Here is a 135,664-nt window from a genome sequence, read left to right on the forward strand (position 1 = left end):
TAAGCCTCTAGCTAATAGGCAGCTGTGCTAGCTGTCATTGACGTGTAGTAGTGAAGGTAGTTAGAAAGGGGGATACCTCTTCAGCTGTACAACTGAAGGCCTTCAACTGAAATGTGTCTTCCGCATTTAACCCAGAAGGTGTAGTATTTCATTCAGCATCTCTAATGGACTTTGGCGTAACGTGAGAAAGGATGACATTTTTACCTTTTTATTTAACTAGGCAAGTCAGTTAAGAACAAATTATTATTTTCAATGACGGCCTAGGAACATGACCCGCTGCCATGACACTGCCTGTTCAGGGACAGAACGACAGATTTGTACCTTGTCAGCTCGGGGATTTGAACTTGCAACCTTATGGTTACTAGTCCAACGCACTAACCACTAGGCTACCCTGCCGCCCCACATGCTGAGTGTGTGTTATTACTTTATGAATCATGAGGCGCTAGACGTCATGAGGCCTCTCCACTAGGCCTCTCCACTAGGCCTCTCCACTAGGCCCCTACACAGGACTCTCCACTAGGCCCCTACACAGGACTCTCCACTAGGCCCCTACACAGGACTCTCCACTAGGCCCCTACACAGGACTCTCCACTAGGCCCCTACACAGGACTCTCCACTAGGCCCCTACACATGACTCTCCACTAGGCCCCTACACATGACTCTCCACTAGGCCCCTACACATGACTCTCCACTAGGCCCCTACACATGACTCTCCACTAGGCCCCGACACATGACTCTCCACTAGGCCCCGACACAGGACTCTCCACTAGACCTCTACACAGGACCCTCCATTAGGTCGACACAGGACTTTCCACTAGGCCTCGACACAGGACCCTCCATTAGGTCTCACACAGCAGGGTACAGTAACCAAGAGCCGCTCCATGTTCCCAATAATAGTTAAAGGAACCATCTGTGGTTGTAGCACTGTCTCCCCGGGGAACAGTCACTTGGGTGCACAATCCTGATGAGGTTTTCCTTCATATCTAATTATATCTAAGGATGTGCTCTGGAGGAGTGACCAGGACGAGCCCTGAGGATGACTAGCTGGGCCAATGATCTCCAAGGGCCAGGCGGAGCCCTCGTCTATAGTGAATGTGAGTGTGTGTGTGTGTGTATACCTACACTGCTGGGGTAAAAAAATAAAACAGGTGTTAAGCTGGTGTTAATTAAACGTCTGTACTTTGGATTTGTTTGAACTCCAGGTCCAAATTGTAATTTGTTCAGGTAAGAAAGCAGACGGGTTGAAAGATTTTTCAAAGCCAGTCACACAATATTAGGATCTTCCTACTAAAGGTGTGCATTGCATCAGTGATGATTTGAATTGAAGTCCATTTAGACTTCAGTGCAACATCAGCCTCCAGCAGTGACAAGGCTACTGGTGGCTGTGGCTATTGGAAGCCCTTCAGATCCCAGGCACAGAGGAAAGCCTGAGACAACCATTACACTGAACCAGCTATTTGTCTACATAGCACTCAGTCACCCATATCACAGGCCAGACTCGACCCTGTCCATCCATTACACTCTGCAGTGGTGTCGTTTCCATGACCATCAGCCTCCAGGGTGTGTGTGACTCAGCATTAGAGCTCTGTTACCAAGGCTGGGCTTCAACCCTGGCAGGAAGCAATATCAACACAGTGTACAGATACTGAGTGTGGACGTTTTAAATGTCCTCTGCATTTAGGCCTAGTGTCTTAATATTACAATGAACAGAAGATCATTACAAGCCACGTGGATTCAGGTGGACAGACTAGAAGAGACATTATTTCATATGGAATTGTTGGAAAAGTTAAAAACATTGGTACTGTACCCCTCTTATTTTTTGTTAAAACTGCATTGTTGGTTAAGGGCTTGTAGTAAGCATTTCACTATAAAGTATACACCTGTTGTATTCGGCGCATGTGACAAATAAAATTGTATTTTATTTGATTGTCTTTAGCAGGATACTGTACTGTATGTCATATCAGTGGGTGCCTGTCACATAGGACATAGCCCAATGACTGCAAGCAAGGGCGTTTTTTTAAACCAAAATTATTAGTCTATTCACTCATTTCTATGGCCTTTTGAATCCAGCGAACTCCAGAAAGCCATGTGATTTGACAGTCTTAAAAGGTGCAATATGCAGAAACAGCTCCGCCATTTCTTGGTTGCTAAAATTGGAATAGTTCGCCTAATTTCAGCAGCTTTAAAGGGATACTTCGGAATTTTGGCATTTTTGTGTCTCTGCGTCCATTATGAAGGAAGTTAGAGGTAGTTTCGAGAGCCAATGCTAACTTGTGTTAGTGTAATGACAAAGTCTATCAGATATGATAGACTTCCAGTCATTGTGTTAGCACTAGTGAGCAACTGCCTTCAAACTGCACGCAGAAACATAAAAACGGTATCCAACAAAATCCTGAAGTATCCCTTTCAAGAGATAAGTCATGACTGGTTGCAAGCAGGCAATCTCCTCTACCAGTAATGTGAAGGACATCCGTCTGACTCTGAAAGCATTAGGCAGCTATTCCAGTCATCCTCGGAAAGAAAAACACATTGTTTATCATTGGCTGAGTGCGCTCCTCTGTTATAAGTCAATGATACAAGCAGTGAGGTTACGCCCAGGGCATCCATCCATCACCGTGGAGACCAGTGAGGAGATCAGTAACAGTGACTGGGGAGAGGAGACTTCCTTCTCTGTGTCGTTGCTCAGAGAGATTTCCTACCATGAGAGTAATGTCATTGTGTGCCGAGTCATTTAATGTTTGCGGTCATTTGAATGCATAGCTTTTTAAAATGTGTTTATTTATGGCAGTAGAAGGCAGGCCTCCAGACATCACAATTACATTCGGGAGCAAGATTATTCATGCTGAGACAAAATGAGGGTGTTAGCCATGTTAATGAAATCAATTCTTAATGCCAACATGTAGCGCCACGCGACAGTGTAGTCGAATGGACTCAAATCAGAGAAGAAACCAGAAGGACAGACAGTTTACACAGGCTTTCAAGTCCAATGATCTGGTAACAGTACAATTACACATTAATAACATGTATTTTTAACATTGGACAGAGTCTGTTTGATTACATGTGAATGTTAGTCTTTTTTCTACTATGTATTTCTACAGAGTCGTATTAGTTGACACGGTAAGTTCAACTAGGTTACTGTAGGCTAATTGCGAAGTATCTTGGTCAGAATATTTTTTAGAGATGTTGCTATAGTAATTCAACCTTGTTTTTCCTAGTGCGCTATAATCTCTCGTGGACAGAATACGTAACATAAATGGTATCTGACACAATTACGTAAAATTGTAGTTTTTGGTTTTGGAAATGAAGTGCACTATGACCTAAACAGTAGCTGGGAGCAATGTTTACATTGTTTACCATGGTGCTGCTATCACCTATTGGAATGCCAATAGGCTTTATGGCTGAGATATCTACACCAGCCTGGGCTGTGAAGTGAGACAGAGGCCGGATGTTGTCTTTCTCAAGGGGGGAGAATCTTTACAGGTTGGGAACAGGGAGTCACACAACACCTTGGGGGTTGGTAGCTCAGGTGGCCTTGTGTTTACTCTCACTGTAGGAAATCTTTCTGAGCAACGACACAGCTACACACCACAACCAGTAAACCTGATCATGTGCAGTTTACTGAAACCAGAGTGGGACTAAAGCACAGCCAGCTCCACAGCATGTCAGCATCCCATCTTAACAGGTAAATAATAAGGCCTACGTGGAAATGGATCAAGACACGCCACAGACATCCCAGAGCTGAGCAACAGTACACTGGCCACGAGCTGCAGGCCTAAGTTGAGGGGCGAATGGAAACTATATTTGGCAGGCAAATGACCTGCAAGGCCCTGGAGGCCTGAGCCTGTGACTGAGGGTGTAGCCTACACCTCATCACTCAAATGACGAATGTTTCCTCTCTGGGTGAGATGATGATTACCCTGCATTGACATGCAAATCTGTCAAGAATGGAAAACATGGAAATATGTGGTCCCCAATTTAGGCTAGGCTACCAGTCCACTCAGCCTGAATCCTTAGAGAGTCCCAATGTAGGCTACCAGTCCACTCAGCCTGAATCCTTAGGGAGTCCCAGTCTAGGCTAGGCTACCAGTCCACTCAGCCTGAATCCTTAGGGAGTCCCAGTCTAGGCTAGGCTACCAGTCCATTCAGCCTGAATCCTTAGGGCGTCCCAATTTAGGCTACCAGTCCACTCAGCCTGAATCCTTAGGGAGTCCCAGGCTAGGCTACCAGTCCACTCAGCCTGAATCCTTAGGGAGTCCCAGTCTAGGCTAGGCTACCAGTCCACTCAGCCTGAATCCTTAGGGAGTCCCAGTCTAGGCTAGGCTATCAGTCCAATCAGCCTGAATCCTTAGGGAGTCCAAGGCTAGGCTACCAGTCCAATCAGCCTGAATCCTTAGGGAGTCCCAGTCTAGGCTAGGCTACCAGTCCAATCAGCCTGAATCCTTAGGGAGTCCCAGTCTAGGCTACCAGTCCAATCAGCCTGAATCATTAGGAGTCGTCTAGTATTTGCCTCAAATTTTTAGGAGGTGATAGTACTTTGATAGAGTGCTTTATAATAGTACAGTTGAACCTCAATATATCCTCTAAAAACAAAGGTATATTTCTAATTGGTTGATTTTCAAGGAAGGACTAGATCATCTTTGACAACTAGACTAATGGGAAATCATTTCAACTGCTTTTCTGAACCAGTGCTAGACTTGGGCCGGAGCACCGACACCTCAATTTGTCTACTGCTGGAGTTCCTGTTCCTCTTTTAGAATATTCACTCAAAAGTATCACCTAAATAAAAACAGTATCGGCAAACAAAATAAATACGGGCACCTATTTCAGTCCAAGTCAACCACTGAGTATAACCCTGGTTTTAGTCGGCTCACTATACTGTAGCTTCAATTGCCTACATAATTTGTCTGGTGATGTATGCCTTCAGTGTCCCGTTATGAAAAGAGGGTGCAGAGCATGTTATTGTAGAGCTGTGTCTCATGGTGGGGTGTCATGTTACTGAGCTCTTCATATCAAGTAAGAGTTGTAACCTAATATCTGATCGGGCCTGGGCCTGCTGACATAACCTGACCGCAGGATCTCAGTGTAACGTGAAGTCAGCTCAGGGTTGATGTTTTGGACAGCTTTCACAGCACAACGTTGGCTAACAAACAAGAACCAAGCCCTGTGACTTGTATTTCAATATCTGAACATGTTTTAACTGAAGACGCAAAAAATAATTGCGGACATATTGTAAAATGTTTCCGTGTTTGTTTCCCATTCCCTTTCCTTTAATGGAGAGCAATTCTATAATTTCCCTCCCAATGCTTCAGTCACTGCATTCAAAAGATAACAGCAAAATATTTTACTTTTTTTTGGACAAAGTGAAGAGAATCAACTTAAATTTTACTGTTATATTTTAGCCTGACAATTCATCACAGTCTTCTTGGGGCCTTCTTGTCACACAACTAGGCTATATCTACTGTAGTCATGCTGATCACGCACGTCTGCATTCAGATTGCTCTGTCATCTAGCTAATACAAATGTATGCTGCCTTGACATAGTCACCTAGCCTGCGATTGAAATACTCGGAGAGCATCATCGATTCCGTTGCCATTTACATGTAACGTTATCAGATGAAAACAAGCGAGCTGGTTGGATCCTGTTCATTGCCCTATCATCTATTACATAACCCCCACCAGGCTAGCTAAATAATGAAGTCAGTTAGCATTCTAGCTAACTAGCCAGGATAATTTCTAGTTAGTAACATTGACGTTGATAAGCATACAGTTAACAACTCCATAGCCAACACTGATGTCAACAACTATATCTAACTTGCTAACTAACTATCTGGCTGGTGTGGGTTAGCACCCAAGCAGAACAGAGCGGAACCATTCAATTTTGTCGCATTCAGAAGTGTCACCCTCCGATCCGTGTCTCTTTTCACACTCGCATAATTAACATCCATAGAAAGGTAACGTTAGCTCTCCAGTCCTTACCTTGTTTGGTTCAGATGGCTTATCTGGTACCATCCACTGTTAGTTTGACTGTTGCAACTTCCTTATGATGTAATGTTTTTTTTCGTTCGCTAGCTAAGAAGAACTGCAGAAATAGCTAACGTTAGCTTACACACTCCATCATTTCACACTCGATAAGGAGTCAGGACAGCTGCCTGCTATCACAGGTTTGCAACATATACATATGGTTTTCTAGAAATTGCTTAATTAGTTGATGGAACGGATTAGTTTCTAAAACGGATTTTTTTTGCATGTATTTTAGAGTCTATATAAAAGCTCTGAAATCCTGTTCGTAGCCTTCCTTCTTGTGAGTGCGAATGTTGAATCAGTGATTAACTGAGACGCCTGTAATCCGGTGATTATCGTTCGACTACTTTTGCTTGATGCTCGGCAGTCTACACAACTAGTAATGTCATGTTTTAAAGGATAGATAAATTGTCCATAAACAAATAACGAATATGTTGTGGGCCACATATACTTGTAGAAATAAGACAGCTACATTTAAAGCGTATATGTTGCTGTATCTATGAAGCCGTAGAATAATGTATTTGTGTAACCACTAAATATGAGATGGGTAGAGTCCGACATCTAGTGGCAGAAAGATGTAGCACTAGCCTGGGTACCAGGCTCTTTAATTTACGTTCCACTCCTTGCCACTAGATTCGATAACCTTCACCGCTATCATCCAATCACAATGTTAATGCAAACTAGACTGATGGGAAAACGTTCAAATTTAATTGATGCATTTGAATGGAAACATTGGGCATTCTGACGTAATACATTTAATTGTAAACATAAACATTGGGCATTCTGACGTAATACACTTAATTGAAAACATAAACGTTGGGCATTCTGACGTAATACACTTAATTGTAAACATAAACATTGGGCATTCTGACGTAATACATTTAATTGTAAACATAAACACTGGGCATTCTGACATAATACATTTAATTGTAAACATAAACATTGGGCGCGGGAAGAACGCAGGATTCCCGTTTATTGATTTTTTTACCATCAGCCAACGTGATCACGTCATACCAGAGAAGCTCTCGCCATTCAAACTTGCTACTTCGAGGACACGCATTGGGCTATAGGGTACTGTCTCAAGAGCTGTAAGAGGAATTCAGTAGGATTGGACAGAGAGAGGCCAGTGGAGATGTCAGCGGAGATGCATGAATTACACAAGAAAGGAACATTGAAGACAGAGATGTGTAAATTAGAAGTTAATTCATAGGCTTAATGAAACCCTGGCTGTTGACGTAGATCCCCATTCCCCACTGAGGTCATTTTTGGGAAATTACACTTTTTGTTGTGCGCCAACAGCTCACATCAGCAGATGTGCCTATCCTTTACGAGGGACGTCTAACGTGGACCTTTCCTCAATTTAAATATTAGACTTATGGGGACACCAAAACATTTGGCAGCCATGCACGAGTGATCATTGTAGCTTTTTATCGTCTAAACATGTTGGTGGAATATCTTCACGCCTAGAATAAAAACCCCAAGGCTTCCGTCAGACTCAACTGAATAAAAAAAATAAAGAATTACAGGGGGAAGTTTAGAAAAAGTCCTCTGGAATAAGGCACATGCTTGGATAATAATTATAGAACCAACGTCTCTCGTAATACTATAGCTGTCTCTCCTTGTCAATTCATTTAAATACATGATTTTAACATTATGCTATAATGCAGCCTAGGCCTACTTTCTGATGGATTACAGCCAACATGTGAAGGTGAGCATATGTTTTGAATACGTTTTTAGGAAAGGAGAAATGTGATTTGTGTGTCTTGAGGTGCGCTGGTGGCTTTGATTGATAGGTCCTTTTAGTGTGTGAGAGAGAGATATTACTAATTCTCTCTACGCCCATTTAGAAAGTAGTAGCCGGTCTGGACTCCATCTCTCAATAAGAGAGGAGGGACAAATAATGCAACTGAAATGAGCATAACAAATGGTAAAACATGTATTAGGTCAGGATGGTCAGCATATGTGCGAGGAATGACGACAGGTGCCAGTTTTGCGCTTCATTCCTCTAATTAATAGGATGCAACTGAAGCAAACCCAGCTCGATTGAATCTTGTAGGCTAATATTTTCCGTATCATTATTTCTCTCTCATTACAGAGTCCGCTCTAGCCACTTTGAACAACATGACATTGCATTGACACTGCCTTCTCACAAGGGAATTACCGCAGCAGGTCGTAACGGTCTTGTTTGTTGTTGTTATTCTTAAAATTCGAATTCTATATTGCTGCAAATTTGCGTACACCCATGTTCCAGATTGTTGTCATGGCTGTTGTTTCCAATTATCAATCAACAACTAACTGCGCCGTAAATCCGGCTGCATATTGAACGTTGAGATTGCCGAAAGACCAGCCAAGCAGTGGCATGGAGTGGAATAGCTCGACTGGTATCAGGCTAATGTAGCACGGTCCCTTCGAAAAATACAAATATTTCATACATATTGCACCACTGAGGTATATATTGCACAGAAACTTTATGGAAGCAAACACACCATTGCATAGATTTTACGTAGGGTTCATTTTGGTAGGGATTTGTTTTGGAAGTAGCCTAACTAACTAACGGTTATACAGTACATTAACTGCTTTTCCAAACCTATTTTAAAATATGTATAGCCATAACAGTATTAGTCATGATGTTAATACTACAAGATTACTGTAAAATACATAAATATTTATTTCGTAAATAGGAACGTTTAAAAAAAATGTGACGCAATTTCTCGTGCAGATCATACAGCTGCAACAAGGTGGGGAATATTAGCGTTCAAGGTCGTCCATGCACGCACATATCTGAATCATAACGTTGTTTCGTGTCAGGCATAGAGTGTTATAATAACAGTAGGCTATAACAATTACACCTCAAATGGCTTTACATGTGGGTACCGACCTCCTTTCATGACTTAACCTAGAGGTATTGATATGCATGACCCGATACAGAATTATACCAAAACGATGATGTGACACGATGACGTAATGCAACATCAATGTACCCCCAGAAAATCGCAGGACGGTTTGTGAGCCTCGAGCATCGCTTTGACCGAACGTCCCATCCTCCTGTTTGTTTCTACAGAGCGTTGTGTCCCATAATGCTTGGCGAGATTGACCACCAAGATGGCTGACGTTATGGATGAATATGAGAAAGAAGCTGGCTGTGTTCCTATTCTCCATCCAGAGGTAAGCTGCTTGGCCCTGCATCTTTGCACGGGGTTATAACGAGGGTGGATCTTGTACATGTCGGAATCTACTAAACCGTATAAATTCACCGTGTTTTGGGAGAACCACGATGCCCCCCTCATCGGGAGGGCAGCTACCACCAAATACATGTCAGGTTTTCCCCTGCTGCGTAATAGCATGTTAGCTAGCCAGCTAATATTGCTGAAGGTGTTTCTGAATCTAGGAAATCAAACGACATTCTTGGGTTGTTTATTGTGCCCAACAGATAAGCTACCTTGAAAATAACAGAATTACCGAACATGAGATCGTAGGTAGTTATGCTGAACTGGTTTATTGTCGTCAGAAAAGCAGGGCTTTGCGGCAGCCCGAATAATGACTTGTGCTGAAATGTCATGTTGCTTGGTCGGTGATGGCAACGTTAGCATGCAAACAGAGATGGGCGCGGGCCTAGCAGTGTAGTTAGCGAGGCTAGCCATGTCAGTGACAGTATTTGTCAAGCAACGTCAATTGCATTAAACTTCTCTGTCCTTGGCCAACATTCAGCCTATTTACATTTAGCCATATAAACGTATTAATGGTTTAGTTGCTAGCTAGGTTAGCAAGTTAGGGCTAACAAAATAGCTAGCTAAAGATTGTTCTTGCTAGTAGCTAGTCAGCCCTAGAGCTAGATATGTTTAACCCATAGCACAGGAATAAACACTTGAATGTTATGAATGTGATACAATAATTACGTTCATGTTGTAGCTTTATTCCAAATAAATTCAGATCTGACAATAATATTTGGGCCTTATCTGTGTGCAGATCGGCATGGGGCCGAAATACATTCATTGTGACTGCTGAGAATAGTACAGCTAGCTAGCATCTAACGTTACTATTTATTTGAGTGCTGGCCGTTGGATTACTGCTGGGCTAATTTATACAGCACCCAAGACTTATTCACAGAATTTAGTAAGAGTTGAGCATGTCATATTTGGCATTTTAGTTTATATAGCCTATTAAATGTGGTCTGGCAAATTGCCTTTTGGCTCAGTCTTCAAAATTAGCTGGCTTATTTATTTGTTGTCGAAATGCATTTTACTATTTGGAGTGAAAGGATACCAACAACATGGAATACAAAATTGAACTTGTTTCAGGCCACTGTCACTTGATTAACAAACATTAGATGTGTTTTTTAAGAATGGAATTTACAGAGGACCTGTCACTAAATTATTCATGGTTTACTAACTCACTTGTGTTGGCCAACCTGTTACGCCACATGGTGTAGGAAGTTTATTTACCCCTCTTGTCTTGGTGCAAAAAGTACTACGTTTTCAGTCTGGGGCTGGCAGCAAGCCACAGAAACAGCCATTTATTTGAAAAAGCCCATATTTGAAAGACAACCAATGGGCATTAAATAGTGCCATCTTGCCTTTTGTAAATCATTTGGCAAACCCACACACTTAAAACACACTGACTGAAAATTATCTTTTAAAGAAAATACAATTTTCCTGGTATTAGACTCACACCAAGTTCCTGTCAATTTGTGTTACTTTTGCCAGATGCGTCTCTTTTTCTTACTCTTGTGCTTAATGAGTTTTTGATATGTCAAGCCTCATTCCTCTCCATTTATTGGTTATGCAGGCTCTTTTGACATGATGTCACAATTACTGATTTGTATACGTAGTGTGACACTGCATAGCTTAGATTTAGCCTGTGGTCAGGCATAGGGAAGTTGGGCCTGAGGGGAGAAGGAGGGTAACTGAAAACAATGTCTCCTTTCATTAAAATCCCATCAAACACTCAACCGACGACCAACTCTGCTGCGGAATTAAACAACAGCATGTCAGTTAGGAGAGGGTGAAATCTGAAACCATAAAGCACGTTTAACCTGCGGAGGGTTAGGTGTTGCTGTAGTGATAGACGACCTAAACACAGGATTATGTAGTGTTCTGCTCATTGGCTATTATCTATGTGATTTGTAGTATGTAGCCTAATAATACATATTAATATATTCCTTTTAGTAGACACATTTTTGTTTATCCCAGCGGGAATCAAACCCCCTGATCCTTGGTGTTGCAAGCGACATGCTGTACCAACTGAGCCCCAAAGGACTAGTGATCTTTCTTAGGCTTCATGGGACTCGTACTGCTCTTCTATGTGGACTAATTACGTTATTTCAGTAAGACTGCAGCTCGGCTCGTCACAAATCCAAGCCGTTTGTTGAAGATGGACAGCCCCATGTTGATATCTTGACTTCATGATGGCGGTGGGACATTGACTGCTTGGAAAACTGCCCAATGTTGCATGTTCCCTTGGTACAAATCTCTGGCATGACTCGTCTATCTATCGCTGCAGTATTCCACTCTTGGTCATGTGTGATTGGAATGAGCAGTGTTAGGCCTATGGCAGGCTGTCTGTGACAGTGCCTGCTCCAGAGCCCTCAGGCCGTAACTGTCTCCTGTCAAAGTAGAGGAAGCATTACGCCTCAATGACAACGTCATTGCCTTTTGTAACCCCAGAAATACTTTTATTTCCAATGGAATTATGCATTTGTCTTGCGTTGCAGAGGCAGTAGTAGTGCGTTCTGTGTGGTGCGTACGCTGGATTTCTACAACCTATATGTCAAACTGTATGTGTAGACGGCTTGACAGAAATGGAAGCAGAAGGTGAATGTTGCACACAAATCCAGATGATGCGGTGTACCATAAATACACAGCCACCTGCAATCATGTTGGTTAATCCCTGGATAGAGGTTACACTTTCTCGGATTGTGAAGAATAGTGTTGGGCTATGTCTGTTGCCTCAACCTTGTTGCTGCTGTTAAAGAGCCTTCAGGCTTAGTGCCCTGGTCTGAATTCCAGAAGGTTGACAAAATACTTTTTCAGATTCCTCCAAAGCTTAGCTGTCATGTGGCTTTTGAGTCAAAGAGCTTTGTGGAAAAGCCATCTCCACTAATGCAGCATAGCCTAGGCCTAAATGTTTTGCATCTCTGATATAGGCTGTACATTTATGGCCTGTCTCTCTGATTTGTTTTATTTGAATGAGAAGCCTTTAGTGTTCTCTGGTTGATCTCTAAAAGAGAGACGTGTGAAATTCAAGTGCCACATGACCCCACCACCATCCACTTGCTCAGTTTTGTGGTGAACATCTGGTGTACTCTAGGGAGTCCCAGAGAGATGCACATCAATAAGCTACCCTTGGATACGACCGTTTGATATGCACGTTCACTTATTCTCTCTGTCTAGGCCTGTGTTTTCCCCTCTGAATCTCATTAAACATGTCTTCTCATGAATTTCAGCCTCTTTTGCAATCTTTCCTATTGTTGATTTTGTTTGTCTGACTGTCAGCCACAGATATAGGTTGCGTCCCAAATGGCTCCCTATTCCCTACTTTGGACCAGAGCCATACGGGCCCTGGTCAAAGGTAGTGCACTAGGCTATTTAGGGAGCATTAAGGGATGCAGCCTAACTCCTAGGCTCCTAACCCAGTTTAAAAATGCAAATAATTGTTTTTGAATAGAACTACAGAATCTTGCTCCGTTGCTGGATTCATAACGTCAATGGAGGCAATAGACGGCACAGAGAATGTAAAATAACAGAGATAATGTAGAAAACGTAGTCTGTTTCTCTTTGCTATCCTTTATAGTTGCTTCTTAAACATAAAAGTTCTCCAGTCCAGGTAGCATCCTCTCTCACTCAGCCATTGTCCTCCCATTAAATGAAACTGTGTGACTATTGAAGTAGTAATACAAAATAAATGGCCTTCATTTCAGATTGTTTAGATTGGGACCGTCCACTGTGGTTGGTGAAGCCTCATCCTCTCTGTGCTTTCGGACCTCATCTGGTGGCAACCCCTAGCTACTGAATGGATGTAGCAGCAGCTTCAATAGATTATGAGCGGGTCAGGTGTACTCTACGATGGGCAAGGAAACATGTCCTCTGTCCTGAACAAGCTTCAGTCAATGAGTCAGGTGCAACAAATGGTGGGATGTATTTAAAGTGTTGGTGATGAAGTCTGGATCCAGAGATTGTATTTACAAACTACAGGCTACAGATGATGGCAAATACCCATGTTGACTAAATGATTTGAGATAACTTGTAAAGATGGGAATACAGGCACATCATCACAGACCTAAACTCTGAATGAAACTTATGTAATTTAGTTTTAGTTTTTTTGCTAGCCTAAAATCTGACACTAAACTGAAGAGGAGCACATTAACTCATGGGGATACTGCAGCTAATACAAAGCCACGCGATTCCATAGTCTACATTTAGGTTAGTTTTTTTTGTAGCTTATTTTTAGATCTGGGCGCATGACACCGTCCCCTGGGATGAGCCTGCCATATGTCCTTATTGACTGAGAACCTCCTTGATCACTGCTTCTTCAAACAGACAAGATTCAAATGGTGAGTCAACTGGATTAGAGGTCGACCGAGTATGATTTTTCAACGCCGATACCGATTATTGGAGGACCAAAAAAGCCGATACCGATTAATCGGCCGATTTAAAAATAAAAATATATTATTTTTAAAAATAAAAATATATATATATTTTTTTTTAAATGTATTTGTAATAATGACAATTACAACAATACTGAATGAACACTTTTTAACTTAATATTTAACTTATAATTCATTTTTATTTTACTAGGCAAGTCAGTTAAGAACAAATTCTTATTTTCAATGACGGCCTAGGAACAGTGGGTTCAGGGGCTGAACACTGCCTGTTCAGGGGCAGAACGACAGATTTGTACCTTGTCAGCTCGGGGGTTTGAACTTGCAACCTTCCGGTTACTCGTCCAACGCTCTAACCACTAGGCTAGTGGTGAATACACCCCTGGCATGCTGACTGTCCACCTTGTGTTTCTCTCACTGCCATGTAAGGAGAGCTGGTTCAGCACTTCACACTACTCCAGTGTAACTCCTGTGACATGCTGCAGGACTGATTGAGCATGGGTGGCTTCAGGCACCCTTAGTGCCTCTCACCGCTCACTCCTGGCTATCTTTGAGGCCCTTAGTCAAGCCCCCTTGTCTCTTAGCTAACATCCATGGCTGGAGGCTGATATCATTGGCTACTGGCCTAAAATAGCCCTAACAGTTTTGCTCTGTCTTTAGGGGTTTGTTGTATTGCCAAACCATCCTCCACTTCGTCAGATAATGTAGTTGCTGCTAGATTGGAGAGACAGGCCGTTATGGCCTCACCAGCAAAATAACATCTCTCTGTTCCTGGAAGAAGTTGCTTGGACCTGTTTCTCAGCATTTTTTCTCAATCATCAGATCATGTTACTTACCGCTGTCAACGACATAACAGTGCATGAAACTGCCCCAATCCGTACCTTGCCGAAAGCAAATTGGTGGTTAAAAGAATACCTCTCCTGAGTGGGATTCTGGCATGCTCACCAGAATTCCACTCTTTGTGGCTGTAGCTATTCTAATGAAGACTTACTATAAGCTAGTGTTTCCCATACCTAGCTCTGTTCACCCTCAGGCCAGCGTTTGGCTTCCATTGTTTTCAATTGACAAGTTTGATACCTTATGGTCATGTGTAGCTCCCTTGATAGAGTGTGGCTCTTGCAACGCCAGGGTCGTGCGTTCGATACTCACTGGGGCCACCCATAAGAAAATGAAGGCTATGAACGCACTACTAACGCACTACTAACGCACTACTAATGCACTACTAACGCACTAGTTGCTTTGATCAGATAACAATAACAATAATAATATGCCATTTATGTCAGAGGTAGGGTTGCACAGTTTGGGGAATATTCAGAGGTGGAAACTTTCCGTGGGAATTAACAGGAATATATGGGAGTTAAAAGAAATGAATGCAAATTAATATTAGTACCATTTTAAATGTTTTTTGTATTGAATATATTTACCATATCATATGGAGACAAACATAAACATTTACCTTATCATAAGTAGACATAATTACAAATGATTAAATCCTTACAATAGAAATTTTTAAAACAATTTAGTTACAGATTGAACTTTAATTAAATGAGTTGACTCTTCACATGGGATGATTTCACTGAACAACAAAAGAAAGGGAATATTGAATGATCCCCAATGATCCATCGCATCTACCAACATTTTTTTCAACATACATCTGTAAAATGATGGTGTAGAAACTAAAGCTTTGGTTGTCTTCCTCTCAGGCTTCCATGTGTTCTCCCTGGACCTCCTCAATGTCCGTCCACCTCTTGAACATCAGACTCTGAGACCTCATCTTCACTGTCACTTTCCAACCTTGTTGAGGATGGCTCGTTGTCAGGCTCAAAAAGCCTCAAATTTGCCCGACATGGCCGCCAATTTTTCAACCCTGGTATTGGTCAGCCTGTTGCGTGCTTTGGTGTGTGTGTTCCCAAATAATTTTGCACGCCCAATTTTTCAGTTTTTGATTTGTTAAAAAAGTTTGAAAATATCGAATAAATGTCGTTCCACTTCATGATTGTCTCCCACTTGTTGTTGATTCTTCACAAAAAAATACCGTTTTATATCTTTATGTTTGAAGCCTGAAATGTGGCAAAAGGTCGCAAAGTTCAAGGGGGCCGAATACTTTCGCAAGGGACTGTAGGTATATATGATTCATCATTAACCCAGTATCCTTATAGTCTGCTGTAGGTCTATATGATTCATCATTAACCAAGTATCCTTATAGTGAGCCTTGGACAAGTGAGCCTTGGACAAGTGAGCCTTGGACAATCCATAGTGGCCAACAGGGCAGGAGCCCATATCCTGAGTCTGTAGTGTGGGGCAGCTTGACGTACAAGTACACCCCCTGGACAGGACGCTAGTCTGTCACCGGGCCTTTCATTGGAAAATAGATTTAGTAGGAATCTAGACGATATATAGGCCTGTTATGGTTGTTTTACAGTCAGTACTGTACACGTGAACCAAGTTTCATGCTTTTATGAAAACCCTAACTGCATTCTCCTGGACCAATAGTGTTGTTCAGTAAAGGTTATAGAGACTGAGTGAGAACTGGGATGTGATGTGTATTTAACAGTCACCAAGGCAGCAGTACAGCAGTCCTCCCGGGGTGAGGGGGGTGGTTAAATGACGTTGCCATGGCGTTGCCGTGGAGGCTAATAAGAATGTGAAGGGCCTATGTGGGCGGCCCCGGCTCACTGTTGCCCACCATCAGAACACGACACAGCCTCCTCCAACTCTCTCTGTCGCTCATTCAATCGCTCTCGTGAGATGACGCTGTGCCATCTGGGTAGGCCCACTGGGTCCAGGCAAGGCACGGATTGATGAAACTCATTGCTGTTTTTTTTTTCTCTCCCAACAGGAACTCAAGCCCCAGAGTCACTATAACCATGGCTACAGTGAGAATGTGGGGCGCAAGAGCCACGTGGATGACTACAGTACCTGGGACATCGTCAAAGCCACGCAGTAAGTACCAATGCACCGCCGGGCTCACGTGTGTGTGTGTATGCGCACAAAGCTTGGCCGGTGTGGTTCAAGGTATACAAGCAATGTGGGCTGGTATACAAGCAATATAACTGGTTTTAAAAACACTTCCTGTTGCGGTATAGTTATCTTACTTGTGTAGCAGGGCAAACATTTGCAGGCTCCACGTTGTTCTCCAGCACACAGGCCTGACTGCTTTTATCCTTTATTTAACTAGGTCAATTAAGAACAAATTCTTATTTACAATGACGGCCTCTGAACAGTGGGTTAACTGCCTTGTTCAGGGGCAGAACAACAGATTTTTACCTTGTAAGCTCAGGGATTTGATCTTACCACCTTTTGGTTACTAGGCCAACGCTCTATCCACTAACCTACCTGCGGTACCATGCAAAGCAGCTCCCCAGACATGTGGCTAAGAGAAGCTGGCATTTCATCAATCTACACACAATAACCCATAATAAAGCGAAAACAGCTTTTTAGAAATGTTTGCACATTTATAAAAACAGAACTTATTTATTCAGACCCTTTGCTATGAGTCTCGAAATTGAGCTCAGGTGAATCATGTTTCCATTGATCATCCTTGAGATGTTTCTACAACTTGTTTGGAGTCCACCTGTGGTAAATTCAATTGATTGGACATGATTTGGAAAGGCACACACCTGTCTATATAAGGTCCCACAGATGACAGTGCATGTCAGAGCAAAAGGTCGAAGGAATTGTCCATAGAGCTCCGTGAATCTGTACCCCTAGATTCAGATCTAGGATCTGTTACCCCTCCCCCAGTCCTAACCTTAACCATTAGTGGGGAAAATGCAAAACTGGCTCAAGATCAGTGTCTAGGAGCAACTTCACACTACACCGCTATCGATACTCCCTCTAGTTGGTTTGCATATAGGGTAACAGACAGGCCCCTAGTATGGACGCTCGCAGGAAACCACTAACAGAACATGTATTTCCTGTGTGATTTACTACCAGCCTCCCTGGACTTGTTTCCTTGTTCTGGCATCGTCAGGACCAGATATGTATCAGCTAGTCTGCACTACCTGTGATTTCCCTTCCCCCATGAATGTGTTCACATGGTATTATGAAACGTTCCTTCCCCTATGATCCAGACCAATGGTGAATGACCACAGTTCCTTCAAAGTATTCACACCCATTGACTTTTTACACACGTTGTTACAGCCTGAATTTAAAATGGATTAAAAGGAGTTTTTTGTCACACACAATACCCCATAATGTCAGTGGAATTTTGTTATCAGATGTTTTACAAATTAATAAAAAATGAAAAGCTGAATTGTCTTGAATCAATTTGTTATGGCAAGCCTAAATAGGTTCAGGAGTCAACATGTGCTCAACAAGTCCCATAATAAGTTGCATGGACTCACTCTGGGGGCAATAATAGTGTATAAGCTACTTTTTGAACGACTACCTCCTCACTGTACCATACTTGTACCCCACACACACTTGTCTATAAGGTCCCCCAGTCGAGCAGTGAATATCAAAAATCGATTCAAACACAAAGACCAGGGAGGTTTTACAATGTTTCGCAAAGAAGGGCACCTAAAACACAGACATTGAATATCACTTTGAGTATGGTGAAGTTATTAATTAGACTTTGGATGGGGTATCTACACCCAGTCACCTCAAAGATACAGGCGTCCTTCCTAACTCGGTTGCCGGAGAAAAAAATCCGCTCAGGAATTTCACCATGACACCGTACCCAAACCGGCCATCGTGCGCCAATTGATTTTGTCCCCCCACACCAAACGCGATGACGCTCAGGTTAAAATATCAAATCAAACTCTGAACCAATTATTTTAATTTCGGGGACAGGTCTAAAAGCATTAAACATTTATGGCAATTTAGCTAGCTAGCTAGCTAGCTAGCTTGCTGTTGCTAGCTAATTTGTCCTGGGATATAAACATTGAGTTGTTATTTTACCTGAAATGCACAAGGTCCTCTTCTCCGACAATTAATCCACACATAAAACAGTGAACCGAATCGTTTCCCAATCAAATGTTATTTGTCACAAACACATGGTTAGCAGATGTTAATGCGAGTGTAGCGAAATACTTGTGCTTCTAGTTCTGACCATGCAGTAATATCTAACAATTTCCCAACTACCTTATTCACACAAGTGTAAAGGAATGATTAAGAATATGTACATATAAATATATGGATGAGCGACGGCCGAACGACATAGGCAAGATGCAGTAGATACATATGAGATGAGTAATGTAGGGTATGTAAACATTATATAAAGTGGCATTTTTTTAAAGTGACTAGTGATACATTTATTACATCCAATTTTTTATTATTAATGTGGCTAGAGATTTAAGTCAGTATGTTGGCAGCAGCCACTCAATGTTAGTGATGGCTGTTTAACAGTATGATGGCCTTGAGGTAGAAGCTGTTTTTCAGTCTCCCGGCCCCTGCTTTGATGCACCTGTACTGACCTCGCCTTTTGGATGATAGCGGGGTGAACAGGCAGTGGCTCGGATGGTTACTGTCCTTTGATCTTTTTGGCCTTCCTGTGACATCGGGTGGTGGAGCAGCCCCTTATCCACATCGACGGGACAGTAGTGGAGAAGGTGGAACATTTTAAGTTCCTCTTCTTGTCATGTCTCCTTCCAGGCTTTTTCTTCTTTGGACTTTATATGGCGATCGGCATCTGAACTTTCATAGTATTACCACGATAACCGACGAACTCAGTTGTCTTTCAATCGCCCACGTGGGTATAACCAATGAGGAAATGGCACGTGGGTATCTGCTTCTATAAACCAATGAGGAGATGAGAGAGGCAGGACTAGCACCGCGATCAGCGTCACAAATAGAACTGACTTGAAAGGAATTTTATAATATCTGCACATTATAGGAACACCTGTAATTACAAAAGTACAATGATTTAATGTTTTGCTTTAGCTTGAGATTAAGAATCAGTGGTAGAGACGTAAGTGCACAAAGAGGTCAACTGTCCAAAAATCAGATGTCTGTGTTGAAAATATACGTTCAGTTTCTGTTGATACTATGTTCCAGTCTTACTTCTGCTGGAACATGATAGTAACAGGAGGAAGAAGGATTGGGAAACTAACTGCAAATAACAATAAGCTGAACAACTCCTAGCAGAGACATCTTTGTATTAGCAACTATTAATTCTTAGTTTATTTTGTATTAAAGTTAAGGGACATCACCCTGGGCGGGGTGAGTCTCAGTAGGGGATAAAAAGGGAAATTACCATATTTTGTACTAAGTGTATACTCCAAATGACTAAGTGTATACTCTAAAGAAGTTTCCTGTGGTCACTTGTATAACAGGGCAAAATTCTCTTACAACGCTCATTGGCACTTGCGAGCAGTGTGGGTTTATGTCCTGAGGTGCTGACCTGTTTCACCCTCGACAACAACTGTGATTATTATTATTTGACCCTGCTGGTCATTTATGAACATTTGAACATCTTGGCCATGTTCTGTTATAATCTCCATCCGGCACAGCCAGAAGAGGACCGGCCACCCCTCATAGCCTGGTTCCTCTCTAGGTTTCTTCCTAGGTTTTGGCCTTTCTAGGGAGTTTTTCCTTGCCACCGTGCTTCTACACCTGCATTGCTTGCTGTTTGGGGTTTTAGGCTGGGTTTCTGTACAGCACTTTGAGATATCAGCTGATGTACGAAGGGCTATATAAATACATTTGATTTACATGTATTTTGCAACGCTCGCACACGTGAGTGGTGTCGTCAGCATGTGAGGCCAATGGTGACTTTATAACAGCTAAGAGTTTAATGGCTGTGATCAGAGAACTGAGGATGGATCAACAACATTGTAGTTACTCTACAATACTAACCTAATTGACAGAGTAAAAAAGAAGCCTGTACAGAATAAAAATATTCCAAAACATGCATCCTGTTTTGCAACGAGGCACTAAAGTAATACTGCAACAACAAAAAAATGACAAAGGAATTAACTTTCTGGCCTGAAATATAAAGTTTTGTGTTTGGGGCAAATCCAAAACAACACATTACTAAGTACAACTCTCCACATTTTCAAGCATTGTGGTGGCTGCATCATGTTATGGGTATGCTTGTAATTGTTAAGGACTGGGGAGTTTTTCAGGATAAAAAAAAATTAACGGAATGGAGCTAAGCACAGGAAAAATCCTATAGGAAAACCTGGTCTGCTTTCACACCAGATACTGAGAGATGAATTCACCTTTCAGCAGGACAATAACCTAGAACACAAGGCCAAATCTACACTGGAGTTGCTTACCAAGAAGACCATGGATGTTCCTGATTGGCCGAGTTACACTTTTGACATAAATATACTTGAAAATCGATGGCAAGACCTGAAAATGGTTGTCTAGCAATGATCAACAACCAACACTTTTTTTTAAAAGAATGTTTAAATGTTGCAAAATGTTGGTGTGGAAAGCTCTTAGAGACTTACCCAGAAAGACTCACAGCTGTAATTGCTGTCGAATGTGTTTGAAACATGTATTGACTCAGGGGTGTGAATACTTATGTAAATTAGATATTTCTTTATTTCATATCAAATAAATGTGCATGCATTTATAAAAACATGTTTTCACTGTGTAAATGTGTGAAATCGATTTTAATCCATTTTGAATTCAGTCTAACACAAGTCAAGGAATATGAATACTTTCTGAAGGCACCGTATAAATATGTTGTCATGAATGTGAATATAGTGCAGACGTAGGTCCAGGTGTCCCTCTGGAGTAGAGTAGTCTGACTGACAAACAAATAAGGTCTTGTGTTTATTTTATTGAAGAAGAACCTAAATCAAGATGCTTCATCCTCCTGGTATGTGCTCTGTTAAGGACAGACAAGGCCGTTATGACAAGGGATACTGTTGTGGGTGAAGCGTGTGTGTGTTGACCCTATGCTAACCTTGTCTACCTACATTCTCCAGGTATGGGATCTTTGAGCGCTGCAGAGAGCTGGTGGAGGCAGGCTATGACGTTCAGCAGCCGGACAAAGAGAACGTCACACTCCTGCACTGGGCCGCCATCAACAATAGAATAGACTTGGTCAAGTGAGTGAGACCCACACAGACCTCACACTCACACACCTCAGTCACATACACACACAGGCCTCACACTCACACCGAATAACCCAATGCCCTTGACCTCCTCTCACTATTCAGCTGTCTTACATGTGAGTTGCAGTAAACCTACATGTACACGTGAAATGCTACTCCCAACACCCTCCTGTGGAATGTTTATTATCAGAAGGATTTCCCAGTCAGACTGGAACTCATGCAAGCATACTGTCCTAGAACCCTAAACACACATACTCACACAGGACATAGTCCTGGAACCCTAAACTCACACAGGACATAGTCCCGGAACCCTAAACTCACACAGGACATAGTCCTGGAACCCTAAACTCACACAGGACATAGTCCCGGAACCCTAAACTCACACAGGACATAGTCCCGGAACCCTAAACTCACACAGGACATAGTCCCGGAACCCTAAACTCACACAGGACATAGTCCTGGAACCCTAAACTCACATACTCACACAGGACATAGTCCTGTAACCCTAAACTCACACAGGACATAGTCCCGGAACCCTAAACTCACACAGGACATAGTCCTGGAACCCTAAACTCACACAGGACATAGTCCCGGAACCCTAAACTCACACAGGACATAGTCCCGGAACCCTAAACTCACACAGGACATAGTCCTGGAACCCTAAACTCACACAGGACATAGTCCCGGAACCCTAAACTCACACAGGACATAGTCCCGGAACCCTAAACTCACACAGGACATAGTCCCGGAACCCTAAACTCACACAGGACATAGTCCCGGAACCCTAAACTCACACAGGACATAGTCCCGGAACCCTAAACTCACACAGGACATAGTCCCGGAACCCTAAACTCACACAGGACATAGTCCCGGAACCCTAAACTCACACAGACATAGAACCCTAACGTTGCAGTGTGTTCTGTGTGGGTCATACGTTGGATTTATAAAGGTATGCATCACATTGTATGTGTAGAGACGGCGTGATAGAAATGGTAGCAGAAGGTGAATGTTGAACTTTTGTTGTGATCCTGTGGACCGTTTTGCACCATGACGCTGACGGTGTGATGGAGACTCATACTCACACAGGACAAAGGCTGGCATTGGGCCTATACATTAGTGCAAACATTTTGCATCAGAAAATTAGTTTCTTATTGGACTAGTTCAGTTAGTCCCTCCCTGTTAGCTTCTGTTTGGTCCCTAGTGAAGAGGACCCAGGTGTGAGTGAATGCAGCCATCCTACTGTGCTGTGTTTACCATTGTGGTGCAGAGGGGTGTCCTGCTGCAGAGGGGTGTCCTGCTGCAGAGGGGTGTCCTGCTGCAGAGGGGTGTCCTGCTGCAGAGGGGTGTCCTGCTGCAGAGGGGTGTCCTGCTGCAGAGGGGTGTCCTGCTGCAGAAACACTGCCAGAACCATGGTCTCTCTGTATAAGAATAGAATCCCAGACCATTCTAATACAACATAGCAGGAAGGAGAGAACATGTTTCTGGATGTCTGCTAAGGTCTGAGCCATCCGTTCCATTGGAAGGCAGACACCCTCTTAAAACGCCATATTGCTGGAGATCCTAAGGCAATAAAACTGAATTGGTTCATCTGTTTTATCTCACTGCATCAACAATCTAATCTTTTCACCACCTGTAGTTGAGTGAGTGAGTGCTAAATGTATTTGTGACTCTGCCGCTGTGTGTAGGTACTACATATCAAAGGGGGCGATGGTGGACCAGTTGGGAGGTGACCTCAACTCCACACCACTGCATTGGGCCACAAGGTAAGAGTGACAACAATAGATGAGGCATTAACAGACTCTGGTTCAGTCTGCTTTCTAGGACCAAGCTTGTCCAGCAGTCCCAAAACATTAGGTCCTGTTGGAAATGCTGATCTGTAGATATGACCATCTAGAGAGAGAGGTGAAAGGTTATATACTGTACGAAGTAGAGGTGCTGTTTCCAGTGGACTCTCTCCTGTCCCCTGTGTGGGTGTCATAGGGCGTGTTTCTGCTGAAGTCCTTTCCCCTGTGTGGGTGTCATAGGGTGTGTTTCTGCTGAAGTCCTTTCCCCTGTGTGGGTGTCATAGGGCGTGTTTCTGCTGAAGTCCTTTCCCCTGTGTGGGTGTCATAGGGCGTGTTTCTGCTGAAGTCCTTTCCCCTGTGTGGGTGTCATAGGGCATGTTTCTGCTGAAGTCCTTTCCCCTGTGTGGGTGTCATAGGGCGTGTTTCTGCTGAAGTCCTTTCCCATGTGTGGGTGTCATAGGCCGTGTTTCTGCTGAAGTCCTTTCCCCCCGAGTCACACAAGACCTTCAGGGTTGTATGAAGTCCCAGTACTGCCTGTCCTCACCCCTGTCAGAGAGCTTTCTACTGCATTATTCATATGATCAGCAGGGGGCAGCCATCCCTAGCCGGGGGCCTGATACCTAGCCAGGCCTCACGGCTTTGTCGGCAGCCCCCCTCCCTGCTAGTGACCTTTCACAGTAGATAGGAGTGGAGCCCATCTGTCGGGTCACTGACACTTTCTATATGAGATTTATGTGTAGTATTGTGAATATAAGGACCTAATTACAATGTTGTTGAGGATTGTGTTTGGTTAGGTATCTAGTGCATCAATCTTCTTATTAAGCATCTCTCAATTGGATGTGGTGTCTATGTTTCATTTATATTATATTTGATTAATTTAACAGACACTCTTATCCAGAGCGACTTACAGGAGCATTTAGGGTTCAGTGCCTTGCTCAAGGGCACATGGACAGACTTCACCTAGTCAGCTCGGCGATTCAAACCATTTCCTACCTACAAAACCCCCAGAGACTTTACATGTAGTTATTATTGGTGCAATCTGTCATGTCCATTCCTGCTGTTAATAATGGGGTGTTATTAAGGGGGGTGGCTAGTTTATTCTGTGCTGCAGGTGAAAGTTACAGATTGATCCTTTAAACAAAACAAAACCCAGAAACATGTCTAAATGCTAATATCACGTAATACCAGTTAGTTCTTGTGCTCATCAACATAATGATGTTGTGTGTGTCCACAGACAGGGCCACCTCTCCATGGTGGTACAGCTGCTGAAGTATGGGTCCGACCCTTCGCTCATCGACGGAGAGGGCTGCAGCTGTGTCCACCTGGCTGCCCAGTTCGGACACACCTCCATCGTGGCCTACCTCATCGCCAAGGGACAGGTATGTCCCAATTTGCAAATGAGCCCCTAACCCCTACTTCCTGTGTACCTGTGTAGATCTGAGAGGCTGATAGGTGGAAGCAATATTGTAAAAATCCTGCTTAGCCTTTTAGAGGGCATTTTGGAGATATTACCATAATTCTTAAATCTCTGAAATCCTCTCAGATCTCCACAAGGGGTTAGGGGTCATGCAGCGTGCGTCCATTTTAGCGTTGTTTTATTAGTTTCCCACCACCTGGAGGCGTTGTTTCATTAGTTTCCCACCACCAGGGGGCGTTGTTTCATTAGTTTCCCACCACCTGGAGGCGTTGTTTTATTAGTTTCCCACCACCTGGGGGCGGTGTTTCATTAGTTTCCCACCACCTGGAGGCGTTGTTTCATTAGTTTCCCGCCACCAGAGGGCGTTGTTTCATTAGTTTCCCACCACCTGGGGGCGGTGTTTCATTAGTTTCCCACCACCTGGGGGCGGTGTTTATTTAGTTTCCCACCACCTGGAGGCGTTGTTTCATTAGTTTCCCACCACCTGGGGGCGGTGTTTCATTAGTTTCCCACCACCTGGGGGCGGTGTTTCATTAGTTTCCCACCACCTGGGGGCGTTGTTTCATTAGTTTCCCACCACCAGGGGGCGTTGTTTCATTAGTTTCCCACCACCTGGGGGGCGTTGTTTCATTAGTTTCCTACCACCAGAGGGCGTTGTTTCATTAGTTTCCCACCACCAGAGGGCGTTGTTTCATTAGTTTCCCACCACCTGGGGGCGTTGTTTCATTAGTTTCCCACCACCAGGGGGCGGTGTTTCATTAGTTTCCCACCACCTGGGGGGCGTTGTTTCATTAGTTTCCCACCACCTGGGGGCGTTGTTTCATTAGTTTCCCACCACCTGGGGGGCGTTGTTTCATTTGTTTCCCACCACCAGGGGGGCGTTGTTTCATTAGTTTCCCACCACCAGGGGGTGTTGTTTCATTAGTTTCCCACCACCTGGGGGGCGTTGTTTCATTAGTTTCCCACCACCTGGGGGGCGTTGTTTCATTAGTTTCCCACCACCTGGAGGCGTTGTTTCATTAGTTTCCCGCCACCAGAGGGTGTTGTTTCATTAGTTTCCCACCACCAGGAGGCGTTGTTTCATTAGTTTCCCACCACCTGGGGGGCGTTGTTTCATTAGTTTCCCACCACCTGGAGGCGTTGTTTCATTAGTTTCCCACCACCTGGAGGCGTTGTTTCATTAGTTTCCCACCACCTGGAGGCGTTGTTTCATTAGTTTCCCACCACCAGGGGGTGTTGTTTCATTAGTTTCCCGCCACCAGGGGGCGTTGTTTCATTAGTTTCCCACCACCAGGGGGCGTTGTTTCGTTAGTTTCCCACCACCAGAGGGTGTTGTTTCGTTAGTTTCCCACCACCAGGGGACGTTGTTTCGTTAGTTTTCCACCACCAGGGGGCGTTGTTTCGTTAGTTTTCCACCACCAGAGGGTGTTGTTTCATTAGTTTCCCACCACCAGAGGGTGTTGTTTCATTAGTTTCCCACCACCTGGGGGGTGTTGTTTCATTAGTTTCCCACCACCAGGGGACGTTGTTTCCTTAGTTTTCAAAACCTGCATTCCACATTGTCAGCCCTGCCAGGTTTTTCCTGGAACTGTTCAGTAGCATCTTCAAAGAAGTTCAAACATCTTCAAAGAAGCACAGTGTCGGTCTTCTCTGTGTTTATTGGGGGTTTGTGACCATGTGCTCTTTCTCCCTCTCCTCCTATAGGATGTGGACATGATGGATCAGAATGGAATGACTCCCTTGATGTGGGCAGCTTACAGGACACACAGGTGTGTGTGTGTGTGTGTGTGTGTGTGTGTGTGTGTGTGTGTGTGTGTGTGTGTGTGTGTGTGTGTGTGTGTGTGTGTGTGTGTGTGTGTCATGCGTTGACCCATATCCTACTTACATCCTAGCATTTCCCCATCTAGCCATAATACACCAAGTTAATTTAAACTCACAAAGCGGTCACACAAACGGAAATCCAAGCCCATTTAGAAATGGAATGCCCATCTAGATACGCAACATTTAGAAATGGAATGCCCATCTAGATACGCAACGTTTAGAGATGGAATGCCCATCTAGATACGCAACGTTTAGAGATGGAATGCCCATCTAGATACGCAACATTTATAAATGGAATGCCCATCTAGATACGCAACGTTTAGAAATAGAATGCCCATCTAGATACGCAACGTTTAGAAATGGAATGCCCACATAGATACGCAGCGTTTAGAAATGGAATGCCCACCTAGATACGCAACGTTTAGAAATGGAATGCCCACCTAGATATGCAACGTTTAGAAATGGAATGCCCACCTAGATACGCAACATTTAGAAATGGAATGCCCAACTAGATACGCAACATTTAGAAATGGAATGCCCAACTAGATACGCAACATTTAGAAATGGAATGCCCAACTAGATACGCAACATTTAGAAATGGAATGCCCACCTAGATACGCAACATTTAGAAATGGAATGCCCACCTAGATACGCAACATTTAGAAATGGAATGCCCACCTAGATACGCAACATTTAGAAATGGAATGCCCATCTAGATAATGCTCAACATTTAGACATGGAATGCCCATCTAGATACCCAACATTTAGAAATGGAATGCCCATCTAGATACCCAACGTTTAGAAATGGAATGCCCATCTAGATACCCAACATTTAGAAATGGAATGCCCATCTAGATACTCAACATTTAGAAATGGAATGCCCATCTAGATACCCAACATTTAGAAATGGAATGCCCATCTAGAAACTCAACATTTAGAAATGGAATGCCCATCTAGATACCCAACATTTAGAAATGGAATGCCCATCTAGATACTCAACATTTAGAAATGGAATGCCCATCTAGATACCCAACATTTAGACATGGATAATAGACAGATAAGAGACTGATACTAAAAGCACAAAGAAGAATGTGTAGTGGGCTAATATTTAAATAGCCACTAAACTTCACCTGTGTCGGTAATTCATAAATAGACCATAAAGGCTTTGCACTTGAACTTTGAACTTTGTCCCGTCCTAACAGCGTGGACCCCACCCGGCTACTGCTGACCTTCAACGTGTCGGTCAACCTGGGTGACAAGTACCACAAAAACACGGCTCTGCACTGGGCCGTGCTGGCCGGCAACACTACAGTCATCACCCTGCTGCTGGACTCCAACTCCAATGTGGACGCACAGAACATCAAGGTGAGGCGGCTGTGCAGCTGATCTTGGGACAGCTTTGTATCTCCCCCCTAATTGTTAAGTTTAGGATTGAGGGAGGTGAAGCTGATCCTAGATCTGTACCTACTGGGAAATGTCACTCCAGACCCAGGGTATGTTATTGAAGGCCCAAATGTCTCCTACTAACCTCTGACCTGTATCATCACATGCTTGTATCTGGTTAGCCTTTTAATAGCTGTCCCGTATCTGGTTAGCCTTTTAATAGCTGTCCTGTATCTGGTTAGCCTTTTAATAGCTGTCCTGTATCTGGTTAGCCTCCTGTATCTGGTTAGCCTTTTAATAGCTGTCCTGTATCTGGTTAGCCTTTTAATAGCTGTCCTGTATCTGGTTAGCCTTTTATAGCTGTCCTGTATCTGGTTAGCCTTTTAATAGCTGTCCTGTATCTGGTTAGCCTTTTAATAGCTGTCCTGTATCTGGTTAGCCTTTTAATAGCTGTCCTGTATCTGGTTAGCCTTTTATAGTTGTCCTTTTAATAGCTGTCCTGTATCTGGTTACCTTTTAATAGCTGTCCTGTATCTGGTTATTTTAATAGCTGTCCTGTTAGCCTTTTAATAGCTGTCCTGTATCTGGTTAGCCTTTTAATAGCTGTCCTGTATCTGGTTAGCCTTTTAATAGCTGTCCTGTATCTGGTTAGCCTTTTAATAGCTGTCCTGTATCTGGTTAGCCTTTTATAGTTGTCCTGTATCTGGTTAGCCTTTTAATAGCTGTCCTGTATCTGGTTAGCCTGTCCTGTATCTGGTTAGCCTTTTAATAGCTGTCCTGTATCTGGTTAGCCTTTTAATAGCTGTCCTGTATCTGGTTAGCCTTTTAATAGCTGTCCTGTATCTGGTTAGCCTTTTAATAGCTGTCCTGTATCTGGTTAGCCTTTTAATAGCTGTCCTGTATCTGGTTAGCCTTTTATAGCTGTCCTGTATCTGGTTAGCCTTTTAATAGCTGTCCTGTATCTGGTTAGCCTTTTAATAGCTGTCCTGTATCTGGTTAGCCTTTTAATAGCTGTCCTGTATCTGGTTAGCCTTTTAATAGCTGTCCTGTATCTGGTTAGCCTTTTATAGCTGTCCTGTATCTGGTTAGCCTTTTAATAGCTGTCCTGTATCTGGTTAGCCTTTTAATAGCTGTCCTGTATCTGGTTAGCCTTTTAATAGCTGTCCTGTATCTGGTTAGCCTTTTAATAGCTGTCCTGTATCTGGTTAGCCTTTTAATAGCTGTCCTGACATAACTTGAAAGGTGGAGCATTATTATCCAGTGTGGCCAATTAGAATACCCAGAACACCACCAGTGTTTAGTGTCCATATGGTCTTTCTCCTATCCTACTGTGGTCCATTTCTCTCCTATATGTTTAGTGTCCTCCTGTGGTCTTTCTCCTACTGTTTAGTGTCCATCCTATGGTCTTTCTCCTATCCTACTGTTTAGTGTCCATCCTGTGGTCTTTCTCCTATCCTACTGTTTAGTGTCCATCCTTTCTCCTATCCTACTGTTTAGTGTCCATCCTTTCTCCTATCCTACTGTTTAGTGTCCATCCTTCTCTCCTATCCTACTGTTTAGTGTCCATCCTTTCTCCTATCCTACTGTTTTGTGTCCATCCTTTCTCCTATCCTACTGTTTAGTGTCCATCCTATGGTATTTCTCCTATCCTACTGTTTAGTGTCCATCCTTTCTCCTATCCTACTGTTTAGTGTCCATCCAATGGTATTTCTCCTATCCTACTGTTTTGTGTCCATCCTTTCTCCTATCCTACTGTTTTGTGTCCATCCTTTCTCCTATCCTACTGTTTAGTGTCCATCCTATGGTATTTCTCCTATCCTACTGTTTAGTGTCCATCCTTTCTCCTATCCTACTGTTTTGTGTCCATCCTTTCTCCTATCCTTGTTTTGTGTCTCCTATCCTACTGTTTAGTGTCCATCCTATGGTATTTCTCCTATCCTACTGTTTAGTGTCCATCCTTTCTCCTATCCTACTGTTTAGTGTCCATCCTGTGGTCTTTCTCCTATCCTACTGTTTAGTGTCCATCCTTTCTCCTATCCTACTGTTTAGTGTCCATACTTTCTCCTATCCTACTGTTTAGTGTCCATCCTATGGTCTTTCTCCTATCCTACTGTTTAGTGTCCATCCTATGGTATTTCTCCTATCCTACTGTTTAGTGTCCATCCTTTCTCCTATCCTACTGTTTTGTGTCCATCCTTTTTCTCCTATCCTACTGTTTAGTGTCCATCATACTGTTTTGTGTCCATCCTTTCTCCTATCCTACTGTTTAGTGTCCATCCTTTCTCCTATCCTACTGTTTGTCCATCCTTTCTCCTATCCTACTGTGTCCATCCTTTCTCCTATCCTACTGTTTAGTGTCCATCCTATGGTATTTCTCCTATCCTACTGTTTTGTGTCCATCCTTTCTCCTATCCTACTGTTTAGTGTCCATACTTTCTCCTATCCTACTGTTTAGTGTCCATCCTGTGGTCTTTCTCCTATCCTACTGTTTAGTGTCCATCCTTTCTCCTATCCTACTGTTTAGTGTCCATCCTTTCTCCTATCCTACTGTTTTGTGTCCATCCTTTCTCCTATCCTACTGTTTAGTGTCCATCCTTTCTCCTATCCTACTGTTTAGTGTCCATACTTTCTCCTATCCTACTGTTTAGTGTCCATCCTGTGGTCTTTCTCCTATCCTACTGTTTAGTGTCCATCCTTTGTTCCTGTGTCCTCAGCTGTCCTATGATCTGGTACTACCTAGCTGTCTGAATTAGGCGCTCTCTGTGTTGGATTGTTACCGTGGTGATTAGCTGGTTTGTTACCGTGGTGATCCTCTGGCTGTATTCCTCTGTATTCCTCCAGGGTGAGACGCCGCTGGACCTGGCCAAGCAGAGGAAAAACGTCTGGATGGTCAACCATTTACAGGAGGCTCGGCAGGCCAAGGGTTACGACAGTCCTGGCTACCTGAAGAAGCTGAAGATGGACAAGGTAGAGACCAGGGAGAAGACTGAGTGGACATACACAAGCATGCAGGCTCACACACTCACTCAGACACACATACACTTATTTGTGTAAGCATGCAAGGCTATGTGTAACACCACCATTGTCCCTCTGTCTCTAAAAAGCCTTCCGCCACCTGTCTTTCCAGCCAGCAATCCCAGACCCTAAAAAGAGCACCTTCAGGCCTAGTTTCTGCCCTGTTGTTGACGTGAGACAGACAGACCAAAGCTAACACTCTATTCAGACCTTCCCTGGCCTCTGTCTTGAAGTAATTGCCCATCCAAGGTAGTGATTTCTTGGAGTCTGAGGAATCGAGCAGTTTTTCTGTACGAACAGACATGAGGATTGTGTCAAGACCCTAATCATGGCGGAATGAGAATTTGCCCCTAGATGGTGATCTTGGGTCAGATCAGCATTTTCTCCACTAATAGTTAAGGTTGGGTTTGGGGGAATGGAAGCTGATCCTAGATCTGTACTTCACCCCAGAGCCCTAATCAGTCTCTCCAAGTCAAGTGATCTAACCACCCCTGCTCGTTGGGACAGGAGGAGCACAAAGCACCAATTAGTTATGCTTGTATCTTGTGTTTTTCAAAGTTTTGCTTCTTGACTTTGCATTTCTGTTGTCTTTCAAATTCATACGCTGTCGCACTGGATGGTATAGGTTGTCAAGGTACATCTTTAGATAGCACTCCATAGGGAGGCCCCATTAGCTACTGTCACGCTCTGACACTAGTCACCCAGCCACGCTCTGACACTAGTCACCCAGCCACGCTCTGACACTAGTCACCCAGCCACGCTCTGACACTAGTCACCCAGCCACGCTCTGACACTAGTCACCCAGCCACGCTCTGACACTAGTCACCCAGCCACGCTCTGACACTAGTCACCCAGCCACGCTCTGACACTAGTCACCCAGCCACGCTCTGACACTAGTCACCCAGCCACGCTCTGACACTAGTCACCCAGCCACGCTCTGACACTAGTCACCCAGCCACGCTCTGACACTAGTCACCCAGCCACGCTCTGACACTAGTCACCCAGCCACTCTATGACACTAGTCACCTGTTGTATCACCTGTTGTACTCGGCACGTGTCAAATGAAATGTGATTTAATTTGACACTATTGTTTATGTAATATGGTTACACAGTCTACAGTGCATCGCTGCCTTCCTGTTTGACCTCTCCTCCTCTTCCTCTCATCCTTCCCTCCCTCTATCTCTGGTCCTCTCCCAGGAGTTCAGACAGAAGATCATGTTGGGGACCCCCTTCCTGGTGATCTGGCTGGTGGGCTTCATCGCTGACCTGGACATCGACTCCTGGCTCCTCAAGGGCCTCATGTACTGTGGCGTGTGGGTCACTGTGCAGTTCCTCTCCAAGTACGTCACACACACACGCATTTCAGCAGGTTTGGGCTGGGTTTATTTCTCTGTAAACCTGAGACATACCAACAGGTTAGGGCTGGGTTTATTTCTCTGTAAACCTGAGACATCCCAGCAGGTTAGGGCTGGGTTTATTTCTCTGTAAACCTGAGACATCCCAGCAGGTTAGGGCTGGGTTTATTTCTCTGTAAACCTGAAACATCCCAACAGGTTAGGGCTGGGTTTATTTCTCTGTAAACCTGAGACATCCCAACAGGTTAGGGCTGGGTTTATTTCTCTGTAAACCTGAGACATCCCAGCAGGTTAGGGCTGGGTTTATTTCTCTGTAAACCTGAGACATCCCAACAGGTTAGGGCTGGGTTTATTTCTCTGTAAACCTGAGACATCCCAGCAGGTTAGGGCTGGGTTTATTTCTCTGTAAACCTGAGACATCCCAGCAGGTTAGGGCTGGGTTTATTTCTCTGTAAACCTGAGACATCCCAGCAGGTTAGGGCTGGGTTTATTTATCTGTAAACCTGAGACATCCCAACAGGTTAGGGCTGGGTTTATTTCTCTGTAAACTTGAGACATCCCAACAGGTTATGGCTGGGTTTATTTCTCTCTAAACCTGAGACATCCCAGCAGGTTAGGGCTGGGTTTATTTCTCTGTAAACTTGAGACATCCCAACAGGTTATGGCTGGGTTTATTTCTCTCTAAACCTGAGACATCCCAACAGGTTAGGGCTGGGTTTATTTATCTGTAAACCTGAGACATACCAACAGGTTAGGGCTGGGTTTATTTCTCTGTAAACCTGAGACATCCCAACAGGTTAGGGCTGGGTTTATTTTTCTGTAAACCTGAGACATCCCAGCAGGTTAGGGCTGGGTTTATTTCTCTGTAAACCTGAGACATCCCAGCAGGTTAGGGCTGGGTTTATTTCTCTGTAAACCTGAGAAATCCCAGCAGGTTAGGGCTGGGTTTATTTCTCTGTAAACCTGAGACATCAAAGCAGGTTAGGGCTGGGTTTATTTCTCTGTAAACCTGAGACATACCAACAGGTTAGGGCTGGGTTTATTTCTCTGTAAACCTGAGACATCCCAGCAGGTTAGGGCTGGGTTTATTTCTCTCTAAACCTGAGACATCCCAGCAGGTTAGGGCTGGGTTTATTTCTCTGTAAACCTGAGACATCCCAACAGGATGGGCTGGGTTTATTTCTCTGTAAACCTGAGACATCCCAGCAGGTTAGGGCTGGGTTTATTTCTCTGTAAACCTGAGACATCCCAGCAGGTTAGGGCTGGGTTTATTTCTCTGTAAACCTGAGACATCCCAGCAGGTTAGGGCTGGGTTTATTTCTCTGTAAACCTGAGACATACCAGCAGGTTAGGGCTGGGTTTATTTCTCTGTAAACCTGAGACATCCCAACAGGTTAGGGCTGGGTTTATTTCTCTGTAAACCTGAGACATCCCAACAGGTTAGGGCTGGGTTTATTTCTCTGTAAACCTGAGACATCCCAGCAGGTTAGGGCTGGGTTTATTTATCTGTAAACCTGAGACATCCCAGCAGGTTAGGGCTGGGTTTATTTATCTGTAAACCTGAGACATCCCAGCAGGTTAGGGCTGGGTTTATTTCTCTATCTGGTTGACTTTGAAATGCAGCTCTAAGGGTTTTGTGGACTGTGAGATGTGATGTTGTTTACTGCTGAGTTCTAACAGTGATTGCCCCTCCATCCCTCCCTCCTCCTCAGGTCTTTCTTTGACCACTCCATGCACAGCGCCCTGCCCCTGGGAATCTACCTGGCAACCAAGTTCTGGATGTACGTGACCTGGTTCTACTGGTTCTGGATTGATATCCTTTACAATAAGAGTCTCCTGGTTTCCTCTGCCTTTTCTCATTCCAACCATGATACATCAGTGAGCTGCTGTGCTGTACAAGGGCCTTTCGTTCACAGCGCCACCTGGCAAGACAGCTGTGTGTGTCAATATTCACCTCCTAACAATCAATTCTTTCATCAGGGAGGGAGGTGGCTTCTGGGAATTGATGGGTTTTGACTGAGAGCAAAAGTGTATGAATATCTCCCCTGTGGCTATTGGTCGATTAGAGTGTCAGTCAAACTGCAGCCTATTCCAAACAGACAGATGGGCTATCCCTTCTTCCATCTGGAACCCCTCTGGTCATGATTACCCACAGTGCACTGGAGTGTGAGGTCAGCTAAAGAGCATTGGCCTGCCTCTCAGACTACAGTGCAGAGAGCATCATATCACCCTCAAGGGCTCTTTACTGTTGTGTACAACTTCTGGCCAACAAGACAATGCAAATGTTTCATTTGGAGGCAGACTCATTATTTCTATATGCTAAACACCATTGCATTTGTGTCACAGTTGACATCAGAGGCACTTGTGATGCAACCATACTGGTTGTTTGGAGTTTGTTGATTATGACAAGAGGCCGGACAATTTCTGTGGTAACTTGGATCAAAAAGTCATATAATGCCCCCCCCCCTCCCTCGGATCCTTTTCAGAGGCTTGTGAAGTAACATTGCAGTCTAATTTCTCAGACAAGACACTATCTCCTCTAGATCTATTCCCATATAGTTCACTTCCCCTGCAAACTGCACTGATTCTCTCACGGACGGTGAAGAGGTGAGGGAAACTGTTGTCCTAGGTGCTCTGGGGTGCTGAAGTTTCAAGCCTCCTGTATAAAGCTGGGCTCGCTCTTTTCCATATGAATAGTCCCCTGTCCAGATAAGAGGTTGTATCACTGAACTCGGTGTGCTTTCAGCTCTGTGTGGAGACAGTCTTTAATGAATACTGAGTGTTAAGATGTGCACAACACTGTTGAGGGTGCAGCACAGCTGACTGAGTCAGACCCGATGAAGCGACTTGTGGGATCAATGTGTTTCTGTAGCTCCAAGATGGCTCCTCCAGTCGCTTTTTGGTCATGGAAAATTCCCTTACCGGGTCTGAAACTGCTGAATGCCCCATTTAAAGTCAGGAGGGTTGGTCTCTTATCCGCCTCATTTGACTGCTGATGGGAGAGGAGTGTTTCTTCAGTCCATTTCATCTGCATGATGTTGCTTGTTTCCTTGGATCTGCTGCTCTGCTCCCCGTCTACCTCTCTGTCAATCCCTTGTAACCTCTCCTGCTTTTTCAACAGGGGCTGTCTTGTTACCAGTTTCCCTCTGGTTACAATTGTTTGTCTTTCATGGGAACATTGATCTGGGAGAGTTCACATAAGCCACCACTATGAGTGTAAGTGAAATTCACACCTATACACAGGTCTCTTGTGTGATGCAGCTTTGAGATTTAATAGTCAGGCAGGTTTTTCCAGTCTCACCTCTTGCCCAACAGCCAATCAGCCCATTGAGATGTCCTCTTCAATGCCTCTTATCTCTTTGTTGAAAGGCTGTTCTATCCAAAGAATATCTACGTCCACGTAGTCACTGTTAACAGTAGCCTGTACCTCATCATGTAGTGTGAACTGGCAGCTCAGAACAGTAGACGGCTACAGCAAGGGATGACTGGATTCCTAAATGGAGTAGGGTGAAGTTGACGCTAGACGCTGATCTTGGGTCAGTTTAGCATTTTCCCCACTAATGGTTAAGATTGGGGGAGGGAAGCTGATCCTACCTCATCTGTCCCTAAGGCAAACTACACCCCAGAGCATTCACAAACTCAAGCAGTCCCTCCTCACTCCAGTCCAACTGTGCCTCTTTGGGAAGTGGTGTTATGTAACTGAGGTGGTAACCTTGCCTGAGACCTGAAGACTCGCGTTAGCTCTGAGTTAATGCCTTGGCTGTAGCTCAGCGGGCTAGCACAGTCTTGGCTCGCGCAGTAGACCGAGGTCCGTACCCAGTTGGTCACATGTAGTCTCAATGTCTGATTGTTGTGATCTGGGTTGAATCTGATACAGCTGCGGTTGTATGGTAGTTTTGTGGTGGTTGTGGTGCGGTGGTGGTTGTACGGTAGTTTTGTGGTGGTTGTGGTGCGGTGGTGGTTGTGGTGCGGTGCTGGTTGTGGTGCGGTGGTGGTTGTGGTGCGGTGGTGGTTGTACGGTAGTTTTGTGGTGGTTGTGGTGCGGTGGTGGTTGTACGGTAGTTTTGTGGTGGTTGTGGTGCGGTGGTGGTTGTACGGTAGTTTTGTGTTGGTTGTGGTGCGGTGGTGGTTGTGGTGCGGTGGTGGTTGTACGGTAGTTTTGTGTTGGTTGTGGTGCGGTGGTGGTTGTGGTGCGGTGGTGGTTGTACGGTAGTTTTGTGTTGGTTGTGGTGCGGTGGTGGTTGTGGTGCGGTGGTGGTTGTACGGTAGTTTTGTGGTGGTTGTGGTGCGGTGGTGGTTGTGGTGCGGTGGTGGTTGTACGGTAGTTTTGTGGTGGTTGTGGTGCGGTGGTGGTTGTGGTGCGGTGGTGGTTGTACGGTAGTTTTGTGTTGGTTGTGGTGCGGTGGTGGTTGTGGTGCGGTGGTGGTTGTACGGTAGTTTTGTGGTGGTTGTGGTGCGGTGGTGGTTGTACGGTAGTTTTGTGGTGGTTGTGGTCCGGTGGTGGTTGTGGTGCGGTGGTGGTTGTGGTGCGGTGGTGGTTGTGGTGCGGTGGTGGTTGTACGGTAGTTTTGTGGTGCGGTGGTGGTTGTGGTGCGGTGGTGGTTGTACGGTAGTTTTGTGTTGGTTGTGGTGCGGTGATGGTACGGTAGTTTTGTGTTGGTTGTGGTGCGGTGGTGGTTGTGGTGCGGTGGTGGTTGTACGGTAGTTTTGTGTTGGTTGTGGTGCGGTGATGGTACGGTAGTTTTGTGGTGGTTGTGGTGCAGTGGTGGTTGTGGTGCGGTGGTGGTTGTACGGTAGTTTTGTGTTGGTTGTGGTGCGGTGGTGGTTGTGGTGCGGTGGTGGTTGTACGGTAGTTTTGTGTTGGTTGTGGTGCGGTGGTGGTTGTACGGTAGTTTTGTGGTGGTTGTGGTGCGGTGGTGGTTGTACGGTAGTTTTGTGTTGGTTGTGGTGCGGTGGTGGTTGTGGTGCGGTGGTGGTGGTGGTTGTGGTGCGGTGGTGGTTGTACGGTAGTTTTGTGTTGGTTGTGGTGCGGTGGTGGTTGTACGGTAGTTTTGTGGTGGTTGTGGTGCGGTGGTGGTTGTACGGTAGTTTTGTGGTGGTTGTGGTGCGGTGGTGGTTGTACGGTAGTTTTGTGTTGGTTGTGGTGCGGTGGTGGTTGTACGGTAGTTTTGTGGTGGTTGTGGTGCGGTGGTGGTTGTACGGTAGTTTTGTGGTGGTTGTGGTGCGGTGGTGGTTGTGGTGCGGTGGTGGTTGTGGTGCGGTGGTGGTTGTACGGTAGTTTTGTGTTGGTTGTGGTGCGGTGGTGGTTGTACGGTAGTTTTGTGGTGGTTGTGGTGCGGTGGTGGTTGTACGGTAGTTTTGTGGTGGTTGTGGTGCGGTGGTGGTTGTACGGTAGTTTTGTGGTGGTTGTGGTGCGGTGGTGGTTGTACGGTAGTTTTGTGTTGGTTGTGGTGCAGTGATGGTACGGTAGTTTTGGGGTGGTTGTGCGGTGGTGGTTTGTGGTTGTTGTGAGGCAGTCATGCGACGTCTCTGCAATAGTAATCAGTGGAGGCGGCTTGGCCTTTGTCTAGGCTTTGTGTCTGCATTGACGTCCAGGTGTGGGCTTGGTATCTCTGACTCTGTCTCCTCCTGGTTTTCAGTCTGCTACTACAGACTGGTTATCCTTTAAAACAAGATCAAGTGTCGTTGGTGGAGCCCCAACCGGTTGTCTTTTCAGCCCCAGCACACATCTTCTACATGGGACTCAAAGGAGAGTCTTTTCAGCCCCAGCACACATCTTCTACATGGGACTCAAAGGAGAAAAGCTTTTCTCCTTAAAGTAGTTACAAGTACTGGGTCACCACAGTTTTATTGTTACTGAAATAGTAGGAGACTGGGGGAGGAGGAGAGAGTAGAAGTCTATTAGTAGGAGACTGGAGGAGGAGGAGGAGAGAGTAGAAGTCTATTAGTAGGAGACTGGAGGAGGAGGAGGAGAGAGTAGAAGTCTATTAGTAGGAGACTGGAGGAGGAGGAGAGAGTAGAAGTCTATTAGTAGGAGACTGGGGGAGGAGGAGAGAGTAGAAGTCTATTAGTAGGAGACTGGAGGAGGAGGAGAGAGTAGAAGTCTTAGTAGGAGACTGGGGGAGGAGGAGAGAGTAGAAGTCTTAGTAGGAGACTGGGGGAGGAGGAGAGAGTAGAAGTCTATTAGTAGGAGACTGGGGGAGGAGGAGAGAGTAGAAGTCTATTAGTAGGAGACTGGAGGAGGAGGAGAGAGTAGAATTATATTAGTAGGAGACTGGAGGAGGAGAGAGTAGAAGTCTATTAGTAGGAGACTGGGGGAGGAGGAGAGAGTAGAAGTCTATTAGTAGGAGACTGGGGGAGGAGGAGGAGAGAGTAGAAGTCTATTAGTAGGAGACTGGAGGAGGAGGAGGAGAGAGTAGAAGTCTATTAGTAGGAGACTGGAGGAGGAGGAGAGAGTAGAAGTCTATTAGTAGGAGACTGGAGGAGGAGGAGAGAGTAGAAGTCTATTAGTAGGAGACTGGAGGAGGAGGAGGAGAGAGTAGAAGTCTATTAGTAGGAGACTGGAGGAGGAGGAGGAGAGAGTAGAAGTCTATTAGTAGGAGACTGGAGGAGGAGGAGAGAGTAGAAGTCTATTAGTAGGAGACTGGAGGAGGAGGAGGAGAGAGTAGAAGTCTATTAGTAGGAGACTGGAGGAGGAGAGAGTAGAAGTCTATTAGTAGGAGACTGGAGGAGGAGGAGGAGGAGGAGAGAGTAGAAGTCTATTAGTAGGAGACTGGAGGAGGAGAGAGTAGAAGTCTATTAGTAGGAGACTGGGGGAGGAGGAGAGAGTAGAAGTCTATTAGTAGGAGACTGGAGGAGGAGGAGAGAGTAGAAGTATATTAGTAGGAGACTGGAGGAGGAGGAGAGAGTAGAAGTATATTAGTAGGAGACTGGAGGAGGAGGAGAGAGTAGAATATTAGTAGGAGACTGGAGGAGGAGGAGAGAGTAGAAGTCTATTAGTAGGAGACTGGAGGAGAGAGTAGAAGTCTATTAGTAGGAGACTGGAGGAGGAGGAGAGAGTAGAAGTCTATTAGTAGGAGACTAGAGGAGGAGGAGGAGGAGAGAGTAGAAGTCTATTAGTAGGAGACTGGGGGAGGAGGAGAGAGTAGAAGTCTATTAGTAGGAGACTGGAGGAGGAGGAGAGAGTAGAAGTCTATTAGTAGGAGACTGGGGGAGGAGGAGAGAGTAGAAGTCTATTAGTAGGAGACTGGAGGAGGAGGAGAGAGTAGAAGTCTATTAGTAGGAGACTGGAGGAGGAGGAGAGAGTAGAAGTTATTAGTATGAGACTGGAGGAGGAAAGAGTAGAAGTCTATAAGTAGGAGATTAGAGGAGGAGGAGAGAGTAGAAGTTATTAGTAGGAGACTGGAGGAGGAGGAGATAGTATAAGTCTATTAGTTTGTGACTGAGCTGGTCCTGTGATGTGTTCTTTTAGGAGGACATTCAGTCTTCAGCCAGACAATGATGACGTTCAGTGACACCCTGACTACCCCACCCTACACCACACTGTAAAGAGGTGTAGGGGGTAGTTGCCCCGAGATGCTGATCTCGAGTCAGTTTTGAAATGTCCATAGTAATGGTTAAGGTTAGGATTGTGGGAGGGACAGCTGATCCTAGATCTGTACCTAGGAGAAATGTCACCCCGGACACTGTCAACACCATTAGTCTCCTTAAATCAGCATGCTTGATAAATTCTTGGCATGACCCTTTTGTTTGGCCCATCTTGTGTTACACCTCTTCTCCTAAGCCATTCCAAAGACTAATAGCTGCTACGGGGAGGGCGTACACAACAAGGCCTCAAGGGAAACATTGAAGCGTCGTCCATATGAGAATCTCCATCGATCACTGTAAGAATTACCGGCTCCGTGCCGACAGTATCACGGCCCATTGATTTAGTGAGGCGATAAGGACTTCCATGCACGAATCCCTAGTGTCACCTTGTTCCCTTTGTAGTGCACTACTTTATATGGAAATTCACTATGTTCCTCTACACTATATGGGGATTAATAGCGTTCCATTTGGGATACAGCCCCACAGTTAATTTGAAGTGTTTATCTTATGAAGTAGCTAGATAGACCTACAGAGGAAGAGGTAATTAAAGCGCCCAGACTTCTTTTGGTGATAATTATACAGATTTATGACCTCATTCAGCTTTTAAAGACTGAAAGCACTGTAGAGTATGGCTGAGACCATACTGTAGGGGGAAGTTGCCCCGAGATGCTAATGCCACCCTATGTCCTATGTAGGGCTCCGAGTTTCCTTCCTGGAATCTAGTTGTTTGTCATGCCGTGACTTCACTCCACCCCCACTATAATTGAGGAAATCCTTCTTTACCTTACCAGCCCACAGATGTCCTTGTGTCCCACTAACTCCCCCCCCCCCCCCCCACACACACACACACACACACACACACACACACACACCCAATCACTAGATGGCCATACAGACTTGAAACGGCTCAAGTCAATAATTAATGACTTCAAGCCAACTCCATAATCTAAAGTTTATTTAGTCAGTCAATCAGATATGTTTCTCTCATGTATAGAATCAACATTCTAACTCCACACTGTGGGAGATGTGTTAATGTGTGGTTAAAATGCACAGAGGAATGCCAGTAGACCTTGGGTGTAGGCATTTCCTAAATACCAGAATACATTCTATGCAAATACAATTCTGAAGCTGTAATTCCTAAGGAGGTTTATGGGATTCTTTTCAATTGTAGTTCCTGATTAAATGACTACAGGCCCTGTGAAAAGTAAACTTGGGTTCTAGATACAAGAGATTGTATGGATCAACATTGGCATTTTAGGGTTAAGCCTGACCACTCCCTTTGGTTAGACTCACTCCATTGCGTTTCCTATGCAAATGATGACGCATGTCTGAGGGACTCGGGACTCTGGTTGGGTGAGAGTATGAGTCAAGCTTCCACTGAGCTGCTTTCCTCATAGGCTGGAGTGGGCGGAGGGCGAGTCTTTTTGTGTCCCTAATGGCACCCTATTCCCTTTATAGTGCACTATTTTAGACCAGGGCCCATAGGACTCTGGCCGATGTAGTGCACTACGTAGAAAATAGGGTGCCATTTGGGACACACACTCTGTCTGGATGATGTCACTATGGCTTGTCAGAGCCAGCACAGCCGTCTAGGTCCAATGCAGCTGTTTTTAACTTTGTCAAATAATTTCAAACAATTAAGTACCTTATGTGATTGTTTTTGTTTTTTTTTATGTCAAAAAGAATAGATAGCGTCATAACAAATAGTAATTTCTCAAGCAAGACTATTGTTAGGACTGTCTGGGAGCAGTCTGAGTAGGGAAAACTGAAAACTACCTGTTATTGGCAAAGAGCTGTGGAACTCTTTTTCTTATTGGTCTATTGTCCAAGTTAGCACCTTTTGATGTTACCAGGCAAGCCAAAACGCCATCACGCCAAAGCAGGCTGAAGTTTCAGGCAGTCTTTTCAAACAGCCCTTACACTATAAGGGCATTATCATAATTTTCACAATTTCACAGTATTATTCAACCTCATAGTGTGGAAGTATATAAAAAGCATTTTCTGTCTGACCTTGTCCAGACTCCTGACAGGATGTGAAACCAAAATATCATTGTGTTATTTGAGTGAACTATCCCTTTAAGAGCTGTAGTCACCTTTCAGCCAATCAGCCGTCCTCCTTAACTCCTCTGTACATCTCCCGTTTGCCACCGTCCACCTGCCTTTCCTCCTGAACAGTGTCTGTCTGTTCTACAACTTCGGCAAGTCCTGGAAATCAGACCCCGGGATCATCAAAGCCTCAGAGGAGCAGAAGAAAAAGGTAAACGCTGGTACTACCCATGACGCTGGTACTACCCATGACGCTGGCACTACCCATGACGCTGGCACTACCCATGACGCTGGTACTACCCATGACGCTGGCGCTACCCATGACGCTGGCACTACCCATGACGCTGACGCTACCCATGACGCTGGCGCTACCCATGACGCTGACGCTACCCATGACGCTGACGCTACCCATGACGCGGGCGCTACCCATGACGCTGGCACTACCCATGACGCTGGCGCTACCCATGACGCTGGCACTACCCATGACGCTGACGCTACCCATGACGCTGGCGCTACCCATGACGCTGACGCTACCCATGACGCTGACGCTACCCATGACGCTGGCACTACCCATGACGCTGGCACTACCCATGACGCTGGCGCTACCCATGACGCTGGCGCTACCCATGACGCTGGCGCTACCCATGACGCTGGCGCTACCCATGACGCTGGCGCTACCCATGACGCTGGCGCTACCCATGACGCGGGCGCTACCCATGACGCTGGCGCTACCCATGACGCCCATGACGCGTGTACCGCCCATGACGCTGGCACTACCCATGACGCTGGCACTACCCATGACGCGTGTACCGCCCATGACGCGTGTAGAGTTGGGTGAGGTTGCCCATAGACACTGATCTTGGGTCAGTTTAACCTTTTTCCAACTGATGGTTAGGGTTGGGGAAGCTGATCCTAGATCTGTATCTAAGGGAAACCACCCCCGGAGTATGAAAAGTGCCTGAGTTGAGAATTTGATTAGAGAGCTGGGCACATTGCACCATTGTTTTTTTACGAATCAAAGTAGTACACTATATGGGGAATAGGATGTAATTTGTGACACACAATGTTCAACCCAGTGGCCCAGTGCTAGAGGCATCCACTCTCACCCCACAGCTCTCGGAGTTCTCTCATTAGCACACACTGATGGAGTATAGTAGGGTATCCAGCTCTTTACTGACCCCAGCTCAATCCCCATTGTGTGGGATTGATGAGAGGGCTAAAAATAGCCCCCATCGTTAGTGCTCTGTAGTGTTAACCAGAACCTGGTCCACTGGTCTGGGCATTGCCCCCATCGTTAGTGCTCTGTAGTGTTAACCAGAACCTGGTCCACTGGTCTGGGCATTGCCCCCATCGTTAGTGCTCTGTAGTGTTAACCAGAACCCGGTCCACAGGTCTGGGCATTGCCCCCATCGTTAGTGCTCTGTAGTGTTAACCAGAACCTGGTCCACTGGTCTGGGCATTGCCCCCATCGTTAGTGCTCTGTAGTGTTAACCAGAGCCTGGTCCACTGGTCTGGGCATTGCCCCCATCGTTAGTGCTCTGTAGTGTTAACCAGAACCTGGTCCACTGGTCTGGGCATTGCCCCCATCGTTAGTGCTCTGTAGTGTTAACCAGGACCTGGTCCACTGGTCTGGGCATTGCCCCCATCGTTAGTGCTCTGTAGTGTTAACCAGAACCCGGTCCACTGGTCTGGGCATTGCCCCCATCGTTAGTGCTCTGTAGTGTTAACCAGAACCCGGTCCACTGGTCTGGGCATTGCCCCCATCGTTAGTGCTCTGTAGTGTTAACCAGAACCCGGTCCACTGGTCTGGGCATTGCCCCCATCGTTAGTGCTCTGTAGTGTTAACCAGAACCCGGTCCACAGGTCTGGGCATTGCCCCCATCGTTAGTGCTCTGTAGTGTTAACCAGAACCCGGTCCACTGGTCTGGGCATTGCCCCCATCGTTAGTGCTCTGTAGTGTTAACCAGAGCCTGGTCCACTGGTCTGGGCATTGCCCCCATCGTTAGTGCTCTGTAGTGTTAACCAGAACCTGGTCCACTGGTCTGGGCATTGCCCCCATCGTTAGTGCTCTGTAGTGTTAACCAGAGCCTGGTCCACTGGTCTGGGCATTGCCCCCATCGTTAGTGCTCTGTAGTGTTAACCAGAACCTGGTCCACTGGTCTGGGCATTGCCCCCATCGTTAGTGCTCTGTAGTGTTAACCAGAGCCTGGTCCACTGGTCTGGGCATTGCCCCCATCGTTAGTGCTCTGTAGTGTTAACCAGAACCTGGTCCACTGGTCTGGGCATTGCCCCCATCGTTAGTGCTCTGTAGTGTTAACCAGAACCTGGTCCACTGGTCTGGGCATTGCCCCCATCGTTAGTGCTCTGTAGTGTTAACCAGAACCTGGTCCACTGGTCTGGGCATTGCCCCCATCGTTAGTGCTCTGTAGTGTTAACCAGAGCCTGGTCCACAGGTCTGGGCATTGCCCCCATCGTTAGTGCTCTGTAGTGTTAACCAGAACCTGGTCCACAGGTCTGGGCATTGCCCCCATCGTTAGTGCTCTGTAGTGTTAACCAGAACCTGGTCCACTGGTCTGGGCATTGCCCCCATCGTTAGTGCTCTGTAGTGTTAACCAAAACCCGGTCCACTGGTCTGGGCATTGCCCCCATCGTTAGTGCTCTGTAGTGTTAACCAGAACCCGGTCCACTGGTCTGGGCATTGCCCCCATCGTTAGTGCTCTGTAGTGTTAACCAGAACCTGGTCCACTGGTCTGGGCATTGCCCCCATCGTTAGTGCTCTGTAGTGTTAACCAGAACCTGGTCCACTGGTCTGGGCATTGCCCCCATCGTTAGTGCTCTGTAGTGTTAACCAGAACCCGGTCCACAGGTCTGGGCATTGCCCCCATCGTTAGTGCTCTGTAGTGTTAACCAGAACCCGGTCCACTGGTCTGGGCATTGCCCCCATCGTTAGTGCTCTGTAGTGTTAACCAGAACCCGGTCCACTGGTCTGGGCATTGCCCCCATCGTTAGTGCTCTGTAGTGTTAACCAGAACCTGGTCCACTGGTCTGGGCATTGCCCCCATCGTTAGTGCTCTGTAGTGTTAACCAGAACCCGGTCCACAGGTCTGGGCATTGCCCCCATCGTTAGTGCTCTGTAGTGTTAACCAGAACCCGGTCCACTGGTCTGGGCATTGCCCCCATCGTTAGTGCTCTGTAGTGTTAACCAGAGCCTGGTCCACTGGTCTGGGCATTGCCCCCATCGTTAGTGCTCTGTAGTGTTAACCAGAGCCTGGTCCTCTGGTTAACACCTCTCTCTCTCTCTCACCTCTCTCTCTCACCTCTCTCTCACCTCTCTCTCTCTCTCATCTCTCTCTCTCACCTCTCTCTCTCTCTCACCTCTCTCTCTCTCTCTCACCTCTCTCTCTCTCATCTCTCTCTCACCTCTCTCTCTCACCTCTCTCTCTCTCACCTCTCTCTCACCTCTCTCTCTCTCACCTCTCTCTCACCTCTCTCTCATCTCTCTCTCTCACCTCTCTCTCTCTCTCACCTCTCTCTCTCTCTCTCATCTCCAGACTATTGTTGAACTGGCGGAGACGGGAAGCCTGGATCTCAGCATATTCTGCAGTACTTGTTTGGTAAAGAAATGACTTCATTTTATTATGTACTGAAGGGTTTTGCATGGTTTGGGTTTAACGTTGTCATTCTGTCAAACCCCAATACATTTGTATTTGTCCACACAGATAAGGAAGCCCATCCGGTCCAAACACTGTGCCGTGTGCAACCGCTGTATCGCCAAGTTCGACCACCACTGCCCTTGGGTGGGCAACTGTGTCGGTATGTGTAACACCAGCAGCAGTATTTAGCTTAGCAACAACCCATAGCCCAGCAACCGGAGTTAGTTCAGCTGATAGTCATTTATGTCCACAGAATTCCAGCCTAAGAAGCAGCACATGGTTCTTTAAGAAAAATAAACAAGCTGACACCCATATGAATTCATTAGCTGTTCTGGCAGAATATAGAAAGGTGTGTGTGTGTGTGTGTGTGTGTGTGCACGCTGCCCAGCTCTATTAGCCGTGAAGCAGCAGCTGCCTGTTTTTCCCTTGACTGTTTGGACTTCCAGACAGATGGCCTCATGAACAGCTGACACGTGTCCAGACATGTCTGCCTGTGAACTTTGAGATGGAAGGAAGGGGGTCCTAAAGTGTCCATGCTGTCCCGTAAGAGCCTGACAGGATGGAGCTTGCCTTTCAGACAGGCAGCGACGTAGACGCACTACCAGTTAGTCCCTAGAGGTCCTCAGTGTGGTGGCCAGGTGCCCCCCCCCCCCCCCCCCCCCTCACATCCTTTAGTCCAAACAGTGACTGGCAGCAGACCCACACACCTGGTCATGTATCTGAGTATGACCCAACGAGCCGACTGACAGATCTGACAACTACTTGGCCTCCTTCAATCCTACTGTACTCTCTTTCTCCTTCTCTCTCTCTACGTCTCTCATTTGTCTTGACCTGGAGAGGAGCCAGGAGGACCGTGAGGGAGGGAGGGATGAGGACCGTGAGGGAAGGAGGGATGAGGACCATGACGGAGGGAGGGATGAGGACAGTGAGGGACCAGACAGATGAGGCTTAACTCCCCCTCTCACTTTTCTCATTGTGCGGTCAACAGGAAGTGGGAATCATCGCTACTTCATGGGTTACCTGTTCTTCCTGCTCTGCATGATCAGCTGGATGATCTACGGCTGTATCTGCTGTGAGTGGAACACCCCAACCCACCACACCTCATTCTAGTTACACCACCCTACCACACCTCATTCTAGTTACACCACCCTACCACACCTCATTCTAGTTACACCACCACACCACACCTAATTCTAGTTACACCACCCTACCACACCTCATTCTAGTTACACCACCCTACCACACCTCATTCTAGTTACACCACCACACCACACCTCATTCTAGTTACACCACCACACCACACCTCATTCTAGTTACACCACCCTACCACACCTCATTCTAGTTACACCACCACACCACACCTCATTCTAGTTACACCACCACACCACACCTCATTCTAGTTACACCACCACACCACACCTCATTCTAGTTACACCACCACACCACACCTCATTCTAGTTACACCACCCTACCACACCTCATTCTAGTTACACCACCCTACCACACCTCATTCTAGTTACACCACCCTACCACACCTCATTCTAGTTACACCACCCTACCACACCTCATTCTAGTTATACCACCACACCACACCTCATTCTAGTTATACCACCACACCACACCTCATTCTAGTTACACCACCCTACCACACCTCATTCTAGTTACACCACCCTACCACACCTCATTCTAGTTACACCACCCTACCACACCTCATTCTAGTTACACCACCCTACCACACCTCATTCTAGTTACACCACCCTACCACACCTCATTCTAGTTACACCACCCTACCACACCTCATTCTAGTTACACCACCCTACCACACCTCATTCTAGTTACACCACCCTACCACACCTCATTCTAGTTACACCACCACACCACACCTCATTCTAGTTACACCACCACACCACACCTCATTCTAGTTACACCACCCTACCACACCTCATTCTAGTTACACCACCACACCACACCTCATTCTAGTTACACCACCCTACCACACCTCATTCTAGTTACACCACCCTACCACACCTCATTCTAGTTACACCACCCTACCACACCTCATTCTAGTTACACCACCACACCACACCTCATTCTAGTTACACCACCACACCACACCTCATTCTAGTTACACCACCCTACCACACCTAATTCTAGTTACACCATCCTACCACACCTCATTCTAGTTACACCACCCTACCACACCTCATTCTAGTTACACCACCCTACCACACCTAATTCTAGTTACACCACCCTACCACACCTCATTCTAGTTACACCACCCTACCACACCTCATTCTAGTTACACCACCCTACCACACCTCATTCTAGTTACACCACCCTACCACACCTCATTCTAGTTACACCACCCTACCACACCTCATTCTAGTTACACCACCCTACCACACCTCATTCTAGTTACACCACCACACCACACCTCATTCTAGTTACACCACCACACCACACCTCATTCTAGTTACACCACCCTACCACACCTCATTCTAGTTACACCACCACACCACACCTCATTCTAGTTACACCACCCTACCACACCTCATTCTAGTTACACCACCCTACCACACCTCATTCTAGTTACACCACCCTACCACACCTCATTCTAGTTACACCACCACACCACACCTCATTCTAGTTACACCACCACACCACACCTCATTCTAGTTACACCACCCTACCACACCTAATTCTAGTTACACCATCCTACCACACCTCATTCTAGTTACACCACCCTACCACACCTCATTCTAGTTACACCACCACACCACACCTCATTCTAGTTACACCACCCCACCACACCTCATTCTAGTTACACCACCACACCACACCTCATTCTAGTTACACCACCACACCACACCTCATTCTAGTTACACCACCACACCACACCTCATTCTAGTTACACCACCCTACCACACCTCATTCTAGTTACACCACCCTACCACACCTCATTCTAGTTACACCACCCTACCACACCTCATTCTAGTTACACCACCCTACCACACCTCATTCTAGTTACACCACCCCACCACACCTCATTCTAGTTACACCACCACACCACACCTCATTCTAGTTACACCACCACACCACACCTCATTCTAGTTACACCACCACACCACACCTCATTCTAGTTACACCACCCTACCACACCTCATTCTAGTTACACCACCCTACCACACCTCATTCTAGTTACACCACCACACCACACCTCATTCTAGTTACACCACCACACCACACCTCATTCTAGTTACACCACCACACCACACCTCATTCTAGTTACACCACCACACCACACCTCATTCTAGTTACACCACCACACCACACCTCATTCTAGTTACACCACCACACCACACCTCATTCTAGTTACACCACCACACCTCATTCTAGTTACACCACCACACCTCATTCTAGTTACACCACCACACCACACCTCATTCTAGTTACACCACCACACCACACCTCATTCTAGTTACACCACCACACCACACCTCATTCTAGTTACACCACCACACCACACCTCATTCTAGTTACACCACCACACCACACCTCATTCTAGTTACACCACCACACCACACCTCATTCTAGTTACACCACCACACCACACCTCATTCTAGTTACACCACCACACCACACCTCATTCTAGTTACACCACCCCACCACACCTCTCATTCTAGTTACACACCATGATGTCTTTATAATTCTACAGCTGTTAACAACCTAGCTGTATACAGGATGTTTGGCTGCACCACTGCCCAGTCATGTGAAATCCATACATTTGGCCTTAATTTATTTCATTTGACTGATTCCCTTCTATGAACTGTAACTCAGTAAAGTCTTTGAAATTGTTAGATAACAAAATAACATCTCTATTGGTTATGGTACACCACATTTTGGTTGCTACTTTCATTTGTCCATTAATCCTTTTATTAGTGCTGTTATTTCATTTCTATAAACTCTATAAACCCTTCCAGTCATAGGTTGCCAAAGTAATCACTCATACATTTGTCAATCAGACTGCGAGATCAGGTTTAATCGTCAGTCGTTCTCTATCACCCTAGGGTTCTTCCCTAACCTCTCTGCCCCTCTACCCAGACTGGAGGATCAGGTTTAATCATCAGTCCTTCACCCTAGGGTTCTTCCCTAACCTCTTTGCCCCTCTACCCAGACTGGAGGATCAGGTTTAATCGTCAGTCCTTCTCTATCACCCTAGGGTTCTTCCCTAACCTCTATGCCCCTCTACCCAGACTGGAGGATCAGGTTTAATCGTCAGTCCTTCACCCTAGGGTTCTTCCCTAACCTCTCTGCCCCTCTACCCAGACTGGAGGATCCACTGCGCCACCAACTACACCAAGGATGGTTTCTGGCTGTACCTGACGCAGATCGCCTCCTGCTCTCCCTGGATGTTCTGGATGTTCCTCAACAGTGTGTTCCACTTCATGTGGGTGGCTGTGCTGATCATGTGCCAGCTCTACCAGGTTAGAGAGACCATTGGTTGTATGTTTAACCTGTATTTAGCCAGGTGAGATACGTAAAAGTAAGCCTGGTCCCAGCTAGAACGACCCATAGGACAGGAGCATATATCCTGTTTAGAATCATAATTGTCCGTGGGATGCATTTACATCCTCGACCCTCATCTTGACCCTTTGTTGTGATGCCATAGATAGGTCCATTTTATTTATTTTGTACAACTATTTGTGACATTGTGTTCTACGCGTGTGCCCGCCCCTCTTCCAGATTGCTGGTCTGGGAATCACCACAAACGAGAGGATGAACGCCAGGAGATACAAGCACTTTAAAGTAACGGCCACTTCCATCGAGAGCCCCTTCAAGTGAGTACTAGCCCTCCCTTCAGGAGCCTCTGCCAATCTGTGTCCTCCTACCCAGAAATACTGACCTGATCCTGGGTCAGTACAGGACAATGTTGCCTTTTAATGTTTTTTATTCCCTTAATATTGACTGTTCCGGTTATGGTAACAATGGGTACATTCTGGTGCTTACTTAGAGGGATGGTTCATCCAATCTACGGGCCCGTTTCCCAGGCACAGATGAAGCCTAGTGCAGGACTAAAAAGCATTCTCAGTGGAGATCTGTTGAAAGTGCTTTATAGTCCAGCACTAGGCCTAATCTGTGTCTGGGGAAATGGGCCCTACATGTTTGGGTGAAATTAATGTTACCTTGAGTTGTCTATGTAGGCCAGTACTGACATAATCCATGATAATCCATTGTTTACTTTTGCTACAGGCAGTAGCTAGCATGATTTAGCATCGTCCCCCGAATTCCCATTTGTTAATATTCCCCTGATATTAGCAAAGCTGCTACCTACCAAAACTTCACCTGATACACATGGTGTACTACTTGTATCAATGGATACCTAACACATGAAGAAGTAGTTATTAGGTTATGATGTCAACATTTTAATTTCTCTTCCTCTCCGTAGTCATGGGTGTGTACGGAACCTCATAGACTTCTTTGAGATCCGCTGCTGTGGCCTGATCCGGCCCAAGGCGATAGACTGGACCACACAGTACACAATCGAGTATGACCAGACGTCCGGGTCGGGCTACCAGCTGGTGTAGACGAGAAGAGAGGAGAGGTGGAGCGACGGTGTCTAGAAGAGGAGGAGGGGGTTCCCCAGGGTTCAGTATCGGAGCCAGGCTGTTCTCTGGAGCACTCCCCTCAGACCTCCTTCCTCACCCATTCAGACTGAGAAAACCAGCCAGGAACTAGCATGCTGTTACGGGACACCACCATAAGACCAACACCTACTACTAGTCTATATGAAACCACCTCCATTACTGTACCCACCACCACCTCTGAGCCCCTCCTGGGGGGGGGCCTTCTCCTCTGCTGGTCCCCCCTCGTCTCTCCTGCCCATGGACGGTGCACCGCTGCCAGGCGCGGCAGGGAGAGGAGGAGAAAAGAGAATATAAAAACAACTAAAATAAGGAATCTTTATTTGTTTGCTGTACTAGAGTCATTATGCTGCGGTGAAGGCAGTACGGTTGACGGCAGTATCATTTTTTTTTATCATCCATCTTGCCCTGCAGATTTTTTTTTTTTTTGTCTTTCAGTTTTTTATTGTTGCTCAAAACTCTTATTGTTCCTTTTAGAACTGTGGTGGCTAGGGAGACTGGGGAAGGAAGGCCTTTTAAGGAAGAAATTGGTTCTTAAGCAGGATTTGATAAGGGATGGTTACTATGGCATGGTCATGTACCATCGGTCAAGTCACCCTGAGGATTGCTTAGAATTGCCAAAGTTGTTAAACTTGTCAGTATGTCATAAAATGGCATTTGCAATTGTTGGGGGGGGTCTGTTCCCAGTGGTCTCTTTCACAAGGTATTGAAGGTGCAGATAGGAGCGACATCCTACTTATAATGTGATGCAAGCATATTTATTTTAACTCTATGTATAGATCAAATGATGTTATAGTATCATCTTATTTTACATTTGTTTTTTTTATCAAGAAAACATCAGCTACAAATTGTATATGGATGTCTGACATGGTGCCCTGAGACCTTCACTAGAAAAGTCGACACACACACACTTCAAGAGTAGTGTTAGTGAGAGATCAACTAGAGTCAGGGGAAGATGAGGCCATTCCATCCCAGACTGAATGGATGGTTCTGGGAGTTTACAAGAAAGGTTCATTCCATGTGTGTATTTTTTTTGTGTGTGTGTGGGGGGGATGGGGGTCCTTTTGTTTGTCTGCCTATGACAATGCACTGATCACCTTTCTGTTTCCGGTCTCGCCGTTACTGAAGAAATACAGGCGTACTCCCGACAAACACTTCAATGTTTACCGATTGACGGAGCTCGGGCCCAATGAGAAAAAGGTATATAAACCCCGAGACCTGCCCCTTCTGGGTTCTCATCTGTTATTGCTCATTACATTTCCCGCTAGTCTCTACGCAGCGGCAGCGCAAGGACGGACTGAAATGTCAAATATGTCCATCTGTACATAAACAATCTAGTTTTCTTCGTGAGTGATTTTATTTTGTCAGTTGAAGCTGCTTTTTAAACGTTGATTTCATCCAACCAAATGGAAAAGAGAACTCCCCGATTATAATCCAATTGTATGACTGTAGCTTTTAGTGATGTCCGACACTGCTGTCTAAAGGCATTTTAACCCTGCAAACTACACTGCATGTGTGATGCTTGGACATTGGGCTGTCGCCATACTGTTGACCCCCCCCCATCCAAGCTGCCCAGTGATAGCCATGTGTCTGTATATAGTGAATGTTCAGTATTTACAAGTACTTTCTTCGGTATGTTTGCTTTTGTTTTTTAAATCCAGTGTGTATCTTCAGTGCAAGTCCTCCTTCTCGGTCTGCAGGCTCCAGATATCAAGTCTGGTCCAGCCTGCCGAAGTGTAATATTAATGTTCCATGCTGGTGGTTGGATTATACTGGAAGTAAAGGTTTTTTCTATGTCATATTGCTGGGTTTGTTACACCACTGGATGTACAAGATGCAAGGGAAATAATGACAGTATTTTTTTCTAAACTGAAATCATGCGTGTCATCGTACGCTGTAATCCAGGATAAGAGGTATGAAGCATGGGTTTAGACATCACATCGTTGTTTGTATCCCCTTATGACGTAAGAGCACGGGACGCACCATTGAGGCGATCTCCATTTTTGAAGTACATTTTCTACTTTAATCAGTTGGCAAACTGCCACCTGGAGTGGGTTGTTTGAACGCCAAGGTTGGCGATTTACCACCACCTGCAGGTATTGGGTGTTTGCCCAAGAGTATAATTCATTGGTGGTGACCTGGATGGAATTATGCGACCCTTCGTTAACTACTTCAAAATGGTGAAAGTCCTCAATGGTGCTGCCTGTGCTAAAACAGGCTTTTGGGAACTAGAGTCCTGTGTGGTATTAAAAGGTATACCATCTTGTGTGGTCATGTCTACATCAGTCAGGGACACAGTGGATCATTTTGCAGGCTCACCTACATCTAAAAGGAGCTCAGCGGTCATCATAAACAACCTACAGGTATAGAGCTCATCCAGGTTCTGTTTCGGTTCCAGAGAAATATTCACACTAGCCTGAGTGCCACTGTTTGTACACATGCCAATTCCTTGTCACCCATTGTCAAGTCAAACATGTTTGACTTGACAATGAGGAATGGAGTTGTCAAGAGCACAAACAGATCTGGGATCAGGCTTTTCACACCGGCTCTTCCAACAAATGTCATTTTTCCCCCAGCTGCCACCATGTGAAAAGCACATGATCATCTACAGTGCCTCTCCGCCTTCTTCAGGACATCACCGTAACCCTGCTTCAGATGTTAATATATTGGGCATGGTTCAATTTTAATGGCTTTAATAATAAAATACATTCAAATGTGAAAATACACATTTGTGTTGCTCTCCTGTGTTTTCTTCGAAGGCTAAATGTGTTCTGATTATAGCTATCAAAACATGTCGGTTTTGAAGTTCAGCTCTTCCCCCATGTATCTGCAAGGAATGTTTCACACTTAAGTTGTTTTTGGTATAGCTTTTTATTTATTGTATATTTGTAAATGGTAAATCCTCCCTATTATGGCCCTCCCCCAGCCTTTAAAAAAACAACGTGGCACAGCGGTTTTCACAGTCAGAAATGCCTTGTCTTGAGGGTGGTCATCATTAGGCATGCACCAGAGCGCCAGCTCCCTGGCCATAACCAAATCCTTTGGGTCCAAAGTTCTTTGCGTAACATGCTGGGGACAAGGAAAACAATGAGTATGGAAATGCTGATGCATCCTAAAACATGTCACTTTACGTCAGTCAAAGGGTGATTGCAATGGAGGAAGCTGTTAAATACAACACTGGTGAAGAAAAGTAACCTTACAATGCACTGTTTCCCTGTGAGCTTGCTGATCCAATGAGGAGTTAATACACCGCAGAACATAAACAGCACAAAACGAGCCTGATCTCAATGCTGCGTGGGCGCTACATTAAAAGCCAACTGATCAATCTGCCAGTTGACTCTGGGTCCCTGAACATACTCAGGTTGTACAACGCGTTTGTTCTTCACTCATGATTACACAGCAGCTCAATGGTTTTGTACAAACAAACTGTTGTAGGACAGTTCTTACATGATATTACAACTGAGTCAGATTCGCTGGACAAGTTAAGTGTTTGCAGGGCCTAAAATTCCCCCTTGAGCTTCAATAAAGAACCCCTAAGGTGCGTATGGGACTGTGTGCGTGCGCACGTACGTGGACAGCGCTTAGTCTATTGTTTAGCCAAAACATTCCAATGCCATTTGGTGTGCATGATCTGGAAAGAGGAGTCATTGTGGAAGATGGATTTGGAATGTTTAGGGCATCATGACTTGAATTCTAGCGGTTAGATTTCCAGGTGACATGGACAGAGTAACAAAGGCTTAAAGTCCGGAGCCTTCCATCCTAACCCCAGGCACACAAACACAGCTAGAATACATGGCTTCCAATGCCCTCTGCTAATAGTATAATGCTCCTGTTTTTGTTTTGCAGTGTTTTTATGTAACAGCTAGTTCATCTAGTTCTTGTGCCTCAGGTATAATCATGTAATCTGCCTATGGTGGGTGGGTTCCTTCGCTCTGGTGACAGCTCCGGGGTGAAGTGTCCTCTAGGTACAGATCTACGATCAGCTTTCCCTCCCCCAATCCTAAAACTGAACCAAGATCAGCTTCTAGGGGCAACTTCACCCTACAACGGTTCCCTCACACTGGTGACCATGCAGGCCCAAGCCTGAAAGGGAATCTAGAAACCCGATGTCTCACCTTTGCAGTAGATCTCTCCATCTTTCTCTGTCTGGGTGGTAGACTCCAGGCTCTTCCCACACTTGGCACAGCGGAAGCAGTTCTTATGCCATGGCTGTCAAGATGAGATAAGATACTACTTTATTCATTACTGGGGAATAAGACCATCATATCATTGACTAGATTGTATCAACTAGTGCGCATTGAGGACAGATTCTAATGCTTTTCATTCCCCAGCAGTATACTACACAGGTACAAATCATACAGGCATTGTTCTAACATCAACACCAGATCTGATTATCAAAGGATTCTTGCTGTGTTGCCATAATCCTTCACATACTGTACATTTCCTCTCATTGTGAGCCGCAGAATGCAGCGTAACACCAGTTTAAAGTCAAGCTAAAATCACATCAGCCTGCCATGACGTGATGGCCTACATCTGCCTGAATCCCCCCAGCCAGTCAGTCAGCACTGCAGACTTCTACACCAGCTGCCTGGAAACCAGCCCTCCAAATCCAGAGTTTATGAAAAAGCTTAAGCCAGAAAAATGTGATTTCTATCTTATGAATTTCCTGCAGTGAATCCATCCAATTGGCCCCTTGCAATAGTAAACCCACCTGTTTTCAATCAATGGTGGTCACTACAGTTAGCTCAAAACCTTAATACTCTACGCCCCCCCCCCTCACCTTGCCTGCCCCCACGATCTTCTCCGCAGCGTACACTGACTCCCCACACCGGCCACACTTATCCGAGTCCCCGAACTTCTGGGCGAATTTGGAGGGGTTGGGGTTGGTGGTGGGTCTGTGACACTGGGTCCTGAAGGTATACACAAACAAACAGCATTAGAGAAGTTAAGGGAACAGATCCCCTCTGGTTCTCTGGGGAGTGCATCAGGCCCCTCTCGTCCCCAGGACCAAGGAGTCAGGCTTGGGTAGGCGCTGGGTAAACTCTGGGACCTTGGAGCGCTCCCTAACGAAGGGGAACCGCCTGCCCCACAGGCCCTGAATAGGAGGCTTTGTGCCGGGGACAGTGTGGAGAGAGAAGAGGGTCAGCAGGGCTGCCCAGGAGCCTGTGGTTAGGTTACATAATGGGGCCCTTTCATCATAACAACCACCTGATGCCAGACTGGGTAAACAGCCCTGTGTGTACAGTAGATGAGGTTACTGGCCATTACCACAGCTCTGACTGACTGACTGGGAGGTTACTGGCCATTACCACAGCTCTGACTGACTGACTGGGAGGTTACTGGCCATTACCACGGCTCTGACTGACTGGGAGGTTACTGGCCATTACCACGGCTCTGACTGACTGACTGGGAGGTTACTGGCCATTACCACGGCTCTGACTGACTGACTGGGAGGTTACTGGCCATTACCACAGCTCTGACTGACTGGGAGGTTACTGGCCATTACCACGGCTCTGACTGACTGACTGGGAGGTTACTGGCCATTACCACGGCTCTGACTGACTGACTGGGAGGTTACTGGCCATTACCACGGCTCTGACTGGGAGGTTACTGGCCATTACCACGGCTCTGACTGACTGACTGACTGGGAGGTTACTGGCCATTACCACAGCTCTGACTGACTGACTGGGAGGTTACTGGCCATTACCACAGCTCTGACTGACTGATTGGGAGGTTACTGGCCATTACCACAGCTCTGACTGACTGGGAGGTTACTGGCCATTACCACGGCTCTGACTGACTGGGAGGTTACTGGCCATTACCACGGCTCTGACTGACTGACTGGGAGGTTACTGGCCATTACCACGGCTCTGACTGACTGACTGGGAGGTTACTGGCCATTACCACGGCTCTGACTGGGAGGTTACTGGCCATTACCACGGCTCTGACTGACTGACTGGGAGGTTACTGGCCATTACCACAGCTCTGACTGACTGACTGGGAGGTTACTGGCCATTACCACAGCTCTGACTGACTGACTGGGAGGTTACTGGCCATTACCACGGCTCTGACTGACTGACTGGGAGGTTACTGGCCATTACCACGGCTCTGACTGACTGACTGGGAGGTTACTGGCCATTACCACGGCTCTGACTGACTGACTGGGAGGTTACTGGCCATTACCACAGCTCTGACTGACTGACTGGGAGGTTACTGGCCATTACCACAGCTCTGACTGACTGACTGGGAGGTTACTGGCCATTACCACGGCTCTGACTGACTGACTGGGAGGTTACTGGCCATTACCACGGCTCTGACTGACTGACTGGGAGGTTACTGGCCATTACCACGGCTCTGACTGACTGGCTGGGAGGTTACTGGCCATTACCACGGCTCTGACTAGGAGCCTATCAGGTTATTCCAAAATACAACTATGTAGAAAGAGTGTCATGCTGCAATAGGAGTCTGGGCCCATATTCAAAAAGCATTTCAGAATAGGAGTACTGATCTAGGATCATGTCCTCTCTGTCCATGTCATCTTGTTCATTATGATCTAAAAGGGAAATCTGATCCTAGCTCAGTACTCCTATGTTGATGTGTTCTAAATACAAACCCTGATTACAGTACTTAGTGTCTATATACGTTTATAGTTTATTTTGACAGATGTGTATGCACTCTAGTCTAATGTATCCTAGGCTGAACTCTGGAAGTTTACACAGTATTTCTCAGATGATCAGGGAACCATTTGGATAACTGTTGAGCAACTATATGTCAGTGTAAATGCACATCAGCACCAATGCATTAATAATAAATGAACAATCGCATCAGGTCTAATCCAACGGCTGGGTTTAGTCATTTAGCAGATGCAATTAGGGTTAAGTGCCTTGCTCAAGGGCACATTTACCTAGTCGGCTCAGGTATTCGAACCAGCAACCTTTCGGTTCCTGGCCCAGTGTTCTTAACCGCTAGGCTTTTGCTGCCCACATAATCTGTGATAGAATACAATTTCATTTGATTTCATTGTAACCTGATTTACCATACAACCACACAGTAACCAATGAACAGAAGAGAGGAATATGGTGTAGGGTGAAGTTGCCCCTAGATGCTGATCTTGGGTCAGTTTTGCATTTCCCCCACTAATGGTTAGGATTGGGGGAGGGGAAGCTGATCCTAGATCTGTACCAAGGGGAAACTCCACCCCCAGAGCTTTGTATATACTACACACGTACTCCTCTGGTTTGATCCCCAGTCTCTCTCCACGGTCCATGCTGAGTGTCCCAGCTCCCTGGCCGTAGCCGTAGCCCTTGGGGCCGTACTTCTTTCCATAGCAGGACTTGCAGTAGATCTCAGTGTCGTGGATGGCCACATTGTTGCTGTCTAAACCCTTTCTGCAGACCACTGGATAGGAAGAAAAAATAAAGCTGTCTGAATGACACATTGCATTGTAACTGGAGGGATACTGAATTGTCACAAGTTTCCCTAAAAAGGTCTTAATTCCTCAACGGTGGATTTAGTTTCTAAATGGGATATTATCCCTCATTCCAGGAAGGTGGGGGGGGAAGAGAGAGTGCCACAGTGTGACATCACAGCAGCAAGATCAGTGACCTGTTGCCACAAGAAAATGCAACCAGTGAAGAACACCATTGTAAATACAACCCATATGTTTATTTTGCCTTTTGTACTTTGTAAATAGTTCTAGTTACAACACTACATATGACATTCATATGGAACTTTGAGTAATGTTTACTTTGATTATTTCACTTTGGTTTAGTAATGCAAACATTTCTCATCCCAATAAAGCCCATTGAATTGAAATAAGACGGAGTGAGACAGAGAGCATTCTTTCAGATTATGTGCATCAGGTGCAATCTGAAACAACACAGTGATTTTGTCCCCACTACCATCCCCCTCAGGCCCGGGTCAGGTTATAAAAGCATACAGGTGAGATAGTATGGGGGCTTCCGGTTTGAGTATGTAGGAGTAAAGTGGTTCCCACACACATTTACCTGAAACTACAATTCACCTTTAACTCCACATTAAACTATTTTCATTTACAATGTTTAAGACAGTTTATTATCTCTCACAACGTAATCTTCCTGTACAAGCAAGATCAATGTATAACTATGTCTGTATAACTACCATTTGATAAATGGCATCTAAATAGCATGGCTTCATTTACTATGATAAGGTGTTCAACAAAGCAAAACTGGAGGTAGGTGCATTATTAATGCATATATAGTACACTACCCTATGAGTCCTGGTCAGAAGTAATGCACTATGTAGGGAATAGGGTGCCATTTGGGACCCACATATTGGTTCCCACTGCTCATTAACTCATCTATAGGTCTGTCTGTCTCTAAACAAAGCCAGTTTTGTAAGGAACCCACAAAAATAGTTAATTTGTGGGACAGATTGTTTTTGTGCTTGCTTTGATGGCAGAGTGCTAATCCACAGCATGTGCTCGGTGTGTACACTCCAGTCAAGGTCCCCAAAACAACGTCTTCACTGAGGAGGTACAGACACACAATCTCATACGGCTAGTAGGACCATGTCCACTTACTATTTACTGAGCTATGAGATGAGATACACATCAATGCATTGTGCATGATACACTGCATAGATTGGTGAACTTCAGTTTGACCCCTATCATATGACTTCCTCAAAGTATAGTTCCTTTCTCATGGTTCCCATTCATATTAAAGTGAACAGAAAAGACCATTCAAGATGGAGGTTGACTATCTGTGTGTTCACATGCCCTGTTCAGACACACCCTTAAGTCCCCTCAAACTCTGATCTGGACCTCGATCCAGTTCCATTACTTTTGTTCATTATTCCCTCTAATCAAGGACTGATTTAGACCTGGGAAAGCTGGGCTGTGTTCACACAGGCATTCCAATTAGATTTTTTTTTTACTAATCAGATCAGCTCGGAAAAATAACTGATGTGAAAAGATCTGATTTGATTGGTCAAAAGACAAATTAGTGGAAAAAACATCAGAATTGAGCTGCCTGTGTAAACGCTGCCCAGGTGGGCGCAATTCATTGTCAGGTAGAACAGAAAAGCAGCAGTAGTCTGGACCTCGTAGGGTCAGATTTTAATACCCCTGCTCTAGTCTAACCCCAACACACTTGTAGATCTGATCTGAAATGATTGATTGGGATAGGTTTAAGCAATAAGGTGAACCTTCCACCTGGCTTATCAGGAAGAAAGGTAGAATGACAACCATATTTCTGTGGCTCCTTACACCAGTTCAATCCTTTCAGAGCTCCACAATTGTCTGGGGCTTGTTTCTTGACATGGACAAAGTGGACTAACAGGGCCACCACGTTCAGTAGCCAAACATTGTTGAATATTTCAGATAGAACGTTCCAAAATGTTTCGTCCTACTGAACGCACGCCACTTAGGCTGATCCAACCCTGAGGAGAGAAAATGAGGTTGCACTCACTGCACAGGAAGCAGCATTTGTGGAAGCTCTTCCCATCACACTGCACCTCCTCAGCATGGTACACTGTCCCCTGGCATGCACCACACTTGTTACCTCCTCCCCAGTTTGGCATGTTTGTGCTATTGGAGAGAAATGTGCAGAGGGGATGAGAGACATGATGTGAGACTTAAAATAAGTACTCTGGGTGAAGTTTCCCCTAGGTACAGATCTAGGATCAGTTTCCCCTCCCACAATCCTAACCTGAACCATTAGTGGGGGAAATTGACCCAAGATCACAGTCTAGGGGCAACTTCAGCCTACTCTGAAAGGAGAAACACAGAGGAAGTTACGGGTTAGTCCTTCCTGTCCTGTTTGACACAAAACATCAGTGAAACACCTTCCTGGACCCAATGAGATACAGGCACAAGACAACAACCCCTTCTGTGCTCAGGAAGTCCAAACAGAACAACAGGTGACTGAGTCGAAGTGAGGACAAAACAATAAGGCAGCTGAACACATTATGGAGGTTTCATAGGTTCTACAACACCTCAGAACAATGTTTTTCTAGGAGTTAGAAAAGATTCATTCAAATGGCTTGTACAAAACAAGTGTGACCTATAAACACTGATGTGGTGGCCACATAGAATCTACATGACAAACTGATGCAGACAGTCTGGTATTTGATTAGAGACACAAAAACATAATTTAAGATGTTACACTTCCATCTGCATTCCATGACAAACAGAGGGTCCACAAACAACCAGAACGTCCACTCTATTACTATGTAGTGCACTACTTTTGATATGGGTCCTGGTCAAAAGAAGTGCACTACATAGTGAATAGGATGCCTTTTGGGACATAACCATGATGTCACCATCAAGAAAATAAAGAGTGCTCTTACTTTTTCATGAAGGAAACCACAGAGCAGTGCCCACAGGGACGGCTACTTTGTGGAGTTCCCACCCTCCCAACGTTATTACAGACTGCATGACATGCCCAAACAGGAGAGAGAATCAAAAGTTCTCTCAGGGCGTATAATGTCTGATCTTTCAAAAGAGTTTCAATGCCCTGCATCCAATATTTAAAATCAGTCTTGTGGTATGTGCATGAATAGGTTATTGGGAGTTTCACCACTTGGTTGTGCCTCAATGTTTTTAATACATCTACAGATTAGTTACTTCTTTATGAGACATGGGAGAGCAGATTTGGGGTGAGGTTTAACCAACTGAAAAAAGGAGCAATGAAGCCTATTCAATCAAAAACCAAAGAGTTATTGAATAGGTATAACTTTGACATGTATGTGGAATCACATACAACCATATATATACAGGATATATATGACGACAGTACGGTGGTATGCCTGATCACCGACGACGATGAGACGGCTTACAGCAGGGTTCCCCAACTGGCGACCTGCGGGACGATTTTATTCGCCCCCCAAGAAAATGAATACCCTAAATAAATACATGATTATTTATTTATTTGAATCAATTGTTGGACATATGACTAAAAACAACAGTAAATCAACTCCAAGTGATTTTAATTTAGAACATCTGTTCCAAAGTAATTCCACACATAGATATATGTAATCGTAAACAAATGTAAGCAAGGTTTGAAATTATGTTTTAGTCAAATGTTATCCGTTTGAGCTTCTTGAGGTCAATTTGCTGTCTACAAATTATTTGATAATATGTTCCGCATCCCTGACTATCTGCAAAACATTTTTTTTTAATTAACCGCGACTGAATTTAGTTGATGATCCCTGGCCTACAGGGAGAAGGTCTGTGACCTGGCAGTGTGGTCCCAGGACAACAACCTCTCCCTCAATGTCAGCAAGACAAAGGAGCTGATCGTGGACTACAGGAAATGAAGGACCGAGCACGCCCCCATCCACAGGGCTGTAGTGGAGCGGGTCGTGAGCTTGAAGTTCCTTGGTGTCCACAGCACAGCACAAAGCTCAAAGTTATACAGATGCACCATTAAGAGCATCTTGATTGGCTGCATCACCGCTCCGTAGGTCAACGGCTTAGCAGCCGACGGCTAGGCGCTTACAGAGGGTAGTTCGTACCACCCAGGACCTGCCACCCAGGACCTCTACACCAGGCGGTGTCAGTGGAAGGCCATAAAGATTGTCCACCCACCCGTCATAGAATGTTCTCTTTTCTAGCGCACAGCAAGCTGTACCAATGCACCAATTCTGGAACCAACTCGACACTGAACAGCTTCTACCCCCAAGCCATAAAACTGCTAACTAGTTAACTAATACCTACCCGGACTAGCTGCATTGACCCTTTTTGCACCAACGGTTTTTACTAATCGCATACGCTGCTGTTACTGTTTATCTATCCTATTGCCGATAGTCACTTTATCCCTCCCTACCTGTGTACATATCAATTACCTCATACCCCTGCACATCGACTCGGTACTGCGTGTAACGTTATATCGCCAAGTTATCGTTACTCCTTGTGGATTTATTCCTTATTTAGTTATTTTTCTCTTTTCTCTCTCTGCATTGTTGGGAAGGCCCGTAAGTAAGTATTTCACTGTTCGTCTATACATGTTGTTTACGAATCATGTGGCAAATACCATTTGATTTGATTTAACCATTTGTATCTCTGTTGATAAATCTCATCAGATGTTGCCTAACCCAAGAACCTAGACAGACAGTGCAGGAAACTGCTACAGTATAGATAACTCACCAGGCTAAACAGGTGTGCCAATTTATTTGGAAAAGTTTAATCAACGGTCCAACTGAGATATGAACCAAACCACTTGCCTGAGCCAAGACTATAGTAAAAGTCTATGCAACACACTAGTTATTTCACCTGAGCGACTTGTCGTCGACCCAATCTATCTGGAGAATCCAACTGTTTCACGTAAATAAACTCTCCTCGTGCCACCAATATGGATTCAGCTCTGCTGCATAGAAACAAAATGTACCGACCTGTATTTGTTGTGGGAGAATCCTTCAATTTGATCCCAGCGTTTCGACGTCGTGTCCTTTGCGGACTCACCAAACTACTCTGTTCACGGTTGTTTTAGAGAGGGGAGTGGTTTAGCCAGGCAGTGGAGGAGAGTTGTACTGTTTTACTCATTCATTGCTTTTAACCCAACATGTCAGAAATATAGCATGAAAGAATACCTGTGATTAGACCTGTCTGAGTTAAGCCAGATATCTGTTTGAATTAGAATGCATGCAGGAAACCATAAGGGTTAGAGGTGGTGTGTTGCATAGTGTCCCAGTAATAGCCTGCAGAAATTACAGCTCTGAAGTATACCACAGGTATGAAAAAAACATGTATTTTTACTGCAATAATTACGTTGCTAACCAGTTTATAATAGCAATAAGGCACCTCGAGGGTTTATGGTTTATCCAGGCAGTCAGCGTTGTCCTTATGAACAGCCCTTAGCCATGGTATATTGGCCATATATTACACCCTGTCGGGTCTTATTGCTATTATAAACTGGTTAGCAACGTAATTATTGCAGTAAAAATTAATGTTTTGTCATACCTGTGGTATACGGCCTGTAAAGTAGAATACATACAAGCCATCACATCACACTGAGACCAGCATGCGTTACCTTAACTCTCTCACATAAAAAACACCATATTCAGTGACATAGCCTCATCAGTTTCATTTGGAAATGGTGTCCTATGATTGGTTGAAAATGTCATCCAATAGAATTGTAAATCACATGAGTAGATCATGCATTGTAAAGATGTGATCACCTGCATAGACCTGTGCAGAATGTATGTATCTGCAATATACCACTACACTGTTGTGTACTGTAGCTGAGTTGGAATGAAGTGAAAACTGTCAGAAACCTACATCTATGGTGGCAGGGCTGAATGTCGGAATGTTAGAATCCACTGATGTTCAAATATCAGGTTTCCCACATCATAATGGAAGCTTCGTCATGGAAACAGAAAAGTGACAGGCACAGAGGCATCTCACAGGGGAGTATGCTCTTCAGATAAGGAGGATCCTACAGACAGCCTAGATAGAAAAACACATGCTTAAGAGGCAGCCCTTTGAAATGGACACCAGTCTGCACACACTCACAGGCAGACAGTCCCTCCCTCTCTGCACCCACTCACAGGCAGACAGTCCCTCCCTCTCTGCACCCACTCACAGGCAGACAGTCCCTCCCTCTCTGCACCCACTCACAGGCAGACAGTCCCTCCCTCTCTGCACCCACAACAAGGCTCTAACTTTTGTTTTAGGGACTCTGTACTTTAAATGATCCTGCAGCATCCGAGTAGTACTGGGTCGTGCCTCTGTGGATGAGTTCACATGGTATGGGGTGAAGTTGCCCGTAGACACTGATCATTGGTCAGTGTGTAATGTCCCATAAACTTCACCCTACTCCATTAGTTAACACTGTTGTGTAAAAATGAACCATAATGCTGAGCAAAGGCCTTTTCTGAGATATTTCCACTTCATCAAGATGTGGGTTGGCTTGGTGTGGGTGATATTTAACTTGTCTCAGGGGTTACATCCATTATGTAATCCCCCGCTCTGTGATTAATGTGACACACACACGCTGCTAATACACTCATCCAACCTCGCTCTGCTCACATATGTGAATCATATTAGCAGAACATGGCAGTATGTTTACAGTAAAATGTATTCGTAAGTGGTAAAAGATGACTGTAGTCAGCCTCCCCTCCCCTCTCACACCATAGTATCAGTGGTCCATATGTAGTCAGCCTCCCCTCTCATACCATAGTATCATTGGTCCATATGTAGTCAGCCTCCCCTCTCACACCATAGTATCATTGGTCCATATCTATAGTCAGCCTCCCCTCTCATACCATAGTATCATTGGTCCATATCTATAGTCAGCCTTCCCTCTCATACCATAGTATCATTGGTCCATATCTATAGTCAGCCTTCCCTCTCATACCATAGTATCAGTGGTCCATATGTTGTCAGCCTTCCCTCTCATACCATAGTATCATTGGCCCATATCTATAGTCAGCCTCCCCTCTCATACCATAGTATCATTGGTCCATGATGATAAATGCATCTCGGGGTCCGTATTCATAAAGGGTCTAAGAGTGCTGATCTAGGATCAGGTCTCTCCCTGTCTATGTAATCGTGTTCATTATGATCTAAAAGGCTAAACTGATCTTAGATCAGCATTTCTACTCTAAGACGCTGGCCCTGGTTACTGGATCTGGAGGAGTCTAGTCATCAACCAGTGGTGAATCCTCCCTTTCTCTGAGGTCAGGGTTACAACATACCCAGAGATCCTCCCTTCTCTGAGGCCTCAGTACCCAGAGGCACCCTATCGTCAAAGTCTGATGTCAACAGGATTTTCTCTGTGTGGATCAAAGACGATGCACAATGCCTTGTAGTCAAATCCAACCTCTCAGGACTACGGCGAGAGTCGCAAATGGCACCCTATTCCCTATAAAGTACACTACTTTTTACTAGGGATGATAGGGCTTTGGCCAAAAGTAGTGCACTATATAGGGAATAGGGTACCATTTGAGACGTAATCTACCAGATAATTAGCTTGGCCTGTTTTCAGGGCAGAGTCCAGCCCTCAGACAGAGGTGGGAGTGTTGGACATTGTTTGGGTGTTCACTCACATATAACAGAAATATTTACACCCTCTGTCTGTCTCAGTTGTCCCAAACCTCAGTGTCCTGTATGATAGCTATTCTGCGTCCCAAATTTGCACCCTATCCCCAATATAGTGCATTACTTTTGACCAGTGCCCATAGGGCAAAAGTAGTGATGTAAGAAATAGGGTGCCATTTGGAGCACAAACCATTGTGTTATGGTTGGAATGTGCCAAGTATCTGAGATAGTGCCCAAGGTCTGTCATGTTGCTGTGTGAAGACCACAGCTGGCTGGGATTTTCATGGGTTGTGCACTTCGTTTTCCCAGCTGGCACTGAGACTACGCTAGACAGCGTATGGAAAAGGGAGTGCAGTATAGAAAGGACCAGAGGAAATGAGTTTAGGAAACACACATGTCAAGGCTGTCTGAAGGCAGATATGTGGAGATTGGGAGCCATATGAGTTAGTGCAACCTGCGTTCTTGTTTTTCTTCACTCCAACCATCTGACTCTGTCGTGCAGTAGTTGGTCAATGTATTATCAGAGATGGAAAACTTTGAATTGAAAGGCAAACCAAATCTACAGAAAGATAAGACATTTAGTCAGAGGCACAGTTCACTTCAAGGGTTTTCTTGGTATTATTTATATATGTACACTACCGGCCAAAACTTTTAGAACACCTACTCATTAAAGGGTTTTTCTTTATTTGTACTATTTTCTACATAGTAGAATAATAGTGAAGACATCAAAACTATGAAATAACACATGGAATCATGTAGTAAACAAAAAAGTATTAAATACAATCTAAATATATGTTATATTTGAGATTCTTCAAATAGCCACCCTTTGCCTTGATGACAGATTTGCACACTTTTGGTATTCTCTCAACCAGCTTCACCTAGAATGTTTTTCCAACAGCCTTGAAGGAGTTCCCACATATGCTGGGCACTTGTTGGCTGCTTTTCCTTCACTCTGCGGTCCGACTCATCCCAAACCACCTCAATTTGGTTGAGGTCGGGGGATTGTGGAGGCCAGGTCATCTGATGCAGCACTCAATCACTCTCCTTCTTGGTAAAATAGTGTTTACACAGCCTGATTATTATTATTTGACCCTGCTAGTCATCTATGAACATTTGAACATCTTGGCCATGTTCTGTTATAATATCCACCCAGCACAGCCAGAAGAGGACTGGCCACCCCTCATAGCCTGGTTCCTCTCTATGTTTCTTCCTAGGTTCTGGCCTTTCTAGGGAGTTTTTCCTAGCCACCGTGCTTCTACACCTGCATTGCTTGCTGTTTGGGGTTTTAGGCTGGGTTTCTGTACAGCACTTTGTGACATCAGCTGAAGGGCTTTATAAATAAATGTGATTTGATTGATTGGAGGTTTGTTGGGTCATTGTCCTGTTGAAAACCAAATGATAGTCCCACTAAGCCCAAACCAGATGGGAAGGTGTATCACTGCAGAATGCTGTGGTAGCCATGCTGGTTAAGTGTGCCTTGAATTCTAAATAAGTCACAGATAGTGTCACCAGCAAAGCACCCCCACACCATAACACCTCCTCCGCCATGCTTCATGGTGGGAAATACACATGCGGAGATCATCTGTTCACCCACAAAACGCATCTCACAAAGATGTGGTTGGAACCACAAATCTCAAGTTTGGACTCATCAGACCAAAGGACACATTTCCACCAGTCTAATGTCCATTGCTCGTGTTTCTTGGCCCAAGCAAGTCTCTTCTTCTTATTGGTGTCCTTTAGTAGTGGTTTCCTTGCAGCAATTCAACCATGAAGGCCTGATTCACAGTCTTCTCTGACCAGTTGATGTTGAGATGTCTGTTACTTATTTATTTGGGCTGCAATTTCTGAGGTTGGTATCTATAATGAACTTATCCTCTGCAGCAGAGGTAACTCTGGGTCTTCCATTCCTGTGGCGGTCCTCATGGGAGCCAGTTTCATCATAGATACATGTGTTGTTGCGGGTGTAAGTAAGCTTGAGGAATAGGATATCATAGCGCTTGATGGTTTTTGAGACTGCACTTGAATAACCTGCACTTGAAGTTCTTGAAATGTTCCGTATTGACTGACCTTCATGTCTTAAGGTAATGATGGTCTGACCTTCATGTCTTAAGGTAATGATGGTCTGACCTTCATGTCTTAAGGTAATGATGGACTGACCTTCATGTCTTAAGGTAATGATGGACTGACCTTCATGTCTTAAGGTAATGATGGTCTGACCTTCATGTCTTAAGGTAATGATGGACTGACCTTCATGTCTTAAGGTAATGATGGATTGACCTTCATGTCTTAAGGTAATGATGGACTGACCTTCATGTCTTAAGGTAATGATGGTCTGACCTTCATGTCTTAAGGTAATGATGGACTGACCTTCATGTCTTAAGGTAATGATGGTCTGACCTTCATGTCTTAAGGTAATGATGGTCTGACCTTCATGTCTTAAGGTAATGATGGTCTGACCTTCATGTCTTAAGGTAATGATGGTCTGACCTTCATGTCTTAAGGTAATGATAGTCTGACCTTCATGTCTTAAGGTAATGATGGTCTGACCTTCATGTCTTAAGGTAATGATGGTCTGACCTTCATGTCTTAAGGTAATGATGGTCTGACCTTCATGTCTTAAGGTAATGATGGACTGACCTTCATGTCTTAAGGTAATGATGGACTGACCTTAATGTCTTAAGGTAATGATGGACTGACCTTCATGTCTTAAGGTAATGATGGACTGACCTTCATGTCTTAAGGTAATGATGGTCTGACCTTCATGTCTTAAGGTAATGATGGTCTGACCTTCATGTCTTAAGGTAATGATGGACTGACCTTCATGTCTTAAGGTAATGATGGTCTGACCTTCATGTCTTAAGGTAATAATGGTCTGACCTTCATGTCTTAAGGTAATGATGGTCTGACCTTCATGTCTTAAGGTAATGATGGACTGACCTTCATGTCTTAAGGTAATGATGGACTGACCTTCATGTCTTAAGGTAATGATGGTCTGTATTTTCTCTTTGCTTATTTGAGCTGTTCTTGACATAATATGGACTTGGTCTTTTACCAAATAGGGCCATATTCTGTAACCCCCTCTACCATGTCACAACACAACTGATTGGCTAAAACACACGAAGAAGGAAAGAAATTCCACAAATGAACTTTTAAGAAGGCACACCTGTTTATTTAATGCGTTCCAGGTGACTGACTACCTCATGAAGCTGGTTGAGAGAATGCCAAGAGTGTGCAAAGCTGTCATCAAGGCAAAGGGTGGCTACTTTGAAGAAACTCAAATCTAAAATATATTTTGATTTGTTGAACACTTTTTTGGTTACTAGAGGATTCCATGTGTTATTTCATTGTTATGATGTCTTCACTATTATTCTGCAATGTAGAATATAGTACAAATTAAGAAAAAACGTTGAATGAGTAGGTGTTCTAAAACTCTTGACCGGTAGTGTGTATATACAGTGCCTTGCGAAAGTATTCGGCCCCCTTGAACTTTGCGACCTTTTGCCACATTTCAGGCTTCAAACATAAAGATATAAAACTGTATTTTTTTGTGAAGAATCAACAACAAGTGGGACACAATCATGAAGTGGAACGACATTTATTGGATATTTCAAACTTTTTTTAACAAATCAAAAACTGAAAAATTGGGCGTGCTAAATTATTCAGCCCCCTTAAGTTAATACTTTGTAGCGCCACCTTTTGCTGTGATTACAGCTGTAAGTCGCTTGGGGTATGTCTCTATCAGTTTTGCACATCGAGAGACTGAGATTTTTTCCCATTCCTCCTTGCAAAACAGCTCGAGCTCAGTGAGGTTGGATGGAGAGCATTTGTGAACAGCAGTTTTCAGTTCTTTCCGCAGATTCTCGATTGGATTCAGGTCTGGACTTTGACTTGGCCATTCTAACACCTGGATATGTTTATTTTTGAACCATTCCATTGTAGATTTTGCTTTATGTTTTGAATCATTGTCTTGTTGGAAGACAAATCTCCGTCCCAGTCTCAGGTCTTTTGCAGACTCCATCAGGTTTTCTTCCAGAATGGTCCTGTATTTGGCTCCATCCATCTTCCCATCAATTTTAACCATCTTCCCTGTCCCTGCTGAAGAAAAGCAGGCCCAAACCATGATGCTGCCACCACCATGTTTGACAGTGGGGATGGTGTGTTCAGCTGTGTTGCTTTTACGCCAAACATAACGTTTTGCATTGTTGCCAAAAAGTTCAATTTTGGTTTCATCTGACCAGAGCACCTTCTTCCACATGTTTGGTGTGTCTCCCAGGTGGATTGTGGCAAACTTTAAACAACACTTTTTATGGATATCTTTAAGAAATGGCTTTCTTCTTGCCACTCTTCCATAAAGGCCAGATTTGTGCAATATACGACTGATTGTTGTCCTATGGACAGAGTCTCCCACCTCAGCTGTAGATCTCTGCAGTTCATCCAGAGTGATCATGGGCCTCTTGGCTGCATCTCTGATCAGTCTTCTCCTTGTATGAGCTGAAAGTTTAGAGGGACGGCCAGGTCTTGGTAGATTTGCAGTGGTCTGATACTCCTTCCATTTCAATATTATCGCTTGCACAGTGCTCCTTGGGATGTTTAAAGCTTGGGAAATATTTTTGTATCCAAATCCGGCTTTAAACTTCTTCACAACAGTATCTCGGACCTGCCTGGTGTGTTCCTTGTTCTTCATGATGCTCTCTGCGCTTTTAACGGACCTCTGAGACTATCACAGTGCAGGTGCATTTATACGGAGACTTGATTACACACAGGTGGATTGTATTTATCATCATTAGTCATTTAGGTCAACATTGGATCATTCAGAGATCCTCACTGAACTTCTGGAGAGAGTTTGCTGCACTGAAAGTAAAGGGGCTGAATAATTTTACACGCCCAATTTTTCAGTTTTTGATTTGTTAAAAAAGTTTGAAATATCCAATAAATGTCGTTCCACTTCATGATTGTGTCCCACTTGTTGTTGATTCTTCACCAAAAAATACAGTTTTATATCTTTATGTTTGAAGCCTGAAATGTGGCAAAAGGTCGCAAAGTTCAAGGGGGCCGAATACTTTCGCAAGGCACTGTATATATCTATATATATATTTAAATGATTTTTTAATTTCTTTCTCTCCTCTCTGTTGACTGAGAAAGGACAGTTCTGAACGGCTCTCCATGAAAGTCGTTACTGAACGCCAAGGACACCAACCGGTAACACGATACTGTAATGAACAGGTGAAAACCTCACAGACGATAACGTTGAATGGGTCTGTTACCATTGTGACGCTCAAGCTAGGAATGGTCCAGGGCAATGCTTGGCGAATGGTCCCGTTCACTGCTATGGTTGAACTGCAATGAATTCTCAACTGGAGGGTAGAACCAATGAAGATACATGTGTTGTTGCGGGTGTAAGTTAGCTTGAGGAATAGGAGATCAAAGCCTCTGATAAGCAGTAGTGTGTTTCCATTGAATACACCTCTGAGAAACAGTAATGTGTTTCCATTGAATACACCTCTGATAAGCAGTAATGTGTTTCCATTGAATACACCTCTGAGAAGCAGTAATGTGTTTCCATTGAATACACCTCTGATAAGCAGTAATGTGTTTCCATTGAATACACCTCTGATAAGCAGTAATGTGTTTCCATTGAATACACCTCTGATAAGCAGTAATGTGTTTCCATTGAATACACCTCTGATAAGCAGTAATGTGTTTCCATTGAATACACCTCTGATAAGCAGTAATGTGTTTCCATTGAATACACCTCTGATAAGCAGTAATGTGTTTCCATTGAATACACCTCTGAGAAGCAGTAATGTGTTTCCATTGAATACACCTCTGATAAGCAGTAATGTGTTTCCATTGAATACACCTCTGAGAAGCAGTAGTGTGTTTCCATTGAATACACCTCTGAGAAGCAGTAGTGTGTTTCCATTGAATACACCTCTGAGAAACAGTAATGTGTTTCCATTGAATACACCTCTGAGAAACAGTAATGTGTTTCCATTGAATACACCTCTGATAAGCAGTAATGTGTTTCCATTGAATACACCTCTGATAAGCAGTAGTGTGTTTCCATTGAATACACCTCTGAGAAGCAGTAATGTGTTTCCATTGAATACACCTCTGATAAGCAGTAGTGTGTTTCCATTGAATACACCTCTGAGAAGCAGTAGTGTGTTTCCATTGAATACACCTCTGATAAGCAGTAGTGTGTTTCCATTGAATACACCTCTGATAAGCAGTAATGTGTTTCCATTGAATACACCTCTGAGAAGCAGTAGTGTGTTTCCATTGAATACACCTCTGAGAAGCAGTAGTGTGTTTCCATTGAATACACCTCTGAGAAACAGTAATGTGTTTCCATTGAATACACCTCTGAGAAACAGTAATGTGTTTCCATTGAATACACCTCTGATAAGCAGTAATGTGTTTCCATTGAATACACCTCTGATAAGCAGTAGTGTGTTTCCATTGAATACACCTCTGAGAAGCAGTAATGTGTTTCCATTGAATACACCTCTGATAAGCAGTAGTGTGTTTCCATTGAATACACCTCTGAGAAGCAGTAGTGTGTTTCCATTGAATACACCTCTGATAAGCAGTAGTGTGTTTCCATTGAATACACCTCTGATAAGCAGTAATGTGTTTCCATTGAATACACCTCTGAGAAGCAGTAATGTGTTTCCATTGAATACACCTCTGAGAAACAGTAGTGTTTCCATTGAATACACCTCTGAGAAGCAGTAGTGTGTTTCCATTGAATACACCTCTGATAAGCAGTAATGTGTTTCCATTGAATACACCTCTGAGAAGCAGTAGTGTGTTTCCATTGAATACACCTCTGAGAAGCAGTAATGTGTTTCCATTGAATACACCTCTGAGAAACAGTAATGTGTTTCCATTGAATACACCTCTGATAAGCAGTAATGTGTTTCCATTGAATACACCTCTGAGAAGCAGTAATGTGTTTCCATTGAATACACCTCTGAGAAACAGTAATGTGTTTCCATTGAATACACCTCTGAGAAGCAGTAGTGTGTTTCCATTGAATACACCTCTGAGAAGCAGTAGTGTGTTTCCATTGAATACACCTCTGAGAAGCAGTAGTGTGTTTCCATTGAATACACCTCTGAGAAGCAGTAATGTGTTTCCATTGAATACACCTCTGAGAAACAGTAATGTGTTTCCATTGAATACACCTCTGAGAAACAGTAGTGTTTCCATTGAATACACCTCTGATAAGCAGTAGTGTGTTTCCATTGAATACACCTCTGAGAAACAGTAATGTGTTTCCATTGAATACACCTCTGAGAAACAGTAATGTGTTTCCATTGAATACACCTCTGAGAAACAGTAATGTGTTTCCATTGAATACACCTCTGACAGCTCATAGATCATATCTTAAACTCTCTTTATTCTATGTATTGAATGTTTACATCCTCTGTTCACTTTAAATACAATTAATTAATTAATTCAGTATCATGCCCGGCCTGAACCAGATGTAATGTCCAGTATCATGCCCAGCCCGATCCAGATGTAATGTCCAGTATCAATCGGCTTCAAATGTAGAAATCCTGGAAGGAGTGGGCAGAGAGTGGGCTCATGGGCCTAACCTGTTACTCCTACATTGGCACTGCTCAGGCCAAGGCTTTTCAGCTGGAATGAAAATAATACGAAATGTAATTCAGAAATTGCGCTCTAGTGATTTCTTGTGGCGGGCCTGGGTGCATGCACACTGACTTCGGTCGCCAGCTGGACGGTGTTTCCTCCGACACATTGGTGCGGCTGGCTTCCGGGTTAAGCGAGCATTGTGTCAAGAAGCAGTGCAGCTTGGCGGGGTCGTGTTTTGGAGGACGCATGGTTCTCGACCTTCACCTTAGACCGCTGCGCCACTCGTGAGTCCTGTCTGTAGATGTTTTTGACCTCTCCCAAGGTAACCGTTGAGAAAAACAACACATTCACATGATTGACATTAGTGTGCAATTATAATGACCCCTGGAGCTCTACTCATGTTTCATACTGTCCACAGGGAGTCCTGCTTGTTTAAAGTCTCTATGATGTTAACAAAAGGTGATGTTGGGGAGCCTAAGTGCTGTTCAGCTGCAGGAGCTGCTTTGATGATGAAACACCTGTTATCACCAGTAACACCTGCAGCCGCTAGCAGCCCACACCATAGAACTAGAATCACATTACATCACCGTAGACCTAGAATCACATTACATCACCATAGAACTAGAATCACATTACATCACCATATAACTAGAATCACATTACATCACCATAGAACTAGAATCACATTACATCACCATAGAACTAGAATCACATTACATCACCATAGAACTAGAATCACAGTACATCACCGTAGAACTAGAATCACATTACATCACCGTAGAACTAGAATCGCATGACATCACCATAACATTACAACACCATAGAACTAGAATCACATTACAACACCGTAGAACTAGAATCACATTACATCACCGTAGAACTAGAATCACATTACATCACCATAACATTACAACACCATAGAACTAGAATCACATTACAACACCGTAGAACTAGAATCACATTACGTCACCATAACATTACAACACCATAGAACTAGAATCACATTACAACACCATAGAACTAGAATCACATTACGTCACCGTAGAACTAGAATCACATTACGTCACCTTAGAACTAGAATCACATTACGTCACCGTAGAACTAGAATCACATTACATCACCGTAGAACTAGAATCACATTACATCGCCGTAGAACTAGAATCACATTACATCGCCGTAGAACTAGAATCACATTACATCGCCGTAGAACTAGAATCACATTACATCGCCGTAGAACTAGAATCACATTACATCGCCGTAGAACTAGAATCACATTACATCGCCGTAGAACTAGAATCACATTACATCGCCGTAGAACTAGAATCACATTACATCACCGTAGAACTAGAATCACATTACATCGCCGTAGAACTAGAATCACATTACATCGCCGTAGAACTAGAATCACATTACATCACCATAGAACTAGAATCATATTACATCACCATAGAACTAGAATCACATTACATCGCCGTAGAACTAGAATCACATTACATCGCCGTAGAACTAGAATCACATTACATCGCCGTAGAACTAGAATCACATTACATCACCATAGAACTAGAATCACATTACATCACCATAGAACTAGAATCACATTACATCGCCGTAGAACTAGAATCACATTACATCGCCGTAGAACTAGAATCACATTACATCACCATAGAACTAGAATCACATTACATCGCCGTAGAACTAGAATCACATTACATCGCCGTAGAACTAGAATCACATTACATCGCCGTAGAACTAGAATCACATTACATCACCATAGAACTAGAATCACTGATTCTTGTTCTTTGTTTCTTATACAAGTTAACAAAATCAATGAAAACAAAATCAATAGAGCTCTTCCTTTTATACATCACAATCACCATTGTACCGTTTCTATTTTTTACATTGCAAACTAAACAGAGAAAAAAAATATTTTCTCTCCACAATCACTAGAACAAATTAATTATTCTTGTCTTCCAAAGAACTGCATAATTGTTGGCCATTTAGTTGAAAATGTCCCAATATGACTAAATAAAGTGTTAGCTGAGGCCCGTGTAACTTGGCTAGAAGTCATGTATGTTGCTTGTTTCCTCCAGACAGAGATGCTGGCCTGCTACTCTTTTAGATATTCCAACTAGCAGAACCTTGGCTAGAAGTAATGTATGTTGCTTGTTTCCTCCAGACAGAGATGCTAGCCTGCTACTCTTTTGCAGATATTCCAACTAGCAGAACACGTCATTATGACGCAACCAGGATCTTCTTGGATTTACCCATCAATGGAGAAAGATGACTTCAGGACGGATATTGTAATATCAAACACCACAGATATCAATACGGTTATCTGAAGTCTAAACAGAGACTTTTGTTTCATGTTTGGCTAAGGCTGAGCAGTTCACTCAACATTCTCTATTATTAATTATGAATGAAATAAGAGCCCAGACATGACAGTCTACTCGGTTCTCCTAGTTGAAGTGTGTATTTGTGTATGGTTTAGTACCTTCAGGGGGAGAATACCAGTACGTTATACAGTGCCTTGCGAAAGTATTCGGCCCCCTTGAACTTTGCGACCTTTTGCCACATTTCAGGCTTCAAACATAAAGATATAAAACTGTATTTTTTGTGTGAAGAATCAACAACAAGTGGGACACAATCATGAAGTGGAACGACATATACGACTGATTGTTGTCCTATGGACAGAGTCTCCCACCTCAGCTGTAGATCTCTGGATATTTCAAACTTTTTTAACAAATCAAAAACGGAAAAATTGGGCGTGCAAAATTATTCAGCCCCTTTACTTTCAGTGCAGCAAACTCTCTCCAGAAGTTCAGTGAGGATCTCTGAATGATCCAATGTTGACCTAAATGACTAATGATGATAAATACAATCCACCTGTGTGTAATCAAGTCTCCGTATAAATGCACCTGCACTGTGATAGTCTCAGAGGTCCGTTAAAAGCGCAGAGAGCATCATGAAGAACAAGGAACACACCAGGCAGGTCCGAGATACTGTTGTGAAGAAGTTTAAAGCCGGATTTGGATACAAAAAGATTTCCAAAGCTTTAAACATCCCAAGGAGCACTGTGCAAGCGATAATATAGAAATGGAAGGAGTATCAGACCACTGCAAATCTACCAAGACCTGGCCGTCCCTCTAAACTTTCAGCTCATACAAGGAGAAGACTGATCAGAGATGCAGCCAAGAGGTCCATGATCACTCTGGATGAACTGCAGAGATCTACAGCTGAGGTGGGAGACTCTGTCCATAGGACAACAATCAGTCGTATATTGCACAAATCTGGCCTTTATGGAAGAGTGGCAAGAAGAAAGCCATTTCTTAAAGATATCCATAAAAAGTGTTGTTTAAAGTTTGCCACAAGCCACCTGGGAGACACACCAAACATGTGGAAGAAGGTGCTCTGGTCAGATGAAACCAAAATTGAACTTTTTGGCAACAATGCAAAACGTTATGTTTGGCGTAAAAGCAACACAGCTGAACACACCATCCCCACTGTCAAACATGGTGGTGGCAGCATCATGGTTTGGGCCTGCTTTTCTTCAGCAGGGACAGGGAAGATGGTTAAAATTGATGGGAAGATGGATGGAGCCAAATACAGGACCATTCTGGAAGAAAACCTGATGGAGTCTGCAAAAGACCTGAGACTGGGACGGAGATTTGTCTTCCAACAAGACAATGATCCAAAACATAAAGCAAAATCTACAATGGAATGGTTCAAAAATAAACATATGTTAGAATGGCCAAGTCAAAGTCCAGACCTGAATCCAATCGAGAATCTGTGGAAAGAACTGAAAACTGCTGTTCACAAATGCTCTCCATCCAACCTCACTGAGCTCGAGCTGTTTTGCAAGGAGGAATGGGAAAAAAATTTCAGTCTCTCGATGTGGAAAACTGATAGAGACATACCCCAAGCAACTTACAGCTGTAATCGCAGCAAAAGGTGGCGCTACAAAGTATTAACTTAAAGGGGCTGAATAATTTTGCACGCCAATTTTTCAGTTTTTGATTTGTTAAAAAAGTTTGAAATATCCAATAAATGTCGTTCCACTTCATGATTGTGTCCCACTTGTTGTTCATTCTTCACAAAAAAAATACAGTTTTATATCTTTATGTTTGAAGCCTGAAATGTGGCAAAAGGTCGCAAAGTTCAAGGGGGCCGAATACTTTCGCAAGGCACTGTACTTAACTGGACGTCATTTGCTGTGAAATATAGATGTTTTAATGCCTGGCCTCTACCAGCCTATGCTGTTGATTCATCTACAGATGTTTATGTTGTAAATACATACAAGGCCTAAGCCCGAACCGAACCTATGGGCAGCAACCCACCAGGTTTATTACACCTGTAATAAAATACCAGATTGGTCTGCAGTCACACTGACAGGATGCGTTTGCCTGACCTCTGACCTCTATTATTAGGACAGCTTTGATTGGATTTAGAGAGAGGTCGTTGGCCCTGTTTGAATACTGTTAGAATAATTAACGTGATCTGACAGATGACCAATCCAGGCATGTCCATGTCAGACTAGTGAATACTTCAGAGAAAGGAAGGATGCAGGTTTTCATTCAGGACCTTTATAGGATATGGAGCATGCTGTTTCTTAATGAGTGATCTACTGCCATCTATTGGTCAGTTCCTTCAATGGCAGCCATTTGACAAAACAAAGTGTCATTGCTCAGCGCTAGATATACAATACTATATTTGCAGGTGAAAAATCTGTGTGAGAAATACGAGTTGCTCATATTACTTGCAATTCTATGAAGACAACACGGAAAGCAGCTGGACATTTTCACTTTTTATTACAAAGGTTGTGGATGTCTAGAGAGAAAACCCTGTTTGTCCCATAACATACATACAGCCTGTAGTAAGCACCGTGAAAATAACAATGTGTTGTAATGTTAGAAAAGGTTTCCTACAAAGCAGCGGACGGATAACTACAGAAACTAGCAGTGTAATTATTATTTTATGATAAGAAGCAGCATTAAATTAAACATTTCAATGTTTTGAAGTAATAATTAAAAACATATGAATACAATATACAAAAATAATTCCTGGTTTAAAAAAAAGAGAAATATTTCTGTACATGAACAACACATCTACAGCAGTGGAGGCCTCTGACTGGAGGACGGCTCATAACGACCAGAACAGAGCAAATGGAATGGTATCAAACACATGTACGCCATATTTGATACCATTCCAGATTCCGCTCCGGTCATTACCATGAGCCCGTCCTCCCCAGTTAAGGTGCCACCAACCTCCTGTATTCTACAGTTCAAGTAGATGATCAGCACCCTTTGGTGTAATGTAACTTTTCCTCAATTACTCCCCCCCCCCAAAAAGTATTCCAGAGGCCAAACTCTAATGCACGTCATTTAATGCATTAAATACAGTACTTTGATATTTCACTCTAGTCTCCAGTATACACCACTGGGTAACTAAGTCATTCAAGTATCTTGTAACATCATCAAATCATTTCACATTTAGTTTTCACCTGGCATGTGGTGCCGTGAGCACATACACATTGACAGAGAGCGATGCTGGCATGTGGTGGCGTGAGCACATACACATTGACAGAGAGCGATGCTGGCATTTGGTGTTATTCTTAAAGCCCAACAATTGGAAACCTGTAAACCACATGAGTGTTGTACAAATACAGAACCCTTTGGAGTGGCCAAGATGCCAGTCTTTGTACCAAAAACCCTGGCAGCCATTTTGTAGGCCTTAAGCTCACCAATGTGTTGCTGTGACAGCTTAAAGGAGAACTCCACCCAAAACATTTTGGACTATTTCAACAATGGACTAATGAAACACATAGCAAAATATCGTTTTTGGGTGGAGTTTAAGTTAAAACCTAATTTACACAGTGAAAACCAGTGGTTTTTAAACCTCTCTTAGAGCCAGGTCAGTTACACGCTAGAAGTGCAACCGAGAAGCGTATCGATATCTCTTCGACGTCATGACTTATTACCAACACCAGTTTCTGAAATGTGTCATCATGGGAAACCTTTCAGCTTCCACAGATATCATTCACCTATGATCAACTGTTTTCCCTTTTCCTACGGATACCGTTTTTACAGAATCCCTCCAGAGCCAGCGAAACTCAACAATCAGAAGTATATTCTTAAATACTTAGTGCTAAAAGTAGAGTAACATCATCAGAATTGTTACTCAACAGATATATTAGTTAATATATAAATAACGTTGGGATATAATAAAGTCATGGGTGGAGCGATTACCAAGGTAGCTCAATCTTTCTATGGAAGATGGACTAGAAAAATAAATATGAGTGGTACCTAACTCCCACCACAGGAGGGCACTAAAACAAAAGACGACAACACTGCTTCCCTGTGTCCTCTGATAGTTATCGGTGTCCCACAGTCCAATCATGAGGAACTCGAGGGTGAAGTTTCCCCTAGGATCAGCTTCCCTTCCCCCAATCCTAACCTTAACCATTAGTGGGGAAACTGCAAACTGGCCCAAAATCAGAGTCTAGGGGCAACTTCGCCCTACATGATGAGGCACTTAAAGGAGGTATCGTATAGACTAGCATTCATTCATAAGGCGAAGCACCAGTGGTATGAAAGCAACACAGTTCGGTCATACAGAAAAGATACCCTGAGAGTCAGAGCGTGGGGACTAAAGCCAAAGCTAGCGCAGTCAGAGCACGTTTAGCCGGAGAGCAACATTTGTCCATTCCTCTCAGGCCACAGCTAACAGCCACTGCCACTCTAAAAGGTCCCCAGACTTCTAATTGGTCAGTGGTTGGCTGATGTCCAGCCTCCTCTGGGCGGAGCCTCGTCGGCGGGCCACGGGGGTTGTGGTGGCCATTCCCAGGGTCCCTGGCGTCTGGAAGAAGGCCTTGGAGCCACCGCCAGCTGCCGCCTCCTCCTTGGGAGTCTGTGGTGTCTGTGGAGGAGAGACAAGAGAGTGAGGCCCTGAAACCACACAGTTTAAGGAAAGCTGCCTCTGCCGAGCATCTCACTACAGATGAATAATCAACTCTGGCAGTAGAGTATCACTGTGACAGTATTCCATCTACCCCTCACCCCCTCTTCCAAATACCAGCCTTATAAAATACCACTCAATTCAATTCTAAGAAACAATGTTTTCCAGCGAAGGACACATTTCAACTTGAACTGGGGGGGGGGGGGGCACTGCGAAACCTAGCTATACATTTCTAAGCAGAGCAAGCGAACCACCTGTTGGAAACAGACCACTTGTATACAGTCTTCATTCCATCAATGTTAGGAGAGGGAGTGCATAGCAGGGATGGGAGACCGTGTGCTGATTCATTTGTTATGGCTGAACACGTTGGCTCGTCCAATCATTAATAATGTCCCTTCATTTTGCGCCAAGAGTCTAACGAGTGAGCTTGTGTCCCAAATGGTACCCTAATCCCTACATAATGCACTACTTTAGACAAAAGTCCTATGGGCTCTGGTCAAAGGTAGTGAGTTATAGCTATAGGGAATAGAGTCCAATTTGGGATGCAACCGGAGTCTGAGAAGTGTCTTCTCGAGGCACAGAGTGATGTCATCAGCGCTATGTTGGGGAGTTTAATTGTCTTTTAATGACCAAACGATGAATGAACTCTGCTGAGGTGAAAAAAGCTATATTTTCCCTTTCGGGGATAATCTAAAGCAAACAAAAGCTGAACTGCTGTGGAGTAGTTAAAACATGATAAACGGAGTTTGACGGTGGCATTTCCAGTGTTTGTCTGCTACACAAAAGGTCATACATCATGTGACCGGATTTAACTGCTTTCCAAATATAATCTGATCCTTGTGAAGTGGTTAAGGCACGGTCTGTCTGTCTTCCTGCCTGTCTGTCTATCTATCTCTCTGCCTGTCTGTCTATCTATCTATCTTCCTGCCTGTCTGTCTATCTATCTTCCTGCCTGTCTATCTTCCTGCCTATCTATCTATCTTCCCGCCTGTCTATCTATCTATCTTCCCATCTTCCCGCCTGTCTGTCTATCGTCCCGCCTGTCTGTCTATCTATCTTTCTGCCTGTCTGTCTGTCTTCCCGCCTGTCTGTCTGTCTGTCTTCCTGCCTGTCTGTCTGTCTGTTTTCCTGCCTGTCTGTCTATCTATCTTTCTGCTTGTCTGTCTGTCTGTCGTCCCGCCTGTCTGTCCATCTATCTGTCTATCTTCCTGCCTGTCTGTCTGTCTGTCTTCCTGCCTGTCTGTCTATCTATCGTCCCGCCTGTCTGTCTATCTATCTTCCTGCCTGTCTGTCTGTCTTCCTGCCTGTCTGTCTATCTATCTTTCTGCCTGTCTGTCTATCTATCTATCTTCCCGCCTGTCTATCTATCTGTCTGTCTTCCCGCCTGTCTATCTGTCTGTCTTCCTGCCTGCCTGTCTATCTATCTTTCTGCCTGCCTGTCTATCTATCTTTCTGCCTGTCTATCTATCTATCTATCTTCCCGCCTGTCTATCTATCTATCTATCTTCCCGCCTGTCTATCTATCTTCCCGCCTGCCTATCTATCTATCTATCTATCTATCTATCTATCTTCCCGCCTGCCTATCTATCTATCTATCTTCCCGCCTGCCTATCTATCTATCTTCCCGCCTGCCTATCTATCTATCTTCCCGCCTGCCTATCTATCTATCTATCTTCCCGCCTGCCTATCTATCTATCTTCCCGCCTGTCTGTCTATCTATCTTCCCGCCTGTCTGTCTATCTTCCCGCCTGTCTGTCTGTCTGTCTGTCTTCCTGCCGGTCTATCTATCTTCCCACCTGTCTATCTATCTTCCTTCCTGTCTGTCTGTCTTCCTGCCTATCTCACCTGTGCCTCTGTCTGGTTGAAGGTCAGAGACGGCCTGGTCTCCAAGGGAGAATGTGGAGGTATGGGTGCCGACCCGAACAGCGGGTGCTGCTCTGGACTGGAGAGGGCCGGCGCCACTGCCCCCCCATTGAACTCCGGGGCTCCGGCCACTGTGTAGGGCCCGGCGGATCCCACCACGAAGCAGGCGGGGGACATCATGGTGGACATGTTGAAATTGAGATTGGCATCGCCCCGGTTGGCCATGAGTGGGTAGGGGGAGAGGGTGGAGGAGGACACAAGGACATAGGGCAGGGTGCCAGCAGGTAGAGTCAGGCCGCCTGTCGTCTGACCAGCAGAGAGGAGGAAGTTGAGACTGTTGAGACCTGGAGGGGAGAGGGGTGAATGAGGATGAGTCATCTGTGAAAAATGGCACCCTATTCCCCATTTAGTGCACTATTTTTGACCAGCGCCCTATGGAACCATGAGGAGGGGGAGTAGACATCGCTTGAACCAACAGGAGACGAGGTGCAGCCAAAAATCACAAGAACATAGAAAAATAGGCGTGATCATCACTCACAATGCCTTTATCCTTGAAAGACTACAAATCCCTACATGGGACTGAGGTAGACAACAAGTCTATCAGCACTACCTGTACAGTCCAATATCCATCCTGGCACAGAGTCTAAGGTCATGTTTCAGAGACGCAAACTAAAAAAATGATGCTAGTGTGGATAAGAGACATTAACTGCGCAACACTGCAACACTGACTGACTGGCACGGAGTTGTTTTTAACATAGCATACCTGCAGAGTTAGGCACATAGAGGTAGTGTGAAGGCCGGACCAGGTTGTTGTGGGGGCTCTGTCTGCCCACCTCCCCGTCTCTGAGGACTCTCAATAGGGCCTCTTCCCTGACTAGCCCCCCTGGGTGTCCTAGGGAGCTGGTCCTTGGGCTGGTGGTCATCTGACAGCTGTTTCCCTCCACACTCCTTCCCTCCACTCTCCTTCTCTAGGAAAATAAAAACAAGAGACATTTTGAGAGGAGTAGAGTGAAGTTGCCCCTAGATGCTGATCTTGGGTCAGTTTTGTATTTCCCCCACTAATAATTATGGTTAGGATTGAGGAAGGGAAGCTGATCCTAGAAATATACCTACATTTTTAGAGAAAAGGGTCCCAAAAAGGGTTCTTCAGCTGTCCCCATAGGAGAACCCTTTTTGGTTCCCGGTAGAACCCTCTGCACGGGTATAGCCTGTAGAACCCTATAAGGTTCTAGATGGCACATTTGCATTCTAAGAGTGTAGGGAAACTTCCCCCCGGAGCCCGATGCGTGTGTAAAGGAAGATCAAATCAAACTTTATTTGTAAAGTGCGCCGAGTACAACAATAATAAACAGCTAGTAGCAGCAGTGTACAAAAGGGAGGGGGGGGGGGGGTCCTAGGCCCCAGTGATGTACTGGGCCGTGCGCACTACCCTCTGTAGCGCCTCACGGTCAGATGCCGAACCGTTTCCATACTAGGTGGTGATGCAACCGGTCAGGATGCTCTCGATGGTGCAGCTGTAGAACTTTTTGAGGATCTGGGGACCCATGCCAAATCTTTTCAGTCTCCTGAGGGGGAAAAGTGTTGTCGTGCCCTCTTCACGACTGTCTTGGTGTGTTCGGACCATGATAGTTGGTTGGTGATGTGGAAACCAAGGCACTTGAAACTCTACACTAGTTAATGGGGGCCTGTTCGGCCCGCCTTTTCCTGTAGTCCACGATCAGCTCCTATTCTTCAGTTTTTAATGTGACCCTCCCACAGCCCAATGCTGCAGCGCTCCCTAGTGCATCCCATAATTAATTTATGATGAGCTTTGATCACATTTCCCTCTCAAATAATGAGCCATGAAATTGCATGGCTCATCTACAAAAATGATAGCTCTGTTTTGCTAATTTTTCAAGCACAAATAATGTGAACGGCTACGCTTCCTCTGCAGAGGATTTTGTGACTGCTTCAGGTAATGTACCAGACTACTGGTAGGTAAGAAATACTGTGGATTTGAGCACACCTACCATGACTTCTCTCGCTCCTCAATTTGAATGGAAGTGAGAGGCTGAGATGAATAGTCTGGGGTTTTGTACAATTACAAATATAACAGGCATCACCAACATGATAATGTCATTGTGTTTAATTACAACTTGGAATCCTTTTATCCTGGTCAGGGAGCATGCAGTGATTCAGATTTTAATTTAATGCGTGTGTGACTTCTCAGCAGTCGTATCAGTGTGTGTCACTTATAAATAACAAAAGGGCATCATTGGGAAGCTCATTATTGACAATGCATAAAGAGTGTACTGGTCACCTTGGAAACCAACCAGTGTGTTATTAAGACTGAGGGTTCTATTCAATCAGATCTGCTTTATGTGACATTGGCATAGAGGTGGAACTGCGTTAGAGCTGTGAAATCCACAAGCAGCTCACGTCATTATACCTAAAGCAGACATTGCCACTGGCTGCACAGAGTCGCATTATGAGAATCCCATGCAGCCTGGTTTACAAGACTGAACACTGATAGAACTCGTCATTATTTCTATGTAGCCTATCCTTTCTCCTTCTGAACTTTAACGTGAGTGGGACGGTGTGGCTTCCTGACAATGATCAAGACCGATTTGACAGCGCCAATGCAGTTCCACCTCCGACACATCAGCTATGAGGGTGTCAGCTATCGCCGGTTAACACTTGATCTGATTAAATCTAGGCCTGAGACGTTACAGTACGAGGCGTCGCTCTCCCTGACCGGTCTTATCGGTTGTCAAATCACCACGCTTCTAATTAAAAAGTTTAGTTTTTCACAACTTTCAGGGTGAAGAACCGTCTATCGTTAAGTAGTAAAACACTGAACTTCCCCTTTAAATGTGGATCATACATTACTGTGATTGGTCTAGCAGGAGGAGGATGATCTACAGTGATCTAAGGTCTGAGGTGGTCCTAGGTACAGTGTGGAAATATGGACAACGACTACCTGAAGCGTGTCAGGCTCATGGTCAGTCAGAGATCCACAGTACATCTGTGGATTTCACTTTCTCTCCACAAACTCACCTTTTCAGATAGCTCTGTCTCAGGTGACTCCCTCTTCTCCTCCACTCCTTCATCCTTCTTCCTCTTCTCCAGGATGTTCTCTCTGGACCTTGACCCCGGTGACCTTTGAACTTCCGTGGTCAGGCAGTCAAGCCCATCCTGCGCCTCCGGACCTCCGTACAGCATGACCACCGAGGCCTGGGACAGGCTGGGTAGATAGGCCATGTGGTGGGGATGGGGAGACAGGGGTCCCACGTATGAACCCTCTGGGTGGACGGGCACGGCCAGGGGGGCTAGGCCCGGGGAGCAGAGCAGGGAGTTGCCGTCACTGTGGGCGGGGCTCTGAAGTCCGCCGCTGGGGTGGGAGACACTGCAAAGACACAGAGGAACCAACTTAGACATGTGTTTCTGTCATTCTCTCCAAGCAAATGCTCTGTAGCAGGGCTGTCAAATTCATTTCCTGGAGGAGCCGAGTGTCTGCGGGTTTTTGTTCCAATGAATGATATGAATTAGTTAGGAACTCTCTAGGTCTTAATCAGACATGGTCCTCTAGGAATTGAGTTTCACACCTTTGCATTATACTGTTTATAAAAAAAGATGGGACATTAGAATGTAGAAACATATAGTAATAAAGTCCTTAAATGCTATTTTTTCCAGAAAAACAAAACAATGTGGTGACTGTGCATTAGCCAGACCAGATTTCAACTGTAAAAAATACAACAACAAAACAATGTGGTGACTGTGCATTAGCCAGACCAGATTTCAACTGTAAAAAATACAACAAAAAACCACTCCCTCTCAGCAGTTTGGAACCAGCAACCTTTACGACTCCTCCATCCCCACTCCAAAAACACTTAGAGCAGCAACAGCCTTGAGACGGCTGTGGCTTGGCCACCGGTGAAATAGCCACCACATCCCTAGTAGAAATGGTCAGAAACCGAGAGGACCAGGAGACACTGCAGCCAACTCATGTAAAACATGTTAAACCCAGCCTAAACAAACACCAGGGTAAGAGTAAAAACTCAAAGCCAACCATTACGAAAACCACCTTTTAGAAATGAAATGAACTGTGAGACGTGGACCAATAACAGTTTGCGGAGAGCTTCAGCCGGGCCTATTAAAAACTCCAAGCCGGAGCCTCTGGAGCTGGTCATTTGCACGCATCACTTCCTCTAAGGGCCCAGTTTCCTGTTCCTGAGTTGCAACTAAATCACCATAGGCCATGTCTCAAATGGCCCCTTATTCACTATATAGTGCACTACTTTTGACCAGGGCACATAGGGCTCCCATAGGGCTCTGGTCAAAAGTAGTGCACTATAAAGGGTGCCATTTGGGACACATTCATATATTTTATTCACATGGCAGCCCTGTTGTATACCAGTGGACCTGATGTGTCATTACATTCAACCAACAAGCTAGTCCTTGGCAACAGGCAGTGTAATAGATCATGAAATGCAACACAGAAGTTGTAGATTGTTTGCAGTAAATCTAAGGTTATTACCACTGGATGGCGTATGAAAAGTGATGGCGTGATTAGGAACAAGATTGGTAGCAGCCTGGGATGTTTGGTGTGTGTGTGTGTGTGAGCCTCCTTCCGTGTGTGTTCTACTTACCCTGTAACAGAGGTTCCAAACTGCAGCCGGCACACAGCGCTGTTGCTCACACAACTTCTGGAATAGTCCACTGACTGGGGAAGCAGACCTGGACAGAACCGAGGGAGACGTGAGTTAATTACATTTACAGGCATTACTTTATTTGAATGGTCCCAAATAGATGGTTGGTAGATGTTCAGCTAACTAGCTGCTTGCCCTTAACCTTATCCTAGTCTTACCCCGACCTGTAACCCTAGCATATCAACAGATTAGTAGTTGGTTGACAGTTGACAGCTATGTGCTCTAACCCACATCACAACTGGTTCATTGGGAACCAGTTGTGATGTGAGCTGTCTGTCCTGACTCCTTACCCGTGACCTCTCTGCGTGGGCTGCTGGGAGCCGAGTTGACACGGCGTTGGCTGGCCACGGAGGTGGGCACCACATTGAAGGAGGCATGGCGTGCCAGCTTCTGTTTCCTGCCGCCCGGAAGAGCAATGGCCTCCGGAAGAGCGATGGCCTCCGGAAGAGCGATGGCCGCCACAGCCTCTGAGTCCTCTGTTGAAAAACAGAGTGGTCAGTGAGTTCTGTGTGTCAGTAGGAGTAGGGTGAAGTTGCCCCTAGACACTGATCTTGGGGCAGTTTATCATTTTCCACACTAATAGTTAAGGCTAGGACAGGAGGAGAGGAAGCTGATCCTAGATCTGTGCCTAGGGGAAATTCATCCCAGAGCGTGTTAGTCTTGGTCAGTAGACAGGTTTATGAGTAGTTTTAGTAGAAGACAGTTCCATTAGAAATGTATAATGCATCCATTTCCATTCACTGTAATATTGTTTAATAGATGGTCTCCCTATGTACTAAGCTGATGCCCTTCTGAACCAACTTGGGAGTGATGTTATTTACCACCGAGGACCACTGTGTGAAAAGTGTTTTAATGAATGCTTTTAAGTGCTATCCTATGTGGATCCACATCTGGCTGTATTTTTCACTACCCAAATCATTTCAATTCAATCTTACCATGTCTGCTGTGGAAGTCTGCCGGGCCGATCCACTTGAACGCAGGCTTCCTCCCCCTCTCCTCCCGGACGTGGACCTTCTTGATCAATCCCAGACTCGTCAGGACGTTGGCGATGTCATACAGCCGCCGCACCTTAGCTGAAGACAGATTTGAATCAGATTTGAACAACACAGTAAAAAGGCCAATGGGAGGGATGTCTGGAGGTGACGTTGCCCCTAGACACTGATCTTGGGTCAGTTTTGCACCTTCCCCACTAATGTTTAAGGTTAGGATTATTAGAGGAGAAGTTGATCCTAGACCTGTACTAGGGGAAACTTCAACCTGCAGCTATTTGGTGGCTGGGTTGTGATCATTAGGCCCCAAAGGGAAGACACTGACTGAAACAGCCAGGGACTACCTGGACTTGATGTTGTGTCAGAGGCTCTTTGACTGCACAGCAAAACCCTCAAGATCCCTATGAGCTCTGGTCAAAAGTCGTGCACTATGTAGGTAATAGGATGCTTACTTTTGTACTTGCTGTGGCTGGCGGGGTCCTGGCTTTCCTCAATGAGGATTTTGGCGGCCACGTCCAGAGTGACCGTCTGGGTCCTGGACACCAGGAAGAGCATGACAAACTTCTGACTCATGATGCGTAGGGACTTGTCTTTCCTCGTGCTGGCGGCCGCTGCAAACAGACAAGCAGAACAAAGTTAAAGGGAATACTGGGTCCTATTCACTAAGTGGCAAACGGAAGAAGATGGACAGAAACAGGGAGGGAACTACCTGAACTTGTTTCCGCTTTTCCGATGGTGTGCACTAATGAATAGGACGTTGCAGTGGCTTGTATGGTCTAGTGCTGCCGACAGCAGTTTACATACCAGTGTCAGCATGGGTTTGAATCTGACCTACAGCATGTCACACCCTCCTCCTATAACAATACTACTTTAATGTCCGTGTTACAGAGAACGATGGATATTTGATTCAAGTCCTGAGTTACCTGTCAAACAGGTGGTCTTGTCAAACAGGACCAGAATACGAACGACAACGTTCCTTATTCAGTGAGAGAAAGTGACCCTGCCCTCCTCTCAAAGGGACGTTATGACGAGAAGTGGAAGGCCTAGTGTTCTGCAGGACGGGACGCCAGATCCAAGGCAACCACTGCCTCTCTAGGGAACAGTAGCTTTGGATTCTGTTAGCTAGCTACATGCAGCTACCTAGTTAGCCAATTAGCCACGTTGAAACGCACAGCCCAGCGTCGTCCCGGGTTAGGGTTTGGCCGGGGTAGCCGTCATTGTAAATAGTAATTTGTTCTTAACTAACTTGCCTAGTTAAATAAAGGTTAAATATTTTTTTTAAGAATTTGCCTTTAAGCCCAAGTCAGTAAAAGCATTCCTCATCGTCATGGAGACGAGGGTAGGGGGTAACGGCCTCACGGGTTTATCAAGGCTGATGGGATTCTTTGTGTTAATGTGTGTGATGACCAAGCGCTCCTCGTCAATGTGATGGCTCACTAATACAACTGGGAGATGACAGCAGAGGAATGGCGACAGGAGCGAAGCTTGGCGGCTGAGCTTTTGATGTGGCACATATTAACTAGTAATCTCCAAACGCCCGCTGAAGTTAATTAACCAGACTGTTTGACTAATAACGACACAGGGTATAAGTGATCCTGTCGTGAGAAGATTCCCCCCCAATCCTAACCTTAACCATTAGTGCGGAAAATGCAACACTGACCCAAGATCAGCGTCTAGGGGCAATTTCACCCTACTCCTATCATGGAGAAGGTTGACCTGAATACATTGCGGTCTAGAAAGTATCTTGTTATTTAGACAGAAAATCAGACAAAATTATTTTGTCAAGCACACACCCTGCACATCCAAACAAATCCAAACTTGGGTTGCAGACGCAGCATGAAGGCACTCCAAATCTCCCATTGACATACATGCATTGACACCAAACTTCTAGCTTCAGTCACACATCCCAAATTATAATAATTCAACCCTGTGTCCATCAGCCGCCCCTGATGTAGCAATCGCAGATTGTCCCTTTAGGACAACGTAAAACTAACCCAAGGTGGGGTAATTTCCCCCTACTCTGCTCTCACCACAGCTGGAGTCTCCTTCACCTCCCTCCTCTGGGGTGTGTGTGGTGGCTCCCTCTCTGTGACCACCCTCCCCGGCCTGCTCCATGTGCAGGTGGTAGCGCTGCCGCCTGCCCATCCTCTGCAGCTCGGCCAGGGTGGACCCCAGGCGCCGCCGCCCGTACCACACGTACTGGTTCTTAGCCACGCGCCCCACGATCATCAGAGACTCCAGGACGTTTACGATGTCGTAGATCCGCCGCCGCTCCACCCCTAAAGACAGACAGACACCAGGGACAGGTCACACTGGGGTCAGCAACATGATGTCAGTGTTCTGTTATGTGAGCTGGTTAAAAAACAAAGCTCTAACTAAGGTACCTCAACAGGATTTAATGACGCAGCAGACCATGTCTGGCTGCATCTTAACGTTCCTCAGTCTCAGACATTGCTTGGTTTATACTACAACCTGGTGCTATTCTGGAAGGTACAGTGGGATACGAGGGCTCTGCGTGAAGGTATCCATAGCAACCATTTCCAAAATCCAATAGTGCGTGATATTTCACATAGCTAATGTAATATCTGTTTTATGAGCTATTTCCATTATTGTCTTCCTTTCTATGCGGTTACCAATTATGGCAGCCTCCCTGAGCCGGGTCGTGTTCATTAGTCATAAAACGGAAGACAACGGGTCATTTGTAGCTGAGTTGCGAGAGCAAGATGCTTGTAACACAAGGGTAGTGGGATCGATTCTCGGTACTGCCCATATGTATAATGTCTGCACGCATGACTAAGTTGCTTCGGATAAAAGTGTCTGCTAAATGGCATTTATTATTTAACGGACTGAAACAGGGAGGGACTGTTGAAACATTTGCAAAACATTTTACATCGCTTGCCCTGATGAACATGACCCAGGTGTAGCTGTAACCTCCCTCTCTGGATTCATTGGCTCTTACCCAGGCTGGTAGACACCTCATCCAATGAGATACTGATGGTGTCAGAGGTTGGATAGTCCGGATACAGGGCCAGGAACTTCTGGCACAGCAGGCCCAGGCTCTTCTGCTTCCTGCTGGGCTTCCTTTCCCCCTCTTCCTCCTCCTCGTCCACCACATCAAACTGATCAGAGAGACAAAGCATTGTCAAGAAAGTCATTGAGTCAAGAATTGTAATTTACTACAGCATGATATTTTTAAGATTTCAGCATCTATAAATCCATCAGTTGGAAGATGATAATAAAATCCAACAGTATGATAATGTCACTGTATATTCAAGATAGCCAGAAACTGCTGGTAGGATATGTTAACATTTGCTAATCTCAATCCATACAAATTACCCATAGCACATTACTAAATGCTTGCCCAAAGGCGGCCATCACCATCAATTCAGTATAGGAGGTCAGTGTCAGTGTCCCAAATGGCATCTTATTCCCTATACAGTTGACTAGTGTTGACCAGAGCCCTGTGGGCCCTGGTTAAAAGTGGTGCACTATAAAGGGAACAGGGTGCCATTTGGGGTGCAGTCGGTGAGTGGTCAAAGGGTACCTGGCACGGGCCATCCACCTCGACATCCTCCACTGCTCTCTCATTCTCAATGGGCCTAAACAGCACCTTCTTCATCTCTCTGTCGCGGATGTCAGGGCTGGCAGCACTGATGAGCATCCTGAGGTTGGCCGTGGGGGTCCAGGGGTCCGCGTGGGGAGGGGCCCCCCGCTCAGAAGGCTTAACAGGGGTGCTCTGGAGGTGTTCCGGGGTGGGAGGCTTACTGCCATACAGCAGCATGGTGGCCGTGGTGTCCATCTTGTGAGGGGTGGTTCTTCTTCGCTCGACACATCTGTTCTCCTGGGAAGGAGCACAATGTTATGAACTTAAGTGGGGTGGAGTGATATGAAATGTGTTGCATTTGTTAGGCGGATCTACTTCATATAAATAACGTAAACATAACTATCTTCGGTTTTTACTTTTTAATTACCGTTTATAATATTACACATACATACATACATACATACATACATACATACATACATACATACATACATACATATATTCCCCCCCTCGCTCAACTTTTTTCATTCAACTTTTTCCACCCCGGACGCTTTATCTGGACATGGTTCTACAGAACCTCCACCAGCCAAAGCTAAGTGGCAACATTAACATGAAGACTAAGAATGGCTGTACTCATAATATACAGGACAACAATCACCTTATGGTGAGGATAGCTGTGCTGCAAGCAAAGCTTCAGAGAAAAGACTTGCGTTTTCATCCTTTGAGCTTCTAGTTATGACATCAATGCAGCCTAATCAATTACTTTTTACAGCTACTGTTTATAGGCCTCCTGGGCCATATACAGCGTTCCTAACTGAGTTCCTATTAGACCGTGTAATCACGGCAGATAATATTCACATTTTTGGTGACTTTAATATTCGCATGGAAAAGTCCACAGACCCACTCCAAAAGGCTTTCGGAGCCATCATCGACTCAGTGGGTTTTATTCAACATGTCTCTGGACCTACTCACTGTCACAGTCATACTCTGGACCTAGTTTTGTCCCATGGAATAAATGTTGTGGATCTTAATGTTTTTCCTCATAATCCTGGACTATTGGACCACCGTTTTATTACGTTTGCAATCGCAACAAATAATCTGCTCAGACCCCAACCAAGGAGTATCAAAAGCCGCGCTATAAATTCTCAGACAACCCAAATATTCCTAGATGCCCTTCCAGACTCCCTCCACCTACCCAAGGACGTCAGAGTATAAAAATCGGTTAACCACCTAACTGAGGAACTAATTTAAATCTTGCGTAATACCATGGTGCAGTCGCACCCCTAAAAACAAAAAACATTTGTCATAAGAAACTAGCTCCCTGGTACACTGAAAATATCTGAGCCCTGAAGCAAGCTTCCAGAAAAATGGAATGGAAATGGCGGTACACCAAACTGGAAGTGTTCCGACTAGCTTGGAAAGACAGTACCGTGCAGTATCGAAGAGCCCTCACTACTGCTCGATCCTCCTAGTTTTCCAACTTAATTGAGAAGAAGAACAATCCAAAATGTCTTTTTTAATACTGTCGCAAAGCTAACTAAAAAGGAGCATTACCCATTAGAGGATGGCCTTCACTTCAGCAGTGATCATTTCATTTCTTTGACAAAAAGATAATGATCATTAGAAAGCAAATTCTAAACTCCTCTTTAAATCTGCGTATTTCTCCAAAGCTCAGTTGTCTTGAGTCTGCACAACACTGCCAAGACATAGGATCAAGGGAGACACTCAAGTTTTTAATACTGGGTCTCCCGGGTGGCGCAGTGGTTAAGGGCGCTGTACTGCAGCACCAGCTGTGCCACCCTTGGTTCGCGCCCAGTGTCTGTCGCAACCGGCCGCGACCGGTGTCATGGGTCCGTGGGGCGACGAACAATTGGCCTAGCGTCGTCCGGGTTAGGGAGGGCATGGCCGGTAGGGATATCCTTGTCTCATCGCGCACCGCGCCTGTGGCGGGCCAGGCGCGGTGCACGCTAACCAAGGTTGCCAGGTGCACGGTGTTTCCTCCGACACATTGGTGCGGCTGGCTTCCGGGTTGGATGCGCGCTGTGTTCAGAAGCAGTGCGGTTTGGTTGGGTTGTGTATCTCTCCCAAGCCCGTACGGGAGTAGCGATGAGACAAGATAGTAGCTACTAAAAATGATTGGATACCACGAAATTGGGGAGAAAAAGGGGGTAAAAATTATTTTTAAAAATAAATTAAAAAGTTTTTAATACTATATCTCTTGACACATTGATGAAACTAGTCTGAGCCTCTGAACAGTCAAGCTGCATACCGGACCCTATTCCAACTAAACTACTGAAAGAGCTGCTTCCTGTGCTTGGCCTTCCTATGTTGAATATAATAAATGGCTCCCTATCCAGAAACCCAAATTGGTCTACAAGGACAAGTTCTGGCCTGGTTTAGATCTTATCTGTTGGAAAAATAACAGTTTGTCTATGTGGATGGTTTGTCTTCTGACAAATCAACTGTAAATTTCGGTGTTCCTCAAGGTTCACTATATATTTTACCTCTTGGTGATGTCATTCGGAAACATAATGTTAACACTGCTATGAGGACGATACACAGCTGTACATTTATATGAAACATGGTGAAGCCCCAAAATTACCCTCTCTGGAAGCCTGTGTTTCAGACATAAGGAAGTGGATGGTGGCAAATGTTTTACTTTTAAACTCAGACAAAACAGAGATGCTAGTTCTAGGTCCCAATTAACAAATAGATCTTCTGTTGAATCTGACAATTCATCTTGATGGTTGTACAGTCGTCTCAAATAAAACTGTGAAGGACCTCGGCGTTACTCTGGACCCTGATCTCTCTTTTGATGAACATATCAAGACTGTTTCAAGGACAGCTTTTTTCCATCTACGTAACATTGCAAAAATCAGAAACGTTCTGTCCAAAAATGCAGATGCAGAAAAATGTATCCATGCATTTGTCACTTCTAGGTTAGACTACTGCAATGCTCTACTTTCCGGCTACCCGGATAAAGCACTAAATAAACTTCAGTTAGTGCTAAATAAGGCTGCTAGAATCTTGACTAGAACCCAACATTTTTTATAATATTACTCCAGTGATAGCCTTTCTACACTGGCTTCCTGTCAAAGCTAGGGCTGATTTCAAGGTTTTACTGCTAACCTACAAAGCATTACATGGGCTTTCTCCTACCTATCTTTCCGATGTGATCCTGCAGTACATACGTACACTACGGTCATAAGAAGCAGGCCTCCAGCAGGCAAACAGCTGGAGGCCGGGGTTTCTCCTATAGAGCAACATTTTTAAGGAATGGTCTGCCTATCCATGTGAGAGACGCAGACTCAGTCTCGACCTTTAAGTCTTTATTGAAGACTCATCTGTTCAGAAGGTCCTATGATTGAGTGTAGTCTGGCCCAGGGGTGTGAAGGTGAACAGAAAGGCACTGGAGCGATGAACCGCCCTTGGGGTCTCTGCCTGTCCGGTTCCTCTCTCTCCACTGGGATTCTCTGCCTTTAACCCTATTACGGGGAACGAGTCACTGGCTTACTGGTGCTCTTCCATGCCGTCCCTAGGAAGGGTGCGTCACCTGAGTCCCTGACGTGATCTTCCTGTCCGGGTTGGCTCCCACCTTGGGTTCGTGCTGTGGGGGAGATCTTCGTGGGCTATACTCTGCCTTGTCTCAGGGTAGTAGGTTGAAGACATCCCTCTAGTGGTGTGGGGGCTGTGCCTTGGCAAAGTGGGTGGGGTTATATCCTGCCTGTTTGGCCCTGTCCGGGAGTATCGTCGGACAGGGCCAGTGTCTCCCGACCCCTCCTGTCTCAGCCTCCAGTATTTATGCTGCAATAGTTTGTGTTGGGGGGCTAGGGTCAGTCTGTTATATCTGGAGTATTTCTCATGTCCTTTCCGGTGTCCTGTGTGAATTTAAGGATGCTCCCTCTAATTCTGTCTCTCTTTTTCGCTCTCTTCTCTCAGAGGACCTGAGCCCTAGGACCATGCCTCAGGACTACCTGGCCTGATGACTCCTTGCTGTCCCCAGTCCACCTGGTCATGCTGCTGCTCCACTTTCAACTGTTATGCCTGCGGCTATGGGACCCTGACCTGTTCACTGGACGTGCTACCTTGTCCCAGACCTGCTGTTTTGGACTCACTCTCTACCACATCTGCTGTCTCTAACTCTGAATGATTGGCTAAGAAAAGCCAACTGACATTTACTCCAGAGGTGCTGACCTGTTGCACCCTCTACAACCACTGATTATTATTATCTGACCTTGCTGGTCATCTATGAACTTTTGAACATCTTGGCCATGTTCTGTTATAATCTCCACCCGGCACATCCAGAAGAGGACTGGCCACCTCTCAGAGCCTGGTTTCTCTATAGGTTTCTTCCTAGGTTCTGGCCTAGGGGGTTTTTTCTAGCCACCGTGCTTCTACATCTACATTTGGATTGCTTGCTGTTTGGGGTTTAAGCTGGGTGTCTGTACAGCACTTTGTGACATTGGCTGATGTAAAAAAGGGCTTTATAAATCAATTTGATTGATTGCTTTAGTTCATGTGAGAAATAATCTTATTTCAAGACACTCCAGGCATGTCATATAACAGTGGTACAAATTCACAAAAAGAGGAAATGACTCTGAAGATTGTTTCCCGAGTGTCTCTTCAATAAGGAATAATAAATAATAAGGAATTGAAGGGTTCATTTGACTTGGAATCAAAACATACCTTCTGATCATTTCTGCTTCCAACTTCCTCCATGTCTGCTTTGCTCTTCTTTGGACTTATGAGATCTCTCAAAGCTAGACATTCAACTTCCATCTGAAAAACAATTAGCCATATCATATTAATTTGCCTCTGAACTGTGCAGAAAGGTCATTATTTAGTTTCATACAGTCATATTTCAGTCACTACTTTGCTATAGCCAAATACAGCAAATAGATCGATCTATTAAATGGCCGTAAGATATCAGTGGTCAGAAGATTTTGGCGCAAAGACCTTAGCCCACCTAACGTTAGCTGACGAATCTAGCTAGCTAACAAGCTAACTATCTACTATCACATCTAATTCTGACACATTGAATATTGCTACTGTAAAAGTCCTGATGACAAGACGAATACACAATAAATAGCTAAATTGTAGCTATAGTACACAATGGAAACACTTTGCAAAAAAAGGATGCAATCTTGGGAAATATTTTCTTTGGGCAAATTGAGTATTAATACTGATCCATTCAACGTGACACTTAACTTTAGCTAGCTAAAAGCTAGCAGGTTGCAAGACAAAAAGTATATATACTGTTAATCAATAAACAAAACATTTGTCTATTTACTTAATACATAAATACCTTGCTACATTATTTACCTGCTGGCTGTCATCTAACTTACTGTATGTAGCTAGGCTAGCTAACGTTAGTGATTATTATTTACTCACCTTCTTCAGCGTTTCCTTTATCGTAAGAAGATAAAGTTGTCAATACCAACGTACAGTATCTCCAATTGCACAGACTTACTGGTGGTACGTTGTTTAATTCAAATCAACATAACTTTAATTTCTTAAATAAGCGGGCTTTCTTCTAATATCCAGCTGTAAAACTTATCCTGTTCCGCTGAAGTTACTTGTGTTGGAATTGCATTACTGAACAGGAATAGCTACAACCAAAAACACCCGCTAAAGCTTTTTTTTCTGGCGCTCTCATGCGTTTCACTCAGTCGAGCCAATCAGCATCTAGATGTTGTGACGCGTACAATTGATTTATCCAATAGGCAAGGGGCAACAGCCACGCCTCTAAAGATTCTTGGCGGGGCAGTCCGCGCGGTCTTGACTGAGATTCGTGCTGTTCAGTTTGACTGCTGCTGTTCATGGTGTTTGAGTGGCATAGCCGCGCACTTAGAAACCCTATTAATAACCTTAATCACAGAGGCGTTGTTGTTGCATGTATCGACTACGGACCCACTGCGGTTCCATCTAATTAGCTAGCGTGGCTCAGGGAAACAGATGGGACAGGAGTGGGTGGCGCTCATTCTACCTGTGACACCGCGCGAAAAGTTGTAACGTGAGGAGCCCAATACCCAGGGTCCCGCCCTCAGGCTTTCCCAGTCCCTCGAGTTGTCCCGGTTATCACATAATCCCCGCCCAATATTTCAAGACTGTTTACTTTGAAAAAATGTAGGTTTACAGAAATAATATATAATTCATATTCTTGATTTATTTGCAAAAAACTAAATGTTTCTCAGATACATGGGATTGCATATATTAGCAATTATTAGCAATTATTGAATTGTAAATGTATACAGTGCAACATTAGCAAAGGAGAACAATTGGCTATTGATTGGTCCTGGTTGCCTATGCTATACATCTACTTTCAGAGAGATAGCATCTTCCCAAAGCACCTGAAACCCTGCCTCTTTAAAGAGTATTTTAAATAATCTCCCTCCTCACCTCCCCCTGTTAAAAAAACTTTCCTGAACCAACACTTGCTTTTGAAGCCCCCCTTCTAGCTCTGGCTTTGCTTATAGCTACTTTACTGAGGGAAAGTGTACTTACTATGACTGTGATATGTGGTTGTCCCACCTAGCTATCTTAAGATGAATGCACTAATGTCTGCTGAAGGACTAATATGTCAAATGTGCCATGTTGCATTCTCTGTGTAACGGATGTGAAACGCTAGCTTAGTTAGCGGTGGTGCGCGCTAAATAGTGTTTCAATCGGTGACGTCACTTGCTCTGAGACCTTGAAGTAGTAGTTCCCCTTGCTCTGCAAGAGGCGCGGCTTTTGTGGAGCGATGGGTAACGACGCTTCGAGGGTGACTGTTGTTGATGTGTGCGGAGGGGACGGTCTAAAGTTATACTGTTACATCTGCATGGACAGGATGGATGGCAATATACTTTTAACAACAATGTGGATTTGTTGAAAGCTCTATTTGTCACCCAAAGAGCTGATCGTAGGCTATGTCATTGGATCCATTACAGTAGATAGCTCATTCTTCTCAGTATTCACAAGTGTGTCTGTCTGTCTCACCAAGGCAGTGTCGTGGCATTGCCTTTTGTTAGAAAGAAAAACCGTAGGATTACTTTGTGAGAAGCATCGTATTCAATGTCCTCTGTGAAGTCACCATCCCGTTCATCTTATTATATGAAGCTTACTTAGGGAGAGAGTTTGTTAACTGGCAACAAGAGGCATTGCCCACCTCTTTGGGTATAGATCATTCAGATGCTCATAAATGTTATCCATTAAATGTCACATCAGTTTTCCCCTCTGCACCAATATTAGAAGCCACAAATTGTTCTTGCATCTTTGATACATTCTAAAATAACATTCAGATTGAACTCCAAAGACATTACCTCTGGTCAGTCACATTATGTTTGGCACTGTGGAATAGTGAGAGCAGTTGCACTTTCGGCTGCATCCAGCCTCCCACTCTAATTGCCTCAGAATGCCACCATGACATTTCCTTAACAGGTCTCTGGGAATTGTGAAAAATCAATGTGCATTAGTCTGAGGAGCGTTAGCCAATATTTGCAGTCCTTTAAACAACTCAAAATGTCTTCCAACTGCTGACATTTTGGATGGGCTCCATTTAAAAATAAAAATAAAAACTTTACTGTAATGTTTGGTATCTGGACTGCTGTTACTATGCATCTCTGCTCGTCAGCTTTGGTTATTCCAGTATCGGTGGGAAATATTCATAATAAAACACAGCACAATGGGCATTGTGCTGCTATAATAGGATGCTACTATCCGGTTTGTATACAATTTGTATGGAAACCCAGTAGTAGCATCCTATTATAGCAGCACAATGCCTATGATACAAATTAAGTCCTGAGCATAGAGGAGAAGCCTGGCAGAGTGGCAGAGTTCCGTGGCAGTATCCCCAGCCCACTCTGCTGTGATATAACTGGATGCATCCCAAATTGCACCTTATTCCCTATATAGTGCACTACTTTTGACCAGGGGCCATGGGAATAGGGTGTCATTTGGGCTGCAAGGGTGCCATTTGGGCTGCAGTCTGTGTAATTTTCTCTGGGCACAGCACTAGGACTCGATAGGAACCAGACAAGGTGATTTTATCTCCCTGCTAACTATCAGTAGCTCTCCAAGCCCAGAGTTGGAGAACCCTGGACTATGGCTTAGCTGTCCCCTGGTGACAGCGTTGGTTTTCATGTGTCCATAGCAACACAGATGGAACAAACATAGAGAAGGGGTTTCATGGACCACAACAGCTGTCTGCTAAACACAGCATGCTTGAGAGGCAAACAAGTGTTCCATCTGCCATTGGCTTTGTGAATGATTACCTCTTAACCATCAATATACAGTCACATACTGTATGTCTTGTCCAACAGTCTTAAATATTATACCTGTGTGTGTGTGTGTGTGTATGTGTGTGTGTGTGTGTGTGTGTGTGTGTGTGTGTGTGTGTGTGTGTGTGTGTGTGTGTGTGTGTGTGTGTGTGTGTATTATAAAATGCATTGGTTGATAGAAACTTTGGCTTGGGGTTGATATTAAAAACGGTATACTCCCTGAATAGCTGTTTAGTTGGTAAACACAAACCTTCACATGCATCAGAGTGATTCAGAAAAAGTACCTGCCTGATGTGAACAGGGAATAGATTCACCACATCTCATCACAGTAATTCATAATAAACAGCAAGCTTGAGTTGACCATCTCCATTTATAACATTGTTAGCGAACTGCTAAAAGCCCAGTGGCCTGGGACACAGATCGATCTTAACTGAAGGGATGGCATTTCATGAGTGCGTGCATTAGCATGATGCTAAAAGTGTTAAGTCAGTGGGCTCTCTGGACAGCTTTCTAATGGGAGATCATCATAGGCCTGTTGAGAAACAGCATTATCAGCAGATTAGGATCAAACTGAAAGAAATGGACTGTCCAGTAAGAAAGGTTAACTTTTATTTTCCGTTGCAAAACATTTTATAAAGTTGCCTGCCCCAATGAACACAACCCTGTTGTTGTTCTGTTTCCACTTTCATCTATTACCTTTTGTCATGACAACCTCAGGTTTCTTGTACTCCTCCTAAGGCATCAAGGCATTTACAGGGTATGCTTCCTAAATAGCACCCTATGCCCTATATCAGGGAGGGCAACTCCAGACCTTGGAATGGTGTCACACATTTTTTCCATCCCTAGCAAACACAGCTGAGTAAACTAATTGCATTCTAAACTGAAGTTCAAGATTAGTGGATTATTGGAGTCCTGTGTGTTGGCTGAGGATGGGGCAAAAGTGGAACACCAATCAGGACACAGAGGACTGGAGTTGCCCATCCCTGGTGTAGGGAATATCATCTCTCCTCAGTCAGTTAAGCAAAGTAGTTTGGGGAGCTGTCTATTGCCCTCACACATAACCCCCCGACAGGATCTTGTTGCCAGGGACAAGCTGAGACTTGCCCATCTTCCTGGATCTCTGTTGACGTCATTAAGGTTGACAGATGCTCCACTGGGCTTCTGTTTGGGTTTATAATCTACACGGTTGGATGACTTCTCTGCATCTGTGGTTGAGGGAAGATCACCACCCACTGGCCAGCTAATGACATGGCAGTGTACATTACTCCCGACAGGTCAAAAGGTCATCCACAGATGGGTGCAAGGTAACATTCCCAGACACTGATTTTGGGTCAGTTTAACATTTTCCCCTTACTAATGGTAAGGTTAGGTTTGGGGGAAACAAGCAGAGACAGTGGGAGGCTTGGTGGTGTTATGGTTAACAAAATCTCCCATGATGACAGATTAAACAATAGATGAGGTGATTCTGTACCTACAGGAAACTTCCCCCCGGAGCAGACTTCACTCCCTGTTTTCTTATCTTAGTGTAGGGTACTGGGTGGGGTGACCCCAAGGCATGGGGTAAATAATCCCTCCTACCTCAGATTTAAAGACTTGAGTCATGTTATTTAGGCACCATACACAAGAAAATGGACTGAAACAGGGAGGGACTACCTAGATTTAAGAAACGGTCATTTTCTTTTTTCATTGTGTGGCGTAATGAACACGATCCAGGTCACCTTCAACCTGCGAGTGGACAAACAACCTGACAGAGATAGATGCCTTGAGCCAGAATTCCATCTGTTTCACTACATCAGTACCAGCCATTCGCTCCACCATTTGAACCACACAGGTAAAAATCACCCTGTCAGTTCGTTGGAAATGGCCAGCATCTCTTTCCTATCATTATTTGAGGGGTTTTATGACACTCAGTTCATCATTAGAATTCTTTACCAAATCAAATCATTTATGTCTTCTCAATTTGTCCAACTGCAACAATATTGCCAAGTTGATGAGCTAATAAAATCCACCACCTGTTTTTCAGAGCCTTTAATAGAAACCTGCATACATCCATTTAGGCACTTCAGTCCCTATCAATGTTACTTGGACATTTTGGCGAACCTCAGGTGAACGCTTCTCAGTCGTAATCCAACAGATGCTACGCAGGCTGCACATTATATAGGATGCGTCCCAAATGGCACCCTATTCTCTTTGTAGTGCACTACTTTTGACCAGAGCTCTAGCACACACACTGTAAAGGGGGACGTCTTTAATCACTGGGGCTGGCGCAAGGACCGAATCCAGTCTATTTATGCTGCTGGCTTACGTAGGAAACCTGTCTCCCTCTAACACGGCTACTCTGTCAGAGCACAGATCGTTAGGGTTATACACCGACACAAATACTACATTGATTCAATCATTGAGCTGAGGTGAGGAGCCAAGCCGTATTTCACTGTTCATACTATTGAGAGTTGGGCGAGTTGGTCGCATTTGTTTGAGGAGACTCCCAAATGGAACTATTTTCCCTACATAGTGCACTACGTTAGTCCTATGAGCCCTGGTCAAAAGTAGTTGCACTATATACAGAATAAGGTACCATTTGGGTTGCAGCCCTAGTGTGGGCAACAAAGTGCTCATGTGAAGGAGTGCCCTTGGGCCCCCGTTTGATCAGAGTCTTGGTAGTCCCAGCCCACTGATGATGAATGGCACACTTAATTGTTTGTCTCTCTCACTAGCACTTTCTCACCACACAAGAGATCAATATGGCTCTTAAGGGCTGGTGTGATGGTGTTTTGATATCCTCTCAACTACATTCCATCACTTTCTCTCCCCCTCTCTTACTCACTCCTCTTTCTCTCCACCTCTCTTACTCACTCCACTTTCTCTCCCCCTCTCTTACTCACTCCTCTTCTCTTTCTCTCCCCATTTCTTACTCGCTCCCTCCTCCTCTCTTTCTCTCCCCCTATCTTACTCCCTCCTCCTCTCTTTCTCTCCCCCTCTCTTTCTCCCTCCTCCTCTCTTTCTCTCCCCCTATCTTACTCCCTCCTCCTCTCTTTCTCTCCCCCTCTCTTTCTCCCTCCTCCTCTCTTTCTCTCCCCCTATCTTACTCCCTCCTCCTCTCTTTCTCTCTCCCTCTCTCTCATGCCCTCCCTCTCTTTCTCTCTCCTTCTAACTCCCTCCCTCCTCCTCTCTTTCTCTCTCCCTCTCTCCTCCTCCTCTCTTTCTTTCCCCCTCTCTTACTCCTTCCTCTCTTTCTCTCTCCCTCTCTCACTCCCTCCCTCTCTCTCTCTCTCTCCCTCTCTCTCTAACCCCCTCCCTCCTCTCTTACTCTCTCCCTCTCTCCTCCTCCTCTCTTTCTCTCCCCCTCTCTTACCCACTCACCCCTCTTCTCTTTCGCTCTGTTTCTCCCTCATTCAACCAACCGATGGTGACAATAGGATTTTGAAGTTATAACATTTGAGACCTAGATTTGGCCTGTGTTGAATGTTAGGAGTACCAACGGCATGCATTCAGCAGAAAAGTATATCAAATCATATCAAATTTAAATAAAATGATGGTTGAATATGCTTCATATACTGTAGAAAATATTTGATAGATGTTGTCAGGCAGCTGGCTCAATATTATACATTTTTTATTTTACTAGGCAAGTCAGTTAAGAATAAATTCTTATTTACAATGACAGCCTAGTGGGTTAACTGCCTTGTTCAGGGGTAGAACAACAGATTTTTACCTTGTCAGCTCAGGGAATTGTTCTAGCAACCTTTCAGTTACTGGTGCAACACTCTAACCACTAAGCTACCTGCCACCTCGTGAAGTGTTACCAAACATGAAGTATGAATAATTTTCATGACCCCATAGGGAGCAGGATTTATTTTAAGGAGTTATCAGACTGTAAGCATAAAATGAATGAAGTGTTACCATTTGTCCTTTTCAAATGAAAGAGGAATTGACTGAGATGTAGACCCTATCAAAGCTGTAGGACTGTATTAATTAAGCTTCTCATAGTAATAGTGCTGACCCAGGATCAGCCTCCCCTGTTTATAATCTTATTAATTATGATCTCAAGGTAAAACTGATTATAGCTCAGCACTCTTACTCCAAGACATTTTATGAATAGTGATTCATTGCAAAAATGAGTGCTTTTGACTTGACACGAACCATCTCAAGTGGAGTAGCAGATCTGGAGTGGGACAAAATCCCTCCTGAGGTGTGTGCAAACCTAGTGGCCAACTACAAGAAACGTCTGACCTCTGTGATTGCCAACAAGGGTTTTGCCACCAAGTACTAAGTCATGTTTTACAGAGGGGGTCAAATACTTATTTCCCTCATTAAAATGCAAATCAATTTATAACATTTTTGACATGCGTTTTTCTGGATTTTTGTTGTTGTTATTCTGTCTCTCACTGTTCAAATAAACCTACCATTAAAATTATAGACAGATCATTTCTTTGTCAGTGGGCAAACAAAATCAGCAGGGGATCAAATACTTTTTCTCTCTCACTGTATGTCACCCTGTAGTCACAAAAATAATGTTTTCCACGATCTCATTTAGTTGATGGAACAGTTTGAGAACCAGTACAATAACTGATCCATATCAACCACAATGGAAAACTGATGAGTATAGCTAAGTTGTTGTTTTGGAGAGAATTAGTATTGATCCTATGGATTTCCTGCTACAACGTACTCAAGGTTTTCATCTTACCCTGACTCCCATATGAAACATGTCCCCAGTTTCTATTAGTGCAGAAGAAAGGGAAAGGAAGTGGAGAGATGGAGAGAAAAAGAACAACCTCTCATCTTCATCTGCCTCATTACTTTACCTAGGTCTGTGATAAAACAGGGCTGTAATTTTCACTGACCGAGCCTTGGTGATTTCATCCCTTACAGCCAAATGTTATTATCTCCAGAACACTGCCCCCTGTCCAAGTCTAAGGCTGGAAATTCCACAAAATATCCTAGCAACATCCTTTGTTTACAATGTTGGACATTTTGTTCATTATTTATCATGTGTCCATGTCCTGATGGTATTCGGACAGAGATGGACTGGGTCCACATATCTCTTCATTTTGTTCATTTTTTTCATTATTAGCCAAATAATTATAATTCTAATTCTGCACAAAACCCCCAAATTAGACAGGATCACATTGGCTAAAGATGGAGTTGCCCATCTGGCATTAGTCTGGACTGCCCTATCCGTTTCTGTTTGGTTACCAATCTCCACGTGCACTGCTAGTGCAGTAGTGTGGTTGGGGCCTGCTTCATTCACTGCTGCACATTGCCATGGCCACAACACTTTTCTTCCCTGATGTTCGTCGCTTCGGGCCATTCCTTTATACACTCAGGTACATATACACAATGTTTTTGTTTTCACATAACGCCAGGTGAAGCAAAAACAAGACTGATACAATTTGCTGGAATTTGCAGTCACCCTGTGTAGGCTGTTAAGGTAAACATTTATATTATGTATCAGAGCTTGCCTGTGGCTGGGCCTCTACTACTCCCACAGTCAGGGCACTTTAAACCCAGCGCTGCATGTAAGATAACATTACAATGTAATGGTCCATCAGGCCTGGGCTCCATTTCTCCCCTGATTTCCCAAACGCCAGACAGATTTTCTGCACTGAATTTAAAATACTCTGGCAAGCTATCAGATCACTCCTATAGCATACAGACGTGCTGGAGACACTTTATATATATATATATATATATTTTCAGTGGGGCAAAAAAGTATTTAGTCAGCCACCAATTGTGCAAGTTCTCCCACTTAAAAATATGAGAGAGGCAGATATATTCACAACTCACTGCAGTCAACTTAGCAGGTGACCTAGTTGTGACAGTGGCAGTGGATGATATATATATATATATATATATACAGTGCCTTGCGAAAGTATTCGGCCCCCTTGAACTTTGCGACCTTTTGCCACATTTCAGGCTTCAAACATAAAGATATAAAACTGTATTTTTTTGTGAAGAATCAACAACAAGTGGGACACAATCATGAAGTGGAACGACATTTATTGGATATTTCAAACTTTTTTAACAAATCAAAAACTGAAAAATTGGGCGTGCAAAATTATTCAGCCCCCTTAAGTTAATACTTTGTAGCGCCACCTTTTGCTGCGATTACAGCTGTAAGTCGCTTGGGGTATGTCTCTATCAGTTTTGCACATCGAGAGACTGAAATTTTTTCCCATTCCTCCTTGCAAAACAGCTCGAGCTCAGTGAGGTTGGATGGAGAGCATTTGTGAACAGCAGTTTTCAGTTCTTTCCACACATTCTCGATTGGATTCAGGTCTGGACTTTGACTTGGCCATTCTAACACCTGGATATGTTTATTTTTGAACCATTCCATTGTAGATTTTGCTTTATGTTTTGGATCATTGTCTTGTTGGAAGACAAATCTCCGTCCCAGTCTCAGGTCTTTTGCAGACTCCATCAGGTTTTCTTCCAGAATGGTCCTGTATTTGGCTCCATCCATCTTCCCATCAATTTTAACCATCTTCCCTGTCCCTGCTGAAGAAAAGCAGGCCCAAACCATGATGCTGCCACCACCATGTTTGACAGTGGGGATGGTGTGTTCAGGGTGATGAGCTGTGTTGCTTTTACGCCAAACATAACATTTTGCATTGTTGCCAAAAAGTTAAATTTTGGTTTCATCTGACCAGAGCACCTTCTTCCACATGTTTGGTGTGTCTCCCAGGTGGCTTGTGGCACACTTAAACAACACTTTTTATGGATATCTTTAAGAAATGGCTTTCTTCTCTTCCATAAAGGCCAGATTTGTGCAATATACGACTGATTGTTGTCCTATGGATAGAGTCTCCCACCTCAGCTGTAGATCTCTGCAGTTCATCCAGAGTGATCATGGGCCTCTTGGCTGCATCTCTGATCAGTCTTCTCCTGTATGAGCTGAAAGTTTAGAGGGACGGCCAGGTCTTGGTAGATTTGCAGTGGTCTGATACTCCTTCCATTTCAATATTATCGCTTGCACAGTGCTCCTTGGGATGTTTAAAGCTTGGGAAATCTTTTTGTATCCAAATCCGGCTTTAAACTTCTTCACAACAGTATCTCGGACCTGCCTGGTGTGTTCCTTGTTCTTCATGATGCTCTCTGCGCTTTTAACGGACCTCTGAGACTATCACAGTGCAGGTGCATTTATACGGAGACTTGATTACACACAGGTGGATTGTATTTATCATCATTAGTCATTTAGGTCAACATTGGATCATTCAGAGATCCTCACTGAACTTCTGGAGAGAGTTTGCTGCACTGAAAGTAAAGGGGCTGAATAATTTTGCATGCCCAATTTTTCAGTTTTTGATTTGTTAAAAAAGTTTGAAATATCCAATAAATTTCGTTCCACTTCATGATTGTGTCCCACTTGTTGTTGATTCTTCACAAAAAAATACAGTTTTATATCTTTATGTTTGAAGCCTGAAATGTGGCAAAAGGTCGCAAAGTTCAAAGGGGCCGAATACTTTCGCAAGGCACTTTATATATATATACAGTGGGGCAAAAAATGTATTTAGTCAGCCACCAATTGTGCAAGTTCTCCCACTTAAAAAGATGAGAGAGGCCTGTAATAGGCCTGAGAGGCCTGGACAGAGGAGCCTCTTAAAGAAGAAGTTACAGGTCTGTGAGAGCCAGAAATCTTGCTTGTTTGTATGTGACCAAATACTTATTTTCCACCATAATTTGCAAATAAATTCATTAAAAATCCTACAATGTGATTTTATGGATTTTTTTCCCTAATTTTGTATGTCATAGTTGAAGTGTACCTATGATGAAAATTACAGGCCTCTCTCATCTTTTTAAGTGGGAGAACTTGCACAATCAGTGGCTAACTAAATGCCATATTCCACAAACCCCCAAGATGCCTTACTGCTATTATAAACTGGTTACCAACATAATTAGAGCAGTGAAAAAGAAAGTGTTGTCATACCCATGGTATACGGTATGATATCCCACAGTTTTCAGCCAATCAGCATTTAGGCCTCAAACCATCCAGTTTTTAATAGTAAGATTATAGGATCTCCATGGTAGGTACACTGTCTGTCTTTGAGACTGCTCTGCTCCGGTCCATAGGGTTGTTGTTACTGTAGACTGCTCTGCTCTGGTCCATAGGGTTGTTGTTACTGTAGACTCTCTCTGCTCCGGTCCATAGGGTTGGTGTTACTGTAGACTGCTCTGCTCCGGTCCATAGGGTTGTTGTTACCGTAGACTCTCTCTGCTCCGGTCCATAGGGTTGTTGTTACTGTAGACTCTCTCTGCTCCGGTCCATAGGGTTGGTGTTACTGTAGACTCTTTCTGCTCCGGTCCATAGGGTTGGTGTTACTGTAGACTGCTCTGCTCCGGTCCATAGGGTTGTTGTTACTGTAGACTCTCTCTGCTCCGGTCCATAGGGTTGTTGTTACTGTAGACTCTTTCTGCTCCGGTCCATAGGGTTGTTGTTACTGTAGACTCTCTCTGCTTCAGTCCATAGGGTTGTTGTTACTGTAGACTCTCTCTGCTCCGGTCCATAGGGTTGTTGTTACTGTAGACTGCTCTGCTCTGGTCCATAGGGTTGTTGTTACTGTAGACTCTCTCTGCTCCGGTCCATAGGGTTGGTGTTACTGTAGACTCTCTCTGCTCCGGTCCATAGGGTTGTTGTTACTGTAGACTCTCTCTGCTCCGGTCCATAGGGTTGTTGTTGTTGTGTTATGGATAAGAGAAGAACCCACAGAGCCCTGGTGCGTCATACAGGCAACATTCTAATGACCTTTCACCCACAGCAAATGACAATAATAGCACCTCATCTTGTTCAGTAGCTATGGTGCAGGTTTGTATTCTGCCGTGTTGCGGGGAGGTTAATTAAAAAACAGTGACCCCTCTTGATATTTTGTGTGTATGCCAGTAGGAACGGGGGACACAGAATTCAACACACTGCAGAAGGTTGTTCTGATGGAATCTGAAGCAGAAAGGTAAAGCACATGGGTATATATAATAAACTATTTAGCTAATAACCAGAATGCATTTGCTGAGTGGCCAGAACCACATTGACATAGATGGTATTTGCCACACTCTCTAGAATGACTTGCATAATTCATATTATTCATGGCAGTATATCAACAGGCTATGGGACGTGACCTCCCATAACGAAGTGAAACTTCGCAGTGATCGGAAGCAGTGTGTAATGGCTGTGTAATACCTGCAAATGAGGACAAGTTAGGTCTCTGGTGGGGTCCTCACTCATGGACAATAATAGCCCCTTTAAGATCAGTTTAGGCTTCAGTGATTTCCACACTGAGTACAGGCCTAGGGTTCAGAGAGTGGGACAGTTACTGGCATATGATGTTTGATGGATGTGCTGAGAATGTTGACCACTAGGTGGCTCTCAGCCCTTATGCCTCTGCATATGCAGTGGTGTAAAGTACTTCAGTATATTATAACAATTACATTTACTTTTAATACTTAAGTATATTTAAAACCAAATACTTTTAGACTTTTACTCAAGTAGTATTTTACTGGGTTACTTACTCTAATAGAAAATGACTCAAGTTAAAGTATCTTTACTTTTACTCAAGTATGACAATTGGGTATGTTTTCCACCACTGGGTATATAACATTTGATAGAGTTGCTGTACTGCAGCTGTATGTGCTGAGAATGTCGACCACTAGGTGGCTCTCAGCCTTTATGCCTCTGCTGTCTGCTCCCTCAGTGTCTGTCTCAAATTGCACTGTACAACACAGCGATGCAATTATGTGCATGGTCAGTGGTGCAGTACAATGCAATGGCACCAGGGACAACAGGTTTTACCTCAGTCCTACCACAGTTGTCAGTCTCAATCATTTGCACTCTGAATGTATGTTGGCTATATTATGTTTAGCGCTTCTACAGTCATGTATCTATAACATATCTACCTCACATCGATGCTCCCCCACACAAATTCATATACTGCATATCTCAGAATTATAGTTTTTTTTCTCACAAGGTTATAGCAAGAGAGAACCTATTCCGTTCTGTCGCATCAATTCCCTTGAGATAGTTCAAACACAGACAAAAAAAAGTATTTTCCTCTCAGCTCCGCAGACTGATACCGCGAGGGAATTCTTTTAAAGGTCACCCCAAAACCCACAGATATAGTTTTTGCTCTGTTTTGGTAAGGCTTTTTCAGACACGAGTTTGTGCTGTCTCATCACCTCCCCTCCATGCTGCGAGGACCCCTCTCCTCCCCGAAGACCCTTCCCCTCCCTGTGATAACTAAGCAGCATCCTCCATCTCAGTTAACATCCTGTGTGAACGTGACGCAGGAAATAGTTGGCCTAAATTATCCAATGGCTACACAATGGCTCTGTCGCAATTCATCGTTCCGTTATTCCTCGCCTAGGTCCAAGGTCCCTCCTCTAAGCCCTTTTTCTCCAATGCTCTTTGAGGATGCAGTGAGGAAAGAGGATGTGAGGAACCGAGGAAAGATGAATTGGGATCTCGTGTGCTGCTATCCCCTTCATGTTGTGTATGAAACTGTATAATACATAGTGTCCCTGTATCGTTTATCCCACAAAACCAGACCTAAAGAGGGACAGGAGGCTTGTTAAGGGAGAAAGGATGTAAGAGTGTTGGCAAGAGTAGCAAAGCCTGTTATCGAGTCCCTCCCGTCTGCCGTGATCATGTGGCTGTGCCCAGCATTAGGTGAGACGAGGTGAGATGAGAGAGGAGATGAAACAGCACATTGAGTCTGCGTCCCAAATGGCACACTATATTTTGTAGTGGACAACTTTTGACCGGGGTCTATAGGGCTATAGTCAAAAGTAGTGCACTATATAGGAAGTAGGGTGCCATCTGGGATACAGTCTGAATCACAGGGGAGAGCGAGAGGAGTGGTTCTGCGCCCGCTCCCAACCCAACAGGAGTAACCGTTTTCTGAGGGGAGCAGGAGCAAACTGCAAAAATCTCTTTCTCTCAGGATCGATTGAGCTTTTCCCCAGCAACCCCGTTATGCTAAAGGCACCCACCAGCACGCACCCACCAGCACGCACGCACACGCGCACACACCCACCCACACACACATCCTGGACTCTCCTTGTCAGATAAAACTATACAAAATATATTCACGTCACCAAATAATTGATTAAAACACACTGTTTTTAAATGAAGGTCTACAGTAGTCTCAACAGCATTCTGTAGGGTAGTACAATGGTGTAGCTGGAGGACAGCTAACTTCCGTACTCCTCTGGGTACATTAGTAGTAATTTGTAATTAACACAGTAGTTACTATGACTTCGGGAAGACTTCCTCCAACCTATCAGAGCTCTTGCAGCATGAACTGAGATGTTGTCTACACAGTCAAAGGACCAGAGAATGAATCTAGTACTGAAAGCACAAGCTACAGCTAACTAGCACTGCTGTGCATAAAATGCAGTGGGTAGTTGACTCAAAGAGAAAGACAGACAATAGTTTATCTGCTGTCTCAGCCACTGCCTGTCATCGAGGGTGTACCCCAAGGCTCTATCCTAGGCCCCACGATCTTCTCAATTTACATCAACAACATAGCTCAGGCAGTAGGATGCTCTCTTTTCCATTTATATGCAGATGATACAGTCTTATACTCAGCTGGCCCCTTCCCGGATATTGTGTTAAACACTCTACAACAAAGATTTCTTAATGTCCAACAAGCTTTCTCTGCCCTTAACCTTGTTATGAAAACCTCCAAAACAAAGGTAATGTGGTTAAGTAAGAAGAATGCCCCTCTCCCCACAGGTGTGATTACTACCTCTGAGGGTTTAGAGCTTGAGGTAGTCACCTCATACAAGTACTTGGGAGTATGGATAGACGGTGCACTGTCCTTCTCTCAGCACATATCAACGCTGCAGGCTAAAGTTAAATCTAGACTTTGTTTCCTCTATCGTAATCGCTCCTCTTTCACTCCAGCTGCCAAACTAACCCTGATTCAGATGACTATCCTACCCATGCTAGATTAGGGAGACATAATTTATAGATCGGCAGGTAAGGGTGCTCTTGAGCGGCTAGATGTTCTTTACCATTCGGCCATCAGATTTGGCACCAATGGACACATCACTGCACTCTATACTACTCTATAAACTGGTCCTCTCTGTATACCTGTCGCAAGACCCACTGGTTGATGCTTATTTATAAAACTCTCTTAGGTCTCACTCCCCCCTATCTGAGATATCTACTGCAGCCCTCATCCTCCACACCCGTTCTGCCAGTCACATTCTGTTAAAGTTCCTCAAAGCACACACATCCCTGGGTCACTCGTCTTTTCAGTTTGCTGCAGCTAGCGACTGGAATGAGCTGCAACAAACATACGACTGGACAGTTTTATCTCAATATCTTCATCCAAAGACTCAATCATGGACACTCTTACTGACAGATTGTGGCTGTTTTACATGATGTATTGTTGTCCCTACCTTCTTGCCCTTTGTGCTGTTGTCTGTGCCCAATAATGTTGGTACCCTGTGCTGCTGTCATGTTGTGTTGCTACCATGCTGTGTTTTCATGTGTTGCTGCCATGCTATGTTGTTGTCTTAGGTCTCTCTTTATGCAGTGTTGTCTCTCTTGTCGTGATGTGTTTTGTCCTATATTTGTATTTAATTTATTTGTATTTTTAATCACCCGTCCCCGCAGGAGGCCTTTTGCCTTTTGGTAGGCCGTCATTGTATATAAGACATATGATGGTCGTCATAAGACATAAGACGACCGTGACAATGTGAAATCTGCATAAGTACAATGCATTTACTAGGTGTTACACAGGATTTATAATGAAATGGATCTTGAAGGGTACTTGTAATTATAGTGTACCGATACTCCGATAGTGGTGTAAAAAGTACCCATACGTGAGTAAAAGTAAACATACCTTAATAGAAAATTACTGAAGTAAAAGTGAAAGTCACCCAGAAAATGGTCCTTGAGTAATAGTCTAAATATACTTAAGTATCAAAATTAAAAGTATAACTCATTTTGCATTCCTTATATTAAGCAAAGCAGACGGCACAAAACAACATCTACAAACACAGTACCCCATAACGACAAAGCGACCAGAGACTGCGGTCGCCTTTGCATGGATAAACAGTGTTTGTTTGTCCTGTATGAACCTTTTGTTAGAGTAGCCAACCCCTGAGACATCAAACACACAACAGGCTGTTTATCATGATACACAATCTTGAGACCACATCCTGAAATACACCACCTTCTTGGTCCGTTTCAGTGTGCATACAGGGCTAATTGCAGTCTAGCCATGATACACAACACCTTTACATACACTACATGACCTAGGGGGGCCTACCCACGAACCACTAAAAACAGACACAGACCATTATTCCTCCTCCACCAAACTTTACAGTTGGCACTATGCATTTGGGCAGGTAGCGTTCCCCTGGCATCTGCCATCCGACTGCCAGATGGTGAAGTGGGATTCATCACTCCAGAGAACCTGTTTCCACTGCTCCAGAGTCCAATGGCGGCTAGCTTTACACCCCTCCAACCGACACTTGGCAATGCACATGGTAATCTAAGACTTCTGAACGGTTGCTCGGCAATGGAAACTAATTTCATGAATCTCTCAACGAACATTTATTGTTCTGATGTTGTTTACAGAGGCAGTTTGGAACTCGGTAGTGAGTGTTGCAAACGAGGACAAACAATTTTTACGCACTGCGCGCTTCAGCACTCGGCGTTCCACTTCTGTGAGCTTGTTTGGCCTACCACTTTGCGGCTGAGCCGTTGTTGCTCCTAGATGTTTCCACTTCACAATAACAGCACTTACAGTTGAACGGGGCAGCTCTAGCAGGACAGAAATTTAATGAACTGACTTGTTGGAAAGATGGCATCCTATGACTGTGCCAAGTTGAAAGTCACTGAGCTCTCCAGTAAGGCCATTCTACTGCCAATGTTTGTCTATGAAGATTGCATGGCTGTTTGCTTGATTTTATACAAATCCACAAATTTGAAGGGGTGTCCACATGGATCATTTGTTAAAGAGAAATGAAATTCCTGACATTTAATCCTAGTAAAAATTCCCTGTTTTAGGTCAGTTAAGATCACCACTATTTTAAGAATGTGAAATGTCAGAATAATAGTGAATGATTTATTTCAGCTTTTGGACACGCATATGGGTTATTCATACATAGACAACACCGGCCTGAACTTGTAAAGACTTTAGGACAGGAACATTAGCTATTCAGTGATAGGCACAAGTAGGAGTGTGCATGTCACGTCACCAATAGAGTCTATGCCCCAATGTCTGAGCCAATAAGAGAATGGAAACTAAGTAAGACAACAAGATTCGTAAAGTGAAGTGACACTTATGTAAGGATGAGACTGTATAAAAGCCAAGTACTAAGAATGAAGAGTCAGTTGTTCCATGGAATTGCTCGGCTCTGTTACTTTGTAATAAATTCACAAGTTCTGGTATTGGTGAATTATTTGATTAAATTTTCCACAACACTATAAAAGTGCAAAGTCTTGCAAGGGGACAATTGAAGTCTGGTTTACAACCAAACGTATACTGTAGATCTACAGAGACATCATGAGAGCGACTGCAGCCGTCCTATTGGTCCTCTGTCTCCTGACCATCAGTCATGGTAAGTTACCATCATCTGAAACATGCTTGATCAACTTGGAATTGATCATCAAGTTCGCTCCATAATTTCATCCTCCTTGTTGGCTGGGTGCTCTACTCATGTCTTTGTCTCCATAGCCTGGGACTGTCAGGAGGTAGTAAACATCAAGAATCTGATGCAGATCGATGCAGGACTGGGACAAGTGGTTGCAACAGACACAAGTCAAATCCCCTACTACCTGGTAGGTGATAAATGGATCCGCCTGCCTGGTTCCCTGAAGCATATCACTGTAGGACCAGCAGGGATCTGGGGTGTCAACAAGGACTATGCAATCTACAAGTATGTGGCCGGTAACTGGGTGCAAGCTGCAGGTTAGTGGAGAGCATTACTCAATACTTAGCTTTCCTGATACCATCAGGCTGTTGAAAACATTTTAAATTGTAAACTTGTATGTCATTTGGAAGTACTCACAGATATGTGCTCCTTGTTTGCTTGTCCGTCTATCTGTCTGTCTTTGTGGTCTTCAGGCCTTCTGAAACAGTTGGATGCTGGAGGTGAACAGTTTATTGTGGGGGCTAACATGGACGATACTCCATTCTGTCTGACACGTAGTGCCACAGTTGGCTACAAGGGTCCAGGCTCACCTCTTCCATGGACAGGATTGCCAGGAGCTGTGAAGTACTACAGCTGTGGACCCTTTGGGTGCTGGGCAGTCAACAAGAATGATGATATCTACTTAATGAGTGTAAGATCTGGGAAAGAGTGTGAGAGCTGGAGTAGAGTAGTAGAGGTTGGAGAGTGTCAGTTATTCTAAAACTGTTTCATATTATAACTGTTGAAATTGTCCTAAAACACTGATTGTATCTGTTTGTTTCCAGCTGAATCAAGACTGTCAAAACAACGGGTGGAGTCACATTGGCGGCAAGCTTTCCATGATTGAAGTGGCAACTGATGGTGGTGTCTTTGGGGTCAACTCTGCAGGCCACGTTTATACCAGGTAAGGTTACTACTGAACTATGTGTATAATTATGGTATACCTTTAATTATAATTATTATCCTTACTGTACATGCTTTGTGAAGCAACTAAAATACTGTAGATACATAAATAAAATCAGTGAAATATGATCAGATCTAAATTTATAGGACTTATAAAGACATGTGTAGACATTGTACGATGAAGTATGTAAGAGTGGGATGTCCTGTATAGCTACAGTTTGGGATAAAAACAACAACTTCCCAGACACCCCACCACTTGTTTTGGTAAACAGCTGAGGAATGTAGTTAGAGAAATGTAACCACTCTCAAATTCATACATGGCGCTACGGATGCAAAGACAGATCAATTATTTGTTTAAAAAAAAATGTAACATGTTTTTTAAAGCTATACATTGTTTGTTTACAATAACATTGTTTACAAACAATTGAGGAAAAGCTTACATTTTAGCTTCTGATGTGGTTGAATAAAGCTCAAGAGGCAGAAGTTATATTCTTCAAAAATCTATGGCTATATTCAATTATTACAGTCCAAAAATGGATGTACTTAAAAAAATGCATAAGCTTTAAAACATGAACCTCAACCCTTTCTTCAACACAGAGACGGCATCACAGCCAGTAAACCAGAGGGCACCGGATGGAGCAATATCCCAATGTGCATGCGCATGGGCCACGTGACCTATGACCTGGGACGTCTTTGGGTGGTCTCCAAGTCTGGAGTCACCATGGTGTGCACACCTTAGTCTCTCCTCTGCATCTGATGGCCGTTCGGGATCTGTCTAAAGTTCACTTGCTAACTCATCGATCTCTCTTTCTGGAACAGCCTTCCGCTTGAGAATGCCCAACATCAGTTCATAAGAATCCTTCATTCTAAAACCTACTACTCTAACTATACTTTTCAGTACTTTATCTCTGTCAATAGTAATCACTGATCTTAATGATCTTGCTTCAGAGGTTATTCATAGAGATGGATGGAATCCTTTTTAATGCTTATTATCTCATTATATAATGATAATAAAGCATTCAGTTTGAAGCTATTGTAATTTCCGTGTTTCTTGGTTTTCATATTGAACAGGGGGATTTTAGTTTGCTCTGCCAGTGACGATTTTAGCATGTACATCTTGGTGGGGCAAACTCAACAAATTGTTTGAGATACATTCCAGCAAAGACACTACACAACACAACATTAAACCAGTGGTGGAAAAAGTACTTCATTGTCATACTTGAGTAAAAGTCAAGATACCTTATTAGAAAATGACTCAAGTAAAAGTGAAAGTCACCCAGTAAAATACTACTTGAGTAAAAGTAAAGATACCTTAATAGAAAATGACTCAAGTGAAAGTCACCCAGTAAAATACTACTTGATTAAAAGTAGAAAAGTATTTAAAATATACTTAAGTACTAGAAGTAAATGGAATTGCTAAAAATGTACATAAGTATCAAAAGTAAAAGTAAAAATTCCTTATTTTAAGTAAACCAGACGGCACAATAAAACAAAATGACGGATCGCTAGGGGAATACCCTAACACTCTTTAGTGATTTCACCAGATCAGAGGCAGTAGGGATGACTGTAAGGTGCCTCACTAGGACGAGGTAGGTGCAAGATTCAGGAGCAGGAGAGCACTGAGGTCCAAATAGTAAAATATTTATTTGGAAACACAGACATATTCCCGCACAAAATAACAGTAGGCAACGAGGTTAATAAACCCACATAAATTAACTCAATAGAACACAGGTGTCAGAAACAGACAGACACAAACAAAAAATAAAAAATGGATTGGTGGAAGCTAGTAGGCCGGCATCGACGACCACCGAGCACCTCCCGAACAGGAAGAGGAGCCACCTTCGGTGGAAGTCGTGACAATGACAAGGGATGTTCTCTGATAAGGGTTGTGAATCGAACCATTTACTTTTGGGTGCAAGGGAAAATGTATGGAGTAAAAAGTACATTGTTTTTTTTAGGAATGTAGTGAAGTAAAAGTACAAGTTGGCAAAAATATAAATAGTAAAGTAAAGTACAGATACCAAAAAAATTACTTAAGTAGTATTTTAAAGTATTTTTACTTAAGTACTTTACACCACTGCATTAAAGAATCCATTAATTGCAGTATAAGGGTGACAGACAGTGCCCACATACTGTTAGGGCCCACATAAAGCTATTCAGACAGCAGAGCTTTCCTTTCTGCACCATGGAGTGAATCCTTACCACCAATACACCTGACTATCAGCGGAGCCTGGCAACCTGGTCTCAGAGTAATTCGTATTATTCTGTACGTAAACCCGAGACCACTATTTAGTATGATATGTTACATTTCGAATGGGATGTATTCATTTGTGAATGTCCATTACCATTTTCATACGATATGTTACAAATGATAATTTGTATTATATGTTACGAACTTGCAAAACTTACAATATGTTACATATTCTGTTTAGGTGGCTAACGTTAGCTAGCTGGCTAATGTTAGATAGGCTAGGTTAGGGATTAAGTTTAGGAGTTAGGTTAAAGGGTTAAGGTTAGGGGTAGGGTTAGCTAAAAGGTTTAAGGTTAGGGTTAGTTAACATGTTAAGTAGTTGTGAAGTACCTAATAAATAATAAGTAGTTGAAGTTGCTAATTAGCTAAATTGCTAAAGCTAGCCGTGATGAGATTCAAATGCGTTATACGCCCACCCATCCACCCAGACTTTAGTAATCATGTGTCATACCAAACCTAACATATCATACTAATTTGAGTGTCCCAGACTTACGTTTATGAGATCAGGCTGAGCATCGTCTGGCAGCAAGACAGTTCATTCGGCATAATTTACTGCATTTTATAAAAACAGCTGATATGGCAGACTTGCTTAAATAAATAGGGTTTCCTTGTGGATTTGTGTAACTCGATAAGAATCACATTCTGCTTCAATAATAGTGAATGCCGACATGAGTTTAGACTTTTGAACCATACACAAACATTATTACATTTATGTTCAGTAAATTCGTAATGTTTGTTCTGATCATTAGCAAACGAGCTGCGACGAGGTAGGCCTATTCCTTTAGTACTTTCAAAATGGACACCGCCAGAAATTCAGATGTTATTTCAGATAAATTCAGCAATGTGTTGAGGTCTAAATTTTACTCTTCATTATATCACCACAGACACACATTGAGAGAGAGAGAGAGAGAGAGAGAGAGAGAGAGAGAGAGAGAGAGAGAGAGAGAGAGAGAGAGAGAGAGAGAGAGAGAGAGAGAGAGAGAGAGAGAGAGAGAGAGAGAGAGAGAGAGAGAGAGAGAGAGAGAGAGAGACAGAGAGAGAGAGAGAGAGAGAGAGAGAGAGAGAGAGAGAGAGAGAGAGAGAGAGAGAGAGAGAGAGACAGAGAGAGAGAGAGAGAGAGAGAGTTAGCCTGAAATTTGAAATATTTTATTAGGCATTTGTGGTCTAAAAAGGAAGGAAAATACAATCCCAAGGATTCACTTTTATGTGAAATATACCGACTCACAGACAGCGCATTGAGCAAACAAAACAACCCTCGCAAAATCAACTGGAATTACATGGAGAAACACACCTGAGCTAATTATAATACACAAAGTAAGCAAAACAATTAAATGCATCATTCCAACATGACCTAAAATAATGAACAAGATACTAATGAGATAGACCTATATATGCAATATAACAATTTAGATGTACAAAATACAGTATAAGGGAAAAAGTTGTGGATAAGAGGGAAGCAAGCATTCTGATTATGACATTAATCAGCGAGTTTAAATGGAATTAGTTGATATGCCTATTTGTTTCAGCCCTTTTGAAATGTACAGAAACAGAATGGGCCGTTCTTACTGTATTCCCCCTATACACCAAGTCAGAATAGTAGGATAAATAACAGGGGCAAAGAAGCAGACAATAAAAGCTCTTATAATATTCAATAATGACAGTTCTCTAAAACTGGCTATTGGTTATAGGTGCACCACCGTCAGTTTACATAAGGAAGGTGGCGTGGCAGTCCCTCTTGTGGGCAAACTTTGTCAGCATCAAACTTGGTCATCAAAGTCTGGCATTCTCTGGATGAAGTCATGCTGGATTAATGCATGGCCAATGATTTCAACCTTTTCTGGCCCATAGTGTTGCATGTGAATGTTTATCCTTTTAAGCTTGATAATGATACCCTTTCAGACAGATGTTTTCCATCCTTAAACCCAGACTTGGACCACACACCCTCTCCACCGAATAGCAGGCAGGGGAAGCAAAATAGTGGTTGCTTTGCGGCACTTGCAGTTATTCACCGATTCCTTACAAACCACTCATTGTTGAATTTGCGATTTCCGACTTCTTGTGTAATGTTTATGTCCAATGGCCGATGAGCACAGAGATGTTTTATTCATAATGTATCTTCATATGATAAGGCTTGAAAATGATTTCCCAGTAGATTGGCAATGTGATTCATAATGATGACTGCTTGTCTAGCTAGCTAGTATGCTAGCTAAGATTTTGAAAGTATGATGTTGACATGATCAGTCCAATCAAAGCTACGGTATAACATGTTTTGACGTCATTTTTATCTGAACCAAACATAGACATCTATGACTGGTTCAGATTTAGGTTTGGACCGGACTAAAAACCAACTTCCGTGGACATAAAAATCAAGGCCAGTCCAGACACGACCAAAAAAAGATTTCCAAAAGGGGTCGGCATTTATCCGTGTTTACTGAGGTGTAGCCTACAGTGTCGCCTGAAACTGCGTTTTATGAATGGCCATCTATATGGTAAGCCTACCATTGTGAAACACCAAAAAAAGAACATCAGGTCCAACAGGACCAAAAAAAGACGTCCAGAGGACATTGGCGTCGGCCCGTGCTCACTAGGGTGTAGCGTACCATGTACGCCATCAAAGGAAATGTATAAATAATGTGTTAGGCCCACTGTTTGTAAAACAGGCTGTTGTGTCATACATTTTATCTCCTGCTTGTAGGCTACAGAAAAGGCTATATACTATTTCTACCATATACTATATCCAGGTACGAGATCAAGCGCGTGAACCAACATTTTTTAGAGGCTTAATCATAGAATTACATCTACAGTCCCTAAGGATCTCTGTGGGCCTAGTCAAAAAGATTTTTAATTTAACTTATATGTTTAAATATGTTACATTTTACTATGGAATAAACATAACAAATCAATATTTTTTCATCTGATTGTCAGACTATAATTTCAAAGGGCTCCTTCATAGGCCACCCGCACATGTTTATCCACTTGCAAGATATTTCCAGCTTCCAAATAGTGGTGAGTGGATAGATACATCTTTTTCACAAAACACCAAAAAGTTTCATGTCAAATTTGGCTACTGTCACTAGGGAAGAATTTATGCGTCCACTGCTGTTGCCGCGCGTTTCGGTGCCGGCCACTCATCTCTGCCTTGGCAAAATGTCAATGTTCTCGTTGAACCACATCGTATTTGAGTGCAGGCTATACCATTATTTTTCAAGTTCATTCGTTCATTTGTCATGTCTCTAACATGCGGTAATCATAAAAAGTTGTGTAATAGCCTAGAGTTTTTGTGAATGGCTCATGTCTCACCCTGGCTCTATCTGCTACATGATTTATGTTGGTGGAGCGTCACAGCGATGCCAACAGAGGTGCTGCTGGGAATGAACAAGCAAAATATTTTGTACCCCTGCCTTATCACAGGGCGACATCAGCGCTCCCCTTAAAACTCCATATGCCACTGGTTGAGAGAAATTGTCATGTTTTTTGGGCAGAATTACGTGGGTTGTTGTTGAAGGTGGGTCTTGGTCAGTTTAGCTCAAAAAATTCCGCCCTCGCCATGTGCCTGCATAGACAGTCGCATAATCCTGCCTAATGAGCGGGCCGGCCCTGCTTAGAGGGTAGGTACAGGGTAAGACTGCTGTAAAATAAAGCTGTACACAATCAAGACAAGCACACAACTCAGAGAGAAGTTTATTTCATGAAAAATAAAGCAGTAATTATTTGTAGCTCAAATAATTACATTCAGACTTTAAAACATTTTTGTGAGAAGAACCGTTTTCAGGACCCGCCCTGGTCTCACAAATACTGTTCTAGCTCAGCCCCCGTTAATCACACAGGCTAATGATTGGTCTCAATGGATGTAGAATAAATAGACCAATGCAATGTAGCTCAAACACACATTTTTTCAAAGGGGTTGGAAGCACTATATCACAGAAATGATCATGTGGGATTCAAGGCATTTTGAAAAGATGTACCCAACCTCTTTCTTCAATACAGAGTCAGCATCACAGCCAGTAAACCAGAGGGCACTGGGTGGAGCAATGTCTAAATGTGTAGGGATTGACGGTGCCTTTAGGGGCAAGTGAACTGAGCAGTCACTCAAGTTAAGCCTGCTCTGAGGTTGCCCCACTGCTCTGAGGTAGCCCCACTGCTCTGAGGTAGCCCCACTGCTCTGAGGTAGCCCCACTGCTCTGAGGTAGCCCCACTGCTCTGAGGTAGCCCCACTGCTCTGAGGTAGCCCCACCGCTCTGAGGTAGCACCACAGCTCATTTACATTTTCAGGCAAGTGATCCAATCTTCAGGTAACCAAAAAAATACTCCTGACTTGCCCGATGGGCAGGTGCCTTTCAGACTTTAATGTAAATCCCTGATGTGCATGAAGCACGTGACCTACGACCTGAGTCGTCTTTGGGTCGTCTCCACTTCTGGAATAATAATTAGTAGTGGGCAAAAACATCCATCATTCTGTATGAACAAGGCATTTGAGAATGCAATCCTTGTCATAGCTCATCATCTCTCATATTACATCATGATCATAGCCCTATCTACCATCAGTGTCCAATAACTAGGCACTCAGTCAATGTTCAAATGTTCATAGTTCAATGTTAGATGAGCAATCAGCATCCCATAACTACGCAGCATAATAGGCATCCCATAACTACGCAGCATAATAGGCATCCCATAACTACACAGCATAATAGGCATCCCATAACTACGCAGCATAATAGGCATCCCATAACTACACAGCATAATAGGCATCCCATAACTACACAGCATAATAGGCATCCCATAACTACACAGCATAATAGGCATCCCATAACTACGCAGCATAATAGGCATCCCATAACTACACAGCATAATAGGCATCCCATAACTACACAGCATAATAGGCATCCCATAACTACACAGCATAATAGGCATCCCATAACTACACAGCATAATAGGCATCCCATAACTACGCAGCATAATAGGCATCCCATAACTGCACAGCATAATAGGCATCCCATAACTACACAGCATAATAGGCATCCCATAACTACGCAGCATAATAGGCATCCCATAACTACACAGCATAATAGGCATCCCATAACTACACAGCATAATAGGCATCCCATAACTACACAGCATAATAGGCATCCCATAACTACACAGCATAATAGGCATCCCATAACTACACAGCATAATAGGCATCCCATAACTACGCAGCATAATAGGCATCCCATAACTACACAGCATAATAGGCATCCCATAACTACACAGCATAATAGGCATCCCATAACTACACAGCATAATAGGCATCCCATAACTACGCAGCATAATAGGCATCCCATAACTACGCAGCATAATAGGCATCCCATAACTAGTCATTAATCAATGTTCAAATAGTTCAGTCACAAACACGACATAAACACCTTACTTAAATGTACACTTTAAAACATTTCACTTGGAAAAAGTCCAGTAAGTTTCGATATGGCTGACATGGAATTCTCCATCAACCCAATGATTTCCGCTCAATGTAAAACAATTATGAACTTAAATATTGAAGTTTGCCTTTGCAACACAGAGAGCTGAGTTGATCAAACAAGAGAGTATCATTTGCTGAGACTGACAACTTCAGAATACTCCGTTGGCTGAAAATACATGTCTCATTAACATATTTCCCAGTGTGCTACCATTGAAATAACAGCCAAGTCTTGTCAATGTTGATATCCCCTGTAGGGTTGTGATTCATTGTGGTTAAATAAAAAGCAACAGATTTGGTTTCCCTCCCTGTTTCGGCAGCCTCCCTGAATCTCCATCCGACACTCTAAAATGTAGATGACTGTTTTTATCAAATTCTCTTCTTGCCAGTGATAAACAAATGGTTCACCAGATGTGTCAGTTGTGTTCGATCTGATCAAATGCCACTTGTCAAAACAACAGGGTTTTTGGTGAATATGCAGTTGATAATGTGTTAGTTCAAAAAATACAAGTAATCTGAGAACATTAGCTTTTCAATGAATCACAAACTGTTTCTGCATATTGATTATTGATTTTTTTCTGTACTATAAATGGAACTAACAGAAATCGTGAAAACGGGTTTGCCCTGTCTAGACTAGTGAGATTGTTGTATCTGTTTTTCTGGTCTGTGGTTACTCAGAACAGGTTTCATAGAAGCCACAGTCTTGTCGTGCCTGGAGAAATATTTATAACATTCCATTCCATTTCAACATGATACTGATACAAGAGATAATAGCAGTAGCAGTTAGGTAGTAGAGCAGTAGCAGTTAGGAAGCAGGACAGTAGCAGGGCAGTAGCAGTTAGGAAGCAGGACAGTAGCAGGGCAGTAGCAGTTAGGTAGCAGGACAGTAGCAGGACAGTAGCAGGGCAGTAGCAGTTAGGTAGCAGGACAGTAGCAGGGCAGTAGCAGGGCAGTAGCAGGGCAGTAGCAGGGCAGTAGGTAGTGGGGCAACAGCAGTTAGGTAGCAGGGCAGTAGCAGTTAGGTAGCAGGGCAGTAGCAGTTAGGAAGCAGGACAGTAGCAGGGCAGTAGCAGTTAGGAAGCAGGACAGTAGCAGGGCAGTAGCAGTTAGGTAGCAGGACAGTAGCAGGACAGTAGCAGGGAAGTAGCAGTTAGGTAGCAGGACAGTAGCAGGACAGTAGCAGGGCAGTAGCAGGGCAGTAGCAGGGCAGTAGGTAGTGGGGCAACAGCAGTTAGGTAGCAGGGCAGTAGCAGTTAGGTAGCAGGGCAGTAGCAGTTAGGAAGCAGGACAGTAGCAGGGCAGTAGCAGTTAGGAAGCAGGACAGTAGCAGGGCAGTAGCAGTTAGGAAGCAGGACAGTAGCAGGGCAGTAGCAGTTAGGTAGCAGGACAGTAGCAGGACAGTAGCAGGGAAGTAGCAGTTAGGTAGCAGGACAGTAGCAGGACAGTAGCAGTTAGGAAGCAGGACAGTAGCAGGGCAGTAGCAGTTAGGTAGCAGGACAGTAGCAGGACAGTAGCAGGGCAGTAGCAGTTAGGTAGCAGGACAGTAGCAGGACAGTAGCAGGGCAGTAGCAGTTAGGAAGCAGGACAGTAGCAGGGCAGTAGCAGTTAGGTAGCAGGACAGTAGCAGGACAGTAGCAGGGCAGTAGCAGTTAGGAAGCAGGACAGTAGCAGGGCAGTAGCAGTTAGGTAGCAGGACAGTAGCAGGACAGTAGCAGGGCAGTAGCAGTTAGGTAGCAGGACAGTAGCAGGACAGTAGCAGGGCAGTAGCAGTTAGGAAGCAGGACAGTAGCAGGGCAGTAGCAGTTAGGTAGCAGGACAGTAGCAGGACAGTAGCAGGGCAGTAGCAGTTAGGTAGCAGGACAGTAGCAGGACAGTAGCAGGGCAGTAGCAGGGCAGTAGCAGTTAGGTAGCAGGACAGTAGCAGGACAGTAGGTAATGGGGCAACAGCAGTTAGGTAGAGGGGCAGCAGCAGTTAGGTAGGGGGGCAGCAGCAGTTAGGTAGCAGGACAGTAGCAGGGCAGTAGCAGTTAGGTAGCAGGACAGTAGCAGGACAGTAGCAGGGCAGTAGCAGGGCAGTAGCAGTTAGGTAGCAGGACAGTAGCAGGACAGTAGGTAATGGGGCAACAGCAGTTAGGTAGAGGGGCAGTAGCAGTTAGGTAGGGGGGCAGCAGCAGTTAGGTAGGGGGTAGCAGCAGTTAGGTAGGGGGCAGTATCAGTTTGGTAATGGGGTCTTTCACTTATCCATAAATTGTCTGTATTTACCCTAACCATTAAAAAATAACAAGAAAAGCCTTTCTTGGTCCAGCCTCCCTTCAACTCTTTGATATACGGGGCAGCAGGGTAGCCTAGTGTTTAGAGCGTTGGACTAGCAATTTGGTAGCGGGGCAGCAATTTGGTAGCAGGGCAGCATGACATCTACTTAATGGTTGCAAAATCCCCGAGCTGACAAGGTACAAATCTGTCGTTCAGCCCTTGAACAAGGCAATTAACTCACTGTTCCTAGGCCGTCATTGAAAATAAGAATTTGTTCTTCACTGACCTGCCTAGTAAAATTAAGGTAAAATTAAAAATAAAAAAAATACAGGTGGAACAGGAAGCCATCATTGCTTTTAAAGCTGTGTGCAGGGCTATTAAAGCGCAAAGCCCTGCAATGGGACGATTGAAGTCCTCTGTCTCCTGGCCGTCAGTCACGGTAAATTACCATAATCTGAAACATGCTTGGTCAACTTGGAATTGATCAAGATTTTATTGGTGCAATCTACCCATATGTCTTTGTCTCCATAGCATGGGACTGTCAGGAGGTAGTAAACATCAAGAATCTGATGCAGATCGATGCAGGACTGGGACAAGTGGTTGCAACAGACACAAGTCAAATCCCCTACTACCTGGTAGGTGATGAATGGATCCGCCTGCCTAGTTCCCTGAAGCATATCACTGTAGGACCAGCAGGGATCTGGGGTGTCAACAAAGCAGACTTAATCTACAAGTTTGTGGCCGGTAACTGGGTGCAAGCTGCAGGTTAGTGGAGAGCATTACTCAATATTTATCCAGAGGACACCTGCTTCTTAGCCTTCCTGATATCATCAGGGTGTTGAAAAAATGATGTTTTACAATTTTAACATGTAAGTCATTTGGCAGAATTCACAGATACGTGCTCCCGTTTGCTTGTCTGTCCATCTGTCTTTGTTGTCTTCAGGCTTTCTGAAGCAGGTGGATGCTGGAGGTGTTCAGTTTATTGTTGGACGATACTCCATACTGTCGGACTCGCACAAGGGACCAGACACCCCTTCCATGGACAAGAGTGCCAGGAAGTGTGAAGAACTACAGTTGTGGACCCTTTGGCTGCTGGGCAGTCAACAAGAATGATGTTATCTACTTAATGAGTGTCAGATCTGGGAAAGAGTGTGAGAGCTGGAGTAGAGTAGTAGAGGTTGGAGAGTGTCAGTTATTCAAAAACTGTTTCATATTATGACTGTTGAAATTGTCCTAAAACCCTGATTGAATCTGTTTGTTTCCAGCTGAATCAAGACTGCCTAAACAACGGGTGGAGTCCCATTGACAGCAAGCTTTTTGTGATTGAGGTGGAAACTGATGGTAGTGGGGTCAACTTTTGGGGTGATGTTTAAACTAGGTAAGGTTGTGTTAGGTTCTGAACAAACAGAGTAAAAACTCACGAAAAGCTCAAACTAAGTTCATTCACCCACTGGTCCTCCCACTAGCCGGAATCAACTCCTTGCACATCTAGACAGCCAATACATCTCTGTTGCTAGTCAAGAACTTGTTTGGTTCCTCTCACTGGTGTAGTCATGGCCCCGCTTGACGCTAAAACCTTTGTGGTCTGTTCCTTCTCACTCCATCTGACCTGTGACCTGGGCCGAATTCCTCTCTCCTCCTTAATCCACGCCTGTCCTCCCTTATCTGTGACTGAAACCAGACATTTGCCCTGTGCTTCCCCCCTTAGGATCCATGAGATTCAACAATAACATGTTTGGACAGAATGTAATCTTTCTTCATTCCCATGTCTCAGTCAACAACTTTCCAAACACCTACAGTACCAGTCAAAAGTTAGGACACATCCACTCATTCAAGGGTTTTTCTTTAGTTGAACTATTTTCTACATTGTAGAATAATAGTGAAGACATCAAAACTGTGAAATGACACATATGGAATCATGTAGTTGCCAAAAAAGTGTTAAACAAATCAAAATATATTTAATATTTTAGATTCTTCAAAGTAGTATCACATAGTGATCCAAGATGGCAACCCGCCTCACCCAATGTGATACGGATCCGCTATTGTTTTTAGACAGCTAGAACCTCCATCAGAAGCTAGCCATCAGATGCTAATCAGCTAATTAGCTACTAGCTAGTTAGTCATTGTTAGCCACTGCTAGCGGCCTTTACCTCTAGCTCAGACACCAGCCGCTTTTACCTTGGATAATACCCGCCAGTCTGCTCAGTGCGATATCAACCCTGATAATATTGGACTGCTTTTCTCCACCATTACTCCAGATTACTCCATTACTGGACCATTACTCCAGATCACCACAGCTAGCTAGCTGCTACCGACTGGCCCAGCCCCGAAGCTAGCCTTTGAGCCAGGCCCATCTCCCGGCCTGCTCAGTAGACCCTATGATCACTTGACTACACAGCTGATCCCCCCCCCAACTCTTCACTAGCATGACTAGAAGCCACTACATCGCTGGATTCCTGCCGTAAGCTCTGAACCTTTGCATCGGATCATCGCAACTAGCTAGCTGCTACCGAGTGGCTATAGTGGCTAACGCCCTTGTCCCGAAGCTAGCACCAGTTAGCCCTGAGCCAGGGGCATCTCCTGGCTAGCAAACAAAATTACTCCAGCTACAATACCTCTTTTGCCAATTGGCCTGGACCCTTTGTCGACACGGAGCCCCGCCGATCCATCACGTCTGGTCTGCCGACGTAATTTCGTCCGATGTTCCCTCAACCGGCCCTTGTCGGACATCGGTGAAGACGCTTCTGCTAGCCCTGGCCTGCTAACCTTTATGAACGCCATGTCTCCCGCTTGCTAGCGTAGTAACGACTTCCCTGTTTCATTTATTGCTGTTCACTGGACCCTATGATGCCTGGCTCCATAGCTGATGCCTGCTGGACTGTTCATTAATCACGGTACTCCATTTTGTTTATCTTTAGGCCCCAGACTTCAAACTCAGGCCCTGTGTGTAGTTAACTGACCCTCTCTGCCCATTCATCGCCATTTTACCTGTTGTTGTTGTCTTAGCTGATTAGCTGTTGCTGTCTTACCCGTTGTTGTCTTAGCTTACTCTCCCAATCAACAACTGTGATTGCTTTATGCCTCGCTTTAAGTCTCTCTCTAATGTCCATATGGCTTGTATACTGTTGTTTAGGGTAGTTAACATTGTTTTATTTTACTGCGGAGCTAGCACCTCCAGAGATGCAACTTCTCTTATTGTCACTCAATGCCTAGGTTTACCTCCACGGTTCCCGCACCCTATCAAACCCCTGTCTACATTATGCCCTGAATCTTTTCTACCATGCCCATAAATCTGCTCATTTTATTCTCTGTCCCCAACGCAATAGACGACCAGATTTGATAGCCTTTAGATCAAATCAAAATCAAATCAAATGTATTTATATAGCCCTTCTTACATCAGCTGATATCTCAAAGTGCTGTACAGAAACTCATTCTAAAACCCCAAACAGCAAGCAATGCAGGTATAGAAGCACGGTGGCTAGGAAAAACTCCCTAGAAAGGCCAAAACCTAGGAAGAAACCTAGAGAGGAACCAGGCTATGAGGGGTGGCCACCTTCTGGCTGTGCCGGCTGGAGATTATAACAGAACATGGCCAAGATGTTCAAATGTTCATAAATGACAAGCATGGTCAAATAATAATAATCACAGTAGTTGTCGAGGGTGCAACAGGTCAGCACCTCAGGAGTAAATGTCAGTTGGCTTTTCATAGCCGATCATTGAGAGTATCTCTACCGGTCCTGCTGTCTCTTTAGAGTTGAAAACAGCAGGTCTGGGACAGGTAGCACGTCCAGTGAACAGGTCAGGGTTCCATAGCCGCAGGCAGAACAGTTGAAACTGGAGCAGCAGCACGGCCAGGTGGACTGGGGACAGCAAGGAGTCATCATCCCAGGTTGTCCTGAGGCATGGTCCTAGGGCTCAGGTTCTCCGAGAGAGAGAGAGAAAGAAAGAAAGAGAGAATTAGAGAGAGCATACTTAAATTCACACAGTGTCATGTCTTCCACTGAAGTCTGTTCCTCTCCTTGTTCGGGCGGCGTTCAGCGGTCGGCGTCACTGGATTTCTAGCCACTGTCACGCCCTGGCCATAGAGAGGCTTTTATTCTCTATTTTGGTTAGGCCAGGGTGTGACAAGGGTGGACATTCTATGTTCCTTTTTCAATGTTTTTGTATTTCTTTGTTTTTGGCCGGGTATGGTTCTCAATCAGGGACAGCTGTCTATCGTTGTCTCTGATTGAGAACCGTACTTAGGTAGCTCTTGCCCACATGTGTTTTGCGGGTAGTTGCGTTCTGTTTTGTACCTGACGGCGCTGTTTCGGTTGTTCTTTTTGTTACGTTGTTATTTAGTGTTCAGTTCTGTTTAATAAATGACGAACATGTGCTACGCTTTGGTCCTCACCTTCTTCCACCAACGGCCATTACAGCCACCTTCGGTCCACTTTTCATTTTCCATTTGTTTTGTCTTCCTACACACAAAGTTCTCATTTCCCTCATTAAGTGTTGTGTATTTAACCCTCTGTACCTCCCCATGTCTTTGTGTTGAATTGTTTGTTGTAAGTGCTTGTGCACATGTTTACTGGTGCATGTTTGTTACTGCTTTATGCTGTTAGTTTTGAAATTAAACTGCTCCGGCTATTATCTGGTTCTGCTCTCCTGCGTCTGACTTCACTGTCACCCCTTTACACACAGGACACCGGATAAGACAGGAGAAATACTCCAGATATAACAGACTAACCCTAGCCCTCCGACACAAACTACTGCAGCATCAATACTGGAGGCTGAGACAGGTGGGCTCAGGAGACACTGTGGCCCCATCCGATGACACCCCCGGACAGGGCCAAACAAGCAGGGTATATTTTCCAAAGCACAGCCCCCACACCACTAGAGGGATATCTTCAACCACCAACTTACCATCCTGAGACAAGGCCGAGTATAGCCCACAAAGATATCCGCCACGGCACAACCCAAGGGGGGGCGCCAACCCAGACAGGAAGACCACGTCAGTGACTCAACCCACTCAAGTGACGCACCCCTCCTAGGGATGGCATGGAAGAGCACCAGTAGGCCAGTGACTCAGCCCCTGTAATAGGGTTAGAGGCAGAGAATCCCAGTGGAAAGAGGGGAACCGGCCAGGCAGAGACAGCAAGGTCGGTTCGTTGCTCCAGAGCCTTTCCGTTCACCTTCACACTCCTGGGCCAGACTACACTCAATCATAGGACCTACTGAAGAGATGAGTCTTGAATAAAGACGTAAAGGTTGAGACCGAGTCTGAGGCAGACCATTCCATAAAAATGGAGCTCAATAGGAGAAAGCCCTGGCTCCAGCTGTTTACTTAGAAATTCTAGGGACAATTAGGAGGCCTGCTTCTTGTGACCATGGCATACGTGTAGGTATGTACGGCAGGACCAAATCAGAGAGATAGGTAGGAACAAGCCCATGTAATGCTTTGTAGGTTAGCAGTAAAATCTAAAAATCAGCCCTTGCCTTAACAGGAAACCAGTGTAGGGAGGCTAGCACTGGAGTAATGTGATCAAATGTTTTGGTTCTAGTCAAGATTCTAGCAGCAGTGTTTAGCAATAACTGAAGTCTATTTAGTGCTTTATCCAGGTTGACGGAATGTAGAGCATTGCAGTAGTCTAACCTAGAAGTGACAAACGCATGGATTAATTAGATCTGCATCGTTTTTGTACAGAAAGTTAGATTTTTTGCAATGTTACGTAAAAAACCTGTCCTTGAAATAGTCTTAATATGTTCTTCAAAAGAGAGATTAGGGTCCAGAGTAATGCCGAGGTCCTTCACAATTTTATTTGAGACGACGGTACAACCATCAAGATTAATTGTCAGATCCAACAGAAGATCTCTTTGTTTCATGGGACCTAGAACTTGCATCTCTGTTTTGTCCAAGTTTAAAAGTAAAAATTTGCCGCCATCCACTTCCTATGTCTGAAACACAGGCTTCCAGGGAGGGCAATTTTAGGGCTTCACCACGTTTCATCGAAATGTACAGCTGTGTATTGTCCGCACAACAGTGTTAACATTATGTTTCCCAATGACATCACCAAGAGGTAAAATATATAGTGAAAACAATATATATATATATATTTTTTGGTACCCTTCCCCAGATCTGTGCCTCGACACAATCCTGTCTCAGAGCTCTAAGGACAATTCCTTCGACCTCATGGCTTGGTTTTTGCTCTGACATGCACTGTCAACTGTGGGACCTTATATTGACATGTGTGTGCCTTTCCAAATTATGTCCCATCAATTGAGGATCTGAATACTTACGTAAATAAGAAATGTCAGTTTTTTATTTGTAATAAATGTATGGAAAAGTCTAAAAACCTGTTTTTGCTTTGTCATTATGGGGAATTGTGTGAATATCGATGAGGGGTAAAAAAAAACAATTTAATCAATTTTAGAATAAGGCTGTAACGTAACAAAATTTGGAAAAAGTAATGGGGAAAGTAATCAGAACTGATGGTGTTCGGAGATAGATGGGAGGGGTTGAGTAGAGCTGAAGGATGGGACAAATCTAACAAAAGATAACTATTGTAAAATATACTTTGTCCATTAAATGTATGTTGTATGTATAAGCTGGAAGTAGAAGCCCATTTGATGATATCCATTTGTTTACTCCAATTAGAAGCGCGATGGTAGGGTTAGTGTAAAATATACATATATTTGAAAAAAATATGTGGGGGATTGGAAATTATGCAGACAATTACATTGATGGAAGCCACAAAATATCTGCAATTTTAAAGCTAATCTACCCACTAAATAAAAACAGTAAAAACATCTATGTCCCTCCCCACTTCTAAAACCAAAGTTGCGCCCCTGACTCTTATCCTTAATGTACATGCTTTGTGAAGTGCTTTGCACAAACATTTAAAGAAATAAATAACATCAGGAAGATATAATCAAATCTAAACTCATAATAGACTCATGAGGGAATGTGAAGACACTGTACGGTAGAATAAAGCTACAGTTTGGGATAAAAACAACTAAATGGCCTCTTGTTTTGGTAAATGGATGAGGGATGGGGTAAGAGAAATATAGCCACTCTCAAATTCATAGATGGAACTTTAGATATAAGGACAGACAGATGAGAACAAAATTGTTGTTCTTTAAACATGTTTTATAAAGCTATTCATTGTTTGTTTACAATAATATTGTTGACAAACAATTTAGTGAAAGCTTACATGTTTTATTCTGTTTTAAGCTCATGAGGCATTTAAAAGTTATATTTTTCAAAAATCAATCTATATATAAATTAGGAAAGTTCAACAATGAAACAAAACCCAGCTTTAAACAGGCTTATTCGCCCAACATCAGTGCCCAACCTCACTAATGCTCTTGTGGCTGAACATCTAGTGGAAAGCCTTCCTTGGTGAGTGGAGGCTGTTATAGCAGCAAGTGTGGGGGGGGGGGGGGCAACTCTATATTAATGTTAATGATTTTGGAATGAGATGTACTTTCCTTTTGGTCATGTAGTGTACGTTTTTAAAGAAAATAACAATTGAAATAAAAAATTACTAAAGTTACAAAATTGAAAATACATTCGTCCTCCAATGAGGGGGGTGGTAGGGGTAAAAAATGCGTTACACTCAGTCTGGTACAGTGTAAACATTCCATGGGTCCTCCTATAACACTTAGCAACCTTATCAAACAGCTCTACAAATACGCCACCTGCCAAGGACAGTAGGTGAGAGAAATAAGCTTGCTGTGTGTATAGAACATTTCTGGGATCTTGTATTTCAGCTCATAAAACATATGATCAACACTTTGCATGTTGCGTTTCATATTTTTGTTTAGTGGTTAATATTATTGTGTGTCTGTGTATGGGAGAGGGTGGGGTTATATCCTCCTCTTAACTTTTTATTGGAACAGGTTGTTTGTCAAATATAAAAAGCTCATTAATAATTATTTCATGGGGGTTGAAAGCTGTTTGCAGGGCTATATAAGAGGGACAAGTCTGTGTTCAACCTAACTGCAACCAAACGTATACCGTCACTCTACAGAGACATCATGAGAACCACTGCAGCCGTCCTATTGGTCCTCTGTCTTCTGACCATCAGTCATGGTAAGTTACCATCATCTGAAAAATATTTTTATAGGCAGCTCTACATTAAACTTGGAATTGATCATCAAGTTGGCTCCATAATTTCATCCTCCTTTTTGTTGCTGTACTCTACTGATGTGTCTTTGATCTGGTGTCTCCATAGCCTGGGACTGTCAGGAAATAGTGGCTATCAAGAATCTGATGCAGATCGATGCAGGACTGGGGCAAGTGGTTGCTACGGACACAAGTCAAACCCCCTACTACCTGGTAGGTAATGAATGGATCCGCCTGCCTGGTTCCCTTAGGCATATCACTGTAGGACCAGCAGGGATCTGGGGTGTCAGCAACGGAAACCTCATGTTCAAGTATGTGGCCGGTAACTGGGCTCAATTTGCAAGTAAGTGGAGAACATTACTAAATTATGAACCCAGAGAACACCTACTTCTTAGCTTTCCTGATTACCATCAGGGTAAATTATACATGTTAACATTATGCCATTGTAGGTCATTTGGAAGTACCCACAGACTCCTTGTTTGCTTGTCTGTCTCTGTCTTTGTGGTCTTCAGCCGGTGTAAAGCAGCTGGATGCTGGGGGGGACCAATTTGTTGTGGTGGCCAACATGGACTATGTTCCAGGGTGTCTTTCAAGAAGTGCCTCACTTGGCTTCATGGGTGCTGACTCATCCCTTCGAGGGATAAGGTTGCCAGGAGCTGTGAAGTATTCTAGTTGCGGACATTTTGGGTGCTGGGCAGTCAACAAGAATGATGATATCTACTTAATGAGTGTAAGATCTGGGAAAGAGTGTGAGAGCTGGAGTAGAGTAGTAGAGGATAGAGAGTGTCAGTTATATTAAAACTGTTTCATATTATGACTGTTGAAATTGTCCTAAAACCCTGATTGAATCTGTTTTCCAGTTGAATCAAGACTGCCGAAACAACGGGTGGAGACACATTGATGGCAAGCTTTCCATGATTGAAGTGGCAACTGATGGTAGTGTCTTTGGGGTCAACTCTGCAGGCCAAGTTTATACCAGGTAAGGTTGCAACTTAAATTTGTGTATGGTTCCACCCTTTCACCCCTCAACATTATTAACTTGAAAATAACTTGTAATAAGATTGTATAATAATAATGATATACCTTCATGAATAACTCTGGTCCTTACAGTACATGCTTTGTGAAGCTCTTTACACAAAAATTAAAACAGATGTATAAATAAAATCTGGTAAATATAAATCAGATCTAAATGTATAAGACTTATAAAGAAATGTGTACACAGTGTACAGTAAAATTAGCAAAGGTTGGGTATCCTTTAAAGCTACAGTTTGGGATTAAAAAAAAACAACTTGGCCATCCCACCACTTGTTTTGGTAAACAGATGAGGTATGTAGCTAGAGAAATGTAACCATTCTCAAATTCATACATGGGGCTACAGATTGAATCGATATGGATCCATGGGAAAAAATGTATTTTTTTTTTAAACAACACATTTTTTTTTAAATAACATTGTTTAGAAACAATTGAATAAAAACATACATTTTGGCTTCTGATGTGGTTGTTTTAAGCTCAAGAGTCATAAGTTATATTCTTATAAAATCAATAGCTATATACAATTATTGAAGTCCAAAAACGTTTTATAAACTTTGAACGCAAACCCCACCCCTTTCTTCAACACAGAGACGGCATCACAGCCAGTAAACCAGAGGGCACTGGATGGAGCAATGTCCCAATGTACATGCCAATGAAGCACGTGACCTACGATCTGGGCCGTCTTTGGGTCATCTCCAATTCTGGCTTCACCATGGTGTGCACACATTAGCCTCTTCTCTGTAGCTGAAGACCGTTTGCGATCTGACAAGCTCACTTGCTAACTCATTGATCTCT

The 135,664-nt window shown here is 44.2% G+C and overlaps 6 protein-coding genes and 1 pseudogene across 7 annotated transcripts in view; 4 read left to right on the forward strand and 3 right to left on the reverse strand.

Moving 5' to 3' along the window:
• Positions 1-6,320, reverse strand: part of LOC139392697 (oxysterol-binding protein-related protein 8-like) — a 149,382-nt gene extending 143,062 nt beyond the window's left edge. Inside the window, exon 1 of one of the 2 annotated variants that reach the window (XM_071140870.1) lies at positions 5,976-6,320. The gene's annotated coding sequence lies outside the window, so the exon portion shown is untranslated. The remainder of the gene's footprint in view (positions 1-5,975) is intronic. The other variant, XM_071140869.1, reaches the window with a different exon arrangement.
• A 2,782-nt stretch (positions 6,321-9,102) lies between these two features.
• LOC139392496 (zinc finger DHHC-type palmitoyltransferase 17) lies at positions 9,103-54,067 on the forward strand. Its single transcript, XM_071140493.1, has 17 exons — positions 9,103-9,185; positions 16,457-16,560; positions 21,498-21,620; positions 23,312-23,389; positions 24,645-24,789; positions 26,532-26,596; positions 27,851-28,013; positions 30,873-30,998; positions 32,244-32,386; positions 34,114-34,214; positions 42,121-42,245; positions 45,586-45,648; positions 45,754-45,847; positions 46,676-46,759; positions 50,014-50,171; positions 50,431-50,525; positions 51,134-54,067. The coding sequence occupies exons 1-17, from the start codon at positions 9,123-9,125 to the stop codon at positions 51,270-51,272; spliced, it is 1,869 nt and encodes a 622-aa protein (XP_070996594.1). The 5' UTR covers positions 9,103-9,122; the 3' UTR covers positions 51,273-54,067.
• A 207-nt stretch (positions 54,068-54,274) lies between these two features.
• LOC139392497 (cysteine and glycine-rich protein 2) lies at positions 54,275-63,831 on the reverse strand. Its single transcript, XM_071140494.1, has 6 exons — positions 63,699-63,831; positions 60,776-60,894; positions 58,559-58,727; positions 56,110-56,239; positions 55,445-55,538; positions 54,275-54,398 (listed from the first exon to the last, which is right to left on the reverse strand). Exons 2-6 carry the CDS (start codon positions 60,885-60,887, stop codon positions 54,325-54,327), a joined length of 579 nt encoding a protein of 192 aa, XP_070996595.1. The 5' UTR covers positions 60,888-60,894; positions 63,699-63,831; the 3' UTR covers positions 54,275-54,324.
• A 14,904-nt stretch (positions 63,832-78,735) lies between these two features.
• On the reverse strand, positions 78,736-97,583 carry LOC139393040 (transcription factor E2F7-like). Its single transcript, XM_071141366.1, has 13 exons — positions 97,374-97,583; positions 96,669-96,761; positions 91,983-92,279; positions 91,398-91,557; positions 90,469-90,717; positions 88,891-89,049; positions 88,385-88,522; positions 87,740-87,925; positions 87,390-87,477; positions 85,798-86,146; positions 83,525-83,729; positions 82,744-83,105; positions 78,736-80,859 (listed from the first exon to the last, which is right to left on the reverse strand). Exons 2-13 carry the CDS (start codon positions 96,759-96,761, stop codon positions 80,701-80,703), a joined length of 2,445 nt encoding a protein of 814 aa, XP_070997467.1. The 5' UTR covers positions 97,374-97,583; the 3' UTR covers positions 78,736-80,700.
• Positions 97,584-114,570: 16,987 nt separating this feature from the next.
• LOC139392893 (fish-egg lectin-like) lies at positions 114,571-116,807 on the forward strand. The gene is made up of 5 exons (XM_071141215.1): positions 114,571-114,799; positions 114,916-115,149; positions 115,306-115,523; positions 115,657-115,775; positions 116,372-116,807. The coding sequence occupies exons 1-5, from the start codon at positions 114,745-114,747 to the stop codon at positions 116,511-116,513; spliced, it is 768 nt and encodes a 255-aa protein (XP_070997316.1). The 5' UTR covers positions 114,571-114,744; the 3' UTR covers positions 116,514-116,807.
• A 4,456-nt stretch (positions 116,808-121,263) lies between these two features.
• Positions 121,264-127,103, forward strand: LOC139392963 (fish-egg lectin-like; annotated as a pseudogene).
• A 6,246-nt stretch (positions 127,104-133,349) lies between these two features.
• Positions 133,350-135,664, forward strand: LOC139392678 (fish-egg lectin-like). Its single transcript, XM_071140840.1, has 6 exons — positions 133,350-133,426; positions 133,743-133,804; positions 133,947-134,180; positions 134,350-134,567; positions 134,698-134,816; positions 135,458-135,664. The coding sequence occupies exons 2-6, from the start codon at positions 133,750-133,752 to the stop codon at positions 135,597-135,599; spliced, it is 768 nt and encodes a 255-aa protein (XP_070996941.1). The 5' UTR covers positions 133,350-133,426; positions 133,743-133,749; the 3' UTR covers positions 135,600-135,664.

The sequence above is a fragment of the Oncorhynchus clarkii genome, chromosome 33 (genome assembly GCF_045791955.1).
Source record: "Oncorhynchus clarkii lewisi isolate Uvic-CL-2024 chromosome 33, UVic_Ocla_1.0, whole genome shotgun sequence".
Lineage (NCBI taxonomy): Eukaryota > Metazoa > Chordata > Actinopteri > Salmoniformes > Salmonidae > Oncorhynchus > Oncorhynchus clarkii.

Coding starts and splice junctions, on each gene's coding strand:
- LOC139392893 (XM_071141215.1), top strand. CDS start 114,745: ATGAGAGCGACTGCAGCCGTCCTATTGGTCCTCTGTCTCCTGACCATC. Junction 115,150..115,305: donor TAACTGGGTGCAAGCTGCAG/GTTAGTGGAGAG, acceptor TGTGGTCTTCAG/GCCTTCTGAAACAGTTGGAT. Junction 115,524..115,656: donor ATGATATCTACTTAATGAGT/GTAAGATCTGGG, acceptor GTTTGTTTCCAG/CTGAATCAAGACTGTCAAAA.
- LOC139392497 (XM_071140494.1), bottom strand. CDS start 60,887: ATGCCAAACTGGGGAGGAGGTAACAAGTGTGGTGCATGCCAGGGGACA. Junction 55,539..56,109: donor AGATCGTGGGGGCAGGCAAG/GTGAGGGGGGGG, acceptor TCATCTTGACAG/CCATGGCATAAGAACTGCTT. Junction 54,399..55,444: donor TGGAGAGATCTACTGCAAAG/GTGAGACATCGG, acceptor CCTTGTCCCCAG/CATGTTACGCAAAGAACTTT.
- LOC139392496 (XM_071140493.1), top strand. CDS start 9,123: ATGGCTGACGTTATGGATGAATATGAGAAAGAAGCTGGCTGTGTTCCT. Junction 42,246..45,585: donor CAGAGGAGCAGAAGAAAAAG/GTAAACGCTGGT, acceptor TCTCATCTCCAG/ACTATTGTTGAACTGGCGGA. Junction 46,760..50,013: donor GATCTACGGCTGTATCTGCT/GTGAGTGGAACA, acceptor CCCTCTACCCAG/ACTGGAGGATCCACTGCGCC.
- LOC139392678 (XM_071140840.1), top strand. CDS start 133,750: ATGAGAACCACTGCAGCCGTCCTATTGGTCCTCTGTCTTCTGACCATC. Junction 133,805..133,946: donor TCTTCTGACCATCAGTCATG/GTAAGTTACCAT, acceptor GTGTCTCCATAG/CCTGGGACTGTCAGGAAATA. Junction 134,181..134,349: donor TAACTGGGCTCAATTTGCAA/GTAAGTGGAGAA, acceptor TGTGGTCTTCAG/CCGGTGTAAAGCAGCTGGAT.
- LOC139393040 (XM_071141366.1), bottom strand. CDS start 96,761: ATGGAAGTTGAATGTCTAGCTTTGAGAGATCTCATAAGTCCAAAGAAG. Junction 91,558..91,982: donor AGGTGGATGGCCCGTGCCAG/GTACCCTTTGAC, acceptor CTCTCTGATCAG/TTTGATGTGGTGGACGAGGA. Junction 89,050..90,468: donor TGAAGGAGACTCCAGCTGTG/GTGAGAGCAGAG, acceptor GTCTGTTTGCAG/CGGCCGCCAGCACGAGGAAA.